At 37.8% G+C, this 144,179-nt stretch overlaps 1 protein-coding gene across 2 annotated transcripts; it reads right to left on the minus strand.

Annotated features, from left to right (window-relative positions):
• Positions 1 to 13,850: 13,850 nt before the first annotated feature.
• Positions 13,851 to 108,947, minus strand: KITLG (KIT ligand). 2 transcript variants are annotated; one of them, XM_045830590.1, is made up of 10 exons: positions 108,628 to 108,947; positions 75,620 to 75,733; positions 65,244 to 65,306; positions 39,482 to 39,652; positions 36,950 to 37,109; positions 36,155 to 36,238; positions 27,293 to 27,402; positions 26,535 to 26,602; positions 25,399 to 25,475; positions 13,851 to 18,448 (listed from the first exon to the last, which is right to left on the minus strand). In XM_045830590.1, exons 1-9 carry the CDS (start codon positions 108,640 to 108,642, stop codon positions 25,436 to 25,438), a joined length of 825 nt encoding a protein of 274 aa, XP_045686546.1. In that variant the 5' UTR covers positions 108,643 to 108,947; the 3' UTR covers positions 13,851 to 18,448; positions 25,399 to 25,435. The 2 variants fall into 2 exon arrangements, with proteins under 2 accessions (XP_045686546.1, XP_045686547.1); XM_045830591.1 differs by lacking the exon at positions 36,155 to 36,238 and having other exon boundaries at positions 108,628 to 108,945.
• Positions 108,948 to 144,179: the final 35,232 nt, after the last annotated feature.

The following is a 144,179-nucleotide window of genomic DNA, read 5'->3' on the forward strand; positions in this document are numbered from 1 at the left end:
CTCTGATGATGGAAGCCAGCTTGAGAACAAGACCATGCCAGAGAGGAGGGACCATAGAGAGAACACCAGAGCAATGGGATGAAGACCATTGTGAGACCTGCCTGACTCAGGCAGGACCCCTGGTTATGTGAGTCAATGTGTCTTGTCATTGACTAAATCATTCTGGGTCAGATTTTCTATTACTAGATGTTCAAAGCATCCTGGTACACTATTCTCCCTGATTACAATATCTACTTTTCTTTTAAAGACAGGCTAAATTGCACAACCTTTATGAAGCTTTCTTTATCCCACTAACAACTATTGGGCAGGCTTTTATTCTTCCATTGCACTTTGTTTTTACTTCTAGGAATTATTCATTTTATATATGTATATATAAATATAAAATTAATTATATACAATTCACTGTGTGTGTGTGTATATATATATATATATATATATATATATAGAGAGAGAGAGAGAGAGAGAGAGAGAGAGAGAGAGAGAGAGCATTTTGTGTGTACCAGATTCTGTACTGGTAACAGAGAAATAAGCAAGTTAACAAAAGTCTCAGCCCTCACAGAGCTTAAATTCTATGGGGAAAGACAGAAACTCATCACCAACAAAATGGTAACATGTGGAAGAGTATAAAGTATTATAGAGATAAATAAATCTTGGAAAAGGAGGTAGGAAGTGCTAGGGAGAGACTGAAACATATAATGGGGTGGTCAGGGAAAGTCTCACTAAAAAAGGAGAATTTGAGCAAAGACTTTTAAAAAGTCTTTTTAAAAAAGTAGAGGGATATTTGAGGTGGGGCAGTAAGGCAGGAGAGTACATATGAGGTTCAATGTTAGCATATGAGGTCTGTCCAGAAATTATCCAGCCATGTACTATGAAAAACAGAGACATTTATTGAATAAGATACAAGATATAGGAAACATTGTACATAGGACAATGATGCCTCAGTCCCCTTCAAAGTAGGCCCCTTGGGGCCTTACACAGTTCTCCTAACCTTTCTTTCATTGTTCAAAACACTCTGTAAAATCCTTTGTTGGAATTGCTGTCAACTGTTCCATCACATTTTCCTGAATCTCACCGATGGTCTCAATCTCTTCCCTTTTAAAGGTGATTTTAATTTTGGGAAAGGCCAGAAGGTACAGGGCACCAAATCTGGACTGTAGTGGGACTGAGCCACCTGGGTGATTTGATGTTTTACCAAATCTCTGCATGACATGTGATGCATGAATGAGCATCTTACGTGATAAAGCTGCCAATTACCAGTTGTCCATAGCTGTGGTCTTCTGAATCATCTGAATAGTTTCTGTGGGGGAATATTCAAGTTTAGAGCAAAATTTGACATAGATTCATTGCTCCATTTGCTTAGTCATTTTGAATGTGACAAAGACACAGTGCACATGCTCACTCAATGGCATCTACTGCCCCCACTGACTAGTACAGTGAAGTTGTCCTTGTTCCCACATGCACATTCCAGTCCACAGTCCTTGGCTATCAGGATACATCACTGTCATGCAAACTACCCTCATTATATTAACAATGGCTGGACTTTTTCTGGACCAACTCATATAATTGAAGAACAAGTACTCCAGTGTCATAGGACAAAAGTGAAAGAGGGTGAGAGTAATAGATTAGGAAGTAAAATTAAAAACTGGGGCCAGATCATACAAGACCTTGAAAGCTATTGAATAAAGCTATGTGTATAAAGAAGCGGGCAGAGAACTGATAGGATATGACTACTCTTCTTCAAGTTTCATTCTGGTTACTGGATTTAGAATAGACTTTAGGAAAACTTCTACCATATTATATGATTACTAGTTTTTTCACTTATCTCTGGCTTCTGTTTCTCCGTTGATTGCAAAAGCTACAACTTGTTTTTCTTAATATGTCTGTGTCGTAGAGGTATTTGAGAAGCTGAATGGACAATCGTATATTTTCTTAGGCAGTTCTATTTCTGTTTTCAGGTATAAGAGAAATGCACATGTCAAATGACCCTGAGAAAATTACAATAAGCCTTATTTTCTAGAATAGAAACACTTAATTGATAACAGCAGTAGAATATAGAAAGGGAAAAAGAGAAAAAGTTAAACAAAATTACACATAGCTAATAAATATAGGGTATAGTTTTAAAATAAAGAATAATTTGTTCCTAGGTTTTTACAGAAATTAAGATCCAAGAGAGTACAAAATTCTAACTTAATCAAGTGTATTAATTAAAATCTAAAACGACACCAACTATACTGTAATGCTATATATCTCCATTAAAATTAAGGTGTTACTGAAATATTGGAAAGTAAGTAATTTCCCAAATGGCTGTGTAACTGTAGTGTAGACAAATCATCAGACAAGTATCTTGAGTTAGATAAGTATCTTACTTAAGATCTTAAGTATCTTAAGTTAGACAAGTATCTTGAGTTACTTGTCCCCTGAGTCTAAATCAAATTGTGTGTTTGAGGCATGTGTTACTTCAAAACATAAATTCACAGCTTCACTGAATTTTCAGACAACTCATAGGTTTCACTGAGCTTATTCTTTGCACCATCATTTGTCTAGCGTTTGAAAAGCTGTATTCACAAGTTTAGCTAGAAAATATTTACAAGCTCCATGGTGCCAGGCATTGGCAAATGTCCTCCCCTGACATGTTCTGAAGGAAACAAGCCACACAACTGCTCCACTCCCACATAATCCCTCTGGCTGATTGAAATTGGATGACCTTCCTGGAAACCCTTTACTGTGGCCTCTGTGGGTGCCAGAAGCCCAAGAATGCTTGCTGGGTTGTTCTCATTCAAATACTGAGCTTTCTGGGTTCTCATTCAGGAATCTTTAGACACACTTCCTTCTTGCTCAGTGAAACTGCTAATTGGCACAGGAAATATCACAGCTTTGTCCATTTCCTATAGAAGTTGAAAATGCTTCTTATCTGACTGTGCTGACAGAATTATATTTTCAATAGTATGAATGCCCCAGACCTTTCAATAATAACTTTGGGAATATAATAATACACATAATGCAGCTGGTGAGTCTTAAACAGCCTCATGCCACAGGATAAATGGTTACAAGCCCGAATCCCCTCAAATTGGGGGTTAAAAAATGGGTGCTTGAACTATAGTGATTTAAATTTGATAAAAGCTGTACATAGTGCCTTTCTGTTCTTATGCTCTTTAATTTAATTGGTCCATTTGTACTATTATACATTTAATCTGTTTGCTACTAGTTTTAAATAAGAGAAAATGTTGTGGTTGGTTTCCAAGGAATATTTTTCCATCAGCACAAGAAAGCATATGACGTTTGCCAAGAATGGAGAAAATTGTCTTCATTTTTGTCATTGGCAAAGAGCCCAAGTTTTCCATATGTATGAAGGAAAAGAAAAACCTTTCTAATTTTTATTTTTAGGTCTTGCCTACTTCTAATGGACGTGTGTAGCATGACAGGCAAAGAGCGCTTGGGCTGAGTGTTGTAATTACTGAAACCTTTTAAAGCCAGTCTTAACATTTTGAAAATTTATGTCCAATTGCCAAAAGCTACCTTAAAATCTTCACACGTGTATGTGCATATGTGTCTTTTTTGAACAAAATAGATGCATAAATGTTTTGTAAGTTTTGAGGGGATAATAAAACTCACTAGCTAGGATGTTTCATGCATTACCTGGGATTATTCATATCAAATATATTGATATGAGCAGAGTCCCCTCAAAAATATTGTTATAAAAAATAAGAGATCATTAATATTTTGATTTGTGTTTCTAATTGCATATTGTGAGGTTTGAGACTATTCACTGAGAGCAAGATAGCAATTCATGACATCACTGTCCTTGTGTTTAAAAGATCAGGACAGATAACTGACTAGGTTGCTGGTTGTATACAGAACATCCAGTCATTACTAGTCTTTACTGTACTTCATGTATAAGTTCATTCACGCTGCCCTGTTTCCAGTGTTAGAAGATATCTGAGTCACTGAAATTCTATGTGGCCACAGTCCATCTGGAATTGTGACACATCATTGAATGGAGAAAGAAAAAGTCTCCTGGAGAACTTTTGTTTAGGTCCTCCTTGAACTGTGATTTCTAATTATTGTCAAGTTGTTTCGTTTGAATTAAGTTTTAAATGATAGATTCAAAAGGCAGTATTTCATGCCTCCTTAAATTAAAGATCCATTAGTTTGTGAAACAAAACTAAGAACAATTTTCAAGATCACAGGAAGTGAAAGGTTTGGTACTTAAAAAGAAATAAAATGAGAGACAAAACAGAATGACAGTTGTAGAAATACAGCCAAAACACACATGGGCATTTGGTGTGTGGCAAAGCTGTTATTTCAAAGCAGTGGGGAAAGATAAATTATTAAATAAGCAGTGTTGAGACAACAGCTAGCCAATTGAATGATGATCAAGCTATATTTCTATCTTAGAGCACTAACAATTTTTTTGTAAAATAGTGATTTAAAATAATAATAATAATAATAATAATAATAATAATAATAATAATAGCAGCAGCAGCAGCAGACCTGGCTGGTGTGGCTCAGTGGATTGAGCACTGGCCTGTGAACCAAAGGGTTGCTGGTTCGATTCCCAGTCAGGGCACACTCCTGGGTTGTGGGCCAGATCCCTAGAAGGGAGCATGTGAGAGGCAAACACACATTGGTGTTTCTCTCCCTCTCTTCCTCCCTGCCTTCCCTCTGTCTAAAAATAAATAAATAAAATCTTAAAAATAATAATAATATAAAAGTTACCCTAATATATTAGAACAAATTTTGGATACATTTTTTCTTTATTTAGGGTCATAAAGTTGGCAAAGTCTGTGTAAATATAAAATATTATTTATAGGCTATAAAGGAAAGGAAATGGCAGAAGTTTAAACTATCTATGCAGCAAAAAGTAATATAAAAATGTCAAATGAAGAAAGATAAACTGGGAAAAATGTGTTGAATATAAAGTGAGCAAAATGCTAATTTCCTAGATATGCAAGAAACAGTCACAAACCAAATAAAGACAGCATCTGAAAGGAAAATTGGCAAATATATAAACAGTTTAGAGAAAAGGAAAGATAAATGACCAATAATCATTTATGCCACAAATGTATGCTAAAAAATCTACATATGCCAGAATTATTTGAGGTACTTGGAATAAATTAGAGAACAAAATTGACAATTGGCCTGGGCTGGTATAGCTCAGTGGATTGAGCATGGGCCTGCAAACCAAAGGGTTGCCAATTCGGTTCCCAGGCAGGGTACATGCCTGGGTTATAGGCCAGGTCCCTGGTGGAAGGCTCATGGGAGGCAACCACACACTGGTGCTTCTCTCCCTCTCTTTCTCTTTCCCTTCCCCTTTCTAAAAATAAATAAATAAATAAATTCTTAAAAAAAAAACTGACACAATTTCTGTGCCTGAGTATATTCTATCATGAGGGATGATGGTGAAGAAGATAATAAATAGTATACCTAATTAATAATTATGTAATATGTTAGAGCTCTGTTTCCCAAACTATGTGTCAAGGCATCCTGAGATTCTGTAGCAAGATTATAGGAATGATATAATACTGGTTATCTAAACTTTCAAAGGAAACACAGCAACATCTATTAGACAATGTACAGATTACTAGCTGAGGTAGCTCCAAATTTCAACATTAGATCATGCTAAACTTTGATGACATCATACATTTTCAAAGCCAGCTTTTCGGTGGTTGCTATGTTCACAAGAAAATACTGTAAAAGTCAATATGCATCAGGAAATAAAGGTAGTGTTGTCCGTTATAAGTCCCAGTGTTGACAAGCCATTCAAGGTCCAACAGGCAACACATCCCATTAGTAAGTAATTATGATTAAGAATGAAATATAAATGTTACTTTCCTTCACCTTACATGTATTAGTTTTTCAAATGGTTATTAAGTTGCTAGGACATAAATACAGCATGGGGCAAAAGTAGGTTTACAATTGTGAGTATGCAAAACAGAATTTATTCTTGTGTTATTATTTATTAATTATTGTATTATTTTTCATAAGAACAAAGGTAAACCTGCTTTTGTCCCACCCTGTACTTATTAGACTGTTAGGTCCTAATTATTTAATAAAGGGAAGTGTTAGACTTTTCTTTTGGCCAGAGGTGCTGTGAAAATGTTACTGAGAGACTGAGAGCACCATGAACTAAGTTTAAGAACTTTTGTGTTAGAGGGTGATAAGTACTATAAAAAGAATGCAAAACACACTAAACTGATCTAAGTGCTAGAGATAGAAGGGAGTGGGTTGTTTTTTTCAATATTATGGATAGGATAGGTTCGGCTTCACTGAGGAAGTAGCATTTGAGCAAAGCCTTAACAAGGTGAGGGAGTGAGCCATGTGGATGGGTACCTGCAGCATGAATGTTCCAAGCAGAGGGCACAGCCAGTGCAAAAGCCCCAAGATGGGCATATATTTGGTCATCCAAGGAGTGCAACGCAACTAGGGCAGAGTGAGCCAAAAGGAAAGTTGTAGGGAGGTAAGGTCAAGTGAGGGTCAAGAAGATGAGTCCCAGAAGCCATTAAAGAAATTTGGCTTTTGCTTTGAGAGAAATACAGAGTCCTTGCATTTTAAAATAAGCATTTGAACATATTTACATTGCAAAATGAATGGTTTAATTTAAAAAGTTAACTCTTCTGATATTTCAGTAAACTCTACATCAGGTAGAGTTGGGATATCTAAAGTTTGAACTATTATTATATATGTCTCAAAATGCATGTGTTTTTAAACATTTCTGTATTTACTTGTCTAAGAAAGCAACTTTCTATCTTTGAAGTGAATCATTTAATGACATATTGCTTAGAATGTACTGTTGTCCTTCAAAGTATTGCAGGCTACATACAAACGCTTCATTCCCCACCCCATGTTCTCCCATAAAAGAAACACTTCAGTAGTTATGGAGGGCAATGCTCACACTTAAAAACAAAACAAAACAAAACAAAACAGAAAAACACAATTGTGCCTGAAGAATAAAGAAAGATAATTTATTTCACAGTAATTTCTACTATCAACCATCCAAAGAATGACAAATAATGACTTCTTTTTAAGGTTACATTATTTTCTGAAAGTTTTTAGAGGGAGTGTATATAAATACATTAAAATATTTAAATAAAAATATTTTACATTATATCAATATTATATGAATATGTTCAATTACATAATTTCCCTTTGTGTAAGATTAAAATCTTAGAATCTTTATGATCCTACATAAATATCGTACTTGAATGAATTCATCTTAGAATGAGAATTAAGGTATTTACAGACTAATAGGTATTAAAATCACTGTTTCTATACAGAGAAAAGCAACATACTTTTGCATATACTGAAATCACAGTCAAAATATTATTTGTGTAAAATTTATGCTGTTGAAGAAATGATTTTTAAGTCTAGCAAATATTGGTCATAGAACAAGCTTCAATTATTAGAAATATAAACCTAAGACATAATTTTTAATATGTTCAAGACTTCATTTTGATAATAGCAACAAAGAACTTGTAAAAACATTGTTAGGTAGGGGTTTGTGCTTATGTTTTGTTTTGATTTTTTTTCTTTTCAATAAGATCAGAAGTTCAGTTTTGGATGTTAACTTTGAGATTACACTCAGATATATAAGAGGAGAGGGATTGGAGCCAGATTAATTATTTGGGTGTGTTTATTATATTTGTCTCATTTAAAGGAAGTACACTAAATGAGGTCACCAAGAAATGAGTGTATTTTATAAGAAGAGGGCCAACCACTGAGATGTGGAACACTCCAATATCAATCAGTCAGGAAAAAAAAATGAGGAAGAAGGAGAATGAGAAGAAGCAACTAGTAAAGGAGACAAAAAAAGATGGAAGTGGAGAGCATTATGCTAAGTGAAATAAACCAGGTAGTGAAAGACAGATACCATATGATCTCATTTATAAGAGGAATATAGTAAAAAAAAAATAAACCAATGAGCAAAAAAGAACCAGAGACATTGAAATAAAGAACAAACTGACAGTAACCAGAGGGGAGGGAGGGAGGGCAATGATGGAGGAAAGAAGGGGAAGGGTCATCAAGGAACACATGTAAAGGACCCATGGACAAAGCCAAAGCGGGGAAGGATTGAGGGTTAGAGGTGGGGGTGGGTGGGACAGGGTAAAGTGGTGGTGGGAAAATGGAGACAACTGTACTTGAACAAGAATAAAAGAATTGCAAAAAAAAAAAAAAGATTGAAATGTAGCAGTGAATGTATAGCCAATGAGGATTCTGAATTGACTATTGGAATTCACTACATAAAAATCTTTAAAAGAGCAGTTTTGCTGGAATGATAGAAATTAAAACTTGTTGGGTTTAACAAAGACTGCAAGACGGAGAGGATTTCCACTCTAGTAAAGCCACAGGTAAACTAGATCAACTCTCCAGATAAGGAAAACAAACTAGACAAAAGGATAAAAAAGAAAAAAAATTCTGGGGGCATCTGTAATAGTGTAAACACTAAAGATACAGTTAAAAAATTCCAAGGTACTCTAAAACTAACAAAAAAACTCTCAGAGAAACATGAAAGGCATATCCCTTTTTCTTAGGAAATACCTGCTAATAATAAAACTGTCAGCTAAAGGTTAAGAAGCTGACTTGAACTTTCAATAAACTCTCAGGGCTGGTGAGTAAACAATGACCTCAGTGCTTGCCAAGGAGTTGAGCCCTGGTTAAGAAAAATCCCAAGCATTAAGTTGGAACCCTGCAACTGAATAAAAAGAATGGACCCTCCCAGGGACCCAAATTTTATTTCAAGAAATCTCAATTCCTGATTAGATTAAGGCCATCGATGGGGAGGGGCTAATATTGCCCATCAGCAGATAGTTAGCCATATTTGAGACATTTTCTGTTATACTGAGGAAGGGGCTGCTGCTGATATCTAGTGGGTGGAGAGAGACCAAGGATGCTGTTAAATAGCATCCTAAAATGCCTAGGGCAAACTCTACGACAGAAAATTGTTCATTTAGCAACGTCAGTAGTGCCAAAGTCCAGAAACCCTGGGTTAGGGTGTTCTAGAATTGTTAGGAGTCCCAAATATCCCCAAAGGTAATAAAATGTTCTTAAAATAAAAATAATGCTATTCTTGATCCCCTGCCATTCTCTGGTCACTGTCAGCCTGTTCTCTATTTCAGTGTCTTTGGTTATATTTTGCTTATTTGTTTTGTTGTTTAGGTTCCTGTTAAAGGTGAGATCATATATCAATTGTTTTTATAAAAATTCTAAAACATTTTCCCAAACTGAAAATAAATACTATCTGGATTTTATCAACATTTTTCTTCTCATGTGTTTTGACTTTTGAGTCTTTTAAGTATATATGTTCAAAATCTTTAAAGTGTAAATTATGTTCAGTAGCTTTATAATGGGGAGACCACCTTGTTATACAGAAAAGTTCAAGTCTACATATGTTTATATTCCATCAACAAGAAGAAACTGAAAATAAAATCTATAGCAGTTGCAAAATATGAAAGTAATCAACAATTCCAGGTAGTATGGAAGCTGCTTTACTCAGATGATATTAAGAGAATAAATTGAGCCAGATACTCTGTACTTACATGTGTTTTTAAAAAATGCTTGCAGCTGCTCTGTGAAAAACTCTAAGGGAATGAAAAGGCTGGTGGAAAATATGTGCAAAATACAGAGACCTTGTATGTAAAATATACAAAGAACTCTTAAAATTCAAAAATAAGAGAACCCAATTTATAAAAGGACAAAAGATTTGAACAGACACCTCAGGAAAGAAGATACACAGATGGCAAATAAGTATATGAAAAATGCCCAACATCCTTTGTCATTAGGAAACTGCAAATTGAAACACTAATGATATACTATTACCCACCTATTAAAATGGCCAAAATCCAAAATACTGATAATAATTGTTGGCAAGGATATGGAGCATCAAGCCATCTATTCAGAGCTGCTGGAAATGCAAAATGGTGCATCCACTTTAGAAGACAGATTGTCAGTATCTTATAAATCTTAGCATAGTCTAGTGCCCCTATGTACTTACCCAAATGATATGAAAACTTATGTTCACAAAAAATTGTTTATAGCAGTTTTATTCATAATAGCCCCAAACTGGAAGCAACCAAGATGTTCTTAATAGATGAACGGATAAACAAACTGTGACATATCTATATGATAGAATATTATCCAGTAATAAAAAGAAATGAGCCATCAAGCCATAAGGATATAGATGAATCTTAAATCCATATTGCTAAGTGAAAGAAGCCAGCCTGAAAAGGCTATGCACTGTAGGATTTAAATTATATGAAATTCTGGAAAAGATTAAAAAACTATAGAGACAATTTAAAAATCAGTGTTTTCCGGAGGTTCCGGGGGAGGGGAGGGATGTTGAATACATAGAGCACAAGGGATTATTTGAGGACAATGAAACAATTCTGGATGATGCTCCAGGGTTGAATGTACAACACTATGCACTTGGCAAGCTCAGGACAGTGAGAACCCATAACGTGTGTCCCCTTATACAGATTATTTTTGTTCTATAAACAGCAATATTATTAAATTCTATTGTTTACTCAACATTAAGAGGAAATATGTTTGTTGATGAATGTATACTCTGCATTATTGAATATTTTCTGTTTTGGCCAGGCATTAGTGAAACCTGAGTCTCCACTTGCAATTTTACCCACCAGGTGACTGTGATAACTTTGAGAATTTTCCACAAACTAGCTCTGGTTCCACTTATTTCAAACCTTGATTCTCTCCATCACCCACATTCTTCAGGTGCCAAGTCCATGGGACATGTGTGAATCATAGTATAGTCTGTGGCCAAGCACCTTTGGTCACAGTGTCATAGTGAATTGATACTGCGGTCAATGGGAGTATTGTTGGCAGCTATCTCCACACCTGCTAATGCCTTAAAGATAAATACAAAAATATATGACCATGTGAACATATTGCTATATACCCTCCTCGGACATACTAAGAACATCTCTAAGTGAGGGGTCCTGAGTTTTGGCTTCTTTAGCTTCATAGAAAATCAACCTTTGGGGGCTAGGAGCCTTAGAAGTTCTCTTTCATTTTTTAAGTTTTCAAGATGAAATAGCAATCAAGATTATCAGCTGTAGAGGAGGGGGTGGGTAGTTTGTGAGAAAAAATAATGTATAAATAGTTAGCTATGAGAATGGAAGAGTGAATAGATTCAGGAAATATAATTGTTTCTAGCATTTAGAGAGACATATATAAATACTGTACTTATAGATAAAAATTTTAGGCATTTGACTTAAAGTAATACGGTAGAGGAAGTGGATAAAGAGTATTGAGAAGAGACAGGTAAAACAAGATCATTCAGGAATTGAGTAAGGTCAAAGCTAGGTATGGTCACACAGGGGTTCATTACACTACTCTGTCCACTTTGGTATATACAGTTGACCCTTGAATATTGCTGGGGCTAGGGGGACTGATAGCCCTCACATTCAGCCAAAAATCTACATGTAACCTTGATTCCACAAAAAACTTAACTACAGTTGTCCCTCAGTATCCACAGGGGATTGGTTCTAGGAATCCTGGCAGACAGCAGAATCTGCAGAGGCTACAGGCCTTTATAAATGATGGCATAGAACAGTGCATACAATTAGCCCTTGTCATCCACTGATCCCCAACTGTGGATTGAAAATACAGTTTTCAATCCATGTTTTGCTTGGATTCATGGATAGAAAACCTGGGGATATGTGCCTACTGTGCATTTATTGAAAAAAAAATGCATGTATATGTGGACCTGTGTTCTTTAAGGGTCAACCATAATTCAAAGTGTCCACAATAAAAAGTTGCAATAGATAATATATATTCAGATCAAATTTGATCTCAATTCTATACCTTATTATTTGTACTAAATTTGGGAATGCAGTGGTATAAGTATTCTTGATTCTAGTCCTCATGTTATTTATAACTTACATGGAAAAACAACTTAGCAATCCCCCAACATATTGTGAAATGGATCAAGGAGGGAGGGCCTTGGAAGCCATGTTGATGAGTTTGGGTTTTATTCTGAAAATTATGAGAAACCAATTAAGTATTTTAACCAGAGAAAAATATCAGTTGCCGCTATTCACTCTCTGTATAGTCATTCTAATGTGAGGAACTGATTGAGAAAGGGCTAAATAGTGGAGGCACGTGATCAGTTAGGAGGCTATTGTAATTGTCTGCTTACCCTGGTGGGAGTTTAATACAAAGGGTGAGCAGAGGAGGGAGAACCAGTACAGAAATTCTTTTAAAAACAGTGAGTGAATTAAGTGCAGTGTTATAAAGCTAGGAGACTTGGTCTCAAGAGTCAAATAGCAACCAGGGGATAAACAGGATGATTATTTACTGCCTAAACCACATAGGCCATGGTGTTTGAACTTGCCATTCCTCCTAGAAACATACAATGTCTTCCATGGCCCTTAAGAAAAATGTCTGCCCTCCTCACTGTGACTTAAAAGGCTCAGGTCTCATTGCTCTATATATTTTATTATGCATTACATGCTCAGGATACACTGGTTTGATTTGAGGGAATGAGCTGAGGAATTTTATAACTTCCTACTCCCAGCAACACTGCTCAGACTGGGCATAATTATTCTTCTCTATCACAATTTGTTAAATCCTTGTGTTAGCCTACACACCACCTTCTCTATGATCTTTCCCCATTTGTACCCATTCCTCTTTCCTGCATGCCCAAAGCACATTAACTGGACCTCGGTTTTGCACTCAGGTAGTTACTTCAGTGTGGCTTTATGAGGAAGGGCCCCAAAACCCCAGAATTATCTTCTGGAGGGTGGGCCCCTTGTAATACAGGCTTCCTCTGCTAGGTGAGTGTTCTAGGAACCCATCTGCATCAGTCTACTAGCTGGCCTTATTGTGAGAGGCTGCTGTCAGCTTTAGTGAATTTTGGGGGAGACTATTTCAGTACTGTTTCCCATTTCATGATGGGTGATTTATGAGCACACCTACCACTGTGCTGGGTGTTCAGCAGTTTTTGACCAAAAACCCTGTGCCCCACCCTTCCTATTCACTTGATCTCACCCTGAATGATGTATTTTTGTTTCCTTGGATGAAACAAAAGTTCCTCAAAGGAAAATGTTTTGCAGATGTGGAAGAGGTGAAACAAAAAATAGCAGAGGCACTAAAAGGCATCAAAATCAACAAGTTGAGCAGTGGAAAAAAGTATCTTGATAGGTGTATTGCATTAAATGGAGAGTATTTCGAAGGTGACTAAAGTTTAAACATGTAAGAATAGCTCTGGCTGCTGTGGCTTAATGGAATGAGTGGTGGTCTGAGAACCAAAGGGTTGCTGGTTTGATTCCCAGTCAGGGCACATGCCTGGGTTGCAGGACAGGTCCACAGTAGGGGGCACATGGGAAGCAACCACATTGGGTTGCAGGTTTGGTCCCTGGTCAGCACTCGTACAAGAGGCAACCGATCAATGCTTCTCTCTCACATCAATGTTTCTCTCCCTCTCTTTCTCCCTCCCTTCTCCTCTTTCTAAAAATAAATTAAAAAATAAAATCTTTAACATAAAATTAAATAAACATGTAAGAATAAATATATAATTTTTTGTAAATAAATTCTGGGTTTTTTGGGTCCCCCCTTGAATACCTACAGTGGTTTTCTTGTCTTCTCCCCAATTGTTAGAAACCTCTTGAGTTCAAACACTGTGTTAATTCAACTTTATCTTTTAGCTATTTTAGTGACCGATAAATATTTATCTAATTAAAATGATTTCTTATCCTCTTCTGTCCATATTACAACAAAATCTAGATTAATATCAAAGTTTCCACAGAAAAATTTGATTTTAGCTTAAATGCCAAGCCATGCTGTAAACATGTGTAGTAACCTTAAAATATCAAAAAGCAGGGCAAATTTATGAGAGTGCATAAAATTCTTTATTTAGAACAATAAAGTATATGTATATATAATGTAATTTCAAATTCAAACCTGTATAAAAAAGGTCAGAACATATACCTATTTTAAAAAGTACACATACAGTATATACACATACACATCACATTTTACAACATTTTTTATTTAATTAAACTTCAGTCATAATAAAACTATTTAGAATAGTGTTGACATACATTTACATTACAATATGCAAACTCCAATCTGATTGAACTAGCAATGTATCTGTGCATTCATCTAAATGTCTGAATACTTTCCACGTCCATTGATTTAAAAAAACTTTGGCAAGTGGGACACTAAAATCACACATTAATCTTTAGAACATAGGAGAACAGGATATTTTGTTAGAAAATGTTATTTAGTGAGTCTGACGCTCAGAGATCAAGTAACTGAAAATACTATGGTTTTTAGTTTAAATAGTTATTTTCAAAAACATCATAAGGATATAGTTGGAAATGGCAGTTATTAGTTTAAAATGCTTAGCAAACATTTTAGGATCATGAATAGCCATTTTAATATGGATTATTTCTAAAACAATAGCTTGTTAGGAAATGAAAGCACTATTATTTTCTTTACAAACACAAGCATTTCCAGACTTGTTCATGGAAAGCAGCAACACCATAGACTGTGTGACCTGATACCACAAATAAACTAGTCAGAAGTTCAGTCTGAATGTTTATATTTTAATGACAATTTCAAAATAATGTTTCAAAGACAAGCTAGCTTATTTTAAAATTTTTATCCCATTTTCCAATTGAAAATGAAATTTATGAATTACGTCTTTCCAAATAGATTCTAAATTATCTTTTGGCATTCTAGAAAACTTGATGAGCATCTTAACATTTTCTGCTCTTAGCTTTTAAGAAAATGAGATTTAAATGCTTACATTTGGTACATTTCCAAATGTTACACACATCTTATATCTCTTCCTGATTAAAATGACTAAAATATAGTAGTGCTTTTCATTCTTCCGAGGTTATCCGAAATGTTTATTTAAGCAAAGGAAAAAGCCATCTCTATGTAAATGGTTATCCAATGCACCCCACATAAGACTGAACTTCACTTTTACTAATGGACTCTATTTACATTACAAACAAGAACAGAAATGACTTTTTTTTTTAACTTAAGAAACAGAGAAAAGGTGGGAGGGAAGGAGGGGGGAGGGAGAGAGAGAGAGAGGGAGAGAGAAAGAGACATCGATTTGTTGTTCCACTTATTGATGTATCCATTGGTTGATTCTTGTACACGCCCCTGAACAGGGATTGAACCCACAACCTTGGGGCATCAGGATGACACTCTGACCGAAGGAGGAGCAATGTGGCCAGGGCAGCAATGACTTTTTATGTTCAAATTGCTTATTCACTAAGATCAGAGTTGGGTATTTTGCATGGGGTGGTTATTTTGTTTTCATTGTCAGTCACATATCAATAGGGTTCCCATTTAACATGTGACCTCTGAGTTTGTCATATAGATAAATACAAAACTGAGAGAGGGGTGGTGATTTACCAAAATCAATTAATAGCAAAGTGGAGAATTCTTACAAGTTTTCTCAATATTTACTCCATTATGCTAAACATGGCTTTTGGAAAAATAACTTTTAGTTGAAGAAGCATAGATTTGGAAGGGCTAAATCTCTATATTGGAATTACATTTTGAAACCAAAATCTAGCTGCAGAAAGACCAATAAGTAATATTCATTAATTCTAAAGAGTGTTTTTTGTTCATTTAACTTTAATCAGAGTTACAAAATATGCCAAATTTTCTCCAAAGTAATTTAATGCTCAACAAAGTGTATTTCTTACTAAAAAACAAATACTGTTATGGACACATGCTTTTTCATACATTTTCATTTTCACATACTTAATCCTTTTTGAAGAGGATAGGTTACTTATTCTATTACTGTATTTTAAAACAACCAATTTGTCTCTGAGTCATTAAAAAGTGGCAGTGTGGTAAGCACATTAGATTATAATACAAATTCCAGGAACACTTGGATATCACTGGGCAGGAACAGCTTGTTACAGAGCTAGTTCCTTTATAAACTTGGGTGCTACCAAAGAGTTACAAAGCTTCCGGTATAATTTAGAATTTGCAGACTTCTAAGATCAGTTTAAAAGGCAATTCTGAAAGACTGATTTATTAAAAAGACTGTCAGAACACATATCAGATAAAACACATGTCAGATAAGATATACACACACACATATATGTGTATATATATAGATATGTATATACATATGTGTTTGTGTGTGTGTGTGTGTGTATATATATATATATATATATATATATATATCTTAAAGCAGGTATGACACAGTTAATGCCCAAGCAGCTGGCATCCAAAACAATGGTCAGCATTTTTCTATTGTTCATGCATTTTATGGAACTTCAGTGTTTTAAAAATTGGTGATGCATATAACTCTCAATGAACCAATACATTTAATTAGGCAGAATATATCTCCCCTCACCTACCATGCCAGGTTTCATAATTTGCTCAATGTTTATTTCACTCTATTGGTTAGGATCCTGTCTTTGCATGTTAAAAACCAGATACTAGTTGAGAAAAAAAAGTACATTTATTGTACTCTCAAAAGCTCATTAAACAAAACTGTTACATGCCTAAGAAAATCACAACCATTGGTGAAACAAGTCAAACTAATAAGCATCAATCTTCTCAATCTAGTTGTGACCTACTCACATAACTCATATTAATCTATGTCTATTTTCCTCCAAACAATCAATGTCACATGCCTGAGACAGGTCTTTTCAGCAATTAAACTGACCTCTGGTTCTATTACTAATTGATTATACCATGGGCTATCTGAGGGCTTAAATAAGTTAATGCAGCTTCCCAAAACACTAGGGTGTATCTTAGAAAAATGACTAGTGTTTGAAGAACCATAGCACTTTAGAGAAGAAAAGGATTGTATAAATCATTTGGGCTCTTTGGTACAAAAAAGAGCAAAGGCCACGTGTTGAAGTTGTATTTGGATTAGATTTGAATGTAAGCTAAAATCCAACTACACTAGAAATTCTTATAATTCTAGAAATCAAAGAAAAGCTAGCAGTTAGTTTTTCAGGCCCTTTTGTTTCAGTACATTGAAAATGGTGGTCTATGGTGGTAGTATATGACAATAATATTGTTATAAGGAATAAGTTATAATGGAAAGCGTTGGCTTCCTCTATGTGTATGTTCATGATATTGTAAAGGAACCTTCATCAGAATAAGCCATGGGAATTCTTTCTTTGACTTTAGTCAGATGTTCCTTTGACCTTTAAAAAAATGGCAAGGGAAATTCACATCTTACAATTTCTAGTTTAAAAGCACAATGTCCATCTTGGGAATTCCTGCCAAATTTACTCTCAATATGACAAACGCTGTCATACATTTTAAATAGCAAACTGACATGCATAACTACATAAAGCTCTCTTTTTATTTTTAATTCATAAACCTTAATGGATATAGAGTGCCTGATTTTAAATAAATGGATCCTTTAAAGAGATAATGGTGATTATACTATAAATAAGTAGAGTTTCCTGATTTCTTGCATTCTTATAAAAGCCAAGTAACCTAGTTTCAACTCCAGCATGTGGGTACGGTTTTCTAACCTTAGATACTAAATGTCATAATTTATTTTTACTCTCTCCCATGGTGGCAATTGAAAACGGGACCTTCATACATTCAGTGATTTCCCCTAAGTCCCTTTGCATAACTCTGTAATAGTTTTAGAATATAAACATTTTGTAATATATTTTGCAAGCATGATTTATACACTTTACAGTGGTCAAGGGGAAAGACCGACTTCAGCAGGGATGACAAATGTCCTTCTTGGCGACCGTTCAGTGTTCATAGCTTCTCTGCGTGATGACTCTTTTGGGGAGTCTCCCCTCTGCAAAGGCATCACTGTTCTAATTCAGTACTGGCTCCCCTGCATGGACAGATCCAGCCAACCATGTCCATCTGTTTAGTGGGATATGGGTGAGCATGGTTTATATCAGGAAGAGAACGAGATCAGACCCATATCATTAATCAGTAGCTACAAGGCTGACATGACACCTATTCCAATCACTTTTCCTCCACTGCTTCTCATAGGTACAGTGGCTGATACTATCAAGACTTTTTGTCTTTAAAATCCCTCCAGATCCCTTTGAGAAAAATCACTACCCTGACTCTCCAGGCTGAACTCCACTTGAGGGGACTAAGGTAACTACAAACTGCAGGTTGTAACTGAAAATAAAACTATGTGGCTTTTCAGCAATTAGACATTTCTGGAGGCATGCAAAATGAACGCGCAGTCTGGGACACATGCTTTTCTCTCCCAACATCAGTTGCGGGTTCTAAATGAGACTACAAGTTCCCCAGGTCATTAGAGTCCTGCGCCATGCAAGTTCTTCTTTACAGATGATTAATTCAGTGCCAGTTTCACAGTAAAACACTTTGTTCCAATTTCTGAATCATCCATATAGAGTCATGGGTAGCAAGAACAGGTAAAGTTGTGGTCTGTCACTCCAGACAGAATATGAATTTTTTTAAAGCTGCTTCATTTATGAAGCAAACATGAACTGTTACCCACCTAGTGAAAAAAGACAAAAAAAGAGATTAGGGTATATCTGTTTTCTGCCTTTTTTTCATTCTTAAGAGCTGAATTCATATGATTACAGCATTAGTAACAGACTTACAATGTATGAATTATCTGAAATGATCTTAATTGTTTGTGGTCTGTCTGCTTCTATTGAATGTAAGCTCCATGAGGACACAGAGCTTTTGTCTATCATTTTTACTTACAAGAGTACTCCAATACACGAACAGTGCCTTGGCACAACACAATACTCAGTAGCTATTTCTTGCACGTAAGAACAGATGAATGACTATCCTGTGGCTTTCATATCCCCAAGCATACCACAGGTTTTCTGTTTGTGGTAAGAGGGTTATCAACCTATGTATTGTTGATTTTCTCCTATGAGGCTATGAAAAGGTAGCAGACAGGTGGTGAAGGGGAAGGGTTTGAATGATAAAGGCTATGTTTAGAGAAAGGTGAAGTGGAAGAGGGGGAGTAGCATGAAAGAGATATATGGGAAAGGTGGAAAAGCTGGTCAGAGGCAGCAGGCAAATGGTGGTCTCCCGGTCACTGAGCAGCGCTGGTGTCTGGACTGCCTGGCTAGGCCCTAGTAATGGCTTCTCTCAGCAGAGGAAATAGCAGAGCAAGATCTCTGTCAAACAGAAAACAGAAAGACAGAAATCCTGGTACCACATCCTGACAAAGCCTCTGGGGGGTTCATTTGGCCTCAGCACAGTTTATTGTACTTGTTGAAGCATGCAAGCCAGACTTTGTTTTAGTTCCTCTGTGCTAGTGTTAAACCACTGGGCTTTGGACTCAGCTTTCAGATTTTGCAACTTTCAAGTAAAATATTTGTACTTCCTTATCTATTTTTTTTTAAATTATAGACAGTATCTTTGATGGGAGAACTCAAGGGTTAAGATTTTTTAGCTGTAGTTACAGCTAATAGGCTTAGTGATTAATGCAGGTAAAAAGCTGTTGTTCCAGAAACTGGAATGTGTGACTGGCCCTACCCTGACTCCAAGGGGGCTTGCAAGAAATTCAACCTTTGTGGCCCAGGAGAACTGCAAGCGATCAAGATGGTATCTAAGCCATTGTGCTCTAGGGAGGGAATGTCTGCCAACCAGGGTGCAGATGAAGAGCAGCTAGTCAGCAGATGAAGGGATGCTAGGATAATCACTGGACTACAGCTTTTATCTCATTAAACTTTTTCTCTGAATTCTAAACCCCTTTACCTATTTTTTTCCTGAATTCCAAACTCATTTCCTACCCTTCTTATCAAAAGGTTGGCTTGAGATGAGATATTAAGACAGTTTTTAGGGTACATAACCCACAATCTTCTCAGATTGCTGGTACCCATAATGACCCATCCTTGTCTCTACTTGTTGGTTCTGGTAGTTACATGCAGCATGAATGTTGTCTTTTCTGGTTTCATCTTCATGCAACCTCTAAACAAATGTCCACTTTTTGCATTTCTTTTCTTCGTATTCATTACTTTCCCACTGTCTTTGTCCTTATTTATCAATCCCAGAATCACAGATTACTAGTATTAAAATATTTGAAATCATTTACACAGGTTATGTATAAAATTCCATAGTATGAGTGACAAGAAGTAAAGTATTTTTCTCCAGTCTTTCTAAATGCAGTATACTAAAAACTGTATTACATGATAATTTACCAGAGAACTCTAGGAACTATGGAACCTATATTTAGAGAAGCATAATTAAATCCTGAAGGAAAAATAAGAGGCGTTAAGAGAAAACTTCAGAAATCCAAAATACACAACCAATATTTCAAAATTAAGCTTAGTTAGAAAAGCAAAGGGAAATCACAGAAAAGCAATGAATAATTTAAGATTCTAAATTTAAATGTAGAAAAGCAAGATTAGCAATCTCTTTCTGTCCCACCCCCCAGTACCTGCATCCCCTGGATTGTATAGCAAAGAAAATAATCTTGAAAGCTGAACTACAATTTTTTCAGCAACCACATGAAATAAGCAGGAAAAGTATTATTATTACTCCATTATGTCTGAAAAACCAGGGCTTAAAAGACAATTGACTCATTCAGGAACCCATAGCTACTTAAATTTGCAGAGCCAAGGCTTGAATCTAAATCTAATCCCTTCTAATCTCCTGAGTCAGAATGTGTCTGTAGAAGGAGATCTCAGAAACAAAAACCCCCAAACTCCTGAAATTCTTAGGAAATACCTGGTAAAGAGTCACATTCTTGCTGCTTGGTAACCAGTCATTTCCATATTTTGCGCACTAAATGACCACACTTGACTCGTGCTCGTCTGTATTCTAATTCTAGGATCTATTATGTTCTGTCTTAGATCTACAGGACACTTCCATGTTGTGTTTCTTTCAGAAAAATCTCTCTACCAGCCTCATAATGAGAACTATCTTCCACTTTTGCCATGCTGGGATAAGTCAATACGCACTGCTAACTGTGTATCAACAGACTCATGCTGTTTCCTATGAAACAAACCGGGCTTTCTGGGTGACTATGCAGTCCTTCTACAAAAGTCTCAATTAACATTCTTTGTAGATGACTCCCAAGTCCCAAATCTATTATTTGCAGCCCTGACTGTTCTCTGAATTCTAGTCTAACATATTTGGCCACTGGTCAGTATTTACTAACAGCTCCTTCTGTTTTCTTTTAGCAGTACTACCATCTGGTTAGTCCCAGAGGTTCCAAATAACCCTTAAGTATTCCCTGTAATGTTGAGCCTAACATTCCATCAGTAACTATCATGTGTTGATTCTTTTACTGAAATGTCTCCAAATTGTTCCATGCTTTCCTGTTTCCTTGGCCCTGACCCTAGTTCAGGTCATCATGCTCTCACATCTATTCAGCAGATCGGCCTTCTAAATGGACTCCCTGGTTCCAGCTCACCATTCCCCTTAACCCAGCCTCACTAACGTTTGATAACCTACCTAAAACTCTGTTTTGACTGTATCACTCACATCTTTTCTCAACCCTCCAACAGTTCCCTATATTGCTAAATACAGTGTAAGTCCCATACTTGGAATTTTTCAAACTGATCCCTACATTTTCTTCTCAGCACTTGTACTCTTTATGTGTGACCTCCACTGGCATCCAGCTGAACAAACTGACTCTGGAACACAGGATGTACTTTTGGCTTCTCAAACTTAGTTAATACCATTTGCAGTACCCAGATCACCCCTTCCCTATGCTAAGAAAAGTTTACCAATCATTTAGCATCTAGCTCACTACTAACATCAACTCCATTACCTACACAATGAAGCCTTTCTCTTGTTGCTAGTGATTTCTCTCTCCCTTCAAATAAAGCAACTACATGTGGGTGTGCATGGTACGATTCTAAGGGATGCCCCCCAGACCAGTATCTAGAGCTGTGTTGCAGGCACTTCCTATACAACCATATGCAGTGCCCTTGTCTCTAATTTCTTATTGCATTTTCCTTGTAAGCTCCTTTAGTTACTTCTTAAACTTTGTCAACTTCTAGTTTCCTTTCCAAAACAGGTTATTATGCATATGTCCTATTTCCTTTTGTAGTCTATTAGCAACTGGAGGATACAACTAGGTTATATTAAGCTTTGCATCCAACAATTCACCTTCTAGAGTTTGCAGGAAGAATGAAGAACAACATTTTCCCATAATATATTCTTTTTTATTTCTTTCTCTTAAACTGTGCCATACACAACCGAACCAATGAAAAATTTTTGGCATCAGCTAATTGACCAAGGGAATTTTTAACTTTTCTTATGGATTTTTCATGTTTGATATCAAATAGATATAGCCTTAGTGTATTTTCTATTAGACGTGACTTCTTTTGTTTCTAGTTCATTATCTTACATTTCTTCTATGTTCTTTTCTTCTACTTAAAATATCAAAATATCCTCTTTGCTTTCCATTTTTAGGTTATTTCCTTTGTAGAACTAACTATTCCATTGTTTTATATTCTAGTGTTCCTGTATGTGTCCTGATTTAATTTGTTCTAATTAGTGAGGCTTCCATCTCAGGGAATCCTTGCCATAAATGAGTTATTCACCCTGGATTTTCCCTTTTCTTATTAACCAAGAAAATGAACATAATCCAAATTATGTCTTATTTTGAAAATATCCAATTACAACTCTCCATTTCATTTCTATCTTGGTACTTTTTACTTCTGTTATTCTGTTTTCAACAGATTTCTTCTACCTTTTCTTCACCACATCCTTTTTCCCAAATTATACTCAACATTCCTTGGAAGTTTTAAACTTGCATTGTTACGGGGTCAAGCAAAAGGCTTTACTCTACACAATGGGCACTCAATAAGTGATTACAAATAATACCCATTTTGACTTTGGAGTCTGCAGATTCATGATAATGAGCTGCCCGTTTTCTTCCTTTATCCTGTTTTCAGCATTTGACATACTAACTTTTGCATACACAAGTCTATTTTTATTTCCATAAACGTTATTTTCACATTTTGTAGTATATGATACTCTGAGATACTCATTCATCTCTTCATGCATTACCGAACAAATGTTTATTCATCACTTACCCACACAAAGCATAAGCTCTATGGCTTGGTGGGATGCCGAAATGAACTCAGAAACAAACCTGCTTTCTAAGAGCTTATCATTTAGAAGAGGACACAAAACATCCTCCTAATATATCAGTATTGTATATCATAGGGAATGTAATACGAAGCACATAAAGAAAGATTACTTATATTAGGGTAGTTAGCTTTTTGGAGATTTTGGTATCTAAGCTGAGTGTTGAGAGAGCTTTGCAGAGATGATGGGTGGGGTACTTTATGAAGGAGAATGCTCATTTTATATTGACTAATCAATATATCATAAATTTATTTCTGAAAAAATTCAGGGCTTCTTTTTGAACCTGTCTACTTTGATTTGTTTTATACATGGACAATATTTTATATTTTAGGAAAAAGAAATTAGTGATTTCCCATCTGAGTATCTTCTCCTCTTGCTGTGCATACTTTACTGTTCTATAGACCAAATTAAACACACTCATGTACACAAGATAAAAATAAATTCTATTTCACTTTTAAAAAGATTAATTTTTTTATTTTATTGAGGAAAGAACAATGAGATCTACTCTCAACACACTTTTATGTATACAATATAACACTGTAAACTATAGTCATAATAATATTGTGCAGCGGAGCTAACTATCTTCTTGGTAAACTTTCATTTAGGGTTTATTTGTTCACTAAATCATTCATTCAACAAACATTTATTGAGAGCCTGCAATGCACAGGCAATAAGTGAAGACATACAGCATGAACCAGACCGACTCAGTTCCTGTCCTTGAATATTCCCTGACTGATAGACGTACGCATAATTTGCTTTAAAATGCCGTCATTTTTTTCCTCTTAAACAACTGCCCTGGGTTTTCTCATCCTGATCCGCTCTTCAAATGTCACAGGACAAATGCTACAATTAAAAACCACATGATTGAAGACCTGTGTGCCCAAACAGGATCTCAGCTATGCAATCCAAAACCAAACAACAGAGGACATTACTTGAGTCTTTAAGACTCAACCATTTAATGTATGATTTGTGGATGTCTGGCTCGGGGAACTGAAATGGCAGATAGCAAAGATATAGTGAGGCATGTGTTGGGGTTGAGGGGCAGAGAAATAGGTCTCTAAGAAAAGCACTGATTTCACCTTGGGGAATATGACTCCAGAAAATGAAGAGTGGAGCTAAGGGTATATTCCCTTACTTTATTTGGCAAAAAAAAAAAATGAGCCTGGAGAGAAGCTAGGATTCATGCTTTGATCAAGGGCATGATTAAGGACTAAAATGAATTCTGTGCAGGAGCAGGGTTAAAGTGTTAGAGAAATATGTGACATCCTGGTTCTTGTATCATGTTATTTTGAGTTGTTGAAAATGATATTCTATAATTCTAAAAGTGAGTGTTTCTGAAAGAGGTGAAAGGCTCTGTGGCCCAGTTTTTCCTGGTGAAGTTTCAATCTAGAGATAAATGTCAGAATCTGAGACAGAAGTGTAAGTTGGAAGGACGGTGCCCTATAAAGGAAAGACCAAGCTCACAACTGACTGCATCTATACAGTCCAGGAGAGTAAGCAATGCTCCTCTGACCATGAGAGAATATGGGGAAGAACTAAAGAGCTGGAGAGAACCCTCATACCCCACTGTAATAAACAAACTCAGGATTCCATGGGCATGACAAAACTAAGAGCCAGCTGGCAGAAGTGAAAGTGAGAAGAGCATGAATCAGTGCTGGACCAGGTTAGTGCCATTTGGGGTGCTCCCCCAAGAGTATCTGGAGCTGAGGAGCTGGGAGGGGAGATCAGCACCTTCTGGAAATGTTTTTTCTCTCTCTCCTTTCCCCCACAAGCCCTCGGCAGACCCACACAGCAGGACAGGTACCTCTCACTGGTTTATATTCAATGCACCCTGGGCTCTGTACTACGACGAAGCACAATGTTTACCAGTCATGAGGCAGGTGGCACTTTACCTTAACAATTTCCCTGTCCTGATTGTTAAGATATTTTGACCTTTTCTCCTTTTTCCTTAGAATGGCAGGGACATGGTTTTTGTTTTTGCTCATTTCAGCATCTAACACACGAAACACATTTTCTCTTAAATCACGTTACAGTAGTTATCCCTAATTGAAATTGATTTTATTTCTTCTTCTACTAGTAGTACTTTATTTTAGTCCTAATTTACTTTATTTCCCTGCAAAATTTATTTTCTGGCTTCAAAAACAGCAAAACTTAACTGTTAATTTTTTATATACAAGATTAATCCACTCACCAGGACTAACATTGCTTTGCCTTTCAAATAGCAATGGGTTTGAAATGCACAGTTCAATTATGTGACAGCTTTTCAGTTAACATACCAGACATCAGCTTAATAGAAGATAATTCATTTTGTTTCTAAATTTGGGCCTGTAAGATGCTGTATAGTTCTAATTAAATCGTTCAGCTTGAATTCTAAAAACTTACCAATGTACGAAAGTAACAGTGTTGATACAAGCCACAATTATGCTTCTTGAAATTCTCTCCCTTTTTCTTGCAACATACTGAAAAACAATGAAGAAAAATGCTTATTTACTTTTAGACAGAGATTCTGAAGTATACCATGATCTGAGCATTATAAAAGGCAGTATGTTTTTTCCTGCAAATATAGTAACAAAAGGTTCCAAAGTTGATTAGGAAGCTTACCTTCATAAGTAAAACTATAAGGCTGAGGGAAGACTTTATATCCCTCAACATACTCTCCCTGAGTAGTTTTTAAATTCTCTATGCATATGCATATGCCCATACTAAAAATGCTTACATGCACTTAACATGTGAATATGCATAGGACTGATCTGACAGAAAGTAACATGACAAATGAAAATTATAACTGAATATAAAATCAAAATATCAGTACTGGGGTGATATGGCATGAGGTAAAAAAGTGATCATGGTCAGGTACAGTAAATGGAAAGGTAACTTAAAACAATTTTTATATTTTATATTTGGCTTTGGAGAAAATACTGAATACACTGGGTAAAGGTAAAGACTAAAACTAGAGTGAAGTCAAATGTATTACAAATGTGAGAGAAAAATCACAAAGTATCTTGACTAGGAAGTGATGTTATGAACTAAAGTTTAAGGAAGAATGAGACAAGGTAGTGTTTAGAGGGGCTAAGAAAAAAGAAAGATTATGTGGCAGTAACTCATAATAAAGATATGGTTGAAGATAATCATATTGCCAAAGAAGGAGTAAGCTAATAAGAGACTTGAGACAGAAATCCGTATGTCTGGGTAACAGTGTGGAAAAGAAGAACATGCAAACCTGGCTGCCAAGCCTGATGACCATGAGTGTGAGCAAGGTTCTGCTTACAGAAATAAAGTAGAGAGGACCACTTCTGATACCCTAAGGAAGTCTGTGAAAGTATTCTACAGGTAAATGGACATGTAGACTTGCAGAGAGTGTGAGAGGTTAGGAATATGAGCAAAGACTTAGGAAACACCAGTTGGGAGCTGCTGTTGTAAGAGTGAGCAACTTCTTAACACATGTTACGACAATGTGCATGGTATGTGAAATGACAATGTCAAGCTTACTTGTGTACACATTTAACAAACCAAAATACCTTATCTCATTATCTTCTTCAGTAATCTGTATATTTTCAACTGCCCTTGTAAGATTTGGTTGTTTTTTCTGGAAAAAGAACAATGATATATATCACAAAAATATCAATAAGAAGTGTAATACTGAAGAGGTGAGTGGTCTCTACTTTTTTCTTTTATGGCAATGACTCCAACAAGTTTTCTTCAGCAGATAGCATGCAAAATATTCTTCCAATAGGGAACTATAAAAAATGCATAGTATTATCGACTCAACAGTTTTAGAATGTTGGAGGCAAAAATGTAACAAAGAAACTGAAAGATGTAATTAGTAATCAAATTCAAAAGGCATTTCAAAAAGCTGAGTCACAATGATTTCGCACATTTTAAAATTTTAGACAGGCTTCAACAAGAAGAGAACAGAAGACAGAAATCCAAACAAGCAGATAATACAAATGGCATTTCTGTTTGGCTTAAGCACATCATAGATTTTAGCATATTTTATCCCATTTTATATTTAGTTGAAGCTACCAAAACCAGTTGCCATTTCTTATGTGTGCATTCTCAGCCAGAGGAGTTGTCTCCAAAGCATAACAAGAAATGGGGAGAAAAACTTTTCTAAGATTTAAATTTTGTTAAGGTTGAAATTCACCTATTTTATCATTTTCTTGGTGAGATCCTTTCTCAGAAAAGAGCATTTGTTTGTTCATCATTTATGTAAATATAATAAGAACAAATAAACATATAAAGTTCAGAAAGTTATCGATCAAAAAGCAACACTTACCTTCCAGTATAAGGCTCCAATTCCAAAGCCAATCATAAGAGAAATGAGCGCTGGCAGTACTATGGCTGCCCATTGCACATGGGAGGCTCCGATGGAATGCGAGGCCTTCCCTGTAATTTCAACAGCACAGAGGTGAGCGCAGCATGTCCACGCTAGAGGTTTGGCTCTTATCGCTCTGGTGGTTCCCAACTGTTTCTGTAATGTGCTCTTGACCTATCTCTGTTCAAAATATTTAAACCACTGAATTTTCTGCAGAGTATTGCTTTGGAATGACAATATAAATCAATATAGTCTCCAAAAGGTAAATAAATTGAAAAAAGAAACAAGCCCACAGACAAAAGGAGATTAGACTTGGTTAATACTGATGTGTAGGGCGTGCAGATGCTGTATTCCTGGGCGGCGGGGTAGGGGAGGGGAATGATTATACTGTCAAGCAAATCCATCTTCTATGACTTTATCTTCTAATATCTTTCACTTTCTCATTCTTGACATCTAGCCAAGCAATTTCAAAGCTGACGTGTTATGACCCAGATCAAGGTCTGCATGCATTAAGCCATGTCTGGCCAGTTGCATATACTGTCATCCTATGTCCCTTGAGGGTAGACCACTGGTAGGTGCCTCACACTTAGAGTCATGCTGTTTCCTCCTCATACCTTCGACATGCAGTTACTGCATGCCAGGCAGTGACGGGCACCGGGCTGTAAAGTAAAGGTTTGGTTTCTCAGACTTTTTATTTTGGAAAGCCTGAGAATATTAAACATTAAAAAATGGCTGAAAGCACCAGTGTCTCCCCACTGGTTACTTTAAATAAGTAACTTAGTGAGAGAGAAGACATTTATTAGCTTGGAACACCTTCCTTGTTACTGTTTGGCTCTTCCCCGAGAAGCGGGGTGACTCACAATTTTAAAAAATCACATCTCCCACCAGAGTCTCTGCCTCCCAACACAAAATTTAACATTTTGACAGATTTTTCACTGTTTCCTGACAGGGAACAAGTTTGTGATTTGGAAACACTGACACGTGCCATTCTGGATGTTAAAATCTCAGTTGTCTTTGGAAGATGCAATAAATTTAGAAATTATATATTTCCAATAATTATATAATCAAATGTAAACTAATCCAAGATAAAGTGACTGCTTTGGGCTATGATATTTTACCATGATACTCAAATTTCTGTCAGCCTACAGTCACCTACTTAACATATAAAGTTCCTAAATATAGTAACATAATATAAAAGAACTGAATCGCTGTATGTGTATCAACATTAACCAGGAAAAAATAAACCCATAGATTTAAAATGGGAGGCCAGAAAAAAATCTTACTTACTCTAGTGAGAACAGGAATTGACTGTTTTCCCACCATTTGTAAGGTGGAAGTAGAAAATTCACTAATTTTATGATTCCTATGTTTCCAAAGAGGCTCTAATAATAGGGCACATGTCCACACTGAGGGGTCGTTCGTGGAGGGTGTGTGTGTAAGGGACTGGGGGCCCGGGTAGGGCAGTAGGGTCTTCCATTCACATGCCAATGAATCACTTCCTCAAGACTTGACTCACAGTTTTTCTGGCCCACCCCACATCCTGCAAGCCCATGGGAAATACAGTTTAGGCATCTCAAATGGGAGCTCAATGAGAATTCTCTCACCAAAACACACCTGCATTATAAAATAAGATTTGATATAACCAAAGTGTTACTATTATTACAATACAGTTACTTTAAGGGTTATGTGCATTAGTCTGGGATTTAACCATTTACAAAAGTGTTTTCTGTAAGAAAGTAGATTCAGAACTATAAGCAATTCCTACCATTTTAGGAATTTTAACTTTACTATCTACAAATAAACTGCTTGTGTTTATACTCCAGTCACATGTTTGAATTTTTCTTAACAGCCAACTGCTCTGGCTCACTTTCGATACCAGGAATGCTGGTGTGCAATTTTGACAGATTTGACCATGGACCCTCCTTGAGGAGTCCTAACCAATATCAACAGAGGGAACAAATGAGGCTATGAATATTTTGTCCCCCAGTACCATGGAAAATGAATGAGCTAGGACAGTGCTATGGAGAACTCCGTGACTAGAGGCCTGGGTGGGAATCAAGGCAGCCAAACATTCTGCTCTCCCTATTTTACCCAAAGGTCAAATCTTGAACTGCACCATTCAAGACAGAGACCACAGAAAAAAAAAAAAAAAAAAGCAGAAGGGGCTTACTAGAGAGTGAAGTATTCAGGGATCTCCCACTCAAAATTTTTCTTAGGTAAGACAAGCCCCTAAGGGAGATACTGCAAACAAAGGCTGCTGGAGAAACCTAACTAAGGAAAGCTCATCTTGCTCTGAATACTGTAACTTTTTAACAGCTTTGAAAGTTCCACCCCTGACTGTGGCCCCAGGCAAAGTCCTGGAAACTGACTAGCGTCCAGCAGGAGAGGCCTGATAAACACTGGGAAGGGTACAATGGGACCAAGGGAACTGAGCTTTGCCTCCTATCAAGGTCAAGGTTTCCTCAATTATTTCTTCTATTAATTCAAGTGGTTCAATAATGATATTGCCATACCTCTTGCAGGGAGGCAAAAAAAAAAAAAGTTATCAGAAAAGGCTTGCTTGCACCTCTAGGGCCTGACTCCCAACACTTGCTGCTAATGCTATCTACCAAGGATCAATGAGATTTGAATCCGCTGCCTCCAGGCCCAAGTGAAGGGTATTCAGGGCCAAAGCCCAAGCAGTAATAAAGCTTTTCTTTTCTGTAAAGACTGCCCAAAGAAACCCTGTAGAGTAAGGGAGCTCATCTGGATAGGATTTGAGTAATCCTAAATTCCAGAGGATGGGTTGTTAACATATTAATTTTATATCAGAATGACAAAAACTTTCCACTGTCAAAAATTCGTGGGAACTGACTTGTTCTGTTTGACTACTAATGCCCAACATCTGTACAAATACAGGACACAAAAGCTGTGCTACAAATTTGCTGAACTCTTTTTTAGAGTGAGTCTGTTTTCAAGTATCGCGCTGTGAACATGGATGTCTCGGTGCTTAGGAAACAAGCTACTTGGTGCCGCTTCTTAACTCAGATCCAAAGGTCACCACGGGCTTGTCATTCATTGACCCACAGCCTCAGTGCATCCAACTGTTCTAATAACTGATGATGAACACATATTACACATTGGGCATGGCTCCGGGTTCATGTGTGCTGATGTTTGAAACTCACAGAAACCCCATGAAGGTGGTATCATCCTCCATTTGACTGAGATCAAGCAACTGACCCAAGGCCAAACAGCCAGGCATGGGCTGGGAGACAGCACCAAGGCAATCTGACTCAAGACTATGTTTCTAGAAGATGTATAATGTAATGCCAAAGTAAGGATTTCCTTCTATATCATTTGAACACTCTGCAAGGATCTCAAAATAAGCATTTTTAAAACATCTTTAGCTTGGTACAAAACATGTTACTGTTACTTTGAAAATACAACTCCCTTTGGGTAACTCGGATTCCCTTGTACAAGCTACAAAGAGGACACACATTTTTAGACTCCTTCAAAGGGCCCAGTCTTCTGGTGAGCACAGCCACTTTTTGGTTGTTATCCCTGAAAACTAGCATGCTTTCTTCATGTATCCCTGACCCTATTCCCAAAATAGTCACTTACGTGCATCTATTATTATACATACTATAATAAAAAGTTGATCCTTGAATGCAGGGGTTAGGGGCACCAACCTGCCCCTTCCTACATGCAGTTGAAAATCCATGTATAACTTTCAACTCCCTCAAAACTTAACTGTCCTTGGTATCTGATGGGTATTGGTGTGGGGGTGGGGGTGGGAGGAATTGGTTACAGTACCCCTGTGGATATAAAAGTCCCCAATGTAAGTGTCATAGATCATTTCATACAGTTTAGCCTTCATACCCATGAACTCCCAATTGCAGATCAAAAATGGTCCATACAAGTATTTATTGAAAAGAAACCCATATATATATACATGTGGATCTGTATAGTTCAAACCTATATTGTCCAAGGGCCAACTGTGTATTACATTTACATTATATACAGTATAAATATAACAAAATCCTGAGTATTTTATTTATGTCTGATTCCTCTTATGAGAACACAAGCTCCACAGGAGCTGGTCCTGTGCTTTGGTATCTATGCGCCATGTTCGTGAGCGATACCACCTGGTCAAAAGCTGCTTATTGTGCAAGACCCATACTTTTTACAAAAGGAAGAAAGAAAACAAAGCAAAACAAACAGAAACAGAAGATTGGTCGTTCATTTTGTGATTTGAAAAGTACCTTCAGATTCAGAGGCACAGACTGAGTAGATGTTTTGCATTCAATTTGTCTTTCAAAGTAAGTGGAAAAGAAGTTTGCCTCCAATCATGATAGTAAAGGCTCAGCAGATGAGCCTTTCTAACCTAGATAATTATTATACTAGCCAAATTATCTGAGGCAGCTGTTTTCAGACACATTAGCCCACTGGCAGCACCAGAGTAAAATTCCTGAGAGAGAGGAAACACTCACGGTGAGTGAGGCCCATGACTGCCCTGGTGTTCTGGCTGGGAGGCACCCTCAGAGGCATGGAAGATAGAACCCAACTAGGGCTCAGTATTCTGACACAGGAAATCAGACTGAAGTTCAGGGTGGCTGACATGGCTGGAGTTTGTGGAAAGATACCGAGCAGAGAAGGAGCCTCAAAAATCTCCAGAAGAGTCTCATTAAGCCACTCGTCAAATAATAGGCTCTACGTGTGGTGCGCTGGGTGAAGCTTCACAAAACCTGGCACTAAATGAAACAATGCCTGGGCAGCTAAGACTTTATCAGTGCTTGTAATAGTCATTCAGAGATGAAGAAGTTCTGACAGCAAGAATGGAGAGATTTTCTGACTACTTAGTGACTTAACAGGCAGGTGTTGTATACAGAATGGATATTCGGTACAAAGGGATGATTCACTTCCTGGTGGGATAGAGCAGGACAGTGAGAGATTTTATAATGCTACTCAGAACACAGCACAATTTAAAGCCTATGAATTGTTTATTTCTGGAATTTTCCATTTAATATATTCAGACCACATTTGACTGTGGGTAACTTGAAACCACAGAAAGCATACACCACAGGTACTGGGGAACTGCTGTAGTTGAATTACCCACTGGAACAAAACTCAAGTCTCTAAAGGAGCGCAACACAATCCAGAGGCACAGTAACGTAGTATCCACCAGTCTGGCATGTGTTTTAAAATTACAAGCCATCTAAAGGGGAATGTGACTCGTACTTAGGGAGGAAAAAAAATATCAATCAATAGAAAACAACCCTGAGATAACCTGCATGTGGAAATTAGGGAAAAGAACTTTAAAGCAGCTATTATAAGGGCCATAAAAGAAAATATCATTGTAATGAATATATGGAAGGAAATCTCAGCAGGAAAATATAAAACATAATCAAATGGAAATTCTATAACACAAAGTATAAACTTAGAAATGAAAAATTATATTGGATCCAAACCCACAGAATATAAAATACCAAGAAGTGAACCCTGCGTAAACTACGGATTTTGGGTGCTAATAATGTGTCCATAAAGATTCGTCATTTGTAATGAATGAACTGCTCTGGCTGGGATATTGATAATGGCTGTCTATGCATGTATGGGGGCCAGGGGTGTATGAAAAATCTCTGTACCTTCCCCTCAATTTTACTGTGAGCCTTAAACTGCTCTAAAAAGTGAATTCTAAATTTATTGAGCAAAAGGAAAAAGGGGCTTGTGGACATGGACAACAGCGTGGTGATTTCTGGGGGAGAGGGTATAAGGGGACTAAATGGTAATGGAAAAATACAATAAAGTTTAAATAAAAAATTTAAAATGGCAACAAAATGTACTGGATGAAAAAAATAGCAGATTTTTGATGGCAGAAGAGTCAGGGAACTTGAAAAAAGATAAGCAGAAATTATTCATTTTGAAGAATAAAGAGAAGAGAGGTTGAAAAAAGAACCTGAACAAGATCTGCATGATCTGTGAGACAATATTAAACTGCCCCTTATATGTGATCTGTGTCTCAGAAAGAGAGGTGAAAGAATAAAAAATAAAAAGAAAAAGTTACGCCAAAAATTTCCCCAAATTTGGGACAAATTAACTTACGCAACCAAGAAACTTGACAAACAACAAGAAAGATAAATACAGAGAACACACACCTTGGCTTAAACTGCTAAACAGAAGAAATTTTTGAAAAAAGTCAGAGGAAAAAATGGCTTAGCACGTAAAAGGAAAAAATAATACAGATGTTGGTGGCCTTGTGAGTAACAACAGATACAGAAAAACAGAGTAACATCTTTAAAGGACTGAACTAAAAAAAATCTGTTAACCTAGAATTTCATGTCTAGTAAATAATACTTGTAATACTAAAGACAAAAATACATATTTCAATTAAAAGAAACAAACTGCAGCCAGCAGATGTACACTAATGAGAAATGGCAAAGGAAGTTCTTCAGCCTGAAAGGAGTTAACACTGGATGAAAACTTGGATTTCTAAGAGGGAATGGAGAGTACAGGAAATAATAACTACGTGGGTAAATATAAAAGATGATGATGGTTCAAATCATAAATTTAATACTGCGTTGTAGAGTTTATGACTATATGTATATATACACATATCAATCAACACAGCACAAAATATGGTTGTGGGTAAGTGGCATTATCCTGTTTCAAGGTTCTTACATATTTTTTAAGTGCCATGGTATTAACTCTAAGTAGGATATTACAAGTTAAGATGTCTGTTGTAATTCCTAAAACAACCGCAAGATAATGCCAAGATATGCTGCTGAAAATCCAACTGAGTAATCAAAATAGAACACGCACATGCAGAGGTGCGCGCACGCACACACACACACACACACGCACACACACACACACACTTTGACCCAAAAGATGGCTGGAAAGGAGGAAGGGAGAATCAATAAACAAATGGGGCAAACAGGGAACAAGTTACAAAATGGTAAACCCATACCCAACTCTACCAATAATCATATTAAATATAAATGAATGAAATGCTCTAATTAAAAATCAGAAAAACTAGATAAAATAACAAGGCCCACCTATATCCTGTGTATCAGAGATATGCTTTAAAAAAGAGAAGTGGCCAAATCCACAATGTAAAGATTTTTAATTTCCCTCTCTCAGTAACTGATAAAAAATTCAACAAAACATTTAATAAGGATATAGAAGACCTGAAGGACACCAGCAACCACTCTAAATTTGAGAATGCTCCACCTGGTATCTGAACAATACACATAAAATAAGTGTCAAATTTCAAAAGATTATAATGTATATTCTCCAAATAATAGAGTTAATTTACAAAGCAGTAACAATAAAACATCTAGGGAAAACACATTTTCAGACTTCAAACTACCCATGAATCAAAGCAGAAATCACAAGGAGAATTTTAAAATATTAAAAAAAAATAATAGTGAAAACACAACATATCAAAATGTGTGGGATGTAATAAATGGTAATGGAAAAAATAAAATAAAAATAAATTTAAATGTGCAGGATGCAGCTAAAGCTGCTCACAAGGAAATTTATACATTTAAGTTGCTCATATTAGAGAAGAAGAATGATTTAAAAATCAGTGATCTGATTTCTCCACCTTGAGACCTTAAGAGGCTAGAATAAATTGAGCACATTAAGCCACAGCAGAATGAAAGAAGTAATAAAGATCAGAAATCAATGAAATATAAACAAATAGAATTTAAGAAGTAAAAGTTGCTTCTTTGAAAAAAATTAATAAAATCCATAATTAGCAAAAAAGGCCTTAATTCACTAGTACACATATAGTTCCTTTACAAAACTTTTCAGATTTGAAGTATTGTATAATTCAAAATTTTAGATTTTAGAACATTCTGTTTTGCATATATTGTATATTATATAATGTCCTCAGTAAGGTCAGGGTAGCAACCTGCAATCACATATATTGATATTTTTATAAATAAATGTATAAATATTCACTTTTAGAAGGATAGAGCTATAAAAAGCCTCATCTCAATTCAGGTCAGGTTTTGCTGGCAAAAATTGAAATGAATGGGATATTAGGGATTCTTTTTAAAAATTTCTACAATGCAGAATTGCTACTATGGATTTATAATAAATCGATCACTTCTTTTTATAGATAGGTCTTTATGTCCCTAACGATACGACAATGTCCTATTACTCAGTCTTCAGGGATGACTTCCTTAGCTTAAGATCACAAAATGAACTTTTTCCTCTTACAGCTTTCATGAGCCTGGAGGGTCAGAATATTTAGTAAATCCAATGACCTTTGCCTAGATTTGAAAAGAGGACATTAGACTTGCAGAAAATTGGGCTCTTGGCCAAAGACGACAGCAATTTCAGGGAAGAAGCAAACTCTCTTCCAACATATAATTTTATAATCAAATAACATAATCATTCAACTTCCAAACACACAATAGTACATAGTGAAATATAAATATATATATATATAACTAAAAGTATCCTTGGAATTCCATACACCTAGCATTTGTACTTTCCATTTTAAAATTCCATTTTTGTTAGGCAAATTGTACATGGGATGTATGTTAAGTCAACAATGAAAAAAGCTTAAATCATATTTCCAGAAGTAATTTCATGTCTTCTTTAAAATAATCTTAGCTAAAAATTTATCAGCCCAATTCTCTAATAATTATCTCAAACTGTAGGGAAACACGCTTCTACAAACCTCACATTTGGTTCTCCAGAAGACCATAACAGGAAGAATGGTAATGGAACAGTATTAACAGTAGTAAGTGTAGAGATTTCCTTTAAAGCCCATGCAATACTCCTATCGATGCTAACTGGAGTCATGCATGCATTAAATCAGATGTATGTACTTACTATTACTGCTACTGCTGTCATTCCTAAGGGAGTTGGCTGCAACAGGGGGTAACATAAATGGTTTTGTGACACTGACTCTGGAATCTAAATAGAAAGCAATAATGTGTCAGTGTTGCATGGTGATTTCCAGAAATTACAGAGTCCCCAGAAGGCTGCGTGCAATACCAGAGCACTTATCAGGTCCACTTCCCAAGTCTAGATTATTCCAATCCTATTTATTTCATACTAGGTCTTACTGTTCTATTTTTAGTAAGAAATTCACCAGTCACCTTACAGAACAAAGATTCATTGCCTATACAGGCTAATAAATGTAAAAAATATGAATTGTTCATACTTGGTCATTTTAAAAAAAGGCAATGTCATTAAGATTTTGTATTATAGGGACCCTAGGGAAGGGGGTTAGGGAGACAGAGTCTCAATACAGTATAACTAGTGAAGATCAGAATTCACAACTCAAATGCTTTGGGAAAAGATTTTAGAAAGGGACATTAAGAAGATGGGAGGTAAAGAATAACATAATTGTACGTTATTGGCAAATATCACATAAGAAAAATATGAGTGACTATTTGTTTACTGTTGACTCACACACGATTGTTTAATTTGAAAATTATGAGTAGCTCTTTGACTAGGAAAACAAATCTACAACCATTAATTGATAATTTGCTTTTTTATTGGATATAATACATACATCTTTCTCTAATTACATATATTTGACTCAGAGGTAGGTTCTTAAGTATACATATGAGATTCAAGTTTGATTTTTACATTTAAATTAGAAATGCTTAGATGTCTTACCTTCTGCAGGACTTAATGTAGAAGTAACCACACATTCACTAGTTTTAGGTGACACCATCTCCAAGTGCTTGAAGGCATCGATGGATCTATTAAAAATTCTGAAGAATTCTTCAGGAGTAAACAGCTTGGGTTCTAAGCTCTTAGATGATTTTTTTACATTCTAGAAGAAGAAAAAACAGAATTATATTTTTCAGGGTCTACAGAGAAGACTGTTTTGACATACATTATCACTGGTACAGCGGGACAGCAATCTCACTCAGTTCAGTCTGAGGCTCAACCCCAGCTAAAAGGAACAGTATGGGCAGCAGGGATGAGTAAGGTGAATTCAACACCATAACAATGAAATAATCCTAACAACAAATTACAGGCACTGCTCTTTAAAGATGCTCATTATAATCATTATTCCATACTTAAAAAAATAAACCTCTAATACACATCCTCCAAATAGCCAAAAATTAAAAAGTCTGTTGATGCTAAATATTGGCAAGAATATGGATGGGGCTAAGGGGACTCTTATACATGGATGGAATGATGTAAATTGGCACATTTGATACTATCCAGTAAAGTTGGACATGTGCCCCTCTTATGACCCAGAAACTCCACACCTAGGTAAACAGTCTAGTGAAGCTTTTGGATTTATGCACCATGAGACAAATACAACAGTTCTTACCAGCAGTGTATATAAATGTCTGTATCAATCAATAGGAGAGTGGTTTAATCAATAGTGGTATGTTGAATCAACGGAATACTATATAAGCAGTGAAAAATTAACCACAGCTATATGCATCAAAGTGCATAAATCTTATCAACATAATGCTGAGTGAAAGAAGTCACAAAAGAATAAACAGTATGATTAATTTTTAAAGTCCCCAAAGGCATTATTTCAAAGCTATATTTCAGGAATTGATAAATGCTTGATTATCTATAAAGAAAGTCTGGCAATAATAAGAGTTAACACTTGATTAACAAACAAGCAAGCAAAATATAACCAGATACATTGAAATAAAGAACAAACTGATAGTAACCAAAGGATAATGGGGGAAAAGGGGGAAGGGTTGTCAGGAACATGTATAAAGGACACATGGACAAAGCCAAAGCGGGGTAGGATCAAGGGTGGGAGGTGGGGATGGGTGGGGTGGAGGAGAGTGGTGGTGGGGGGAAATGGAGATAACTGTACTTGAACAACAATAAAAAAAGAGTTAACACTTAAATAGCACTTACTATGTATCTCTTTAAGTGCTTCATATGTATTTACTCAATATCCAAAACAACTGAGAAATAACACCTGGTATGAATCTGCTGGGTTTCAGCCAAAGTGTCATGACCACTAAATGCAAGTTCTTTGGGGTTCAGAATGCTCTTCCTGGCATCCCCATTCACTGAACACTTACTTTATCTTTCCAGGTCCAAAGCATAATATTTCCTTCCTGACACTTCATCTGATAGACACTACTTTTTGTGACCTCTGCTTCTTATCAGTGCCATCAGCACCCTATTTATACTGAGATGATATAAAAAGACATGTTAACTCTAAGATGTCATTGAGTGTAAAATACAATCTGACTCAGAAAGTGGAAGTGAATAAATATGGTGATTAGCGTATTGGCCTGATAAGAATTCTGAGATCGGAGAACACAAGTGAGACCAATGTTGGGTCTTAAATGGCAACTGGAATTTTGATGAGGAGGAAGTATTTGAGTGTTATAGCACAGAATCATTATTTAAAACTTGGTTTAAACTTCTGAAGGGCCTGTAGACTAAACCTTGGCTTGTGAACTCTCTGCCGAAGCAAGTTTCCCAAAACCTATCCTATTATAGAAACAATGTTATAAAGTCATCATAATAAAAATATCTATTAACATTTCTTTTGCCAGACACAAGGCTAAAGCACTATCACAAATCATCTAATGTCAACTCTATGAGATGGATCATTATCCCATTTTAGGCATAAAGAACATGAGCCCAGAGGGGTGAAGTTCACCAGGCTAATCAGTGACAGCATCAGGGTTTGAATTCCAACACCTTGTTCTGTACCTAATCTCCAGTGGTATACTGCCTCTTCAATATGCTTAGAAGCCAAATCATTGTCATGCCCACATTCTGAAGTTGGTAACAACTAGTCATAAAATGACTTGGAGATACTAAAATATGCTTCTTTGTTACGACATAATTACTGTGGATAAGAGGTCAAGTTTAACTGTTCATTATACACAATTTTTAAGGTAAATAAACACTCATAACCTAGTAGGAAAGTTATGAGAATTTCATTCACATATGAAATAAAGTTAGGGCTATTTTTATATTATCATGTAAATCAATTTTTACATTAAATGGCAACTTTGAAGTCAATGTACATTTCAACATTGTGGCATAACTACAAACATCTATCTCTATGCTCATCTTTCAAAATATTTTAAAATTACAAATCTATACATTAAAAATCACACAAATAAAGATGCCCATCTACTACCACAATCCATATAGATTTTAGAGAAGAGTAGTAAAAAACGATCCCAGTGAATATCAGATTACCTCAAATGGGTGTCCTTCCATGCACTCCACAAGGTCATCCACTATTTTCACAAGTTTGTCTATGATAGAATAGTTACTCAAGCCTTCAGAAATATTTGAAAACTTGTCCAGAAGATCAGTCAAGCTGACTGACAGTTGTTCGACCATTTCACTTATCCAACAATGACTAGGCTGCAAGAAATTAAAAGAAAGGATGATAAAGCATTCTTTTTTATTATTTTTTCTTACTGAGGTCATTTTTCCATTGCTTTTTAGACAGAGAGGAAGAGAGAGAGAGACAGAGAAAGAGAGAGAGAAACATCATTGTGAAAGAGAAACATCAATTAGTTGCCTCTCATATGCATCAGGACCAGGGATTGGGGATCAAACATGCAACCTAGGTAAGTGCCTGGACCAGGAATCAACCCTCAACCTCTCTGTTATGGAACAAAACTCCAACCACCTGAGCCACACCGGCCAGGGGAAAGCATGCATTTTAAATGCAGTAAACTCCGAGCATACTTCAAAGATGTCAACGTTGCAGTCATCGACTGCAGACAAAGGATTTCCTTATATCAGAAAAGGTCAGTTCTTCTGTTCTGTTTAACTCAGATCTAACATCTGTTTCAAAATTTACAAATGCACATAGATTAGAGGAAAATATTGCTGGTTAAGATTTTGCTCTTTCCTGGAAGTAAATTAAGATGAGACAGAGCCAACTCTTACCCTTGACAAAGTTCAGATATTAATGGAATTTAATGCCATGGAAAAATATTCATTCTGTTTTCAGTGTGTTCTATGCTTTAGGCACAGAAGAACTTAAAAAAAGTATCATGAGAGACAGTCCTAGCACTCAAGGAACTTTTAGTCTTTTGGTAAATTGGAATATTAAATGATAATAGCTGATTTTTCTAAAGTGTTTGAGAGACTTCAAACCCTCTTCCTAGATACATTTATGTGGGTGTTAAAACAAAAAGAAAAAAGAAAAACAGCTAGGCAGAAATGCAGTCTAAGAAGAAGTACTTGTGCCTTAGTGGAAGGACTAATTACATAATTTTGGGGGCCAGGGCAAAATTTAATGTATTTATTGTTCAAAAACTTGTTCAAATAATTATTAAAAATTTCAAGATGGTGACAGAATAACATTAAACAGAACACAGAGCCCTACCCACTGGTCAGAAGCTCACTCAAGCCTTACGGTCAGGTATAATTTGGTTCAATTCAGCTGAGAGACTCCAGGTAAGCTACCTAAATTCTCTCAACCTCAATTTGCCTATTTATAGAATGGGAATAATGGGAGAAGGTAGTTGTGAGGTGATAATGTATATAATTTGAATATAGCTTTCATGAGGGCAGAATTTTTATAAAATCTTGTTTCCCATGGTGTCCCTAGGGCCTACAACAGTGCCTGGTATATGGAAGTTGCTCAAAAAGTATTTGCTGAACTGATGTATGAGTAAATAAAAAAATAAATGAGAAAAAATACAACAGGGTGCCACAAATTTGGTAAAGGACCAGATGGTACATATTTTAGGCTTTGCACGCCAAGAGGCAAAAATCAAGGCTGTTATGCAGGTAGGTTTACACAATAGAAAACATTTTTCCACCATGAAACATTTATCACAAAAGTAAAAATTTAATAACTGACTATGATTTCTTTTGCATAATAACTGAATTTAATTTCTTTTAAAATTCAGATGTACCAAAAAGAAGAAAGGAATTCTTTATTTTGGGTCAACATTTGGCTTAGTTGGGGTTCAAAGTCAGCAGTCTCTATCATTGTTTAGACTACAGATGTTCTTCTATAATAACCACTATGAAAACCAGTCTCAGCCACCCAGCCATACACGATCAAGCAGCAGACTGGATCTGGCCTATGGGGTATAGCTGCTGACCCCTCCTATAAATGGATGTAGATCAATAAAGGCTTAGATTATTAGGGAAAATTTCTTAGTATATTAAAAATATTTTTAAAATATTAAAAATATTTTATAGTATATTTTAATATTTTAAAACATTTAATATATTTTAATATTTTAAAAAATTAATATGATACTTAAAATTAATAATTGGCCATGAATTCATGTACTTCATGTATTTTAAGATTATCTTTTCTGTAAATAGAGTCTCTGATTTCTTTTTTAAACTCTGCTGAAATATTACAGTGAGAAAAATAAGACACTTATTAGAGATAGCTAAAATTGAGTTGGCTAATTAAAATCCTAGATAATTTAATATACCTTCTACTGTACTGGAAGCATAAAGAGCAACTAATGCCATGTAAAATGAATCAAACCACTGCACTTTATTTTTCTACTTACCTGCAAAGTATCTCTTTGGAAGGAAAGTCAAGTAATTTGTTTATTCTAAATTACACAAGGGGGCCATTTTAGAGTCATTTAACAGAACAGTTTTAATTAATATAATAGAGCCAAAAAAGAAACTGGCTTATCTACAGATAGGTAAGCTCCAATACCTGGAAGCATTAAATGTCGTTCTAAACTTTTATGATTGGGATTGGGTGTTTGGGTTGGAGGTGAAGGGATTGAGCAAAAAATAGAAAAAAAAGATTAAAAACTCATGGACAAGGTCAACAGAGTCTTGATTGCTGGGGCAGGGTGGGCAGTGGAGGAGGGTGTATGGCAGGGACTAAAGGGCAATGGAAGGAGACTTGACCTGGGGCGGTGAACATATACTGCAGTGTACAGATGATGTGTGGTAGAATCGGTCACCTGAAACCTGTATGATTTTGTTAATCAGTGTCACCCCAATAGACTCAAGAAAAAGGAAAAAAAACAAAGCAAAAACAAAAGAACAAAGGCATCTCTTTTGACTGTCCCAACTCAGTCTGATTGCAGTCAGTCTACAAAGCCTGGTAATTCTACCCCTTCAATGTCTCTCTGATCTGTGCCTTATTCTTCCTGTTTTAGGGCTAGATCACAACCCCCTTTCCTTCCTCACTCCCATTGCAAAACAAAAAACAATTAAGTAAAAACAAAACCCCTCAAACATTCAGGATTGTTGGCTCTGGCTTCATTTAAGTAGAATAAACAAACACTTACTGTGAATTAATTCAATTAGGCTGGTTCATTCAACTCATCAACCAATTTCTTAATGCTATGTGTTTCCAAAATAAGTTTAGAATGGATCATTTGTTTCATTAAATCAATGCTTATTTCAAGCACCTGCAAGTTCATATTTATATCATTTACAAGTCTCTTTCCAAGCTTGTCTTTCCTTTGGGACTGAATTGCTCTGCAAGTTTCTCTCCATTTAGGCTGTAACAATTGCTTTTATATAGTCAGTCCTATCAGCCAGGGGCGGGTTTCCTAGAATATGGAATATAGCACACACATACTACAAATACAGTTTGAATAGTATTTACATGGTAGAACATACTTTATCAATTAGTTCAGTCCTTTGAACTGTGCAACTTTTTCTGTGGCAAGCAGAATCCACATATGAATCTCTTCAAACCTTTTTCCTGCTCCACCTTCTGAATATGCTTGTCTGTCCTTCTCTTGGACTTACTGACATATATGAACCAAAATTAAATTCCCTTGTTTTGAAATCAAAATGAGGGAAGACTCCCAAACTCTTTTTATGAAACCAGCATCATCCTAACCCAAAAACCGGATAAAGACACAACAAAGAAAAAAAGTTTCAAGCCAATATCGCTGATGAACATAGATGCTAAAATCCTCAACAAAATATTGGCAAATCAATAAATGTAATACTTCACATAAACAAAAGCAAAAACAAAAATCACATGATCGTATCAATAGATGCAGAAAAAGCATGTGATAAGGTACAGCACCAGTTTATGATAAAAACACTCAGCAAAGTGGGAATAGAGAGAGCATTCCTCAACATAATAAAGGCCATGTATGAGAGACCTACTGTCAACATCATACTCCATGGGCAGAAACTAAAACCTTTTCCACTAAGATCAGGAATAAGACAAGGTTGTCCACTTTCACCACTTCTATTCAACATAGTATTGGAAGTTTTAGCCACAGGGACCAGACAAGAAAAGGGAATAAAAGGAATCCAAAGTGGAAAGGAGGAAACAAAACTGTCATTGTTTGCAGATGACATGATAGTGTACATGGAAAATCCTGTAGACCACCCAAAAACTGCTCGACCTAATAAATGAATTTGGCAACAGTGGGATACAAAGTCAATATCCAGAAATCAAAGGCATTTTTGTATGCCAATAATGAAACAACAGAAGCAGAAATCAAGAAAAAAATCCCATTTGATATGGCAAAAAGAAAAATAAAACACCTAGGAATAAACCTAACCAAGGAGGTAAAAGACCTGTACTCAGAAAACTACACAACACTGAAGAAAGAAATCAAGGAAGACACAAACTAATGGAAACATATACCATGTTCATAGATTGGAGAATTAACATCATCAAAATGTCCATACTACCCAAAGCAATTTACAGATTCAATGCAATACCTATTAAAGTACCAATGGCATATTTCACAGACATAGAACAAACACTTCAAAAATTTATATGGAACCATAAATGACTCCAAATAGCTGCTGCAATTTTGAGAAAGAAGAGCAAAGTAAGAGGGATCACAATACCTGACACCAAACTGTATTACAAGGCCACTGTAATCAAAACAGCCTGCTACTGGCATAAAAACAGGCACATGAACCAATGGAAAAGAACAGAGAGCCCAGAAATAAACCCAAGTCTCTATGGTCAATTAATATTCGGCAAAGGGGGCAGCAACATTAAATTGAGTAACAATAGCCTCTTCAACAAATGGTATTGGGAGAGCTGGACTGCTACGTGCAAAAAAATAAATGAAACTCGAGCACCAACTTACACCATACACAAAAACAAATTCAAAGTGGATAAAAGATTTAAATATAAGCTGTGACACCATTTGAGGTCCTGGAGGAGAACATAGGCAGGAAAATCTCAAATATTTCATGCAGCAACATTTTCACTGATATGTCCCCTAGAGCAAGGGACATAAAGGAAAGAATAAACAAATGGGATCTCATCAAAATAAAACGCTTCTACATGGCTAAAGAAAACAGTATTAAAATAAAAAAGAGAACCAACCGTATGGGAAAACATTTGCCAATGATACCTCAGACAAGGGTTTAATATCCAAAATATATTAAGAACTTACATGACTCTACTCTAAGACAAGCAACCCAATTAAAAAATGGGCAGAGGACTTGAACAGACACTTCTCCAAGGAGGACATACAGAGGATCCAGAGACATATGAAAAGATGCTCAGTATCGCTAGCCATCAGAGAGATGCAAATTAAAACCACAATGAGATACCACTTCACACCAGTCACAATGACCATCATAAACAAAGCAACAAACAACAAGTATTGGAGAGGTTGTGGAGAAAAGGGAACCCTAGTGCATTGTTGGTGGGATTGCAGACTGGTACAACCACTATGGAAAACAATATGGGATTTCCTCAGAAAACTAAAAATGGATCTGCCTTTTGACCCATCAATTCCACTGCTAGAATTATATCCTAAGAACCCTGAAACACCAATCCAAAAGAACCTATGTACCCTAATGTTCATAGTAGTACATCTTACAGTAGCCAAGTGTTGGAAGCAACATTGGTGCCCATCAGTAAACGAGTGGATCAAAAAAACTATGGTACATTTACACAACAGAATTCTATGCAGCAGAAGAAGGAACTCCTACCCCTTGCAACAACGTGAATAGAACCGGAAAGCATTATGTTAAGGGAAATACACCAGGCAGTGAAAGACAAATACCACATGATCTCACCTTTAACAGGAACCAAATTAACAAAACAAAGAAACAAGCAAAAAATAACCAAAGACACTGAAATTGAGAACAGGCTGCCAGTGACCAGAGAGAAGAGGAGAGGGAATTTCAGGGGAAGGGAGGAAGGGTTTGAAGAAACTAGTATAAAGGACACATGAACAATAACAAGGGTGGGGTAGAGATGGGAGGGAGGGTGGAGGGAGGTGGAAGGGGTAGGAAGGGCCTGGGATGGGGGTAAAGGGAAGAAAACTGTACTTGAACAACAATGAAAATAAAATAAAAATAAATAAATAAATAAATATGTGCTAAGTGAAAAAACAAAAAACCTTGTGTCTAAAACAAAACAAAACAAAAAATCTCTTATTTTGAATTGAACCAAGATACTCCTTTTGTTACTGTGGTCTTTGCCCTAAATGAACAGGTTCCTTTTTTTTCTTGTGGTTAAAATAAAAAAAAAATTTGTTTATATGTTATCTTATTTTCAAACTGGGGAATATCGGTGCCCACTTAAGCTTCTGTTTATTTTTAGCAGAACTGCATGTTTTCATGCTATATTCAAGTTCTTATTTAGCTGTCACTGCATCCTCACTGCCACCGTCCCCCCTCACTTTCAGATACCTAAGCAACAGTGCAAGCAGTCAACTTTTTCTAGTAAAGTTTCAACCATAAAACTGCAGTTTCTTACAGTTAAATAATGGAATTCCTATGATCTAACCCTACCCCGATATCTGTCCTTTTAAAGTAATGAACAATTCCTTGATTGCTGTTAAGATATGAACTTCTGGACTACATTGCTGAAAAATATATTTCTAAAACTCTTGTATTTCATTTATTATTCCTTCTTGCGATAATTTCCTTGGAAAAGAGTGTATAATAAATGCAAAACTGTATCTTTTCATTAATTTATTTAAATATACTAGCTTTTTAAGACTCTTGGATTTATTCATGATAAAACTGAGGTAAACAAATAATATTGAATATCAGCCAGTTTTGACCTGTCTGCCTGCAAGAGAGGTAACCAGTTTTGACTAGAATGTCAAGCAGTCCTGTATTTTCTTTTTAATTAAATATAGTAAATCATTTGCAAAGAGAACAAAACACGGTGAACTAAATATTTCATTTCTGAGATGACAGGAGGTCTTTCTGTTTTTCAGCCCTTCCAAGATTGTGATTAGAAAATGGAGATTAAAGGTTATTTAGTTCACAAATGTAAACTTTCTTTGCCTTAATAACAGGCATTATGGTCACTATTACTTATATTTCAGAGACCATTTTATACTTAAATAGTTCTGTATAAATAGGAATTCACACTAAAAGAATGTAAGATATAAATAACGTTCTAGTAGAGAAATGTGAAGGATTAGGAAAGTTCATAAAGCCACACAGGATGTCAAAGCAGTAATGGAAAGAGTACGGTTCAAATTCCTGAAATGCATATACTTTATTTTATTCACCCACATACATAAAAAAAGAAATGTAGTCCTTGCTTTGAAAAGGAAACTTTGTCTGGATTTTCCTTAACTCCATAGTCTCAATTACTTACCTTCTTTCTTCGTAGCTTCTGTTTTATATTTTCTGGATTAATTACAACAGTTCTAGCCAAGACTACCAAGACAACATAGCCTTGATATTCCCATGTATTTGCAGCATGTGTCATTCTAGAATGCTGACTGAATCAATGATACAAATCAATATATCTGACCTGCTAACATGCCCCTACAACTGAAGATTTGGTTAAAAACTCTGAACTTTCTAAGGGATTTTAAAGTACCATGAACACCAAATTTATTATTTAACTAAATGATTTTTTTAAATATATAAAACTACTATAATTAAAAGCATTCTAAGCATAACTAGACATATGACTGCTTCCAGAGTCCAACAATGAAAATATGGATGCACATTCTAAAATTACACATAAGGTTAGAATAGATAATATATGAATTTCATAAGATATGTGGTCTTTCATAAGTTCTGCAGTCTCAGAACTAGTACATTTAAGACCCAGGTTGAAATAAATAGCATGCTTTGAAAACATTGGGGGGACTTGCTAATTCTGGCATGCTTTCTTCTTTCCATCTTTCTGCTTCATTCAAGAAATTGTTCTGGTTTTTTAGTTGAAAGAATTTGACATATTATTCTACCAGGCTTAGATGCAGGGGACAGTCTCTAAGAGCAGTCACCATAAGCTTTATGGAAATAGAAGCTGAAAGTGGACAAGACATATTAACAGTAAGTCCTCAACACTGTCAGTAGGTTTGGAAACTTGGAGCAAAATGACATACAATGAAACCAATTTTACTATAGGCTAATTGATTTACATCACACACACACGCACACACACACACACACACGGATTAATTTGAGAGAGGAAGAAATAGAAACATCAATTTGTTGTTTCACTTTTTTATGCATTCAGTGGTTCATCCCTATATTTGCCCTGACCAGGGTCAGCCCCACCACCTTAGGGCATTGGGATGATGCTCTAACCGACTGAGCTACCTAGCCAAGGCTACATTTATATTTAACAAAAACAAAGATCCTATGGCATCCTGTCAACATTATAATAACAAAATGACATTGAATAAAATGACCTTATTCAAGTACCTGCTCTACAACATTTCCTCATGGATGCACCTGGCACTACTTTCCATGTGGTAGCTATTCCTAGAGATACCTGTGTGCTTCCTTAGTGGGCCTAAGGAAGTGTACACCATGAGAGAGTTCTCTACCAAGGATGGAGGTAAAATATCAATTAGAGATACTGGATATTAGAGATACTGGAGAAAAGTCCTGGCTCATAAACTGTGAGGCCTCTGGGAAATACCATAATGAGTATTTACCCAATCTTCCAATCCAACTAATCTAATACCAGCATTACTGCCCAGTTTGAGTGTTTTTGTTTTCTTTAATATGTGTCAAATCTCAGTCTTGCCAGATTTAGAAGTATGAATGCCCAGGGCACAAAGCATTCCCTTTCTTTCCTCTTATGCTTTCAATGTTTACCTCGTAGCTGAGCAACCAAAAGAATCTAGAGCCATACCACCAGAACCACAGCAATTGAGATCTGGAAGGAAACTGAAGACCACATGGTCCAGTCACTCCAATATCATAAATGAGAAAACCAAGGCCTAGAGCAATGATGTGGTTTGCCCAAGGTTATACAACAAATTTAAGCAGAAATATGAGAAACCAAGACTCCAGAGTACTAGCCTAGTTCTTTCATTAGTGGATACAGTCAATGCACAAAAAATTATTTTTTCTGCTGGATCCATTGTGGCTCTTGTGGTCACATATCTGGAGCAAGGGCACTGGTACTTAGGCTCAATTAAGAGATTTCTGGTTAATGGAATGGCTCATTCTGTCCCATTTCAATGAATCCAGAGTCAAGCTGATGAAAGTAAATTTCCCTGAGCAGTTGTCACAACCAAAGAGCAAATGTCAATTGCCATGAGTACACTCTCTTTCCTTTCCTTTTGGTTTTTACACTTAGGGCTAGAAGCTCACAATCCCTTGCCACTCTCAAACATGCCACAGGCAGGCAAATTTCAAACAGTCCTAAAAAGCACTTTGCAAAATATTGTGTGCTCCCATTACTAGTGTAGGGTCTCTAAAATCTTAATCCCCTTTTGGATGAGCCAGGTTTTGTCCTGATTTATTTTAGTCCTTTCCCTAAACAATGAATTTGGGTCTTCAGTGTTCACTTTAGGCACTCTAACTTTGCATTTTCTTGTTGGAATTAAAGTGATGTAGAAACCTCAATTTGATTAAGATGGTAATCAGCCCAAACACTATAAATATGTGTTTTTCCCTGGAGAGGTCTATAAATGGCCCCTGAGCCAGACACAAAATAGCACAGTGAGGAAGGAACAGCATGGGGAGGGGAGGGCAGCGAAGCTGATCCAGAAGCTCAGTTTCCAGTCCCAGCTCTGCTAACGCACTTTGTGATTTTAGACAAGTCACTGAATCTGCTTAGGGCTTAAATTTGTCCATCTGTGAAATAAAGGGGTCTGTGCAATCTGTGCCAGCTAAAATGGGGGCCATTACTTGAAATGTGACTAGTATAAACTACCTAAATTTTAAGTTTTCTTAGCTTTAATTTGTTTAAATTTAAAAATCAGTACTTGATTTGGTGACTGGAAAACTTTTGAGTATGTTTGGAAAAGCTAGGTATATAAATCTATATTTTCATGAAATTCTAAAAATGGGAGGAAATATTTCTGATGAAAATTTAGTCTCCGAACTAGAATGTGCTGTAGAAGTGAAATACACAGCAGATTTTGAATAATATAAAACAATGTAAAATATTCCATTAATAATTTTATATATTGAAAGGTAAAATGATAATATTTTGGATACTTTAGACTACATAAAATTTATTATACTTAATTTTACCTGTTCCTTGTCACATTTTTTAAATATAGCTACTAGACAATTTAAGATTGCATATATGGCTTCTATTATATTTCTTATCATACAGTAATGGTATAGATATTATGAAAAGTGCCTTAGTATAATCACTTATTTATTAAGATGGACCCTGTAGTTTAAATACGCATAAGAACCATTTAAAAATACTATTTAACATCATATTTTATTCATTTAACATTTTATACTTACTCCTTTTTTTAAAATAAATACTTATTATATGAGGGGTAGAAGTAGATAATTATAGTGTCTACTTAGCTGACTTCTGTTTCTATAGTAAGTACTCCAAATCAGAGGGGTCAATCCTCAGGATCTGAATTTACAATTAGTGAACTTACTCTGTGGTCACAGCTAATTGGACCACGGTGGACCCCTGAGCTAGATGCACCAATCAGAAAGTCCCTCCCTAAAACTAATAGTGGTGGTAAGAAATACCAATCAGGTTCTCTGCAGGGTGGAAACTGTAACATAAAAATTGGGGAGTGCTGGGGAAGTAACAATCTACCAGTGACTGGAACAGAGGAGATTAATTCTGCACAGACAGAGCAGAATGAGGCAGAGGTGCAGAAGTGGGGAAAGGAAAATACAGTGGCTTTTCAGTCTTAGATGGAGTCCCTTCATGAAGCTTGGCTGCATCTTTGCCCTTGACTGGAATACGTCAGTATTCTTATATAGTGGGGCTTTTTGTTGTCATTAAACCTGAGTTCATTACTGTTAGTGAGAGAACCAAAGGATTCTCAACAGAAAAGATGGGCTCTTTCAAGATTTGGAAAATAGCATCTAACTGATATGTAGTTTTTGAGTGTCTATGACCGGTATGAATGGTGAGGAAGTACAAAGAACTAAAAGATTTAATCCCTAATCTTTAGATAAATAAAATACAGTAAAAAGAGAAAATATAACAAAATAATAATGACAACACCTGACACTTACTGTATGTATACTATACCTCAGAATTTTCATATCTTAATGCTTTGTCACAATAATACTTTGAGAAAAATACATAACAAATGTAATTTTTAAATAATTGTATAAGCAATAGATGATGAGACATCCAAAATGATTAGTTTCAGGACAAGTTCTATAGAAATTTAAAAATAATAAGCTAAAAAGTAAGGCACACAGAGCAGAAAGCATGCCGGTATTATTGAGCAGTGCCAAGCAGAGCACAGAGTAGGTGTGATGTCAATCTTTACTGGCCAAATGATACAGGAAAGGGAGCGTGGTCTGAATAATAGGAAATGACAGTGCGAGAAAGAGTGATCTTAAGCTGACCTTGGAGGAAATGACCATTAAGATGCTTTTGGCCCCAGGATATTTCACGATTCTATGGGTAGAATATGGATGAGGAGACAACAAGGAGAAGGCATCCCTGGTGTAGGGAAATCACACTAAACAGTTTTGGAGTTAAGAATAAGCATGGTGACTTTAGAGGGCTGGGACTTATCTGGCTGGGGTGGCATGTTTGTGCTGAGGAACAATGGGTATTAAGATGAGGTGGTTAGGGTGGCATAAGGTTGTGGAGAGTCATGAGCACCAGATTTAGAAATCTGACTTTCAGCCTTCAGCCACTGGGAACAATGAAAAAGTTCTCAAATATGGAAATGATGCAATAATAAGTAGTGTGACAGAAGGCTCAAGGAAACCACAGTTCCTCAAAATTGCATAAGACAACTCTTACATCTAAGATCTTTTACAAAATGAATACCTATCTTAAAGCAGAAGATAATATATTGAGGTTCAGATATTATGTAATGGTGCAGCTATTATGAGGCATTCAACTCATCTCACCCTACTAATCTTGCAGATGCTATTCAGGTCAAATTTGTACCTCAGGGAAATTACAAGTGATCACATGTTGGAGAACTTTCCTCCTTTCTTCTGTCTTTACTTTTTTCTGGCAGATATTCATTAAGGGCCAATCATCCATTAGGCGGTGAGGATATAAGAGAGCAAAAACATACAATTCATACCGTCATGAAGTTTACAAGGGGATGATTTTATCAATTAAGTAAATCCACTAGTAAGTGAAAAACTGCTACTCTGAGGAATGCTAGGCAACTAGGAGGATTTAGTTTCATTCAAGGAGGAGAGGGAAGGTTTCCATACAGAAGTGCAATTGACATGGAAAAAGTCATGAGTTACCCAAATGGGAGGCCAGTCCCACATTCCAGGTATAGAGGAAGCTGTGGGCAGAGGAACCGTGGCAGCAGGAACATGTGTAGATGAGGGACTGAGCAGGTTATGGAAAGGTGCCAGGTCAAACAGCTGTTGGAATCCTTGTTTAAGGAGCTCCTTTTCCTGTTTCCCAAGAACAATGAGCAGCCATTCAAAGTATATGAAGAAAAGGAGAAACAATGATCAGTTGGAGGTTTTTTAAAAAATCTCTTGTCTATTCAAAAAATTGAAACCTCCAATGATGAATTCTAGAATGGCTAGGGAGATGGGAAGGGCCCAAAAGCAGCAGGGTCAGGTAAAAGAAGGTGAGAGTAGTTGAGAAGTGAAATCATGCATACCTGAGGAAAGGTGTTGCACAGGGAAAGTGGCTGGGAGACATATGGTTAGGGTAACATTACATATTGCCAGTGACTTGTTTAACTCTGCTTAATTTAACTTAAGTAAAACTTATTTAATTAAAATTGATGTGACAGTGAAGACTGGTTCAGGTAAGAATCATCAATAGATGCTAAATCTAGGGGAGGAATTTTGATGAGGAACTGTACATGGTCTGTAAGTATCTCCCCAAAGATTGCTTATTAGTCGCTAATGAGTAAACGCACCGAAACAGCAGAATACTTTAACCAGGTGATCAAAACAAACAGCACCAGAAGGTGGAGAGGGTCATTTGTGTGCCTCAAGATGTGATAACTTGATTACATATCATCACTTAGGACTCCTAGAGGTTTGGAAGGCATAATCCAACTATAACCATTCAGAAACACTGGATATTTCAAAGAGAAACATTGTATTTAAAAGAGAAGGCTGTATTACTAAAAAAATTCACTCTTAAATACAAAGAAAAGCTCAGGGACTCTTAAAGGAGACTAAGGAGAAATGATATATTAGTTCCTGTGAACTTAGCAGGCTTAGAACAGCACAAATTTATTATTTTACACACATAGTCCTCAAGGTCAGGAGTCCAAAATAGGTCTTAGTAGGTACAAATCAAGGTGTTTGACAGGGCTGTATTTCTTGTAGAGGCTCTACAAGAGAAACCCTTCCCTTGCATTTTTCCAGCTCTGAGGGGTCATCTGCATTCCTCGGCTCATGGCCCCTTCTGTTTTCAAAGCCAACAGTGTAATATCTTCAAATAACACTCTGGCTCTGACACTCCTGTCTCCCTCTTATAATGATTCAAATGATTAGACTGGGTCCCCCTGGACAATCCAGGATACTGTCCCCATTTAGAAATCCTTAACTTAATTATATCTGCAAAGTCCCTTTTGCCTTGTCAGGTAATATATTCACAGCAGGAGACATGTTTGGGGAGCCATTATTTGGCCTATCACACTTGAAATAAAAATGCAAATCACTATCCTAGATTGGTTCTCATACTAGAAGAAAATAAATGTCAACAAAGCTGAAAAAATTGAAATACAACCAGTAGATTGAAGTATTGCAGTTATTCCTAAACTTTTTGAAGCTGACAACTGCACTGTGGTTATGTAAGAGAAAATAATTTACTTAGGAAATACATATTGAAGTACTTAGGGGTAAACAGATATAATGAATACAACTTACTCAACAGCTTTAGAAAATAATAAAACACACATGTGTGCAAAGAAAGCAAGCATTTAGGAAAACAAACAAGGCAAAGTGTTAAAAATAGATGAATTGGGATTACAGAATATATAGGTATTCTTTGAATTGTCTTATAAACTTTTCTGTAAATTTGAAATTATTTTCAAATAAAAACTTAAAAGAAAACTGATAAGTATGGAATTTACTTTAATAAAAACTGATCAATAATTTTTACTCAAGTACCGCAAGCAACTCATAGTGCATGTCATTTTATGGACTTAAAAGGACTGAAGACACATATTCAGCAAATTAATTAGAGTTCTTTCTACAGTAACATTACTAGCATGTGTAAATGGAAAGGCTCAGAAGTGTTTAAGACTTTTAAGGTTAGGGACTGAAAGGAAATCTTAAGTCTGGCAATATTACAGCTTTAGGAAAGTTTAAAATAGAATTAGTAATTATCCTTAGATTTAAATATCAATTGGTTGATCACACCCTGCTATTTGTGAGAGTGAATCTGCTAGGTAATTTTCCAGGAATGCCCTTAGGAAAGTAAGGTCTCTTTTTCAGGTGTATTTATCTGATTTTTAAGACAAAACCAAAAAATATATAGTGTACTCTATTTTAGAGCTTTCTCCTGCCCAGTGCCTCATGCAGAATTTTATTGCTTTGACCGAGAGAATTTTTCTAGTACAAATTTTGATTCCCACTCTACCCTTTAATGTTTGAAGACAGAAGAGAAGGCAGCAGGCACTCTGACCACTGCCAAATCATTAGGGGCCTGTCCACTGGGAAATTCCTCCAGTCTTGGCAGAAACCACTGTTTTAAAATGAAGGTAAAAGAAAGCTTAAGACCCATTTCTGCCCAAAGACCTATGTGTGGGCTTATTTTCCTTGTCAATTGTGGTGGCCAAGAACAGAGTTATTCCAGTTATGCCAGGATGGTGTGCCAAGATCAAATAATACAGGACTTTTCTCAATTAAACAAGAAGAAAACATGTGGCATTGAGTTAGATTTACTTTTACAAATTTGGCTCTTGCTATTACTAGCCAATACCAAAATCTGTGATTTAGCACAATCTATGATTATACTGGTACAGAGTACTCTACTTTGATATTTTCAATTTAACTCGTTTTTCAAAGAGTTGCATGATTTCTTTGAGTGAGTTTGGCAAGCAGAAGCCTAAAGTCTTTCTCCAGTCCAGAGCAGGGTGCATCCTTTTTAAGACAGAATAGGGAATATATAAGTTGTTCCCAACTCAAAAAGAAATACAATTTTTTTTAAGAAACACAAGATAAACAACTATCTTTTAAAAGTGTATTTATATTTTAAAGAGATTAAAGAGAAGGGATGAGAGGGAGAAAGACAGGGAGAGAAACATCAATGTAAGAGAAATATCAATTGGTTGCCTCTCATATGCACCCTGACTGGGGAGTGAAGCTGCAATCCAGGCATGTGCCCTGTCTGGGAATCAAAGAGGTGACCCCTTGCTTTGCAGAGCAATGCCCAACCAACTGAGTCACACTGGTCAGGGCAAACAATTATCTTTTACTGAGCTTATTCATGGAGCTTAAAGAAGGAAAAAAAAAACCAAGACTACATCCATCCTGTGTACATGCCTTAAATAGAATATGCCAAAACACAAGGACCATTCTGTCCTTCATGCTAACCTGAACTCTGACAAACAAGACCAGGGTGCACCTGTGGGGAGAAGATAACAACGACCATTCATCAGCACCCCAGAGCCACAGAAAGTCGTACCAAAATGGAAGAGCCTGCCCCCACCCTCTCACCCCAATAAAAAGCCTGAACACAAACATGTAGGCATGACTCTTTGGTTCTGATCCCCAGAGTTTCCACCTTCCACAGAACTGAAATAAATCTTACTTTTGTTATCAGCATCCCTGATCTAAATTGTTTTATTTCAAGAGAAAAGCACCCACAGGTGTTCCAGTTGAGTTCAGTAAGATTTGGCAACCTAGATGGGACTACAGTTTGCTACAGGTAAGTGGGTCTGAGGAACTGAAGATGGAGACCAGGGTCCTGGGGTTGGGATGGACCTAGGAGTCACAAAGAGATTTCTCTTCAGGTCCTTCCAAGATTCTGGTTGACACTTTCTCCTGATCCCCCAGTACCCTTTTGCCCATTTAAAATTTATTTCTTATTTTTAATCAGGAAGTTCTCTCTTATCCTCTCTTTTGGCTTCTGATTATTCTTGTGGTGTGTGGGATGATGCTCCAAACAATGGAGCTACCCAGCCTATTCTGATTATTCTTTAGATGAAATTTATAATTTTAGACCATTAGAAAATGTGCAATTGTGTCCTACTTTCAGGTTGGAATTACATCAATCACTGTTAACTTTTGTTCTTATTTTGGTGGCCACCATGGTAGCTTCTGCCACTCTGAAGACCTAGGTCTTTGACTTAGTTATTGGGGAGCCCTTGTGGGTTCCAATTTGTCTTTATTATCTCTTTCCCTCTTTTTGTCACTTCTCTCTGACTTTTTTCTCCCCTCTATTCATTCTTTCATTCTTGGGTCCTCTCTGTGAGCCATAAAACCTGTCCTTTCTGTTGTTTTTGTGACTGGACATACTTCCTTGACCCCCTCTTAAATCCACACTCCTTCTTTGACACTCTGTCCTGTTTTCACCATCATCTCTCAGAACTGCTATGTCCTCCTCTCTCTTTCATTGTTTATGAGAATCAGTCTAAACTCCAGGACCATTTAGACTTCTTTTCCAACTGGATACAAACTCTCCTCAATGGCTCCAGATTCTTTCCTCCTTTGGGAGCCACCTCCAGGCCTAACTATGGGGTCCAGTTAGAGCTCTGTCTCCCTGAAGACCTATAGGGTGCCTCCTAAATAACTAGGCCCCTTTCCAGCTCAATGACCTTAAAAAAAAAGAAACTTATTAGGTACTGTACAGAAGGTTGGTCTACCTATCTCTTAAGGGATCAGGAAAAATGGCCTCCCTCTAGTTCTCTTTCCTGTAATACCATTCTTCAATTCAGCCACTTTTGCTGCTGGGGAGAGGAAATGGGATGAAATCCCCTATGTACACGTCTTATGTCTCTCTGCCATCATAAGGAACTGTAAAAGAAATGCTAACTCCAAAACCCTGACTCCTGCCTCTTCAAAGTTGCCCTTGCCTGCTCCTCAGACAATGATGACCCCTTGGATGTTCTATTGATTTCCCCTAACCAGCCACCCTATTGTCTGAACCCTCTTTTCCTCTTCCTGCTATTCCCTCAGCCACTCCACCCTATGATCTATTGTCCCATTCCAAACCCCAACCTTTTCCCTCTCCATGAGTCACTGTTTGGCCCAGAAAATCCAACCAAAGTTTCAGTGTCCTTTATGGGAGGTCCCAAATGCGAAAGAAGGAACTATTCAGTTCCATGTTCCTTTCTCCTTCCAAGACCAGGAGAATCTTCAGTTCCATGTTCCTTTCTCCTTCCAAGACCTGGCTCAATGCCAGGAGAATCTTGGTTCATTCTCTGAGAACTCCCAAAAATTTAAGGATGAATTTCTCAAACTAACCATCAACTTCTCCCTTACTTAGAGAGATATTATGATTATCTTAACCAGATGCTGTAATGAGGATAAGAAGAGTAGATTCTTAGAGCTGCCAGGGAAGTAGCAGATGAGGAAAATGCAACAAATGCAGACAGACTCCCATGGGATGACCAATAACATCAGGAAACCTGTCAACTTTAACAAAATTAGATAAATCACACAAGAACCACATGGGAATCACACTATGTTCCTTGGCAGACTTACTGAGGCCCTTCATAAATGTACAAATACATTGACTCTCTGGAAGGGCAAGTCATTTGAGCTCATATCTTTATTATTCAGGCTGCAGCAGATATAAGAAGAAAACTACAAGAATTAGAGGCAGGAGCTGAAATTCCCTTTACCAAACTGGTGGAAGACACCACCAAAATTTGTAATAATAGAAACTTAGAGGAAGAGGCAAACAGGGAGAAAAAGAAACCAGGAAGGCTCATATTCTTTTAGCTGAACAGGCTAAGCTCTTCAAGGGACTTACCTCTCAACCTCCAAAATCAAACAAGGGAAAGAACTTTTCCCCTCAGACTCATCCAGCAGCTGGAGGAGCTAGATCCAAGATAGGGGCTAACCAATGTGCTTATTACAAGGAAGAAGGCCACTGAAAGGGGAGTATATCTCTTTTCTTGAAAAAAAAATAGACAAGAGAAACCCCAAGAAAGGGGAACCAACTTCCTAGTGACCCCCTTGGACTGATGGTACCCAACAGGTCTGTGAGTCCCTGCCCAAGATGAAATAATCATCACTGCATTGATTCTTGGGTGCAAATGAAAGTTGAGGGTAAGAGTCATTCACTTCTTCTCAGTACAGGGGGTGCCTTCCCAGTCCTTCTTTTCAAGGTTGGTAACTTATCCTCTAAAACTTGCTCTATTATTGGTGTTAGTTTTCCTAAGGTAAGCTATTTCACCCAGCTTCTAAGTTGTAATTTTGAATCATAGAAAGGAATATACTCTTTTTACATATTTCAGAATGTCCTGTTCATTATTAGGCAGAGACATCCTCCACCAGCTAGGGACAAGGATTCTTCTAACCCCTACAACACAACCAAGACTAGAGAACAACTCATACAGCTCTCCTTCCTAATTAGTGTGTGAGGGCAATACCTCCTCCCTCTTTACCTTCTTTGGGCAATTAGATCCAAAGGTATGGAACACTACTAAGGCAGGTCTTGCTTTTCATGTTTCCCCCACTGAAGTTCCTCTAAAACCAGGACCAAATTATTCCTAAATAAAACAACACTCACTGCAAAGAGAGGCCCTAGAAGGATTAAGACCAATTGTACAAAATCTCCTAGATGCCAAGGTTATCATCCCCTGCCAGTCTCCATGCAATACTCTCATTTCACCTGTATGAAAGCCCGGTGGTACCTACAGCTTTGCCTGGGACCTCAGAGCTGTGAACAATGATGTTGTCCCAATCCATCCAATTGTGCCTAATCCTTACACTCTCCTTACACAAGTACCAGGAGAGGCCTCTTTCTTTTCTGTTTTTGGATTAAAAAGATGCCTCTTTTGTATTCCTCTCGACCCCTCATGCCAATCTTTTTGCATTCAAATGGAAAGATGAAAGAAATAAACAGAATTCTCAACTTTGCTAGACCAGACTACCCCAGGGGTTTATAAATAGCCCACATGTATTTGGGAGGGCCCTAGAAAGAGAACTTAGGGAACTCCCGTTCACCAACAGCACACTTCTACAGCACATATATTATTTACTAACTGCTAGCTCTTATGAAACCTCAAAGCAAACACTCTTAAAACCTTAGCATTCCTAGAACAGCATGGATATTATGTCTCTCCACAGAAAACACAAATGTCACAAACCATTATTAAATATTTAGGTTTCCAAATAACCACAGGAAAGAGAATGATTGACCCCAAGAGAAAGGAAGCCATCACCAATATTATTAGGCCAGCTACAAAGAGACACTTAGGAGAATTTTTGTCCTAACTGGATTTTGCCACGTTTGGATTCCTAATTATGCCATAATAGCCCCAGGAGTTTTAGGACTAAGGTTAGGACCTACTTTTCAAAGCAACTTGATGCAGTTGCTAGAGGCTGGCCAGCCTGCCTTAGGGCAGTGGCAGCACCCCCCGCCCCCCCCCCCCATAAGTAAAAGAAGCCTAAGCTAACTCCAGGCCAACGTACTGAGGTCCTTACGCCGTATCAGACTCTGGTGGTATTAGAAACAAAGGGAGATAAATGGATCACCAGAGGAAGAATCCTATAATAGGAGGCCCTCCCGCTAGACACTTGTGAAATTACCATTAAGATTTATGATATCCTGAACCCAGTTACCCTAATTCCTCTACTAGAGACAACTATATCCCTTACACATAACTGTACTGATGTTATCAATGAGATATTTTTCTGTAGATCTGATCTACGAGATAATCCTCTACAGGACTCTGACCATACCTAGTTTACTGATGGTAGTAGGTTCATAGATCTAGGGATCAGAAAACCAGGATATGCCATTGTCTCCTTACATGAGACTATTTAGGCCCAACCACTACCACCTAGTACTTCTGTCCGGAAGGCCAAACTAATTGCTTTAATTTGAGCCCTACAGCTAGAGGAAAAAGAAGAGGATAAATATTTACACTGACTCTAAGTATGCTTTCCTCATCTTACATGCTCATGCAGCAATCTGGGAGGAATGAGGTTTACTAACAGCTAAACATTCTACCATTAAACATAAAGACCTGATCATTTGTCTCTTAGAGGCAGTTAACAGGCCTAAAGAAATAACCATTCTTCATTGCAAGAGACATCCAAGAAATTACAGCAATATAGCCATAGGAAATTCTAAGGCTGATAAAGAAGCTAAAATAGCAGCCCAATGACCCTTAACATCCCTGCCTACCCTACAACTGCCTCCCTTTCCAGAAATATCCACCTCCCTTTACTGTTCAGATTCTGATCAAAAGTAGAACAAGAGCTACATTTAGAATTAAATCCCTCAGGATGGTATGTCTCAAACCAGGGCAAGATTCTAATCCCAAAGGGAGAATTATTAATGTCTCCCATCAAAGCACCCACTATGGGCAAGAGGCCCTCCATACTTTACTACAACCACCTTTTCTAAATACTAACCTCCTTAACACCATTACGCAGGTAACCTGGTCCTGCAAGTTATACTTCAGGAACAATCCTAAAACGTGTCACCCACCCCCATGACTACCTGCCATCCAACATCAAGGGACTTACCCTGGGCTCTGGGGAGGGCTGACAGGTGGATTTCACCACCATGGCCCCTTGCCAACCATTCAAATTTTTATTAGTCTTTTGGATACATTTACAGGCTGAATTGAAACCTAAAGAAAGAGCCTCTGAGGTTTACAAACTGCTCCTAAAGGGAATAATTCCTAGATTTGGCCTACCCAGATCCCTTCAAAGTGATAATGGGCCCCCTTTTACTGCTCAAGTCACTCAAGCCCTCACTTCAGACTTAGATATTAAATACAGACTCCATTCCTTTTGGAGATCCCAAGTCTCTGGAAAAGTCGAGTGAGCAAACCAATCTCTCAAAAGAACACTTGCTAAACTTTGCCAGGAAATAGGTTCTAAATGGTTAACCTTACTACTCATTGCCCTTATGAGACTACAGGCCACCCTGAGAACTACATTAAATATCAGCCCCTTTAAAATGGCTTTTGGTCATCCTTTCCTCACTGCTGACCTACTCTTCAACTCTGACCCACAACAGCTCAAACATAGTATTAATCTAAACAAATTCCAACAAGTCCTGCAGGAGTGGGAGACTAAGCATACCCTGCCCCATTAAAGAAATAGTCTCACTATTCAACCTGGTGCTCTGGTTTTCATTAAACACTGGCAATAAGACGGAATAAATAATCAATTAACTGAAAAATGGAAAGGACCTTTCCAAGTCACTTTAGCCTCTCCACCTGCTATTAAGGTATGAGAATATAACTCTTGAATTCATATTTCCAGGGTAAAGCTTCTTTCAATTATAGAGAACCCCCCTTCTGAAAAAGAAGACAACACCCAATACTCCTGTGAACCTCTCAAAGATATAAAGCTTCTCTTCAGAAAACAGATAAGTAACATGCTCTTCTTACTTATCCTATTTTCACTTTTTAGAAAGACCTAGGGAGAAAATACTATAACAATATGACCAAAAAGGGAGCCATGGAAAGATGACTCTCTAATAAGACTACCAAGGGCAATAGCTGAGGGAACAAATAGACAACTAAACAATGGCTGGGTAAGCTACAGACATCCACAAGACAAGAAATCTCTCTCCTTAACCTATGCTGAGACTAGAATGGCAAATAACTCATCTTTTGGTAGCCTCCCATCTTTTACTCTTAAAGAACACTATATAGCCACACCTTTCATACTGGTACAGCCACCCCCTCTAAATTTAACCACTTGTTTTTATACAGCCTCTTCCAAGCATGAACTCTTTAATCCCAGTGCTTTTATCTTGGCTTATTCCACATAGGCCATGCCAAAGGCCACCACCTTACTCATACTCCGGCAATTAACTTTAGATAATGGTTCCTTTCCAACTCTTCCTTCTGCACTGATATTGAACCTTATGTAGGACACATCCACCACCACCTGTGCCCCTGAAGCCTGAGCTTTCTTATGTCAATATTCCTCCAAGATCTGTAAGAGCTCTGTCTGCACTATAGCCACTAGATACTTGGCAACTCAATGTCTAAGCCCCTATCTTATTTATGGACAATGCACCCTAGGCTGTATCATTCCCAGATTAACTCTCTACAATCATACCAAACACATGTTCAAACTCGAAGAGGTTTATTAGACAGAATCCTCTCCTGGGGCAGAAAGAAATTTACCTCTTTCATCCTTTGGGCAAGTTACATTGAACATGAATTCATTGTGTCCAACCTTACTGCCAAATCAGAAAAATTATTTAACAAGATAGGAGGAGCTAGAAAGGAAATGCAAATACCTTTAAACTTGATAGAAAATGTTGTCATATAATAGAACAACCCCCGATTATCTCTTAGCCTCAGAAGGCAGTGTTTGTACAATCATTAACATCATCTATTGCACTTACATAAACAACTCAGTTAAGGTTGGAACTTATGTAACTGAATTCCTAACCATGCCTCTTGGTTAAAACCCCTCTGAGAAACCCAATTACTTACAGGACTGGTAAATAACTCCTTAGATGAAACACGGAGACAATGGTTATGGTCTCTCTTCTTGCCCATTTTCACTCTCCTTATTATAGGGCTCTGTATCCTAATTTTTGGCCCTAGCCTCCTACAATATCTAAAAAGTTTCATTGACTCCAGGATTATGGCCGTCCAGGAAAAAAGCATGATCACACATGATTGGTAACAGCTTCCTACTTTGAACTAATCCACAAGACTAGAAAGGGAAGAAAGAAATTTCTACTCAGTAAGGCATGCCTAAGACCCTTCCTAGCAGGAAGGAACTACAGAAGAAGAGATCACTGCCCCTTAACCCCATAAAGATTTATGAGTATGAAATCTCTTTGGGGGAAATGAGACAGAAAGGGAAAATAAATTGCTGCCAACTCAAAAAGATACAGGAATTTTGTTAAGAAATGCAAAATAAACAACTATCTTTTATTGAGCTTAGAGACAGAAAAAGGAAAATAAATTGCTGCCAACTCAAAAATATATAGGAATTTTGTTAAGAAATGCAAAATAAACAACTATCTTTTATTGAGCTTAGAGACAGAAAAAGGAAAATAAATTGCTGCCAACTCAAAAATATATAGGAATTTTGTTAAGAAACACAAGATAAACAACTACCTTTTATTGAATTTAGTCACAGGGCTTAAAGGAGAAAAAGCAAGACTACAGGCACACTGTGTATGTAACTTGAAGAGTATATGCCAAAACACAAGGACCATTCTGCCCTTCATGCTAACTTGAACTCTGACAAACAAGACCAGGGTGTACCTGCAGGGAGAAGACAACAACTATCATTTCTCAGCACTCCATAGTCATAGAAACCTGAGCCAAAATGGAAGAGCCTACCCCTACCCTCTCACCTCAATAAAAAGCCTGAACATTCACATGCAGGCATGATTCTCTGGTTCTGATCCCCAGAGCTTCCACCCTCTGAAGAGCTGAAATGAACCTTACTTTCATTATTGGTACCCCTGATCTATGTTCTTTTATTTTGGGAGACAAGAACCCAAAGTATTTCCTGTTTGGTTCAGTAACACTTAACATTAGATGCTTCACTTAGTACACTCTCCCCCATTAGTGTAATTATTTAGATAACCAAATTCTGTAACCCAGGGTTAAGTCACATGACCTGAAGTTTCTTTTTAAGTTGGTCACTCTCTAGATGTATAACTTTTGGTAAAATACTTCTGGGTTGTGAACCACAGTGTGTCATTTGTAAAATGGGAGTCAGCTCAGCTATCCTGAATCCTTCACAGGGTTTTTCTAATCATCCAAAGAGACAAATATGTGAAATCATTTTGAAAGTGGCCAGATAATTTCTCTGCAATTATTATTAAAGATTTTGAACACAAGGCTAAATTGATACATATCTGCTTCCTAAAGTATCTAGTGAAGTGTGTGTCCATAGTTTTTCCTAAATAAACTCTGCCTGAGTGACTGAATGACCAGAATGATTTACTTTCAGGATGCTCTGGTTTTACAGTCTCATCTCCAGAGAATTGCCCCTAATTCAACAGGACAGACATGACCTACACTTGAAGATAACTGGTTCGACACAAAGATACTTGTTCAAAGGAGTTCTAAGGAACTTAATGCTAAAAGTATTACTTTACTAGTGAAAAGAAATATGCCTTTGACACTCTCTTGAATTACTAACCTTGTATTCTTTGAAAAATGTTTTAAGCACGAGCAGTTAGTAATGTGCTAACACACTTAAATTTGTAATAATTTTAATTGACTTACCCACAGAGAATTGACTCAAAGCCTAAGACAACTTGCGCAAGTGGATGTGTAATAAATACTTAGTAAAGTAAGGAAAGGTGTCTACTTGCAGAGTAGAGTAACCCAAATGGTTTTAAGTTAACTCAACACAATATAGTAATTAACATGAATCCACATGAAACAACACTATTTATATCTCAAAGGCATGCTACAACATAAGCAATTCGCAAAGTGGAATACACAGTATAATGGTAGTAAAATATGAAAATATGCAAAAATAATATCTGATGTGTGGATGCATAGTTTGCAGTAAAACTGTAAGAGCATGAGCGCTACTGTGTCCTGTCCTGCCTCATCCAACTCCAGGGGAAGCTGCACTCACACCAAGTCCTAACAACATGGCTTAGAATAAAATATTCCAGCTCAGAATCCTTGCGCCTAAGAGACAAATTGTCAGTAAGAAACAAAGTGGAAGCTAATGGACATAGAAAAGGGTAATACAGGGAATTTAGTTATACTTATAATGTTTCATTATTTAAAAATATATTTGAAGCAAATATCACACTTGGTCAGGTTTGATAAACTAACTATGTGATGGCTATACCGGCATTTCAATTCCTATGCTTAAAATATCTCTTCTTAAATGAGTCCTGATACTATATAATGAAAAATAATTATAATTTCTTGATTACAATAAGAAAGGGGTATTCATAATCATAACCTCATATTTTTATAGTAAGGTTCTATGAGTCACATTGTTAATAAATTCAGAGATAAACTATTTTGTGTTCTCAAATTAAGAGAAAAAAGACTTATATAGGACCTTTTAAATTTCTTTTTTATTGTATTTATTGGGGTGATGTTGGTTTGCAAACAATACAGGTATCAAGTGTACAACTCAACAAAACATCACCTGCACACTGCATCATATGCCCATCGCCCCATGCAAAGTCTCTCCATCTCCATTTTCAGCCCCCTTTGCCCACCTCCACCTACCCCACATCTCCCTTCCCTCTGGCCATCACCACACTATTGTCTGTGTCTATGTGTTATGTATATATGTTTTTTGGCTAATCCCTTCACCTTCTTGCATCCAGTTCCCCCTCCCTTCTCAGACCTTTTCAAGTATAAAGAGGCTTTACATAATTTTATACTCAAGTCTCTATGGAGAAAGGCTAAAGAAAAAAGAAATTTGTGGCTAGCTCTCAGGAAGATGATCTTATTCACTTTGGAGACAATTGGGGACAGGGTTAGGAGACAATTAGCAAACTTCTAAATGTCAGATAATTTCCTATATCAATAAGATGATTCCATCTCTTTTATCAGCTACTAAAATGAAACTCAGAAATGTACAGTTTACATACCAAAATGTCCATCCCGGGGACATACTTGAGGGTTATTTTATAGTCTTTTGGAAGATTTGCCACCTACAGAGACCAAAAAAAAAAAAAAAAGGAAAAAAACTGTAAGACAAGCCATACATATCAATTAATATGTTGTTTTACACAGCATTTTTCCAAATTTACATATATAATGATTTTTCATTCTTGATTTCCCTTTGTAATCAAAGCAATCTCCAAAAATAAAGTGATAATACAAATCTTTTGGACTCCAAATTCAGTTACAGAAGTTTTGGAAACATGATCTGAATTGCAATTTCCATCTGTGTTCTTGGAATTCCCTTCCCATACTATTTTCCCACATATAATTAGGAATACAATATATATATATTTTTATCAGTGGTTCTCAAAGTAATATGTCAACATTACCAGGGAACCTATTTGAAATGTCAATTCTCAGTCACACCAGACATATAGATTCTGACTCAACAACTCCCCAGATCACTCTGACAAGTGCTCTAGTTTGAGAAGTGCTGCTTTACTTCTGGTCAGGATGGGGGTGTAGGCAGACATGGCTCACCTCTTCACACAACTGCACCAAAACTACAACTAAAATATAAAACACCTATCACTCAGAAGTGTCAGAAATCAGGTTGGATGGAAGTCTGACAACTATGGAATTAAAGAAACCATCTCTGTCCAGACTGGTAGGAGGGGTACAGATGCAGAATAGGCTGGTCCCTCACCCGTGTGTGGTAGATTAAAATTCAGGAGGGATATCTCAAGGGTAAGAAGTCCCAGTCCTGCACCAGGCCACTCAGCCCAGAGTTCCAGTGCCAGGAAGATAAGTACCCATAATTTCTGGCTGCAAAAACCAGCAGAGATTGAATCAGTGTAAGAAACTTCTGGATCCCCAAGCAGTTCCTCTTAAAGAATCCACACACAGACTCAGGGACTCAAACTCAGACTCAGACTCACTCATTCTGAGCTCCAGCACTGGGGTAGCCGCTTGAAAGGCACCAGTAGCATACAGGGAGAAATTGAAGTGAGTATCAAGGTGAGCAGAGGCCACTGTCCTTTTGTAAACCCTACCTTCACAGAGCTTGCAAGCTGGTGCCATATCAAAGACTCCATCAACCTGGTAACACTGTTTGACCTGCCTTGGAGATCCCCAGAAATTCTGCCAACTCTACTTATGGACCAAGCTGCTTTTCCATACAAATCACTGGTCTTGGCTCATGCTTTACAACTTCCTAAATCCTCTCAAACAAGCAATAGCTGGCCTCAGTGAGCCCTAGGCCTGGTACTAGCAGCAGCCAGACTAGATTCACAGCTTGGCTTTGCCTAGGAATCCCTAAGCCTGGCACAAGTAGCAGACATCTCAGACTGTTCTATAGCTCATGCATGGTGACCTCAGGCAGAACACAGGCAGAAGTTGACCTTGGCTTACACCATCTGGGAAACACCAGAGCCTGCATACCCAGTGGACAACTACAGACCAACATGGAGCACAACCACCCTGCCCCTACACCGCTGACCCTCCATGGAAGATGGAGATTGGTGGTCAATGGTCACAGCCAATTCTTACAGCTGACTAGCCTGGGTAAAACTGTCTCATTTACCTGACAACAGCTACCAAGACTCAACTACAATGGGAGGGTGTACTCAACCCACATGAAGGGCACACCTCAAGTACTCAGCTTGGGTGATAGGGGTGGCTGTGCCACTAGATCCTACAGGGTACCTATGACATTATGCCACACTACCAAGACACAGAGTCAAAGCAGCTCTACCTAATACACAGAAACAAACACATGGAGGCTGCTAAAATGGGGAGAAAAAGAAACATAGCCCAAATGAAAGAACAGATCAAAACTCCAGAAAAAGAACTAAACAAAATGGAGATAAGCAATCTATCAGATGCAGAGTTCAAAACACTGGCTATAAGGATGCTCAAGGAACTCAGTGAGGATGTCAACAGTGTAAAAAAGATCTAGTCAGAAATGAAGGATACACTAATTGAAATAAAGAACAATTTATAGGGAAATGACAGTAGAGTGGATGAGGAAGCCAAGAAACAAATTAATGATTTGTAACATAAGGAAGCAAAAAACAACCAGTCAGAACAACGAGAAGTAAAAAGAATCCAAAAAATTAAGGATAGTGTTAGGAGCCTTTGGGACAACTTCAAGCATTCCAACATTCATATCATGGGGTGCCCAAAAGAGAAGAGAATGAAATTAGAAAGCTCTTTGAAAAAAATAATTGAAAGAAAATTCAATTTTGGTGAAGGAAATAGATGTGCAAATCCAGGAAGTACAGAGAGTCCTAAACAATATGGATTCAAAGAGGCCCACTCCAAGACATATCATCATTAAAATGCCAAAAGTTAAAGATAAAGAGAGAATCTTAAAAGCAGCAAGAGAAAAGCAGGTAGTTACCTACAGGGGAAATTCCCATAAGACTGTCAGCAGATTTCTCTAAAGAGAAACTTTGCTAGAAGGGACTGGCAAGAAATATTCAAAGTAATGATAAGCAGGGACCTACAGCCAAGATTGCCCTACCATGGGGATGTAAAGTACAATACAGGAAATGGAGTAGCCAAAGAACTTATATGCATGATCAATGGGTATGAACAATGGTATTGAGGTTGCCGGAAGGAGTGGGGATTGCTGGATGGAGGGGGACAAAAGGGGAAAAATTGGGACAACTTTAATATCATACTCAATAAAATATAATTTTAAAAAGAGAAGTACTAGTCTACATTGTTCTTAGGAAAAAAATGTCAGCAAAACTTCAAAAGAATGCTACTTATGGGATGAAGATGCTTTATAACTTAAATATTTTAGAAAAATTCCATTCTGTGATATAACTTAATCCACTTACCTAGGGCTGAACATTGGAGATGCCTCAAATATTTACCTAGTTTCCTTTAAAGGCTTTAAAATATATCTAATATATTTTCATCACTCATTGTAGCATAAATTGAACAATCACCTGATTTGGAACCAGGGAATTTGAAACAGATCTAAACTCTTTACTTTGATGTCTCCCATCTGTAAATCAGAGATTAAAATACCCGTGTTATCAATAGTCTGGAACTGAGCTAAGGGAATGTGTCAAACACAAAATAAACACTCGATCTGTATGGAGAGGTATACTGGTAAGTGACTTCCAAGCACATAGAGTTCTAGGTTCTCTCATATCCTTTCCTACACATAGCACCAGCTCTGCCATCCCATTCTTCTAGCACCATTAAAATTTCCACCTGAATAACATAGCCAACAATTGATATAGCTCATTGGGTCTTAAAATAATATGCAATGTAAAAAATTGGTTTTGCACTGTTACATCTTTAATGGATCTACTCTGCTTTTGCAGACTTACTTTCCCTCACCTTGTCTCTAAAAACCTTACTGTTTCCCACAGTCAGCTGGGATCTTGTACATGTTTACTGCACTAGGTCATCTCTGATAAGTCTCCCATAACACAATCCAGGTTTCTTTTTGGCCTTGCCAATAGCTTCTGGAATCTGAGAACAATTTTGGTGAGAAAAGAATCCAGGCAAAAGCATAGGTATAGTGGACAGTTGAACAACTCAGGGGTTAGGGGTATCAGCCACCATTAGGTTGAAAATTCATGTTTAACTACTAGTCAGTCCTCCAAATACACACATTCCCAACATATACAGAGGAAGGGGAGCCAACGTAGTAACTGAGTCCACTGTACTCACTACCATTCTACTTCCAGTAGTACCAGCTCACACACCCATCTCAGCACACCCAGAACCAGGAATTTACAAAGTGTCAGGCACTATGCTCATTAAGGGCTTATGCTGCATGATTGCATCCAACCCTCAGATCTCTGTGACTTATTATCTGTATTCCACAAATGAACAAACAACTGGAGGCTCAGAGAAGTGAAGGAACTTGACTAAGGTCACACAGCTACTGTGTGTTAAGTCTGCACTAGAATGCAGGCCTCTGAAAGCAAACCCTCCCTTTCCTCTTAGCTCTACTACATATTTTCATCTACTTTCTGCAAATTTGTCCTGGGCATTTTTCACTCACAGGGCCCCCCAATGTAGTAGATGCCTTGCTGCTTACAGAAAACACGTCTGGGCTTGCATAGAAGGTGATATTTTTAATTTAGGAGTTACACTCTTGCTTTTTACACTTAATTTTCTTCCTCTCCCACCATGCATTCACACTTTCTTTGGTATTTTGGATTTTAACCACCATCTTTAGAAAGTAAAGTGACTTAGTTATGATATGTAAGCCCCGGTGGCAAAGATACAGCTGACACCTTTGCAGGTATAAAAGCTGAATCAGATTGAGCAGCAATATTTTTTCACTATGAATTGACAATGTAAATTAACATCATTTCAGATGAAGAAACATGGCAATAAGTGGCAAATGTTCTGAACAACCTAGCCCTTTTTTTATGCAGAACTTACATAATCAAAAAATACAGAATTGATCAAATTAGTATTTAGAAAACTCAGGATCTGAGTTTAAAGACCTAAAGAGCAGAAAAAATGTAAGGGATATTCTGGCCAATTCCATTTTATTAGTAACATATTAAAAAATGGTTCAAAGAAGTCAAGGAAGCCTTACAAAATATTATCTGCCAACCCACATTGGAATCTCCACACCTTACCACTAGGAGGGTGTATAATAATAAAGTAATTTCTGCACTGAATTGATTTAATGATGTTTAATTGCTGATAGGACTGAAAAGTAACAGTACTTTTTTTAAAAATTATTTATTTTATTTATTTTTTTATTGTTCATTTGATAGGACTGAAAAGTAATAGTACTTTTTAAAAAATTATTTATTTTATTTATTTTTTTATTGTTGTTCAATTAGATTGTCTGCATTTCCTCCCCTTCACTCCCCTTCAACCCAGCCAAACCCACCTCCCTCCCTTGCTTCCACCCTCCTTCTTGGTTTTGTCCATGTGTCCTTTATAGTAGTTCCTGAAAGCCCTTCCCCCAACAGTGCCCTCCCCCTCCCCTCTGGCTATTGTTAGATTGTTCTTAATTTCATTGTCTCTGGTTATATTTTTTTTTGCTTTTTTCTTTTGTTGATTATGTTCCAGTTAAAGGTGAGATCATATGGTGTTTGTACATATGGTATTTGAACATATGGTATAGTATATGGAAAAGTAAGAGTACTTTTGAAAAATGCCTTACAATTAATATAAAGTTTTCATACATAGTCTTGACTGCAACCCTGTGAGACATACACCATTAAGCCTACTAGACAGAGGTAGACCTAGAGGCTCAGAGAGCTTAACTGGCATCTCACCATCAAAGGCACCAGGAGTTCCTGGGAGAGGCAAGATGTAAATCCTGGCTCTGCATGCCAGTCCCAGCACAGTTACCTCTCCTTATACCTACCAGCACAGTTCATTACTTCCTTGGCTTGTGTTGGCTTCTTTCCAGTGACATTTGAGAGAGAATTTAGGAAGTCAAGTTGTAGATTTTTATGTTCAGTTCATGAATGTTATTATTACTTTCTAAGCATTATGGTATGTTGAATAGCATTCAGAAAGCACAGATAATCCTATGATAATTCAGCTTCTCTGACGGATACTGATGATTGCAGAAAGTTTGTTAGGGCAGAGGGAGCCTTTGGCCTGGAACCTGGAAGGCATTCCTTTGAAGCAGTCAGTTTGTTGCAGGAGTCACAGCACTGATTCTGGGGAACATGGCTCAAGTTGGGTCCAGGCCCTGCCATATGCTAGCTCGGACATCTGGGGCAAGGACCTTAATCTACTTTAGGTTTGATTTCCACATGTGTTAGGGGAAATCATAACAGAATCTAACTAGTGGATTTATAAAGACTAAATGAGATTTAAATGCCACATTTAAATACTGAGTGCTTCAGCATGGCTGGGTTAGCCACCTGCCTCAAAGTATTTTGAGAAAGACAAATAATGACTCAATAGATATTTAAAGATAAAAAGGTTTTTTAAAAATCAGCAAAGTCACATTAATTAAATTCCCCCAGATGAAGGAAAAACATCATCACAAATGAGGGCAACAGAAGGAAGAAGTAAAATGGAAACTAACGTGAATAACCTCAGTATTTGGATTCCTCCTTACATTAACACAGCCATGAAAAGCTGCAGCCTCACTGTTCTCTAGATACAAGTTTCTAAAGTTTGACTCGTCCTCTTCCTGATCCTCGACCCTTTCCTTAGGTAGGTCCTTCGTTTGCCATCTAAAACAAGCCTTGCCGCATTTTTTAGAAACAAAGCAAAACGTTCTGTAAATAGATGAACTGTTGTGCTGAGCAAACATGCCAGAAGGATTTCAAATGAAAACCATGGGGACCATGAGGGTAGAACAAAATGTCCAAGAGGAAATTTTTAAAAATATGACAGTAAAGTCCTAAGTCATGTGCTTCTGTGACACGAGAGCCACCGCAAGCAAACAAACTTAAGGTTTGTGGGCAGAGCACAAGTTGCCACCTAATGCAAAGGAAGAACTGGCAGAGACTGCAAAAGAATGATTAGAGTTGAAAAAATTACTGTGGGCACAAGGCAAAAATGTACTATCAACCCACTTTGTTTCCCGCAAATAACAGTTACCAAGATTTGGCTTGCAAAGTAAATTTCTCTCATTCTACAGAACCTCTTTTAGTGAAGGCATCCCTGAATTACTCCAAAAGATGCAACCCGAGGAAGTACCATATGGAGTAAAAGAACTTCTGAGCTAAAGAGGGCCTCCAGAGTTATCTAGTTTAGTAGTTCTTGTCTTTTTCAAGGGGTCAGAAGCTTCTCTGGGAGGCAGAAGAAAGCTAGACAACCTCTTCTCAGAAATTCATGTAAGGCACACAAAGGTATAATTTGGAGTTCGATCTTACAAAGGTTTGAAGTTTAAACTCCTAGATTAAGAACTATTGATCATGCCCTCATTCCTCACTGTAAAAGCCAGAAATTGAAAAATTCAGGGATTTATTTGTCCAAGGTCACAGAGCTAGGTTTATAGCTGAACTGGTGGTATTCAAATAGTTTCATGGGCTTGAGGTCAAGATGCTTTGCCCCACTGTTCTTTGGAGAGAGTGGGTGATTCTCTATACTCTTAAAACTTAAAAGTCACTCATATTGCTGTTGGAATTAGTAAAATTGATGAATTTTAGTTTAAGGATGGGAATACAGATTCTTTTCAAACAAGAAACAATCCAACACAAAAAGTAATATGTCTGAAGCAGTCCTGGGATGTCTATGCAAATCACTACCACCTGGGATGCCAGTTGGAAACATTAAGGTTGCTCCACCCCATATCCACAAGCTGAGATTCAGTATTTTGAGGTGGGGCCCTGACAGCTACACTTTTAATAGATACCCTAAGAGACTGTATGGAGCTGTACTTTCAGTAAATACCTTGAGAGAAAGGCCTCAAATCATACCCCACATGAACTAGTTTAAAGCAGTCATTTTCAAACATTTTTCATGTTTGGTTCTGTTTTCTCATTTCCCAACCCAGACACGTAGGTAGAAGCAGAGTGACTGGGTGGGCCCCAGGAGCCCCTTTGAGAACCACTGTGCTAGAAGACACAGCTCTGCAAATAGCACCAGGAGCTCATCTTCACTATGCTCCCAGTACCATTCTATTAACTTACTTAATTCTTGCAATCCCTCTGTGAGGTAAAGCACTATTAATTGATTATACTGATGAGGAAACCAAGGCACAAAAAAGTTATGTGATAATAACTGGGGTAAAAATTATATATGCATTCTCTTATTTAATCTAACCCCAAAACTGGCAACTAGGAACTGCAATTTAGAAAGGTAGTTACTTATTGAAGGTGAAAGAACTTGGATTTAAAACTCAGGTCAGCTCGATTCCGAAATCCATTCTCTTAACCAATATATTTGCATAGGTTAGTTTCAATTATTATACCATGAAGTCTTTTGACTGGCATCTATTTATGTGTTGTTTCTGTGGTGTTAGTGATATGCATTCATATGTTCATAGAGACAGCTTACCTCCCACTTTGAGATCCAAAATTATTTTATGTGTTTCTGTTTCCTGTTCTATGAATACAGGCCGTGCATTATGTAGGTCTTTATTTAGTTAGAAGTGATCTTCTGAGTTCTATATTTTATTAACTTGACTTTTTTCAATAGCCTGAAGCAAATATGTTAATTTCACTAGATCAGCTCTTGAAATCAAAAAATTTTTCCCTGAGTTAGCTGCTAGAAAGGAGATAAAACCCCTTTTCAGTGTAATGATTTCACTGTTGTCCTTGGGGCAAGGAATTCTATTTTAGTGTCAATATTAATAAGCATCCCTTTCTGGGCACTTTTCTCTTTAGTGCTTCTTGCCATTTTCCATTGTGTCCATGGATTGGTAACAGTATGAAAACAAGCGGATGGTTAAAGACAAGGATGGAAAATCTTGGAAGGTACTTATAATCCCTATGTATGCCACTTGAAAATACCGATAGGAATTTTCACAGGAAGTGGTGATCATTAAGCAGTCCCCCTCAAACACTTAGCAAAAAATAATTTTTCTTAAATACCATTTTACTTTTGGTATGCTCAGCCTGTGGTCAGATACACCATCATCTTCCAACTCTGATTTGCCCACATAATTGGAATTGCTCCCCAGGACCACGGTGGATCGCTCCAGCCTGTTCTCAGCCCCACAAGTGTTCCAGGGGCCCCATGAGAGCTCAGTTACCAAGTCGTGACCAAGTTAAGATATGTTGGAGATTCATATTAATCTGACATCCATTCAAATTTATATAACATAGATAATACTAATCATAACAAAAACTGAGATTAAATCAAAGGTAAGACAATTTGGACTCTAAGGTTTGACAGAAGAGACTCTCTACAACAGTTCTTAAACTTCCTTTCAGAAATGTCTCAAAAACACCGATGCCTGGAGCCCTTCCTCAGCCCTATGGCATCAGCAGGCCCTGGCACCTGTAATTGTAATAAACACCACAGGTGATTATAATTCTCCCCACAGTGAGGCACATCCTTACTTCCTTCATCAGACAAACATTTAATGAGTGCCTTCTACCAATATGAAATTTAGAATATGACCATATATTTTCTTTTTTAATATAATTTATTGGGTCACAAACTAATAAGCAACCTGAAGAAAAGGACAACAATCTATTTTTTTTTAATCCTTCCCCCTCTATACCCCCCATCACTACACTGAATACTAGCTGGGCATATAGTAGGCACATGTTGCACTGCTTGGGTCACCAGCCCCTCAAATAAAACACGTTACTACATATTCAGGTGCTGCATCAAAGAACACTTTTAAACCTACACCCTCTGGGTATCCTTCTAAGAAATCTGCATAAAGTGTGTGTGTGTGTATCTGTGTATGTGGGTGTGTGTTCCGAGTTTTGCACTGAGGCTAAGCTAGCAGGACTCTGACCATAGCATTGAACTACTATTTTGAAGTTCAGCTGTGAACCCAATGTGAAACATATAAACCAGGAAATGTATATCAAGAGTACAAAAGATAAATATCTCAACTATTACTTTTCTCCCTTTTCTACATGTTATGGGAACCCTCATTTCTTTCTTAGCCTCATATCACCTCTGTTCTCTAAACAACATTCAAATAACTAAGTGCCCTTGGCTATTTTGAACCAGGAACTTACAAAATTCTTGTCAAATGTTGTTCATCCAGAAACCACACTCTGTAACTCAAATGGGCACATAAAATCTCCCTGAGAACGTCACAGTTGGGAACAGTGCATTCCATTCCAGATGTGGCATTGTGCCCTCTGCGTCTGTGGTCTGCACTTTAAGAGAAGCATGGCATGAAGCCACAATGCCTAGGGGCACCAGTGAGCTAAGGCTTTTGCTGAGGGGAGAGTTCCAATGTGATGAATGAGGGAGATGAGGCTGGTCAACATTTCAGCAACAAATCACTCTTTCTACTACTTTCAGTGAGGGAGCAAACGTGCACCCACGTGTGACAGGGTCTTCCAGTTGCTGGAAAGGGGAGAATGGCCATCTCAGATCTCCTTTGGTTAGGCTTGTTGGAGAAAGGCAGGAAGGCACTTGGAGGGGAAATAACACACTCTGTGGAACCCACTAAAGAGCTAATGGGGAACAAGCTAGTGCAGGCACATCAGCACACAGGGAACTCTCCAGTGTCCTTCACTGCCTGTGAGATGAAAAGAGCAGCAAAGAAACAAAGCCAATGCAGCCATGTGCCATGGGCCACCTTTACCAGCAGGTTCTCTACGACCTTGAGTATCTTCCTACCTGCTCTCTCTGTAAACCCTTTACCTAAGTCAATGATTTCTTTCCTTGTCTTAGAAAAACACCAATTTGGAGCAAGAAGAAATGAAATCTTTCTGAAAAGGCTTAAGAAAAAGAGTCACTGCTGTGGAAAGCATTCCTTACTTACCAGTTTCGTAACGTCCTTCACATCATCAGTGACACGGTTCATGCAGATCCCGGTAGTTCTGACGGGAGGATTAAAGAGGAGCAGTTGAAGATAAATGCAAGTGATAATCCAAGTCTAAATGGAAAGAGAAAAACTCCTGATGACCATCAGTTTACATCTGTGATTGCTTAAACTATTAACATCTTATGTGTTAAAGAGGAAAAATGCAATTTACCAAAATTTTTAAATGTTACTGGCTTTCATACAATTAAATGCTGATCGTTTAACTGTGTTGATCAATGTTTTAAGAAATTCTCAGTTAAATATGGTTTGGATTTTTCACTTCAATGACATCATTGTTAATTTTTGTCAAAAGTTTTCTACAGCCAATTTCTAAGAGCAACTGGAAATAACTTGTAGCCACATGTGAAGGATTCATCACTTAAAGTGTTTTCTAAAAATTAGGAAATGGATTAAATTCATACCTGAAGGTAGCAAATGAAACTGTCTCTACTTTAAAGGTGGACTGTTTGGCAAACAGCTGCATAACCCTGAGCTGTGTTTTAATCCAATAGTACACAAGTTCAAGTGAGGTAGAGAGATATACTTTCAGATCTAGGATAGAACTGAAACTAATTTGTAAGAAATCAAAAGAATTATAGTTTTGAATCAAAGCTTTCTAGCTATTTAACAAGGAAAAATATTTCTCTAGTCCACAAGAAGACATTCTTGAGCCTAGGCATGAAGTAATCTCTCTCACACACATACTTGCACACGTCTCTTTGAAAAGAACACTTCAAATCATGTATTACAGTTACTTTTATGCATGACTTGTCTTTTCCTATTATACTATAAGTTCATAAGAAATTGGGCATCTGATTTTTTTTCAGGATCTTTACAACATATGACATAGCACCTTGCATCTATCTAGAAAGCTCTTAATAAAATAAATATTTTGCTGGATAAAACAGTGATCAACGTAAAAATAGTCTAATGCTTCAACCGGAATACTTATGTATTATATTGAACACATATGAGACAGGGACTGTACCAGTCATAGACAAACAAAGGTGATGGAGCTGCCCTTGAAACTCAGAGGCAGGTAAATAAATAACACACACCCCATGTGATCAATGCTTTGGGAACACCAGGGAGGAAACGACCAATTAATCTTAAGGGGGAGAACCTGGGGCAGGAAGACAATGCCAAGAAAAGCCAGAGAGAAAATGTGACTCTGGATGGATTTTGAAGGACAAGGAGGAGTTTGCGAGAGTTGACAAGAAAAGGAGGACAATTCCAGGACAAACGGACAGCATGAACAAAGCATGGAGATGTGAAGATACTTCAAAATGTAAGAGATCCTTTATGAGTTACATCTGTCTATGGTGACTTAAAATTACAAGGTTACCCGCACATGGATAGAAATCTTTCCTACTTTATGTAGCTAGCCATGTATTAAAGGGAACAAGATCACCCTGGCTGGTGTAGCTCAGTGGATTGAGCGCGGGCTGCGAACCAAAGTGTTGCAGGTTCGATTCCCAGTCAGGGTACATGCCTGGGTTGAAGGCCATGACCCCCAGCAACCGCACATTGATGTTTCTCTCTCTCTCTCTCTCTTCCTCCCTCCCTTTCCTCTCTAAAAATAAATAAATAAAAAGAAATCTTTAAAAAAAGGAACAAGATTATTGTTTTAATTAATATATGCAAGATAACTAGATATTACACTGTTACACTGTTCCAAATAATAATAATCATTTAGTAAAATTTCCAAGACTACAATACTATTGACATAGATAATAGTGGCTTGTAAACAAAATTAAAACCCTTTTATTGTTTTACCACTGTGATCTTTTAGCAGTAATCCTGCTTAGTTTTGTTTAAGGCTATTTTGAGCACTGTGGAGTCACACTTTTCATACTACCATCTCCTTCGGACCAAAATAAAGACTAAATTGTGTGAGAAGTTTCTGTTTGGGGGTTCTTATTGGGCAATGACAACATAAAAATCACTTCTAAGCACTTAGTCTTCCTTCATATATGTAAATATAATTGATTAAACTCAAGCTTTCTTTTACATTAGAGTTGTTAAGGCCTACCCCCCACACCCTTTGAAATAACATTTCTCTAAGACTCTCTTTTGGGATATGACTTGGGAATCCTCCCAAAGGATCTCAGTAAATGGCCAGTCTCACTAATGACCATATTAATATTCTAGGTGCTAAGAAATATAAAGACAGAAATGTTGTTACTTCTCTTCACCATGCCCTATTCCTGGCACTGAAGAAACACAAAACAAATATCTGCCCACTCACTCATTCATTCTGAAAATATTTATTGAGCATCTAGTGTGTGCCAGGTACTGTTTTAGATGCTTGGGGCACATTAGTAGAAAAAGAAGGTGGAGGGTCTTATCTTCTAGTGAGGTAAGGTAGTCCATACCAATAGACAGTAAGTAACTAGATTATACAGAAGGTCAAAAGATGTTTAGTGCCATGGAAAAAGAAAAATTAGATCCAGGTAAAGGAAAGTGGGATTAAAGTGTCTACTCTGCTGTACTAGCAGTAGTGTGGTCTTAGGTTCAAGTTGACAATCATACTCACGAGGTGTCAGAGGCTTCCTTCAGCATCAAGTATGGTGCTGAGCTTTAAAACAGGACACAGGACAGGAAACGAAAAAGCCACCCAGCAGCAGCAGAGCAGTGGTCTCATGACTCCTGGCATGGCCGCTTATCAATGAACATTTGTGATGCGTGTGGCAATGCCAGATGATATTGGGTGGGCAGGCCACTTTTTGGGCTTAGACGTTACTAATTGAATAGCTCCTTCAAGAGCATGTGAAGAGCTTCCATTCAGTCTCTATCATAGCTACCTCCCACTAGTAACAGTCTCAACAATAAAGTAATGCAGATACTCGTGCTGCTACCTAGAAATGCAGCAGGATTCTCTTGTATGATAAGTGCACTCCTATACATAGCTTGAGTTCTCATTGCAAGGAGGATTATAGAGAGGGCCACATGCTCAGGCACCCCTGAGTCTAGAGAAAAGGCCCCCAGAACTGTTACCCCTTTCTTCCCAGGACTGCATGCAGTATATGGGGAGACAGTTTGAAATTTTAAGCAGGGTGGTGTCTGGTGGTGCCTCGTTGAGAAGGCAATATTTTATCAAAGCTTGAAAGGAGTTGAGGGAGTGATCTACGCAGGTGTCTGTGGGAAGAGTACTGCAGAGAGAGAAGCTAGTCAAAGACCCTAAGGTCTATTAAAGGAATCCACTTTGCTTAAGGAGCAGCGAGAGTAAACGGGGGCCAATGATAATGTCAGACAGAATGGAGAAGCAGATCATGTAGTGTCTTGTTCCCCATTGTTTAGACTTTTGACTTTTGCTATGAATGAAACAGGTTCATTGCAGGATTCTGAGTAGAGGAGAGATGTGAATATATTTTAAATTTTTTTGAACCTCAAAAAATGTCTTGAAAGAATATTGACTTGCTTTTCATCTTCAATTTCATCTGGAAGCTAATTAAAATCCCCTACCAGTACCAAATTAAGGTGCCCTGCTGAGAAAGAGGTGCCCCTGGTGACTCTGGCATGTAAAATAAAGTGTAAACCCTGGTCTGGTCTCACTTCCATCTTTTCCTGCAACCCTCCCATCTTGAGTAAACCTCTGTGCAAAATAAAAGCTAACCCTCTCTGTCATGTTAAAAAAAAAGACTGGTTTGGCAGTTTCTTACAAAACTAAACATATTGATACCAGATGATCCAATAATCATGCTCCTTGGTCTCTACCCCAAGATGCTGAAAACTTGTGTCCAACAAAAACCTGCACACTGATATTTTTACCAGCTAATTCATAGTTGCCAAAACTTGTAAGTAACCATGATGTCCTTCAGTAGGTGAGTGGATAAATAAAGCATAGTACATCCAGACTAGGAACATTATTCAGTGCTAAAGAGATGAGGTATCAAGGCATTAAAACACAGAGGAAATGTAAACACATATGACTAAGTAAGAAATGCCCATCTGAAAAAGCCTCATACTTGTGATTCCAACCACAATGAAAAGGCAAAAGTATGAAGACAGTAAAAACATCAGAGGTTGCCACAGGCTGGACGTGGGGATGAAGAGCAGAACACAAAGGACTTTTAGGGCAGTAAAAATGTACGATACTGTGATAGTAGATACATGTCTTTATGCATTTGTCCAAAAGCACATAATGTACACCAAGAGTGAACTCTAATGTAAATTATGGACTTTGGGTGACTAAGGTATGAAATTATAGGTTCCTGAATTGTAGCAAATGCATCACTTTGGTGGGGAACATTGAAAACAGGGGAGTCTTCACTCTAAAAAAATAAAGCCTTAAAAAAGATTACTTTGACTATTGTGGTAAGAACAGCCTTTAGGTTAACAATAAGTGGAAACAAAGAAGATGGCTACGGGCTGTTGCTCTAATCCAAGCAAGAAAGGACTGCAGCAGTGCACTGACTAGAAGTGGTTGGATTCTGGATGTCTCCTCAAGCCTGAACCAGTAGGCTGAGCCAATCACATTTCAACAGTTGAAATGTGATTTGAAAGAGTTACAGGTGACCCCAATGGTTCTGGCCTGAGCAACAGCAAGAGTGGTGCTGCCATCAGCTGATATGGAGAAGGCTGAGGGTACAGAAGGTTTGGAGTACACACCGGAAGCTGAGTATTGAAATGTCTTTTGAGATATCCTATTGATGATACCATGTCAGGACATTTCAATCTGGATTAGGGAGGGAAGTTTGGGCTGGATATACCCATGTGATAGCCTTGGATATATAAATGGAATTCTAAGCAAAAGAGAGGATGAGCTCATCAAGTGATTGAATACAAATAGAGAAAAGAGCACCGGGCTGATCCAAGGTGCTCTAACCTTAAGAGGGCTGGCAAAAGTTGGAGAACTCGCCAAAAAGGAGCAGCAGGCCAAGATTTTTTTTTTAAGTACCTTAAGTCAAACAATGTCAAATACTCACAATAGGTCAAGTAAGATGAGGACTGAGAATGGACCACTGGACTTAAGGAACAGATATCACTGGTGACATTGACAAGAACATTTTTATTGAAGCAGTTCTGGGAAAAAGCCAGTCCGGAGTAGATTTAAGAGAACAAGAGAGAAGAGTAATTACAAATGTGAATATAGACGGGTCACTTAAAGGGCTGTCCTTCAAAGTGGAGCAAACAAACAAAAAAAAGTGGGGAGACAGTTGGTGAGGAATTGGGGCATTATTTGTGAGAGATAGAAGTACCCACTGTCCATATGCCGTGGGGTTGATCCAGGAGGCGGCTGCAGTGGGCAGTGTGGGTTGGATGTGGGGGGGCTGCTTGTGCACTGCCCTTAAGAAGGCAAGAAGGGACGAGACCTGGATCTCAAGCAGAGGTCAGCATCAATTTTATTTTTGCATCAGTTGTATACAAACATCTGTAAAAATAGGGTTCTGCTCATTGTATATGAATCTATTTGGTCAGGGCTGAAGTTAAATCTGTTAATACACTCAAATATTCCAGACGAACCTAGTATTTCCTGAAGCACTTTATTTTAAAGCTATTCAATAAACTCATCGAGTAATTTTATTTTGTATATACTTTGCTACTGGTAAGAAATATTTGCCTTCATAAAATTCAACAGCTCACTTGGCATAAGTAAATGTTAGGAAGGAAAAACAGTCAAGGCAGAGATGTACTGAGAACTCTGCAGAGCAGCAGCAGTAGCACTTTCGTCAGCATTCTGGGGAGAGGGCAGAAACTCGGAGCTTCCTTCTTTATGCAGAAAGGTAATTTTCTAGTAGTAATTATTCTATACAGAAGTCTTGCTAATAGATAGTACACACAATTCCCTGATTTCTAAAGCCATGGGTGCAAGTATTAAACTTTGCTTTTCTTTGATGAGTCAAGTTCATCCTGTAAAGGGAAGATTAAGTGAAATAAGGCAGACAAGGAAAGACAAATAATTGCGTGATCTCACTTATGTGTGGAATCTACAAAAGCTGAGCTCACGGTAACAGACAGTAGAACAGAAGGGTGGTTACCAGAGGCTGGAAGGCTGGGGAAAAGGGAAGATAATGATCAAAGGGTACAAACTTTCAGTTTTAAGATGAGAAAGTTCTGGAGAACTAATGTACAGCATGGTGACTATAATTAATGATACTGTATTATATAGTTGACATTTGCTAAGAGAGTAGACTTCAAGCATTCTGAACACACACACACACACACACACACACACACAATAACTGTGAGGTGATAGATATGATATGTTAGTTAAATTATGGTCATCATGTCACGATATATGCATATATGAAAACATCACACTGTCCAGGGTTGTCCAATGTTTTGGCATCTCTGGGCCACAGAGGAAGAAGAAGAGTTGTCTTGGATACATTGTGACATGTAATTACAAAAAAATCTCATGTTTTAAGTAACTTTACAATTCTGTGTCGGGCCCCATTCACAGCCATCCTGGGCTGCCCAAGGCCCGCGGGCCACGGGTTGGACACCCCTGAGAGTGTACACCTTAAGTGTTTATGATTTCTACTTGTCGATCATACCTCAGTAAAGCTGGGGAGAAACTAGCTCAGTGACATAGGTGAGCCTGTCATCCTCCAAGTAACTCCAAATTACTGTGCTTGTTTAAGTAACTGTTTTTAAATTTTTATTTTAGTTTTTGTCAGTTTGCTTCTCAGTTTACCTGTTAACATGCTTACTGCTAGCCTCCACAGTCTTGATGGCAGATACAGCTCGTGGCCCACCATGGGTGCTTACAGCAGGCAGAATCGCAGCAGAATGGTGGCCCCATCCTAATTCTGGCAACTTATAGGCAAAATGGGCTTTGCAGATGAGATTAAGTTAAGGACCTTGAGACAGAGTAATTATCCTGAGTTCCTCAAGCTCAATCTAATCAACCAGGTCCTTATAAACAGGGAACCTTTCCCATCTCTGGTCAGAAAGATTAAATGATGAAAGAAGGGTAGGAAAGATGTGACATGAAGACTTGATCAGAGCCTTCAGTGCTATTGCTGGCACTGAAGAGAAAGGACAGGGTCCAGGAGCCAAGGAACACAAGTGGCTTCTGGAGGCTAAGAAAGGGCAAGTTACCTACCAGCCTCCCTTAGAGCCTTCAGGAAGGAACACAGTCCTACTGACACCTTAATTTTAGCTCAGTAAACCCCATCTTGGACTTCTGAATCTCTAAAGCTGTAATAAAATTAACTTGTATTGTTGTAAGTCACTAAATTTGTGATCATTTCTTACAGCAGCAATAGAAAAATAAACTCACTTTCTGAATGAATGAATGAATGAATGAATGAATGAGGTAATTGCAGGATACTTGAGCTGTTGCTGGTAAGAAAAATAAACTGCCCTGTCAGTATTCTGAACCTCCAACCCCTGCTTCAAGCTAAGCAGCTCAACTCTTTTTTTCTCTTTTATTTGTTCACGCCTCTGGGTAAGATTTTGTTTGAGCAAAGGTTTCCAAGGGTAAGAATGGAGGGGAAAAAATGCTTTTGAAAACTGGTGGTGTGATGGCAGAGTACAGAACATGTATCCAGAAAACCTCTGAGCCCTTTAATGTGTTAGGTCAAACAAGCCAGTTAATCCCTCTGAGTAGCTGTTTACTGTCAAATGAGAATAATTGTAACTTTTCCTTCACTCACTTCACAGAGTGCTGATGACAATCAAATTAAAATTTCTCATACTATAGAGGCCATGGTTTATGGGTTTTGAATTGCTAGGAAACCAGGGAAATGAGTGCTTCAAAACTGTTTGAAAAAACCGTCAGAGAAAGAACTTTATAAGTCAACCCTCCATGAACAAAGAGTATGACCTTTACTAAGTGGGTATTTTGACTCATTTTGGGTTCAGACACATTTTCCAATGTATTTCTTAGTTCTGCGTGTAGCGTAGCTTCAGTCAAGAGACCACTGATTTCCAATTAAGTGAGGAGTTCCAATGTATCAACAAATGTTTATCTGTGTTTTCTTTCTCTTCCTCTACTTCTGGAAACTCCAACAAGGGTTTACGGGTGTCTGAAGGTGTGGGCGTGTGCGCACACACATACCCACTGGAGATAAAAGGATGAAACAAAATGTCCCTGTTTATGACTTCTCTAAAATGTATCTTTTCAGTTTGCGTAATCATCTCACCATTTTTTCTGTTACATTCTCTGCTTCTGCACATGAATTTTCTTTTGGCTACTTTGTTTTAGTGCGGTGCAACTTTTCTCTTTAGGTCACACTCATTGCCTCATAACCTTTCATTTAGTGATAACCTTTCCTTGCACAGACATATTAAACTAATCTTATTGTAGATAGTTCTAGATTTTATTTTTATTTACAGATTATTTATTGTGTCCCCAATGTAATCCCCACAACACACACAATTTCAACAACCTTTTCATTGCTAACATTTGCCTTCAGATTATTTATTTTCATGATGAAAAACCAGTGAGAAATCTGTACACACTGTTAGAGCTGTGCAACAGAAACAGTCCTAGTAGAGGGAAGTAATAGTGACTGAAATTAATACTCACTTATGAATGACAGGTGTAGCAGGTCTTTCTTTGGGGGGAGGGGAAGCAGGTTTTAACAGTGGCAGATAGTACTGGAAAGGTTCTCTAAAGGAGGAGATGGGGGGAAAGTTACAGGAAGATGAGACTGGAGATTCAGAAGGCAAAGGTCTTACCTAAATCTTATTTTCATGAGAATCAATCCCAGCACACCCCAGGGGAATATTCATCCATGCATCAGTTCTTCCTGAACATAAGAGCCTTCCTTACAGTAAAAGCCATGTGCCAGGAAAAGGAGCTGCTACGCCCCTAGAGCAAAGTGTTTACTTGATCTCAACGTGTGTTATAACACAGAAATGACTTTGCAGACTTCTTTCCTTTGGTAGAAATGAATATGTGTGCAGCCCAAGAACATCAGGGGAATATATGCTATCCAAGAAACCAACAGATTCCAATCTTCTGAGCTTGGAAGAAAAACAAATTTTCCTATAAGTGTGAGAAGCGACTTTAAAATGTGCATTGCTAGGGTCCACATTACAGACTCCTCAAAGTTGAAAAGGTAATGAATTGTCTGTGTAGCTCATTTTCTTTATGCACAGATCTACAAAATGCTATTAAGACTGCCCAAACAGAAAAAAACAGCTGCTGCCAAAAACAACATCCACCTTCTCTTTAATCTTGAATGCCAGTTAAGTGAAGCAGGCCCTGTGTGCCTTGCAGGCCAAGTGTGCTTTGGAAGAGAGTCAAGAGCCAGGAAAGCAAGTTACCAAGACACAGGTGCAGTGCTCAGTCCTGAGTTCAGCTCTTCTGTGTTCATATGAACCATAGACTTCAAAAATAATCTTGAAGAAAACCCACAACAGATTCTTGTTGAGTAAATAACCATTTAATTCTATATAACCTCACCCTTCAAGTATTTTGTTTTTTAAAAATTTACCCTTAAGCACTAAGAGAAAATACCCAATCATCCTATGCAGACTCTTCTCTAGTGATGATCTGGTAATCTCAAAGGGACACAGGAACACTTGGCAGATTTTTTTGTTTTTTAAACTTTACTCTCTCAGGAAAGCAGATGCTAACATTATACCTAAGTGAGACTCAAGCTAGCTTGAAATCCAAATTGGTACCTTAAAATCTTGTGAAGATACTATTCAACCTCCTTCCATGTAGATGCTTTTGTAAAGAAGTTAAAGAAAATATTTTTAAATATGAATAATCACTAGAATATGAGATGAATGTAATCTCTGAACAAAAATTGAACATCCCAGAAAGGAATTGCTTAACATAAAAAGGTAGATGATGGCTTTCATGCAAAAGAAGAAATTAAGGATTTTGTTAGTCCATCTATGGGAAAATCACCCTATGATAGTCAGTCCTTACTCTAAATGTAAATACTAAAGAGGAAATCACTCACATATATTGACTCTGACTAAAGGCCACACATAGGATGAACAGTTTGCAGATACTATTTCATATAGCCTTCCTATCACCCACGTGGATATTATTACCCCATTTTGCTGGTGAGTAAAACAGGATTCAATGACATTAAGTAACTTGCTCATTGCTACTCTGCTAGTAAATCCTCAGGCTGAGTTTAATAAAAGAACTACACAATTTTCGAAATAAAACTATTGGGCCAGTCATAAACAAAACTGATTTCATTTCTGTTTAATGAACTGCTTAATTTTTCTTAAAATGCTTATACATTGGAAGGCCTATAGTTCCCTTTATCTAAACCAGTTTCTAATTGAAACGACAATGCCAAGTTATTACTAGGTTGGGTAAACAAATAGTGTAGGTAAATCAAGTTACACTTTGCTGCAGCTTAAAGAAAATCACATAGCTAGCCCTGGCAGGTGTGGCTTAATGTATTGAGTGCTGGCCTGTGAACCGAAGGGTTGCTGGTTTGATTCTCAGTCAGGGCACATGCCTGGCTTACTGGCCAGGTCCCCAGTAGGGGGCATGCGAGGGGCAATCACACACTGATGTCTCTCTCCTTCTCTTTCTCCCTCCCATCCCCTCTCTCTAAAATAAATAAATAAAATCTTTAAAAAAATGAGGGGTAGAAAATCACATAGCTAGAGAAAGGGGAGGATCCCCGAAGATAAAGTGACAAGTTGTTGCTTCTGATAAAAACAAAATGATTGCTTTCAGACTTTTAAGAAGAGCTACTTATTCATTCAATAAACATGTACCTGATAAATACATAAGGTAAAGACATAGAAGATATAATCTTTGGCTTCTGGAAGTGCAGGGACCACAACAGGCCAATAGAGTGTGAGAGGTATAGGACTCAGGAGGGGCAGATAAACCTGACTTTGGGGACTGGGGGAGGAAATTGAGGGAGGGGCTCAGAGACAGCTTCAGAGAAGAGGTGACATCTTCTTCAAAGGTAAGAAGTAGCTAGATGAAAAGGAGCTGGGTGAAGACCCCTAACAGAGGAAGCAGTGGGTATCTACAGAAAAGAAGGCACATTTTCACGGAACTTCAGGTTTATGATACCACTGGAAAATAACTTTCAAAGAAAAAGCAATAATAGATGAGGCTAAGGAAATGTTCAGAGGCCCTCCCAATTTTACTAACTGACTTCTTTATTTTAAAAGCACTAGGGAGCTGCTGAAGGACTTCAAGCAGGGCAGTATCAACATCTGACTTATTTTTGAAAGGTTGATCTGGTGTCAGAATAAAGGATAGAATGCAGGGCAGGAGGCCAGTAAGGAGGTCACTGAAATCATCCAGAGCTGAAGCAAAGAGGACCCCAACTATGGCAGTGGCAGTGGGAATGGAGAGAAAGACATAAATTCAACAGGACATGGAAGTAGAATGGAAGGGCTTGGGTGACGTCCAGAGTGAGGGAGGTTAAACGTGGAGGAGTCTTGAACAACTTACAGGTTCCAGTTTAGGTGACAGGAAAAAGTGGTGCTTTTCATTGAGCCAGGATATGAGGAGAGGGAGCAGCTGGAGACTAGAATTTATCACCCAAACCCTAAAGAATAGCACCATATAAGGAGGAGAAAGAACTGTCTGTACAGGAGATGAGAGAAGGAGAAGCCAAATACATGAAAGACAAAGCAGTTGATTGTGGGGTACTATGGCCAATGGAAAAGAATATACAAAATGGAGAGAATAATCAATAAAACAAGCACTACAAGATGTCAACCTGATGCTTGTTGTGGGGTACCCAATGTGGTTGACCTTGATGAAGACAGTTTCCGATGGCCCACAGCAGTGAAGAGCCGCATGAGCTCAGAGGCTTTGCCACTGTGTGAAAATCCCTACAAATGACCTCTACCTCAGGCTAGAATCTAGGGCCCAGGTGTTCAAATTTGCTGTTATTTTTGATGGGGACATACATGATAGAATGAGCATTTATGCCAGCAGTAGAGATTATTTCATTAGAAATGATGGCAATATATAGATCATTAGTTATTCATAAATACAGGTATTTAGGAGTTAAGTAAAAGTAGAGGGGGAAAAAATCCCCCTAGACAGTATAATCCACCGTATTTTAGAAAGATGCTAGTTGATGACTAATCCTAATCAGCTTTATGAGGGCAATTACATGCAACAAATGAAGTAAGTCTAGAAAACTTGTGGGTGCTAGCTCAATGTTGAACCCAGATGTACATATCTGTTGCCAAGTCTTTTTGCTCTATTTATTTTCAAAGAAATAAGAGAGACAGGCCCCCAACACTGGCTAAGGTGTAGGAATATAGCAAAGAAAAAAAATACAAAGCATTTCTGAAACCCACGTACGAGTTTCAGCACTCCACGGGCACCCATTCTTCTAGGATGGCATTCTCCCCTATCGTGTCACATAGTTGCTCATGACACTGAGCCACCCTGATAAGCTTTCCAAAAACAGCTACAAAAACATAAATCATAATTCACACTCTTCCAACTATGTGACTTACTTCTAAATGGAATGCTACTTGGCCGTAAAAAAGAAGAAAATTTTACCTTTTGCGACAGCATGGATGGACCAGGAGAACATGATGCTAAGTGAAATAAGCCAGTCAGAGAAAGACAAATACCATGTGATCTCACTCATGTGTGGAATCTAATGAACAAACTGAACTAACGAGCAAAATAGAGACAGATTCATAGATGGAGAGCAGCAGGCTGGTGGTTCAGGGGTGGGGGCAGTTGAGGGATCAAGTAAAAAAAGAGAACTCACGGACAGGGACAACAGTGTGGTGATTGGGGGATAGGGGTGGGTAAGGGTATGGGGGGTAAATGGTAATGGAAAAAATACAGTAATAAACAAACAAACAAACAAACAAACTGGACTTAGAATCAGCTCTTTAACTCTCCCTCTAACAAAATGTTAAGCAAATATTTTCTAAATGAAATAAGAACATCACTCTCATTAACTTTTAAAAAATCCTGCAATTCTTCAAAATCTATACCATCTTTTGATCTTCAAACAATTGAGAGTTGGAAAATAAGTGTAGGGCTCCAGCTGCTCTCTGATTGCGTGTTCTGATTTGGACTGAATGCCTGAACTTCCTAGAACTTCTCACATATTTTCCCATACAGGTGTAATTAAATATGTTCAGATGTCTTGTCAGATTACCTACTGGAAGTCTAACAAGTTTGGTCTCGCAGGACCTTTAAATGTGAAGAAAAGTTACTTTCAGAACACAGCTCAGGAAATCTCCAACGAAGTTTTTTTTCTGCACTTGGGCTTCTGACTACATTAAAATAAATTAAATCATTGCACTCTGCTTTAACTGCCCCCAAATAACATCAAAACCACAATTTCAATCATGTTCTTTGTCACATTAGATGACAAGTTCAATTTGCAAAGGTCACGGCAGGAGCTTTCCCAATTTTGCAAGGTATGCTGGATACACCAACGGCCTTTGCTTGAACTGAATAAGCTGTTGAAATGCTCCCTCCTTTCATGAAAGGTACTCTGACTGCCACAAGGGGAGCTGACAACTTTATGTTTAGATCAAGCTGTGAGGTATCCAATTTTCTGAAGGTGTATCTCAGGAATGTGCATGTTTAACAAGACCTTCATGTGATTCTTAGGTACTCTTTAAAGCCTGAGACAGGCTACTTAGGCAGTACTTGTTCATGGGTGCTATTTCATTATGGAAAACAAATAAACAAAAAGGTCTTAGATACATATATTCAAGGTGGTATTTGGCTCCAGGGCTACATATCAGATGCTCCCAATTTAGAGCAACCTGAAAAAAAAGAAAAATTACTGTAAATGTAATAAGTGTGGTGGATACTGTGGATTGGCTCTTTCAGTTCCCAGTCCAGCTCTCTCCTAGCATATCTCTCTGAACTATAGTGGCTGCAAAACTAAAATCTGTGTTTCTTGGACTCCTTTGTATTTAGCTACAACTGCAGATGGAATTAGGTTTCACCAATCAGGCACCACCCTGCAAAAATCCTTGACATGAGAAGTTGGAGGCAACCTGCCTCCAGCATGCATTTTGCCAGCTTGGTTGGTGTTGGAGGCAACAAGACCATGCAATCAGTAGTAGTAACAGCTTCCTGAACCAGCTGCAGTAGCTTTAAAGACAGCTGTGGGCTTAACTGGGATCTAGGTGCTGGAGTGTTCTGGAAGCTCACCCTGCTCTCCTAGCCCCCCAGTGGTTTTTATAAAGCATCAAATACATTTCCATATATCCCTTTTTGTTTAATTAACTAGATGGATTATACTGTAAGTTAATAAGCACTTACTCTTGATAAAGTTTAGTCTAAACTTAACTTGGAATTTTCCATTGGTATTTCAAAATTCAAATTGTAAAATAGGAATCATATTAAAATTTTTTTAGAACAGCAATTTTTGACTGGCAACCCATAAGAATGTTAATGCAATTCTACCACTTGAGGCACAGCAAAGCATTTACCTCTGACACACCCAGGACATGTTCCTATGGATATCTATCCACCACCTGAAGCACAGTAAATTGCAAGCTCATTGCTTATGAAAGAGATGGTGTCTAGGGTAGAACAACATCAGCAAAAGTGAGACCTAGATGCAAATCACAGTTCTATCACTTACATGCTGTTACTGAAGCAAACTATGGAAATTCTCCTAGCCTCAGTTTTCTTGGAGTGATCATATATGAGTTTTGAAAGATGAAATAAGACAGTTATGTAAAGCACCCACAACAGGAATGGCACATCACAGATCAAGACATGACTTGTTAATGCTATAGTTATTATTTTATCATTCTCACTAATGCTTCCAATGTTGACTTCATGTTCTGCTTCCCCATAGATTAAAGATCAGCACAGGAAGGTGATAAAAAGAGGTTGTGAAACTGCCCCCTGAGCTTGGATTGGATCAGCTCCCCCAAAGCAGGCAGGCTCCTCTCCACCTGGTGCAAAAGTGAGGCCCAATTGTTTGGGCAATGGGTGAATGTTAACCTAAATTGCAGAGTTTCAAAAGTCAACTTTAGCTTCAGCAATAAATCCAAAACAGCTTTAGAAAACAGTGTGTTTAACCCATGCACAGAGAAAGAGCAGAGAGCGTGGGACTGGGAGGCAGTGATTCTAGAAACAAGCTGCCCATGTTTTAATCTCATTTCTGCCACTGACTAGCCTTGTGGCCTTTGCAAAGTTATTTCATCTTCCTGTGCTTTAGTTTCTTATCCTGTAACACATGCATAATACAGAACTCACCTTACAGCCTCACTGAGGACTAAATGAAGTTATGTGTGCTAATGGTATGTAGTACCTGAAAATAGCACACCTTCATAAATGCCCACCACAGTTATTATCACTGATGTCTTTTCAACCACACCTAGAACAAGCATCTCCAGTAATGTCACTTCCAACCTGGAAGCACAGTGCTTCAAGCCAAAAACCAGGGAACTTCATCTTTGATTCTCTCTATTACTGTTTCCACATCCAATCTGTCAAATCCTATCAGTTCTATCAGCAAAATATATCTTCAGACATTCCCTTCTCTCCATCACACCTGCCTGAAAGTCTGAAAGCACCCTCTAAATAGCCTTCTTTGCTTTTATGTTTTCACTTACAATAGTGTGGTCTTTTGCGAATAAAAAACATCACCATCTGCTTCAAGTCTCTGAATGCCTTTCCATCACACTTACAATGACGAGTGAACTCCTGACCAAGGCCTACGGGTGGTAAGTAGCAGAGACTTGCCCACCTCCACACTCATATCCCACCAGGTCCTCTCTCCCCACCATACTCCAGCCACACTTGCCTTCTTTTATGTTCCTCAAACACCCAAAATATTCCTGCTTTAAGCCCTTTGCACTTGGTGCTGCAAGCTCTTCCCTCTTGGGCTCTGCAAAAGGCAAGTCCTTCTCTTCACTCAGGATTCAGTTCAAATGTCACCTTCTCAGAAAAACCTTCCCAGGTAACCTAAGTAGCTTCAATACTCATATCACTGTTTTATTTCAACCGAAATAAAATTTTCACCAGAAATTATCTTCATATCTCAGTTGGTTTACTCTTTTATCAATTACCCCTTCTGACAAGAATGTAAATGGTGTGAGGGTGAGGATTCCACTCTTTTTTCTTTTGTACTGAACTTATTGGCAAGGATTCTATTAGTCTTGTTCATCATTCTTGGCTCTAACACCTTCAACTGCTATTTGCCCATCTGTGGATTGCATGCATTGCAAACTGCTACTAAACTACCCACAAAAAATGCCCCTATGAACAATTTCTCTTTTATATAGGGTGGTAACAAGCTCTAAACTGTTTAAGAGAATATACTCAGTATATGAAATTGGGCGGAGATGAAGTCTGGATAACACAGGATTCGGTCCTCAGCAGATGGTGTCCATATTCACACAATGGCATTGCAACATCACCCACCAGTTTTGCTTATTATCTGTCTCCGGCACTTGAGTTTGAGCACCATAAGGCAGGTTCTTTCAGTTCCTCACTGTTTTGTTCAAACGGCAGTGCTGAGCACAGAAGCCTCTCAAAAACATTTTTAAATGAGTGAATGAAGGATAAACATAAGGGTTTTGTCATCAGTTGGGCTTAAACCATAGTTCTACTTCTCTCCTGGGTCCCATAACTGCAAAATCCTAATGATGACAAGTGTAATGTTACAATATTCCCTTAATAACCCAAAATGTGACATTAGCTAAATGCTTCTCAGATTGAACTTTTAACCATTTTCTTTGTATTTTTAAATACTTCTCCAGCTCCATGAAAACAGAAAATTAAGACATAAAGTGAGGGGTAGACTGTAAACTCCATGAGGAGCAGGAACTATGTAACTGTGTTGCATACAATTGTATCTCCAGCCTCTTGGCAGTGCTTTGCTGAGTAAAGAATCAATAAACAATTTTTAACACACAAACAACCAGTGGAAAATGCCTTTCCTGGTAGATGTGGCAGGAAAGTGTAATCATAAGCCAAAATGCTGACCTGTCTTTACAGAGCTCTCTTCTAACAGAAGTAGGTAAATATAATGTGGAGTTACTTTCCTTTGTTGACCCAACAGGGGCATTTTTTTAAATGTATACACTTTCCAACAGTAAGTTCAATGGAAGTCACTGAGAAGTCTAAAATTCTGTAGTTTATTTAGAATTCAGTGCAAAGCTATAAATTTCTCCCCATTTCCCCAATGAGCTGTAATCTGTCAAAATTTCTAAAGCAGCCATTCATTAAAAAATTACTCATGGTGGTTTAGTGCTGGAAACACACAAAGAATAGGGGTTTACTTGACATCAGACATGTTCAGAAGTGATGACACTGATTAAGCTTTTAAATGCAAATCTTATAGCTCCCAAAGCACTGTTTGATTGTTATTTTTCATTCCTAGTATAGCAGGCAAAATAATAACAATAGTAATAATTTAAAAAATAATAATAATAAAATCTCATAGAGCCGAATCCTTTATGTCATCCAGATCCATTCCTAGTTTGTCTAAAGAATGAAATCAATGACCTTTTTTTCTTCAGAGTAACATGGGCATAAGATTGCCGCTCTCCCCTCAGTGGTTTGTTTTCTTTTATTCTGACTTTCCCCCTAATATCCAAGAAGCTATGCTTAGCATTCTCCATAAAAGATTATGTAGGAGAAGACTTCAAATTCAGCAGGGAAAAGAAGATATACAACAGAAATAAAAGGAGAGGACTTTTTATAATCTATCAGATGTGAGTACTATCATCACACTATCTATTAATTTTTAAAAAGATTTTGAAATGACAATCTTCAAAGTAAATGTAAACTATGTTGCATTATGACTCTTCCCTGAAGAAGAACCAAGACCACTATCAATTAAGCTTCCTAGTTTAAAAATTAAAAGAAGAATATGTAGACTATATTTTCAACCCTGAAAACATTCCTCTCAATAATGCTGGGGTGGGGGGGGGGACTTTCCTCTCGGGGCAGAAAAAAGGGTTGAGTAGATAATAATCATCACTGTCCTGTGGCTACTTTTCAAAGCAGCTGCTCATCTGAGGACTCAAATGGAAGTGGAGGAAGAAATGTAAACAGAGAAACTGCTTGCAGAGCAAAGAGATTCTCCCACCATATGGGAGACAATGGGGACCAACTTACCAGGAAATGAAGAGAGGACCTTGTGAGCAGTGGATCCAGCTCAATGAAATTTAAAAGATAGGTTGCAGCTGCTGTAAGATTTAAGAGCCAAATCTGCACAAACCATTTTGCACATTTACTTCATGGCTTAATTTTGGAATGATTTATGGTACTCTTTGGATATTCTTTAAAACTTGAAAAGCTCTGTGGGTGCCATAGAAATATTAATCTTCCAGTTCTACACCCAAACCCAAGAAGCTTACCTGGCCAACGACAACAACATAAAGGCCACGCTACAAGGTTGTATAACTTTAAAAATATCAGGACTTTGAAAACTTGGCATCAAGAATAGCCCACAAGTGATTTTTTTAAGGATGTAAAATCTCGGCAATGTTACATTGGAGCACTGTATAATAAAGCAGCACTACTATTACCTTGGTAGCTTCTGATCATAGATTAAATTTGTGTCCCCTAATCACAAGTGAATTTGAAAACATTTCTTGTTAATCCTCCAACTTCCTTCCTCCACACTTAAATATATCTTTGAACTTAAATACTGAAACATTATTTAGTCTAAATTGCTTACCACATATGTCTTAAATCCATAAATGCCATTCAGATTGGACCATCTAAAAATTCTTATCTTGTCATATTTCTGTCTTTCATCACTTGCTAGACAGAGATTATACACATCAGTATCCAAAACTACACAACATACTGACTGCCTTGTCTACTGCACTGGCTAACTATTAACCAGCACAAACTGTGGAAAGAAAATATGAAAGGAAGCATCTTGAAGAGGGGTGACCTGGGGGGAAGAATCCATTCACTGTATTTATCAGTCTTATAATTATACATCAAAAAATGCATCTAGGCAAATGGAGGAAAATGACAGTAGCACCAACACAAAGCAAGGGATTGGGAGGAGCACACAGCTCAGCTTTAATGCGAACCAACTGTGAGATGCTGAACAACTTGCTCGACCTCTCTAAGCCCATCTTCTCCTTCCATAAAACGGAATCATCACAGACCACCCTTTCAGGTGGAGAGAATTAGGAGATAAAGCACGGAACAAACACACTTAGGTGGGGACCTGGCACATCAAATGAGCATCAGAATCAACATTTTCTTCATCACTATCAACAGTACTATGCCCTAAAATCTTTTCTGGCTTATAAATCCTTCACACATCTTACATGAGCAAGCACCACCTGGTACTTGCCATTCAACCACTGTGTCATGTCCTTAAAGACGGCATGCAACTTGTCCTACCCACATCTCTTTTAAGTCTACCCTCTTCCAAAACCCAAGTGGCCCATTTATGATTTCTCTCTCTGAACAGAGTAATATTGGAATGATTGTGTTTGTGTGGAGCAGCGGTGCATGTGTAGTTATATTTGTTTCCTACTGTCATCAGTGCCCAACAGTAATGTCCTCCTACCTTCCACATCATCCTCCTTGCTATCAAGCATGTGTCAACAAGGTCAGCAAGCATAAACTTGTGAAATACCTAAATCCATGCTACTAATGCTAAGGGATGTTCAGAATGCTGATTGACAGTAAAAGATTCTGTCAAAAATATACCTGGCATGATCCATTAACTCCTAGTTTGGTTCAGAAAGTCTTTACCAAGATTTGAGTGCTGAGCCACCAGCTGGGGGTACCAACATGAGGCAATTTAGCCAGATAGGTAAGTAAAAAGATAATTTCAAGACATTTTAAGCACACATTTTTTTTAATGCTATAGGAGCATGGGGTGGGGTCACTACACACAGTGTGGGTGGGGGCAGGGAAGAAGGGCAAACGGACTTCAGGGAGGGCTTCTGACAGGAGGACCCACCTCAGCCAGATGACTGGAGAGGCTCTCAGGGCCTTCGAGACTGAGGGCAGTGTGGTGGGCATCTCACTGTACCTCTGTTCCTAGTCAGGTGATGCTGGAATGAAATTTACCACTCAGGGTGGTAGAGATCAGCACCAGCCAAGTCATAAACAACCTGTACAACTGCTTGAGGGTTTGGACTTTACCCTGCAGGTAATGCGGTCACTAAGAATTTTAACCAAGGTAGGTACATTGTCAGACTTCCATTATAACTCTAGACTGTATGCATTAGAGAGAATCTTTAAAATTACAGAATTCACCATTCATTTTGTTGGATAATAAAATGAATGGCCCCAGAGGGACTAAACCATCAACACCACATAGCTGAATTCAGAACAGGGATCTCCCGTGCTGTCAGCAGGTTCTTCCGACTTCCCTGCATCACCCTTCAAATGTCAGGACACACATTTTCAGGAGAAGATGCAAAGTTAAGCCCCTCTGTAACCCAGCTCTTCTAACCAATTTATAAAAATAATACATGCCAATGAATCTGTGTCATTCTCCCTTGGGCCGTAAAAGAATGAACTTTAAGCATTTTTTTCTGGTTCTCATTTAAAAGAGATTTCACTTCTTAATTTTACAGTCTTGGTTCAAGTTTTTGTGTTAGATCCTACTCCATACAGAACCCCAAATTACTTCACACATTTGCACCTTCTTGGGTTGGTAACTTCATTGTTGAGGTAGCAATAGTCAAAGATTCAGTCAAGGAACCTGCAGAAACAGCCCTTAAATGATACAATGTCAGAAAACAGAAGCTGTTTTCTGTCTTTCACGAGTGCTTCAACAACTCCACACTCCATCAAAAGGAACATAAGAGTTTGAATGTTTTGTCAAAGAGCAGAACGCTTGTTTACCTGAAGTAATGGACTGATCAAAGGACCTTGCATTTCTCTTGATGGATAGGAAAGTCACTCAAAGACTGACCTGGATAATCAATCAATCCCTTAAACTCTAAACACAGTAACTCATAAGAAAATAAACCCTGAATTCATAATGAAGACAACCCCTATCTGTTGACCATACATACTTACCTAGTTCAACACGTCTCTCCCCTCTCCCCCAAAAAGGCTGTAAATGTGAAATGAATTTTCCAGCAGCTAACATTTAACTAGGGTTTCTGGGTGTCTGGAATGGTGCTCGCCCTTCTCATGTACTGGCTCCTTTAATCCTCACAACTACCTAAGGAGTTAGACACTATTATAAACCTCATTTTACAAATGAAAAAATCAGAATGTTAGAAAAATTAAGTCACTCAAAGTCATCCAATTTGAAGAGGTAACTCCAGATCTGAGTCTGCAAAGCTGTTAAGACATACTGTATATGAAGTAGTTTTAGGCTTATTTTGGAAGACATTAATAAACACAGTTTTCATGAATTTATAAAGTTTGGATTTTTCACCACTCAAAGCTCAGAATGATATGACCCCAGGTCTCCGAATGGAACAGCCTGGTCTCCAGAGAACTGCTCTATCAATTACCTCTGTCTCTCACCACTTTTGAGACAGCCAAGACGTGTGTCAGCATCCTTAGTTCAAAGGCCCACACTACCCGCGAGCCAGACCCTGCACTAATCTCAGTTCATGGTTACACAATCCTGTTTCCCATGAACGCCCTTAATCTCTCAGGGCTTTTCAATGACCGCAGGTTTTAAATTATTATAGCCATCCCACAAAAGCAGCAAAGGGACAGAGTAGACAGTCTGACATGTGCTGATCCGTCTGCTGGCATAATCCAGTCCCTAAACACTAGCGACACCACTTACTGAACATCAGTTCTGGGTCAATTTCCATACATTATCTCATTTAGTCTTTATATTCTTCTGACTACACACTAGGGCCCCTTTATACACATGAGGACATCAGGGCCCGGAGCAAGAAAGTAAATAACGTGAGCCTGGTCTTGGTGACCAATGGAGCTGGGACTTAAGCCACATCTGGCTTACTTCAAAGCCCATGCTGCTTCAGGTGTCTGTGAGGTCAATGGGTCAAACATTTTGCACAGACGTGTTAGGTCTGAAAAATGCTTTTCTCTAATAGCAAAAATTTGTGAGTAACAGCCACAAAGCAAGTAAACAGTACATCTATGTTTAAAACGTGAAAAAGGGAAGAAACCAAAAAAAGAGGGAGGGGATGAAGGAAGCAGAGGACAGTGGGGGAAGGAGGGAGAGAGGAAAGCTGCAAAGTCTTATTAGCCCATTTTACAGAAGAGGAAATTCAGTTAAGAAAAGGTGAAGCGAAGTTAAACAATTTGCCTGAGATCTCTTAGCAAGCTAGAGTCAAGCCAAAGGTAAAACCCATGTCCTTTTGACAGAAAAGCTATGCTCCTTCCATTCTCCCTTGACAAGAGGCTATATTTCTGTCAAAGCTAAAAATGACTTCTCCTCCCAGATAAGGCAAAGCAGGAAATTACTCACCAATTCATGGGGAAGACTCATATTTGGGGCCTCTCAATTTTTATACCTAGAATTAGAAAGTTTAGCAATGCAGGCTCACGGTCCAGACTGCCGGCCTGGTTCAGAAGCCAGCTCCTGCACATATTAGCTCTGCGACCTTGGGCACGTTGATAGGAAGAAGTAACTTCGCTCTAGGTAAACTATCTTGAGATTATAATTATACACATTTAGCTCTTTTTCAGTTTCTGTTATAGTAGGGAATGAAAGCTATCAAATTATTCAAGACTAAAGCAAATTGAAAGCCTGAGTTATTTGGATAAATGGCTTCACCTTTCCCTTCCATTCAGACAGTGGAGACTTCTAATTAAAGTCACTTTCTTTAAGAAAGGAGGCATCACTATTGATAAGCTTGCCATTTGTTTAATGCTAATAATAATAGTAAACGTTTATTTAGTATTTCCTGTGTGTCAAACACTGGGCCACGGGCTTTTTTTTGTGGACAATTTCATTTAGTCTTCATAACCACCTTTGAGAAGGGTCCTATCACTGTCCATGTTTTGAAAGATGTAAAAACTGAGGCTCCGAGATTTTGCGCCGCACCAGCCAAAGCAGGCTGTTTGGTTCATCACACCTCTGCTGTGTTGTCTCCTTCATCTGCATTCAGATGCTGCCAGGACCTTTTAGCTGACACTTTCATTTCCATTAAACTGATGAGTAAGTCACATAGCGATGCAGCCGACAAGAGTGTTCCAATAGTCATTTGTTTAAAAAATCGTAACGTCAAAGCAGACAATAAATTACAAAGCAAAGGTCATAACTTAAGTGGCTGGGAGTTTTAAAAACCAGACATAAGTGTAATTTTCCAATATGCTTACTGTCACTTAAAGTTGTCTTTGAAAACAGCATGAAAATAGGTTAGAACCAATTGATTAAAATGGTCCTTGAAGCGTCTTTTATTTTAAAAATTTATTTTTAAACATAATTTTTAAATATTTTAAGACCTGCCCTATGCCAACAAAAATACAATTGTATTTGAAAGACACCAACTTTCGGCAGTAATTCTTAATTCCATAACACAAAATGCCATTTTTCCAGTTTATTAGGGGCCTCTTTTGCAAGAAAGCATAGAGACAGGGCAGTCATTCGACAGCTAAGGAGACTGAGGTGGCAGAAGCTGATGACAGGCCCAGGGGCCCTGCCTTGGGTACGTGTGGGACTTAGGAGCTGGCTCAGAAGCTACCTGTCACTCACCCAGAAACTCAGCTTCCTGCCTCAGTCTTCCCAGATAAGACTAAAAGCTATTGTCTCCACACACAATTTTTTTTAAAGCTCACACCATACAGATTGTATGTGCATGTATGCACACCTAAACATAGGTGCGTGTTACTGAAGTGGTTACGCTGAATCTAGTGTTTAGAATTCAACAGCCTTTTCTCCAAAGCCAAGATCTTCCGCTTACTTGCTTTTTTTTTTCTTCTAATCTTGGGCAAGTTTTCTTAATCTCTGTGAACTTTACATTCCTTATTTGTTTAAAAATATGGTATCAATCATAGCATATACTTCATAACAGTTTTTGTGCTAGAATCAAATGAGATATACCTGTGCAGTGTGTGGCCCAGCACCTTATCGTGGTGAGTAATCACAAATACTTATTAACTTATTACCTACTCTTATTATTTCCTTATTCAATAAGTTGCTTTCTCTTTTTAAGCTGCTTGTCTTTGGTCTATCTTGTATAACTGTTTCCTTTCACAGTAAGGGGAGAAAGGTAAAGGAGATAAAATTGGAAGAAAAATTTGTTTAATTTACTAAGAGTACTCATGAGTGTTAAAGAGGTAGATAACATAAATAAGAAAGTTAAAAGTATTAATCTCTGAGGATTATTTTAATACATTTATTCATGCAAAGGCAGAAATTGCTAACAGTGAATTTATTTCTTAGAGCATATGATTTGCTGTAATACTTCATGAGTCATTATTCTAGCAGAGAAGGAAATGATTATTTATTAAGTGCTAGTCCCTGTGCCCTTATACTGTCTGTCTCAATCAACACTACTAATAGGTAGTTATTTCTGCACTCATTTTGAAGATTGGGGAAATAGAGTTTGGAGAGAAACACCTACTGAAGGTCACACAGCTAGTCCGTGGCAACACCAGTACTATAATTGAACCATAACTCAATCCATTGCTTTCTGTTTCCTCACATAGCCTCCAGTTTTCCTTAGAAAATGATATTGCATATTTGGGGAACATAATGCTGTACACAGTGAACAAAGTAGCCTTTCAATCATCACAAAAGAGCCAGCACAGTAGTTAAAAATTTGCCCTGTTTTTAAAAAGAAAGAAAAAAAAGTTTCAAAAAATGCATCAGCACATAACAACCTGAATCAAGCATTTATTCCTTCCACAACACATTATCTAATATGAGCCACTTTGCCAAGCAACTGGAATCATGAAACTTTTTTTGTCCAAATTCTAAAACTGGCAGCTGCTTTTAATATCTGAATTTTATTTGTTTTTGATTCAGTGTTCCTGTAAACAGAGTCTGAATAGTTGAGGTAGTGAATAAGCCACACTAATGCGCTGTGGCTGTGCCAGATTAATCTATTGGGTGTTAATCTTGGCAATGAACACTTGGAGTTGGCAGGGGCAAGACCTTATCTGAGTTTCCTCATCTCTGAAATGGGATTTAAAAACATTGTACCTACCTCCCAGAAGAAAAGTTCTACCAATTAATTAATCTTGAAATTGTTTTCTACTGAGTGCCACTATGGTATGATCTTACTATCAGGGTGATTTGATTTTATAAAACATTGATGGAAAGGCATAGCTCAGTGGATTGAGTGCGGGCTGTGAACCAAAGTGTCACAGGTTTGATTCCCAGTCAGGGTACATGCCTGGGTTGCAGGCCATAATCCCCAGCAACCGCACATTGATGTTTCTCTCTCTCTCTCTTTCTCCCTCCCTTCCTTCTCTAAAAATAAATAAATAAAAACTTAAAAAAAAACATTGATGGAAACTCTTTAAAATGGCTGTACATTTAAATGTCAAAATCTAATACAAAAAAAACAGTAAATTTCATTTCTTCACGCTGAATGATTTATATGTGACACTTGTACAGAAGTGGAACAATAAATGGTCAAGTCCTTTTTGGATCTAAAAGCCTATTTCAATTGTTTAAGAATAAAAAAGATTCAAGTTCCAAGTAAGACAAAAGGAAGTCCACTATTTTCTAGGTATTGTTAATATGTCATGGCACATCATAAAAATACCTGTACTAAAGTTTTAAAAATGCTTTCCTGGGAAGAGGTTAAGAATATTTTTTAATGTTATAATTTGTTCCAAAAACAATGAAAGAATGATATAAACCCTATTTTGTAGTGCTTTTGTACATAGAATTAATTTTATCCAATATTAAAAACAGGCTACTAACCCCTCTTTCATTTTTTCACTAGTATTTTCTAACCACTGTATTTTAGTGCCCATTTTGAACCATCTGGAGGCAGAAAGGACAAGCCAGGCACCCCATCTAAGAAGCAAAAATACGTGTTCGAGCCAATCCTTCACAGAACACCTCAGAGATCTCTGGGTAGGGCTGGCTGAACAGAGCAGCTTTCTAAATTGCAAGAGATCCAAACTAAAATGATCACAGAGGGTTTAGTTGGTCATCGAAAATGGGAATCCTTAATGTGTTGACTATTTCAGAAGCATTAAATTACAGGTTTACAAAGAACCATAAACAATGGTGTGTGACTGCTGAGGTTTGTATTGCCATCCTTGGGTTCTCTAGATCATACTAGAAATCATTTTATATGAAACACGTCTACCCTTTCTCTCTCCCTTTCATCTAAGGTTCAGCAGTTAATATAAATTGTAACAGCCATCCATATGGACGACACATGGCAGGAAAGGAGCAAGGACTTTTTACAACACAACCCACTTTGTCTGCTTGGAAATCAAGGAACCCATGTGTTTTCACAAGGCACTTGTCTTAAAAAGTGTTGAGGAAGGGACTCTCAGTAAGCAGTGGGAAAACTCAGCACAAGGGAATCCCTCACCATAGACAGCCACTATTAAATTGGAATTTTTAGAGGTAATCTGGTTTATTCAAATACCCTTTAAGGCCACATTCTAATCCAGTTATGAGACGCACTTAAATGGAAAAGTTGTTGGCTTCAGAGATTTTATGTTAAGTTGAAAGAGAGACAAAAGTTCTAAATACCCACAGTGCTTTTGTCCAGGTGAACTGGACAAAATGCTCTGCTAGTGAAAGGGCAACAGACTGTGTGTGAACAAGACAAACACAAAGCCCCCCACCCACGCTGCTGTTCTCTGTCCTCCCAGATCTGCAGCCTGGCACATTATGCAGTGCAGGTGCCCTTTCTGCAAAAAGGAAAGAGGCTGGGGCTTTCTTTTTCAAGTGAACGCTGACTTTGCTCTTGCTCTTTTCTTTTGTGCCCTTTTGCATTATCGCCCTAGAGAGTAAAGGCATACTTTGCAAGGAAACTGCCCAATTTTTGAGCTGCTGTATGTGCACCCAGAAAACAGAAAAGGCACCATAACTGCACCCTTGAAGACCACGTTTTAATCAGAAGCACTCTAAGCCCCAAGTCAACAGCTATACCTGCAAAGCCAAGTGCGGAATTCCTGCACACAGATAACTGAACTCTTTTTGATAGTCTGGGTCACTGCCTCAGTTCTGAACTTTGTATCGGTGGATAGCTCTCTAGACTCTGCCTGCACTTAGAGGAGAACAGTGTTATTGTCATTGTCACTGCTCAATTTTCTGAGGAATTCATGGTCTCTCGGCTGGAGTGCATCCGATCTTTCAGTAGTGTCGTGTCAACAATGAGATAAGGACTCTCTGTGGCTTCTGGCTGCTAAGGAAAATCTGCTGCTGATGACTGGGCTTGCCCCAACTTTCAGCTGATGTCAGCTCTAGAGTGAAGCTAAGGAAAGGAGGTAGGTGAGAGGTGTTCCTGAGAAGGTACTGGACCTGCAAAAGTCCTCAGCAATGTGTCCTCCACTGGAACTGTCTCTCTCTGAGACAGAGAAGAGCTGTTCCCTCCTTTTCCAGCCCATGTTTTCAGCTGTGGACCCCTCCTCTTCACTGTCTTCTGAGAACTAATGCTAGGGCGTGATCCAGAATGCTACTAAAATTCAGTGACTTGCCCAAGACTTGCCTAAGACTCAGTGACTGTGGCCACTGGAGCAAGAGCCAAATGCAGGACCCATTCATTCCTCTGATTCTCCTCACTAATGCTCTGTCTACTGCACGATCAGATTCTCTCCATTTCTGCTGCATGTGCACCAATACTGGAGACTGCAAGAACAGAAAAGACAAGCAAACACTGGGAGGCATTCATTACCTTTTGTTAGCCTATCTCCTCTGGCTGTCTGACTTTACCCTGTGACCCCTTCTCACTTAGAGAAATTGAAGATCAGAGGAAAGAAAGTAAATATCCTCTTCAACAATGGATATTGCTGAAATAGGAAAGTGTAAATATCATTTTTGTTAGAAATATCAAGTAACAGGTGAAATGACTAAAAGGAGAACCATCTAAATTTAAATCTCCTTCTTTCTCCTCATTGGCTGGTTCATAATCATAAAACAATGGTTGTAATTTGTATTCACACCAAAGCAATGGCTACATAAAACTCAAAACCAAAAAAGGCTTAAATGCCATGTGATTCAAATGTCTATTTTACTAGTACCTTTGAAATAGAAAATTTTAGAACTTGAAGGCACTTAGAAATCACCTAGTCCTACTTTCTCATTTTACAGTTGAGGAAACTGAGGTTTGGAGAGATTCCAACTTCTTCCCAAAGCCATAACCCTCTCCAAGTCAATGTGGTGGCCTAGAAAAACAGTAAAATGCAGCCAAAAGACAAAGAGACCAACATAAAGAATAGTCTTCCTTTAGATGACATATATTGAGATCTTAATAACAGAATCATGAGACCTAATTACATGAAAAACATAGCCCACCCCTGCCTGCCACCCTCCACCCCGTGCACAGGGGGGCCATCACCTCTGTTTGTTTGTTTGTTTGTGATAATAACAATTTTCTCAAACTCCCAGCCCCTGTAAACGGTTTTTCCTGTGCCCATAATTAAGTAAAAAGGCAAAAACATTTTGCTGCATGTATAAATAAGTAAGAATACAGCCAATGGTTTCTATGAGACAAAGTCTATACAAAGTAACCTTGAAAACAGCATATATTATAAAAGCCTCCTGGTGTTGTTTCACTTTGTTTCATAAATTGTTCTGACTATGTAGGTGACACACCCAAAAACAGTTCCCTGCAGCTGCTCATTCAGGGACTAAGAAAAAAAGATAAGAGATCACCCTAATAGATTTACATGCAAGTTCCTTCCCCTAATTTACAAAAGGGAACATAAGGTAATCGAGAAAAGAAAAAAAAATCTCTCAAACCTGCATAATGGATAAAAAATGTCACTGCTTGTTGCCTGGGAAAGACAATAAAGACACCCTGCAGAAATGAATGCATGGCCTCACTCAGAAAAGCAAGTGCAAGAACACAAGGGATAGAAGCTAAGTCTCTGGCCTAAAATAAAATTAACCCTCAGCATCATACAAGGGGAAAAAAGAAAGCAAGAGTGTGGAAATATGGAAGTGAATCAGAGGTGGCGATAATATTTCCATTTTCTATTTCTGTTTTCAATTCTACTTCATTCGTTTTCATTTATAAAGAAACACTCTAAAGAATTTAACATCCCTCATGTCACACATAGTCTTTGTTTTCATACATTCCTAGTTTGATGTGTACTAACTTATCTATAAACAGATTATCAGCCTATAATGGGTGGCATTGAACACACAGATTCAGATTTATGAAAGCTTGGTCTCTGATCTTTGCTGGTTAAACATCCTCCACCTGCAATAGCTAGTTTTTGTTTGGGCTGTAAGTTAGCCAACAGGCAATTTTCTTCTCAGGAACAATAAATTCAGAGTATAACTACAGTAAGCCACTGTGCTGAGATAAAGATGTATAAAAAAATCGTGTTTAATCCTTACAACCACTCTGTGACAAAACTCTTTATTACTATTTTATAACCACTGTACAGATTACAAAATGGAATTTCCAACAAATTTAACCATTTTCCCAAGGTCATTTGTCTCACCAGTAGTAAAAGAAGAATTAGAATCTAACTCTTTAAAAGCTAGAGCCTAGGATCTTTCCACTACATCTGAGGTGCTCCCTAGACATGAATGGGGAAGGGCACAGGGGGAGTGGGGTTCAACAGAACATACCTAAAACCTCCAATATTCAGGGATTTGGGCAGGGATTTTTTTTATGTTATTTCTGGTGATGGAAAGATTTCAATCACAAAGTATTAAAGAACAAATGTGACTCAATTTGCTATGTTCAAATCAGCAGTTAGACATAAATAAAATTGAGCAATTTTAATTGGTTTGGCTCAGACCTTCAGATTTCCATATGGTTATTTTCTTTGTTTTATGTTAAATGTAATTGACTTAGCACTTGAGTTTTAAAATCTTGCCAGAATGTGTCAATTAAAAACTACACAAAATAGAATTATTCAAAGCACACATTCCAAATTGAGTGATTTTAAGGATAAGGTGAAAAAAATGCTCTTTTCATAAATGTGGGTTTTCCCCCCTACAAACTTGCATTATCACCCAGATGGCAAAGTTCATACAGACAAAAGAGACATATTTTCTTAGAACAGTAAAGCTAACAAGCATTCTATTTGCTTCTCTGAGAACTAACGTATACCTAAAATGACCTCTTCTACACTGATTGCAAGATGAATTTTTTCTTAATATTTTTAAAACTGACAGCAATAAGGAAAACTCTCATAAACCATCTCAAAACTAAAATGTAAGTACATCAATACATATGGTGCCAGGCCTATTAAATTGATTGTACTTTTTCAAACAGTCTTTAAAAAATATTCTGCCCAATTGCTATTTAATATACTACCATATCAGAATATTACATTGAAATAACCAATTATACATTGAAATAAATGTTCTCTCTGAACCTAGGTCACAATTCCCTTCAAACTGTAAAATCACGCAAAATGAATAAAATGCCATCAGAAATCTGAAAAATGCAAAATGCATTCATTTCTGTACACTTATTATGGTTAAGTTTATTGTTGCAAATGATCCTCATAGCTATTGTTCATGTAATTATTTTCTTAATGCTAAGGTCCATTACACGTGCTAAATATGTAAAAGAATCATTTATTGAACCCCAATTAATTGCTAATGGAATTTTCACGCTTATTTAGCTTGACTGAAAGGCCATAATGTTTGGTGTATCCATGATTCTTGGAGAACTGCATAATTAAATTAAAGTTTACTATTATTATTACTATTATTAAATTCTAATTTTATGTCTTGGGTAATGGGAGAGCACAAAACTGTTTGCCTTAAATAGAACTCTCCTATTGAGGCCATCTTTATAAATGACCATTTAAACTACCGATATAATAGGTATTCCTCGCTGGCAAGGATATCATTAAATTCTGTAGAACAATTCATCTTCTAAGTGCCTGATTTCCTTATGCCACTCTCCATTCATACAGAGTTGCATAGAAAATTTCTTGTAACTTTTGGATTGGAAAAACATAGTAATATGAATGAGGATCTAATCTACCTCCCCATTTCCACAGATTATTTTATTGACTTCATGCTATTTCTAGTGTCCTCTTTTCAGTGGCGTGAATGTAGAATTGCTAGAAGTACCCTTAAAGGAAACTCTGAAGGTCATTAGATCCCAGGCAATGAATGGCTTCATTTAACAAGGGCACTGCCCTCCTATGCCTGCAAGTCCTTTAACATCAGCAAGTTCCCCCAAAGGGCTTGCACTTTAACTTGGTCTGAACAGGTCACATTTCTAAAATACTTAGCTGTCTCGAAAGTCCCTGGTCAGCAGCGCTAAGTTACTAATGCCATAGCGTTTGGGGCTTGACTGATCTCTTTCTAGTGTTCAGTGGAATGATTCCATGTAATCAGATTTACACAGCCATATAATCAAAGTGAGAAAGGAGATTACAGAGCTCACATTTGTTTTGAAAAGCTAGGGTGCAAGGATCATCTATCCTACTGACTCTCAAAGCGACATGATAGTAGTCGCCCCCCTTTGGAGTGTTGGTCATTAACCTGATCTGTCTCCAGTGCTCTTGTTTAAATAGGAAGGTTTAGGCTTTTTTCCTGAACTAGTAGATAGAGAATTCTCCACCCAGATCTCACCACTACCATTCATGTGAGCAGATGCTACTGTATATTAAGAAATTGGTTCTGTGCCCTAGCTTATTATTCCTACAAGGCAGGAACCTTGTACAAATCAAGTAATTACAGTGAAACTTCTCTTTAGTTGCCAGTCTTTTTGCACTTGCCTTTCAACAGTACACTGTGGTGCTCCCAGGTGTGGCCTTCAATGCCCTGCCTATAATCCAACCTGCTTTCAAGAGAGGAATGTGCACTCTCTTCCTCTCCTCTTTGGCTGCTGCCCTGGAAACTACACAAACCTTTCTGCCAGACAATGTCCCTTCCCCCTGCCCTTTGCTACACCAATGCATTGGGCTTCATTATAAATGTGTACATTTCCCAAGCCTAGATGTCTATTTTAAATACGAAACGGGTCATTTAAGACAGCATTTTGCGCACATTGACGCCTTCATTCTGAACTGACAATTTGTACAGATCCCTGATTTCCCTTTTCCCCCCCGAACACTTCTACCCCTTCGACACATTTCAGGAATTGCAATCTTCGATAGAACCTCTGGGGGATGCAAGGGCAGCCTCACCCAACCCAGGCAGATACACACAGTTCCAAAGAGGAGACGTGAAAAGGAGTAAGAACTGCAGTAGTGAAAAGAACTGTGGATAGGAGTACCGTGGGGGCCCTTCCTAAGTCACAAGACACTTATCTGCTTCAAGAGGAAAAAATCTAATTGTAACCCTGGGCGGTGCTTTACCCAGTGGTTAAGTGCATAGTAAAACATTTAGCAGCACTAAAATTACCTCAATAACTATTATTAGAGATGCCTATTTAAAAAAAAGAAAAAGAACGAAACTTTCTCTTCTGTATTGGAAAAAGGTAGGTGCGGTGTGAAGGTATTACCCTATCTAGAGCTCTCTGGGGAGCTCCCCCAGAGCTGCAAAACCGGCAAATGCTGCAGGAGGCCAAGTTTCCCCCGAGGCCTGAGCAGGTTCTTTGCCCCATGGAGCGCTGCTGCTAAGGAACTCGGGGTTGGCTTCGCTCACGCGGTAGCACCGGCGTTCCCACGAACCCCGCGACCACCTCGAGGCTGCACAGAAATCTGGGTGCCAGAGCCAGCAAGCGAGTGAGCGTGACGTACGGGGAGCTGTTTTGTAATCTCCCGGAATCCAAGGGAAAATGTCTCCCGTGCAAAGACCTGCCTTTCCGTGATAGCAAACTCTCCGATCAAAGAGCAAATCCTTCCTCCTTACAGGAACTGCTGTTCCCAACTGACAGCTCCAAACTTAACGGCTGCGGCAGCAAACTTGGCACAAGCTCCCTCTCATCACCTCCACTCCTCTCTCTGGCTCACACGGCCGGGATGGCTCAGCCTCAGACGCTACACCCGCCTCCACCGCACTTCCTTGGCTGGAAGGGTGGGCTCAGATCCGCACACCCAGGCATCCTGGGCAAGGACGCGCTGGCCTCCGGGTGCGATTTTCTTGGAGAGCTAGCTATCTAGCTCCCGGGAGTGCCCTACTCACTTGTGTCTTCTTCATAAGGAAAGGCAGTGCTGTGATCCAGCCCAGGCAGCGGTGTGGCGACTCCGTTTAGCTGTTCTGGAGCTCCAGCATATTGCACGAGCAGCGGCTGCAGATAGTCCACGCATTGGATAGCCCGAGCGCAGCGCTCTTTCCGTGGCCCGTGCTTCGCCCGGCACACCCAATCTGGCGCGAAGCAGCGAATGAAACTCAGTGCAGCGCTCCGCCAGCACTTTTATATAGCTCCCTCCCGCCTGCTCTGGACACGCCTCCTTCCCTTCCGGAGCCAGGGGTTTGCGAGTCCCGGCCAGGCGCTGGGAGATGACTCCGGAGGGGTGTCAGAGCACTGTGAGCGCCCCACAAGTTGGACAGATCAAGCCAAGAGCATCCTCTTGCCATGAGGCCCCGGATGGGCACCGCCGGGAGGTCACCAGGGCTCAGGGGCACCGAGGGCAAAGTTTAACAAACTGCAGCCACAGCAAGGGCTGCGGATGCAGAGAGTCCCAGAACGGCCTCTCGGCCGTTCTCGGGGACTCACCTGGCACCGCCCAGACGAAATACCAAGAGTGTTGGCAAAGGCAGTGAGCTCCCTCTTTTAAGCAGAAGTGATTCAGAAGAGGAGTCCACTAGAAGCCGAGCAAATAATTCACCTCGTTCCCTGCAGAAAAATTGTAAGGGACTTAATTAGCTTGGTCTTACCCTTCTATTTTTTTTTTTAACAATTACTTTGGTGAGTGAATATTTAACAATTAAAGGAATTGTTGACTCAGTGTTAAGTATTGCTAAGGGAAATGTTATTTTCCGAAGAACTCACTGCTGTTTCTGTAGAAATTAAGATCGAAAGAGAAGTGATAAATTATCAACTGTTCAGGTTCCCACACAGCCAGTGTTCTGAAAGCTGTACTTTTTGTTAGAGAAGGTTTTGAAATCGAAAAGATTATGTAACAATAAAAATAGCGTACATCATTATGTGATGCAATTAATCACACACTAAGTGCCATGCTAAGGACATCACATAGATTATCATTAAACCTTTTTCCCAAACCGATTGTATAGGTCCTGTCATCTTTATTTCTATTTTATAGGTTTAGAGAGGTCAGTTTTCCCAAACCACAGCTAGTAAGTGACCAAGCTTATTTTGAATCTAGTGCCCTAGCTATACAGCCTTTTAAAAATTCTTAAAACCTATATGGATTCTCCAAAACCCTTTTATACTTTTCTTATAAATGGAAATCATTTAAATAGCATTTTTATTATTTTTAAAAGAAAATGTTAACTAGACATTAACATCAATAATCTTTTGAACAAGAATGATGTGTAAATTTAGGAGTCAGGTATTTTAATAGGAAAGCGGGATTCCAAATTTACCTTCCCCCCAACCCCCAAATACAATCAAAGGTTTATTTAGAAAAGTCACAAAAGTAGAAGTGTGGTAGGCAGTTAGGCTGACAGGAGCAGAGCAAGGAGGATGGGCCAGGTACTGAAGGTCACCAGGGGGAAAGACCCAGGTGCTTAGCAATGGGCAAGACTGGGAAACCAAGGACCTCATCACCACCACCACTACCTCCACCCCGCCCACCAGGGTGACCTTTTCTCACTTGGCATATTGCTGGTCATACAGTTTAGACCCTCTGACCTTTCAAATCACTGATCATGTGGTTCTGGTCCTCCCCTGACCCTTTCCTTCTCTGGCATGTTGCTAGTCATGCAGCCTAGACCCCTCTGGTAGGGAGCAAACAAGGAAGCCAGAGAATTGCCTTAAGCATAAAGCCCCCAGGACAACGAGGTTCTTGCCAGTATGAAATAAATCTAGGCCTCAGTTATGTTTCAGCTGCAGGCTTAGAAAAGGAACAAAAGCAGCAAAACAAGTGACACAGACACCACAACTGACTTCGGAACCAACTGCACTGACTAATGACGCCCTGCCCTAGTGCCAACCAGTCATTCCAGACCACAGACCCTGAAAGGACACACCTGGGAACCTCATGAATATTGAAATCCTCCCCTGGGCCCTCAGCTAATATTCCCACTCTTAAAAACCCTAGGATGTAGGACCCAGCACTCCTCTCCAGCAGCACACCATTGCTTTTTCTATCGCCTTCTTCTTCCCCTCAGGCATGTAACCTTTACCCTTCTCTCTCCTAAACTCCAAGGGCCCTTTTTCTTTTTGCCTCTGTAACTTATTCCCTAAGCCCATTTCTTCTACGGAAGACTTTTTCCACCTCTATGATATTCTAAATATATTTTCCCCTATAGTTTGAGTCTTGACTCTGAGTTCTTTCTTAGCCAGAACTCCAGAACTAAAGTTGCTGAACCAAGGTCCAGTCTGACCCCACAGGTTTAACACCTGGTGCTGTTCCCACCACTGCTAAAGGAAGTGAGCCGTGGAAGAGGTGGGTTCACAGAACAGGTTATAGAGACAAAAGAAGGGCCTTGGAGCCTAGGAGAAAGAAAGGTAAAGCTAACGTGCTTGGGGGAGTAAGAAAAGTATGGGAAAGATGCTGGCGTGCTTCTGAGAGGGAGAGCACTCCAACTTTGCCATAATTAGTTGAATATGACTTTGTTAAAAATGAATGAGCTAGGCCCTGGTCAGTTAGCTCAGTTGGTTGGAGCATCCTCCAGATATGCCACGGTTCCAGGTTCGATCCCTGCTCAGGGCACATACAGGAATCAACCAATGAAAGCATGAAGAAGTGGAACAGCAAATTGAAGTTTCTCTCTCTCTCTCTCTCTCTCTCTCTCTGTCTTTCTCTCTCAAATCAATCAATTTAAAAAAAAATGAATGAGCCAAACCCATGACCATGAGAGAACAAGAAGCTAGGCAAAATTTGAAGCTCCCTGTTAGTTTTCTATTGCTGCTGTAACAAATAACCATAATTTTAATGGCTTAACACAATACAAGTTTATTATCTTACAGTTTGCAGGCTAGAAGCCCAAGATGAATCTCACTGGGCTACAATTTGGGAGGGCTACATTCCTTGTAGAAGCCCTAGGAGAAAATTCCTTTTATTGTCCTTTCTGGCTTCTAGAAGCTGTCCTCTTCTTTGGCTCATAGCCTCCTTCATTGTCAAAATCAGCAATGGTGAGTTCAGTCCTACTCACATCAAACCATTTTGACGCTCCCTTCTGCTTCTCCCTTCTACTTCTAAACCCTTGTATTACATTGGGCCCATCTGGATAATACAGGATAATCTCCCTATTTTAGTCAGCTACTTAGCAATATTAATTCCATCTGTGATCTTAATTCCCCTTTGCCACATAATATAACACATTCACGGCTCCCAGGGATTAGGACGTAGACATATTTGGAGGGTCATTATTCTGTCTACCACACTTGGTAGTAAATAAGTTTGGGGAGAACATGCAGTAGAAATGTGGACTAGGTATGTCACTGTGCACTAATCAAGGGCTTTCCTCCAAGTGGCTCTGGCGCTTGCAGCAAGAGGACTACCTCCATAGTTATGAAAATAAGTGTTCAAAAAAGAACCAGAAAAAAAGCTTAAAGTATTAAATAATTGCTTTTACTTTTAATAAAAACAGTACTGCAGGCAATTTTAAGCAAAGTAGAAAGACATCTGAAAGCAGAAGCAAGTATGACTATTGGAAAGTTAACACATCCAGCCTTTTGGAGTAATTTGGCTCTGCCGGAGTTTCCCAACAGTTGGAAGTATATTATGCACAAAGGAGCTATACTCCTGAAATGTATCACTGGTCTAACAGAAAGGCAAAAGAGTTTGAGGAAGATCTGTTGTATTTCAGATTTTATTACAGACTCTATGATCTTGCCTCAAATCAAAGGTTAAGCAGTGTGGCATGCATAACTATAAAGGTTCCCAAGATGACTTTAGGTGGTACACAGATGAACATTTTTGTTTATCAAAGGAATATAAATTAAAATGTACATGTATATTTTTAAATGTATGCTACATAATACATAATACATATATGTCACATCAAATGAGTCCATCTAGATTGTTTCATAGAAAATGTTTGAAGGGTCAATTTAAAGTCAGTTTAATGTATAACATTAATACGTGACTAGTACTAAAGGAAGATGTATGAATCAAAGATAACAGCAGAGTAGGTAGAAGCTACACCCACCCTAGGACCAAACTGGAATTACAACTATAATATAGAACAATCAACCTGAATGACGAACTGAACACTAGCTGAAGAGAAGAGTCTTATAACGAAGGACAGACAGAAGAAACCACATGAAGACTGGTAGGAATGTAGGTGGTGTCTGAGGTTCCAAAGTGATATCTCAGATGGGAAGCTGTGGGGAGTTTCCCCTGTTGAGTGTGGGATCTCAAGCCCAAGTTGGGTTCCCCAGCCTAGAAAACCAGAGCCTGGAAGAGGCACCCACATAACATCTGGCTGTGAAAAGCACTGGGGTTTCTGTCTGTCAGGGTGAGACAGGAGTCTGCTAGAAACTCGGGCACCCTCTTAAAGGGCCAATGCTCAAAATCTCATTCGCAGCCACTCAGCCTAGGCTCTGGCATAGGGAGGGTAAGGCAGAATACAATTGTGGGAGGAAAGACTGGGGTTTGTGACTCTGGGGAGAGAACTGAAGCGACAAAGGCTGGAGCACCCTGTGCTGAGTCACTCTTCCACAAAGTAGACACCATTGTTCTTGGGTGGAGCAAGCCCCTTCACCCATCATCAGCTTGGAGCAAAGCAATTGCCCCAATCACTGGAACTACATGTCGACCTGCCCTGTGTAGCCTCTGCCCTGCAAAAGAGTCAGCAGCCTAGGTTGGGGTCTAGAGATCTGGGAAGACTCAAGGGGTGTTAGTGACCGAGTGGTATGGCTCAGGGCAAGAACCATTCCTCCCCTTTTCTCGTGATCCTGACTGGTGCCACCCCCTTGTGGTAGATTCACTTTCCCCAATCTCTAAGCTCCCAGCAGTCCCATCTTCTTGACTTTTAGTGGCTCCACCCTGCTATCGCCTGGGCAGAATCCAGGTGAGTCTGAATTGTGTGGTTTTGAAAGTGGACCACACTCCTCAACTTCCCCTGAACCCAACTGGCACTGTCCACTGTCTCAAATACCAATGTTCCCACCCTGCTGAGATCGGGCTCCTGGCAGAATCTGGGACAGACTGAGTTGTGTGGCTCTAAGACAGGAAATTTTTTTCTTTACATGCCCAAATGGTGCAGAACCTTCCCTTCACATGGCCAAATCTTGTTCTATTAGGTCCTAAAAAACTCTGCTGGCCTCACCCTGATGACTCCATGAGACCTCTCCCCACCACAAACGTGTGTGAGCACCCAACAGGTGGCAGCTAGACTTGATATACCCCAGGACATTTGCTGAGTGGTCTCAGACCCAGCACTAGCATCAAGATTGAACCATATAGTTTTGGAAAATACCTCTCACCCCCTGCCTGGTAACTCACTTGGAACCTATTGTATGCAACTCATATACTGCCAGAAGCTATTCAGTGACAGCCTAACAGGCAGCTGGCAGATGGAGGTAGTCAGAGGTAGACTTTGAGGTTCTTAGGTCTTTTGTTGACCTGTCCTTAGGACAGTGCTGGTAAAAGCATGCCTTGGTGTGCAGTTTGATCCTTCCCATTACAGGCAGCCACAAACTGTGGATCATTTTGTAGCTCCAAACAGATTTCCTGGGGCCAGTCACAGGCAGTGTCTGACATTGACTTGCACCACTGTCCTTCCCAAGAGGCCCCAAACCAGCACACCCATTGATCACCCTCAGGCAACATCAGAGAATGATCCAATTAGCTTCACAAATGGCATATCCAAACAGAGATCTCAGCAGGCACCAGAACATGCTGAGACAAACTGCACTCTGAGTAGTCAGTACCTGTACAGTATCTCATACACAGTGGTTGGGATTGATCCTCATAGTCGGCCAGCCTGAGTTTTGATCCCACACACAATTGAGCCAATAGCATTAAGTTTCAATTGCAAAAGAAGGGCCCACATAACCAACACAAGGGACATTCCTGGACCACACAGTGCAAGTGACCAAAACACTGTGTCATGGGATATCACAGGACACATACTACATGAGGCTACTTTTCTAAGACTGGGAGTCATGGCAGATCTATATAACACATAGAAACAAACAGAAAGAAACAGCCAAATAGAGAAGATAAAGAAACATGTCCCAAATGAAAGAACGGGAGAAATCTCCAGGAAAAAAAAAGAGTAAGTGAAATGGAGACAAGCAATTTACCAGATGTAGAATTCAAAGCAATGGTTATAAGATGCTCAAGAAATTAGAGTAAGAATGGATGAAATCAATGAGCATTTAACTAAAGAGATACTTAACATAAAAAAGGACATAGAAACCATAAAAAAAAACTAGTCAGGTGTGAAGAATACAGTGTTTGAAATAAAAACTAGACTAGAAGGAATAAACAGAGGGTTGGAAGACAAGCAAAAGAAAACATCCAATCAGAGCAGCAAAAACAAAAAGGAATGAAAAGAAATGAAGATAGTTTAAGGGACCTTGGGGACAAAATGATGTATAAGAATATCCACATCATAAGTATACCAGAAAGGGAAAGAAAAAAGAATCAAGAACCTATCTGAAGAAATAATGACTGAAAAGAACAAAGTGCAGGAAAAACAGAGAGTACCAAGCAAGATGAATCCAAGGGGGCCTACACCAATGTACATCATAATTAAAATGGCAAGGGTGAAAGACATGGAGAGAATCTTAAAAGAAGCAAGGGAAAGATAGTTAATTACTTCTACGGGAGCTTCCATTTGACTGTTAACCAGATTTCACAACAGAAACATTTAATCCAGAAGAGATTGATGTGAAATATTCAAAGTGATGAAAAACAAGGACCTACAACCAAGGATACTTTACCAAGCAAGACTATCATTTAGATTTGAAGAAAAAATAATGAAAGACATAAATCTCATGATCATATCAATAGATGCTAGAAAAGCATTTGATAAAATCTAGCACCCATTTATGATAAAAACACTCATCAAAGTTGAAATAGAAGGAGTATATCTCAACATAATAAAGGCCATATATGAGATACCTACAAGCCAACATCACACTTAACAAGCAAAAACTAAAAACATTCCCCTAAAATCAGGAACAATATAAGGGAGTCCTCTTTCATCACTCTTATTCAATGGATTGCTAGAAGTTCTAGACACAACAATTAGATATAAATAAATAAATAAATAAATAAAATAAAGGCATCTAAATTGGAAAAGAGGAAACAAAACCATCATTATTTGCAGGCAACATGATAGTGTACATAGAAAACCCTATAATCTCCACCAAAAACTATTCTAATAAATGAATTTGGCAAAATAGGTGGGTAAAAAATCAATATTCAGAAATTGATGGCATTCATGTACACCAATGATAAATTATCAGAAAGAGAAACTAAGAAACATATCCCATTTACTATAGTAACAAGAAAAATAAAGTACCTAGGAATAAACTTATCCAAGGAAGTAAAAGACCTGTACTCAGAAAAATACAGAACACTGAAGAAAGAAATTAAGGAAGATACAAATAAATGGAAGGATATACCATGTTCATTGATTGGAAGAATTAACATCACTAAAATGTCTGCACTACCCAAAACAATCTATAGAGTCAATGCAATTCCTATTAAAATACCAATGGCATATTTTACAGATTTAGAAGAAATATTGCAAAAATTTATATGGAACCAAAAAGGTACTGACTAGCCTCAGCAATCCTAAGAAAGAAGAACTAATTTAGAGGGATCACAAAACCTGATATTAAACTATACTACAAGGCCACTCTAATCAAAACAATCTGGTACCAGCATAAAAACAGACACATAAATCAATGGAACAGAATAGAGAGCCCAGAAATAAAGCCATATCTCTATGGTCAATTAGTATTTGACAAAAGGGGCATGAGCATACAATGGAGTAAAAATAGTTTCTTCAATAAATAGTGTTAGGAAAACTGGACTGGTACATGCAAAAAAATGAAACCAGACCACCAGCTCACACCATAAACAGAATAAACAAAAAAAAGACAAAAGATGTAAATATAAGTCATGATATCATAAAAGTCCAGTGGAAAACATAGGCAGGAAAATTTCAGACATCCCATGCAATGGTAGTTTTGCTGATATATTTCCTACGGCAAGGGAAGTAAAGGAAAAAATAAAGAAATGGGACTACATCAAACAAAAAAGTTTCTGGTACATTTGCACAATGGAATATTGCAGACCAGAAAGAAAGAAGGAAGTTCTATTTTTTGTGACAGCATGGATGGTATTAGAGACTATTATGCTAAGTGAAATAAGCCATTAAGTGAAAAACAAATACCATATGATCTCACTTATAAATGGAATCTAATGAACAAAATAAACTAAAGAGAAATTTAGAAACAGAGACATGGAAACATGGAACACACTGATAGCTGTAGGAGGGGAGGAGAGAGGGAGGAATGGTAGAAAGAAGGGGAAGAGACTAGTCAAAGAACACATATGAAAGACTTGTGAACATGGATAATGGAGAGGGGATTGACTGTGGGTGAAAGTGGTGGCCTGGGTGGAAGAGGCAACAGGGAAAAAATGGGACAACTGTAATAGAATAAATGTTAAAAAATAAAGTAAAGAAAGGAAGAAAGAAAACATAAATAAATAAATTTGCAAGGTAAATAAAGAGATTTCCAGACAAGAAAAAGCTAAGGAGTTATTACTACCAAACTAGTATAAGAAATGTTGAAGGGAGAAAAAGAAGGAGGAGGAGAAGGAGGGACATAGTTATAAAGAATAAATACATAACTGACAATAAATATGTAACTACCAATAATTACTTAAAATGTAAATACTTAAATATATCAATCAAAGGGCATAGAGTAGCTGAATGGTTAAGAAAACAAAATCAACATATATGTTGTATTTAAGAGACCCACCAGAAGAAAGATATACACAGAGTAAAAATAAAGGGATGGAAAATGATATTTCATTCAAAGGGAAATAAAAAAAACTGCAGTAGCAATACTTATATCTAATAAAGCAAACTTTAAAACAATGGGTGTAGTAAGAGACAGAGAAGGGCACTACATAATGATAAGGGGAACAATTTAACAAAAAAGAATATAACCCTAGTACACATTTATGCACCCAACATAGAAACATTTAAATATATAAAACAAATATTGATGGGCATAAAGGGGGAGATTGACAGTAACACAGTTATAGTGGGGGGTTTAACACACCATTGACATCAATGGGTAGAGCTTTCAAACAAAATCAACAAGAAAACAGCATTAAATGACACACCAGATTCTATGGATTTAATGGATATCTTCAGGTGCACCTAGAACATTTTCTAGCATAGACCACATGTTATGACACAAAACAATCTCAATAAATTTAAGAAGATTTAAATCATATCAAGCATCTTTTCTGGCCATAATGGTACAAAACTAAAAATCAATCACAAGGAAAAAACTGAAAAACACACAACATGGGGGCTAACTAACATGTTACTAAACAATGAATGAGTCAAAAATCACATCAAGGAAGAAATCAAAAGATACCTTGAAACAATTGAAAATGAGAACACAACAACCCAAAATCTGTATGATACAGTAAAAACATTCTTGAGAGGGAAATTCATAGCATTACAAGCCTACCTCAAGAAACAAGAAAAAGCTTAAATAACCAATCTAACTTTACACTTAAAGGAACTTGGAAAAGAACAGCCAACAAAGTCTAAAGTGAATAGAAGGAAGGAAATAACAAAAATCAGAGAAGAAATAAACAAAATAGAGTCTAAAAATACACAAAAGATCAATGACATCAAGAAGTAGTTCTTTGACAAAATAAACAAGACAGACAAACCTTTAACCAGACTCATCAAGAAAAAAAGAGGGAGGATCCAAATAAATAAAATCAGAAATGAAAGAGGAGAAGAAACAACTGACTCCACAAAAATACAAAGGATTGTAAGAAAATATTACAAACATCTATATGCCAACAAATTGGACAATATGGACAAAATTGATAAATTCCTACAAACATACAATCATCTAAAACTCAATCAGGAAGAATCAGAGAATCTGAATACACAGATTACAACTAGTGAAATTGAAGTAGTAATCAAAAACTCTCAACAAACAAAAGTCTTGTAATGGATGGCTTCACAGGACAATTTTACCAAACATTCAAAGAACTAATACCTATCCTTCTTAAACTATAACAAAAAATTAAGAGAGGAGAAGACTCCTAAGCTCATTTTACAAGGTCAGCATTATTCTAATTCTAAAAGCAGATAGAGACATTACAAAGAAAGAAAACTATAGACCAATAACTCTATGTGAGCATAAAGATAAACATAAATGCTAAAATTCTCAACAAAACATTAACAAACCAGATCCAGCAACACATTAAAAAGATCACACACCATGAACAGGTGGGATTTATTCTGGGGATGCAAGGTTGGTACAATACCCATAAATCAATAAACATGCTGCATCACATAAATTACTTCAAAAATAATTATTTCATTACTTCAAAAATAATAAAATACCTAGGAACAAATTTAACAAAGGATATAAAAGACCTGTGTTCAGTGTATAATACACTGAAGGAAGAAATTGAAGAAAATACAAATAAGGGGAAGCATATACCTTGTTTATGAATCGGAAGAATTAGCATCATTAAAATGTCCATACTACCCAAAGGAATGTACAGATTCAATACAATCCCTATCAAGATACCAATAGTATATATTTAACAGAACTAGAATAAATACTCCAAAAATTTATATGGAACCACAAAAAACTGTGAATAGCTACAATAATCTTGTGAAAGAAGAACAAAATAGGTGGAATCATGCTATCTGATATCAAACTAGATGACAAGGCCATAGATATCCAAAGAGCACAGTTCTTACACAAAAACATATTGATCTATGGAACAGAAAGAGGGTCCAGAAATGAATCCATGCCTTTTTCATCAATTTATATTTGACAAAAGAGGCAAGAACATACAACAAAGACAGCCTATTTAATAAGTACTGTTAGGAAATGGGACAGATATATGCAAAAATATGAAATTAAACCACCTTCTTACACCATACACAAAAATAAACTCTAAATGGATTAAAGATTTAAATGTTAGACTCAAAACCATAAAAACCCTAGAAGATAATATAGGCAGTAAATCTTGGTCAGTTCTCTCAGCAATATTTTTTTTCTGATATATTTTCTCAGGAAAGGTAAATAAAAGAAAGGGTAAACAAATGAGACTACATCAAACTAAAAAGTTTTTGCACAGCAAAGAACACAAACCATCAACAAAATGAAAAGACAATCTACTGAGGGAGAATATATCTGCCAGTATATCTGATAAGGTATTAATATCCAAAATTTATAAAGAACTTATAAATCTCAGTACCAGAAAGACAAACAACCCAATTAAAAAATGATAAAAAGATCTGAATAGAAACTTATCCAAAGAAGACATAAAGATTGCTAATACACATGAAAAGATGCTGAACATCATTAGTTATCAAAGAAATTAGTATTAATACCACAATGAGGTATCACTTTGCACCTGTTGGAATGACCATCATTAATAAATCAACAAGAAAAGTGCTAGCAAGGATGTGGAGAAAAGGGAACCCTTTTGCACTCTCGGTGAGAACGCAAACTGGTACAGCCACTGTGGGAAGCAGTATGGAGTTACCTCAAAAAATTAAAAATGGAACTGCCTTATGCCCCAATAATTCTACTTTTGGGAATGTATCTGAAGAAACCTAAAACACTAATTTAAAAGAATGTGAGCACCCCTATGTTCATTGCAGCATTGTTTACAATAGCCAATATTTAGAAGCAGCCCTAGTGTCCATCAATAGACAAGTGGATAGAAAAGCTGTGGTACATTTACACAATGAAATATTACTCAGCTATAAAAGAAGGAAATTTTACCTTTTGCAACAGCATGGGTGGACCTGAACAGTATTATACAAAGTGAAATAAGCCAGTCACAGAAAGACAAATACCATATGATTTCATTTATATACAGAATCTAATGAACAACATAAACTAATAAATAAAACAGAAGCAGACTCATAGCCATCAGAGGGTAGGGTTGGGGAACTGATTGAAAGCAGTGAAGGGCTTAATCAAAAAATAAACCCTCACAGACTGACAACAGTATGCTCATTATCAGAGGGTGATGGGAGATAGGAGAGGGTAAAGAGGGGATAAACGGTGAAGGAAAGACTCATGGTAGGGTTTGTGAATATACAATATAATACACAGATGATGTATTACAGAATCACACATCTGAAACCTACATAATTTTATGAACAAATATAACCCAAGACAAAAAATAATGCAAGAACAGATCAAAGCTCCAAAAATAGAACTAAGTGGTGAAGACATAGCCAACCTATCAGATGCACAGTTCAAAACACTGTTAATCAGGATGCTCACAGAAATGGTTGAGTATGGTCACAAAATAAAGGAAAAAGTGAAGGCTATGCAAAGTGAAATAAAGGAAAACATACAGAAACCAGCAGTAACGGGAAAGAAACCAGCAGTAACGGGAAGGAAACCAGGACTCAAATCAATGGCTTGGACCAGAAGGAAGAAATAAACATTCAATGGAACAGAATGAAGAAACAAGAATTCAAAAAAATAAGGAGAGGCTTAGGAATCTTCAGGACACCTTTAAATATTCCAACATCTGAATCACTGGGGTGCCAGAAGGAGAAGAGGAAAAGCAAGAAATTGAAAACTTATTTGAAAAAATAATGAAGGAGAACTTCCCCAACCTGGCAAAGGAAGTAAACTTCCAGGAAGTCCAGGAAGCTCAGAGAGTCCCAAAGAAGTTGGACCCAAGGAAGTACACACCAAGGCACATCATAATTACATTACCCAAAGTTCAAGATAAGGTGAGAATCTTAAAAGCAGCAAGAGAAAAGGAGACAGTTACCTACAAAGGAGTTCCTGTAAGACTAGCAGGTGATTTCTTGAAAGAAATCTTACAGGCAAGAAGGGGCTGGAAAGAAGTATTCAAAATCCTGAAAGGGAAGGACCCACATCCAAGATTACTCTATTCTGCAAAGCTATCATTTAGAATGGGAGGGCAGATAATGTATTTCCCAGATAAGGTCAAGTTAAAGGAGTTCATCATCACCCAGCCTTTATTATATGAAATGTTAAAGGGACTTATTTAAGAAAAAGAAGATCATCAAAACTATGTACAGTAAAATGACAACAGACTCATAACTATCAACAACTGTACCTAGACAAAAACAAAAACAAGAACAAACAAAGTGAACAACTAGAACAGGAACAGAACCACAGAGATGGAGATCACATGGAGTGTTATCAGCAGGGAATGGGAGGGGAAGAGTGGGAGAAAAGGTACAGGGAATAAGGAGCATAAATGGTAGGTACAAAATACACAGGGGGAGGTTAAAAATAGTACAGGAAATGAAGAAGCCAAGAACGACTCATGAACATGAATTAAGGTGGGAGAATGGTGATGGGAGGGAGGGTGCAGGGCAGAGGGGAGTAAAATGGAGAGATAATCGGGATATCTGTAATAGCATAATCAATAAAATATATTAAAAATAATAACTCTATATCCGTTGTTTCTTTCATACTGCTGCATTGCAGTTGCTATATGATCATGTTACTTGAAATCAGGTCAAGAAGATAAAAAGATGTGTCAAAGGGATTAGAAAGAGTTAGTATGCAAATCAAATCTAGTAGGCAGCTCATGGGAAAGGCAAATTGAGTCAGAAAGACTGAGATTTCTCTTTATGGCAGGCCTTTGAGAGGAGACACAGGCCAGAGTCCCCTTCCTTAGGAGACCAAAAACAGGAGCTACTTAAAAATGAACAAGAGGCATAGCTATGCTCCAAGTCAATAGGAGACATGGGAATATTTTCCTTTAAAAAAAGTAGGCCCCCATTATAGGGTGCAAAGAGCTCAATGTTTGATAGAGTGGAAAGTCTCTCCATGATTATCTAGTTTTTCCTTGAATAACTTTCAATGCCTGTCTGCCCACCATGCTGTTTTTGATCAGTCTAATTGTTAAATAGCTGTGTTTCTTTTCTTTTCTTTTAAGAAAAGCTTTAACATTGCTGTTGTTAAGAAACAGATTTAGTTTAGTAAATACATCTTGTAAGTCTTGTTTTGTGCACATGAAACATATCTTCACTACTTTGTGGCTGCCCTTTCTCAGAAAAACAAGTTGTTTTCCATACCCTTCTTATAAAAATGGCACCCCAAACTAAAGCCCATATTGTCTGACTAGGCCAGACTGGAGCGAGGACATCCATCCCCACCTTTGGGGAAGGTAGAAAAGGAGGAGGAGAAAATCACTTTTTGATTATTAACTCCTCTGCTGAAAACTGGTAGCTTGCCATTGCTCTTGGGGTAAAGAAGAAAATCCCTTAACAAAAGCTTCAAGGCTTAAAGGTTCTGGCCTCTCGCTGCTTCTCCAAAGTGAACTCATACTGTGCTACCCTGCTTTAGAGACAAAGGCCTTCTTTCTGTTCCTCATATTTCCTTCCCATTTCAGAACATTTGCATGTACCCTTCCTTCTGCCTCTGCTTAGACCACAGTATTCAACCCTCTCCTCTTTACCTAATAAAGATGCTCATTCTTGACATCTTAACCCAATATTCCATACATTCCCTTCCTTAGGCAGGCTTTCTCTAACCTCTGATTTGGTCAACTCCTTATTATAAACATAAATATGAGTTCCTTCTTTTTTGTAATACTTAAAAAACAGTGGCAGTTTGACATTTCTATGTGTGACAATTTGATTAAAGTCACTGACTGTGACTGTTTTCACTCATTATTTTATCTTCAGTGTCCAGTACAGTAAACACAGAGCACAGTAAATCTCTCAAATATTTTTCTAATTAGGTTACTGATGCCAGACATGAGACAGTAATTGAGCGAGGTCCTTAGATTATCCTATGTCACTAACTTCTCATAACAGCATGTAAGGGACATAATTTTTCTAATTTATAAATAAGAAAATTGAAGGCCAACAAGGTAAGGTTATTTAAGATCCCTCAGTCAGTAAGTGGAAAAAACATGATCTGATACAGGCTCATAGGCTGTGTGTGGTAAGGACTCTTTTATCTACCAAGTACACCTTCCTATCCTTCCTTTTCAACCAGCACTCCACTTTTTTTTGTAGAATTCACACTCAGTTCCATGTCTTCTGGGAGTGTTTGTCATTCACAGGGGTCCATTGGCCCCAACTGTAAGGGTGGCTTTAAGATCCAGGTCCATCCAGTCACCTAATTGGTGAGGGGCAGATACATCACCTAAGCTGTGCCAGTCAGAATCCACTGCGGATTCATCTGCTAAAGGTAATTGGAAAGATGAATTCTTTCTTATGGTGTGGCCAAGCTATAAAAATATGAAGTTTCCTTTATCCTATAGTTGTGTGGTGTTATCATCCTTAAAAATAATGAAAGATATCAGTTCACATTTTTGTTTGAATAACCGAAATTTTCTAATATTCAGGGAACCCTAGAGAGCCCATTTGTATAGTTCAGTTTTTTTAAATTATGGAATAAGATTAGCAAACACTGCCAAAGATTGTAAATGCTTAAATTATTGTTAGCTTTTTTTGCATTTATACTGTGCCTAAAAATTAATCCCAATCCCAATGTAAAAAAATCAATAATAAATAATTACATTCTTGAAAAAAGTTGAGCCTGTATGATATCTATCAGAGATATTTTTAAAACTGTTCTGTGAAATTTTAGAAATGTTCATAATATTAACTCAGAATGTTCTATTTAGTGTTATAAATAAATATTGATCACTTATCAGATAAAATTTAATTGCCAAGAAAGAAATAGGGTTCCATGGAGATAATTATAATACAGATAAATCATTATACTGCATGTCTGTCAAATAATCAAGGTATTAGCTGTCATGATCCGATGGCATGTGACATTACCAAGACATTCTAAAGAAATAAACTTAAACAATCTAGGAAGAACTTGAATGAAAATAAATCCAGTGGATCTTAGAAAAGAAATTTCCTGGTACCTTCAAAACTATTAAACTGAGCCCTGGCCAATGTGGCTCAGTTGGTTGGAGTGTCTCAAAAGACTATGGGTTTAATCCCCATTCAGAGTGTGTGTGGGAGGCAACCAGTCAATGCTACTCTCTTGCATTGATGTGTCTATCTCTGCTTTTCTCTGTCTCTTAAAGCAATGAAAAAATGTCCTCGGGTGAGGGTAAAAAATAACTGTTAATTTGACTCTGCAGAGATAACTCATAGTAGGTACTCATTAATTAATTCATTTTACAAATCTCTTGTATTTTTTTAATTTTTTAAAAAGATTTTATTTATTTATTTTTAGAGAGGGAAGGGAGAGAGATAGAGAGAGAGAGAAAGAGAGAGAAACATCGATGTGTGGTTGCTGGGGGTCATGGCCTGCAACCCAGGCATGTAACCTGACTGGGAATCGAACCTGTGACACTTTGGGTCGCAGCCCGCGCTCAATCCACTGAGCTATGCCAGCGAGGGCCAAATCTCTAGTATTTGAATACTTCCAGATGACAATAATTCCCTCTGAAACATATTTATTGCTTTTATCACTGCCCTATTTCAGAGTCTCATGAATCTCACTTACACTATTTTAACCAATTCACCAGTGGTCCTCCTGTCTGTGGTCCTCTCTTACTCCAGTCCATTTCAGCATCACTGCTAATGTTACAGAAGCATCTCTACAAATCTAGTCATAGTACTTCACTGACTTACAAATGTATTTTGCCTCTTGGTACCTAGAAAATAAAACTCAAAAACTCCTAACAATTTGGCCACAATACTTACAATTCTCTAGACTCATGTATTGCACTAGGCACTTCCTTCCAACTAGCCATGTTGGACTTAACATTTTCTCTTTGACCCCTTTGTTCCTGTGTTCAAGCTGTTTTTTTAGCATGGAGTAGCTTTGCCTCTATTTTCTGCCTGAAATCTCCCTTTTATCATTCAAATCCTGGTTCAAATAACACTTCCTCTTTGAAGCAAATAGTTATTCATTCCTTACTGCCTTAATTAGGTTTACAGTTAATGGGAAAATTGATTTGTAATATAGGAACCTTCACTCAGTGAAGGAGAGAATATTTCTCAAAATGTGTTGAGTGAAAGAATAAAATGAACTGTGGGAGTTTGATGGGAACATTGTAGAGAGAGAATATGCATATAGGGCTTGATAAAAGTTACCTGTATTTTCACATGCTTTTTTTCCTACTAGAAGTTTAATAAATATATTTTTATTCAAAATTGTTTTTAATAAAAGCACAATTATTTCATTTAATTAATATAAACATTTTTATGTCATCATAATCCTTAGAAGTTTCAGAAAGAGTTATTTCATAACACATAGATTTTAAAACTAGAAGAGAATTTTGATAATATGCACTTTACACACTTAATCTACAGATGAGGAAACTGAGACCTCAAAAGGGCTAATTTGAATGAGAGGTAGAACCCACATTTCTAGAACCGATTTGTGAAATACTTTCCAGCTAGTCTAGAAGTACTATATCCAAGGAATCAAAGTTAAGGAGTAAATATTCCACCCTTGCTTATAGTAAAGAGTGATTTATTATTAATAAGACAATGACTTTAAGAGTATTCAAGCCCTGGCTGGCATAGCTCAGTGGATTGAGCGCGGGCTGGGAACCAAAGTGCCCCAGGTTCGATTACCAGCCAGGGTACATTCCTGGGTTGCAGGCCATAACCCCCAGCAACCGCACATTGATGTTTCTCTCTCTCTCTCTCTCTCTCCCCCCGCTTCCCTCCCTAAAAAAATAAAATAAATAAATAATATCTTAAAAAAAAAGAGCATTCAGAGAAGAATTTCTAGAGAATAACAAAAGGTATAATTGATTTTGCAAATGATATATATTCTGGGAATATACTTTTTATATTCTATGTTCTCAGAATATAGGGGACTGTTGAATATGTATAGTTTAGATGTTCAAGTAACATAAAATAATACAACACATATATTTTACAATGGATCCCTTTTCTTCATCACATTTTAAAAATATATTACTTAATTGTGCATTTTTTGTATGTTTCCTGGTTATGGCTTTTATATATATCTCATAACTTTTATGTGTATTAGATAAATTCATTTTGGTGGTAGTTTTTGGCACTGATGTTATTCTCTTCAGTTATCTGATTTTAAACGAGGTCTGTGGCCTCAACTGGGGCAACGTTCTTTTTTATATTCTGCTGTGAAATGCATGCTCTCTAATGAGTCATTTAAATGAGAACTTTCTAGAGCAGGGCTTATTTCCTAATTGACAAGTTTGTTCTGTATGACTCTTGAACGGCATAGTTAATAAAGAGTGTAGAGACAGACAAATATACTATTTTGCAAATATCTGTCACAAGATGTAATGGAACTCCCCTGGTTCTCTGCTCTATAAAAATTAAAAACAAGGAATGGCAGAGCAGCTGTCACATATTTGGGACTTTCTTTTTTCTTTCTCTTTTTCGGGGGGTTGTGGTGGGTGATGAAAAATGGATTTGACAGTAAGGCAGCTAGGGACGAAATACCTTTATATCATAGCTTCCACAGTCTGAAATAAGTATTACAGATACTTTTATTTATTTATTTATTTATTTCAGTGCATGTGCAACTTGCTTAGACAAGTAGCAGATTTTTTGAGTCTCCCTTCAGCGTCATCAGACCACTTATCAAGTTTGGATGAAAGACATTTGTTAACAATGTACCTCATTGTCAGTGTTTTCCCTCAGCTAGACACTGAGTGTTTGCTATTTATCCATCTTTAAAGGTTGTGAGAATCTTGACCAGTTTTCAACCTATTCTTGAGGGAACGCCTTGAAGGAAGAGTTCGTTTTCAGAATTTAGAGATTCAAACTTAGAATTCCTAGACATTGTTATCCTTAGCCACATATACCAGCCACCCATACCCGCCTTTCTTTGCTTTATTCTGTTTTCATTCAAAGATGACATGCCATGCTGCGGAGACTCCCTGGCAAATCCAAGATACCAGCTTTCTCATTCTGAAAACAGCAGCCAAGGTGAGAGAGTAGGTAAAAACAAAATGGTCATTGTCATAACCATTGGTTTTCAAACATTTATTTTCTTTGTCATTTATGAATAATACATACTTAAATTGGATTATTGCTATGATATCCTCATTTACCTTAAAATCTGCAATGTGGTATTGTATATATGATATTTGATTGAGGATACATCCGGGTGTTGGTAGCATCAAGAATTTCAGTCCACATCTGGCCAGTTAGCTTTCTCACTAGAAGTTCCATGTTTGAGAAGTTACTAATGTCAGCACTTCTATCATCCATATCTATTATCATCCAAAGCTACCTTATTCATAGATGTTGGAAATATGTTAGAAATAAGAGTGTTAGATAACAGCATGCTCTGTGGCTAAAGAATATTTTAAAGGAGAAAATGGAAGCTTATTGAGAAACATTATTAATGTATTAAAAAAGCTCTCCTTGGTACAATTAAAGCTCTTTAGATTTGTGCATTGGCTAAAATTATTTTAGAGACATAGATATAAACACAGAATAAGAATTCAAGGCTTAGTCTTTAGCTGTAGTAATGATGCTTGAGACTTGAACCCTAAACAGGCTGGTTCCAGCCATTGGTAGGGGAAGATTTCTATTGGTGAGTTTGTTTTGAGTAAATATTTCATGCCCAGTGTTAATGGCAGCACTTAAGTGTACCATGAGCTGGAAATTTATCAAGCTATAAAGAGTATTTGGTATAAACTGAGTTGTGTCTATTTGTCAGTATATTGGTCTATATGTGTTGCAAAATTTGGTCTAAGACTTGCTTTCAATGTTATCTGGTGGCTACATAATCTACCATAAAGAACCTAAGAGTTTGCATATAACTTGGCTTGAGGCCAGTTCCTAATTGTTTATGGGGCACTTACCAAGCACTAAATACTTTGCACATACTATTTAATCTTTATAGTAACCTAGACAATAATCCTCACAATGCTCCTTACACAACTAGTATTGTTTGTTTTTGTTTTCAGTAAATCATCTGTGCATAGGGTGGTGCTAATCATTATTATTTAGAAAAAGAGAAAAAAGATGATCACATCCACCTATGAGGTGGGTACATTTACCTCATTTTAGAAATGAAGAAACTAAGCCACAGGGTAGTTAAGTGACTAATGAATGTCACCGAGGTAGGAAGTGGTCAGTCTTGGATTTAACCTGCTCCTGAGAGACTCTGCAAACCCATCCCTCTAACCACAATGTTTTACTGCACCCCTTAATGTTTCTTGTTAAATAGAATAATTTATGAGCTAAGAAGTGAGTTAAATATTTCTTATAATGCAGTATTTGTGTTACAGAGTTTTCTTATGTAGTTGGAGGTAGAAAATAACTTGTCAAGTCATAGGGCATGCTGGGTAAGCTATCAGATGTATAGGATAATGAGACACCTTTCAAAGCAGTACTCTCAGCGTGGAAAATATCTTTAAGGACTTTGATTCAAATGACTGATTTCATGACAATGAAGGGCTCAGAAAGCTGAACAAGGTTCTTTTATGAACAGCAAAGGAAATAGGCTCGCACCGAGTCTTTTCATGGCAAACATTAGAAGCTGAAGATTATCTGTGCTGATTTTTCCCCTAATCGCCGTTATTGGATTTCTGGTTACATGACCTTAGTATAGTGTGTACAATATCATGTCTGTAACCTTTGTGTTTGTCAGTTTATCTTGACCAACTATCAGGGCAAAGTGACAAGCAGCCTTTCATCTGGTTTCCAATGGTGCTAACTAGAAAAAAAACTAAAAAGTTTTCATTGAGCAGAAGTAAAGTAGTCAATGTATTAAAGCACCTATAGTGAACCTAAAGAAGGCATTTGAAGACAGAAACCTTCCTAGGGAGAAGGATCACTAAAGAATTGCTATATAACACAACACTGTGAACAAAGAGGGTTGTCTAAAGTCTTGATTATTTGCAGTGGAACAAAGTTTTCCTACTTCAATAAAGAGTTTTTGTCAATTCATCCTTATGTTGAAACTGTTCTCCTAAATCTAATGCATCAAAAAAATCTGACATTGTTAAGGAAGATAATCCTTGAACTCTTAGCAATAAAAAGGAGAGCTGGCAAAAAAAAAAAGGAAAGATAAAGATAATGAAAAGAAAGTGTGATGTTCCATAAACCATCCTATCTGGAAAGAAAAGAGAACAAGTCTGACTTTTTGAGACCAGCTAACTCAGGTGGAAGAGCAGAGGGACTGCGCAGCCAAAGAAGGAGGAGAAAGTGAGTAAGGAAGTTGTAAAACAGTAAGTGATTTATTTTACAACTCTTCATTAAATGAAAGAAGGTGGAGCATTGCACTTATCTAACATGCTTCCTTTTATAACTGTGTTGTAATGAAAAGAACATTAGCATTGAAGTCAACCGACCTGGGTTTAAATCCTGGCTCTACCACTTTCTGCCTGGGAAATTTATGGCAAACTCTTTAACCTCTGTGAGCCTCAGTTTTCCCATAGGTTAAGTGGAGCTTCCAGTACATGTCTCCAAGCAGTGTTGCAGCCTGTATCTGTCACCAACCTTCTGTTTAATGTTGGGCAACTCACCTTCTCTGCGCATCAGAAGCTCCATCTGTAAAATGGGAATAAGACTGCTTCCTGGCTCCAGTCTAGAACTTTACCCTGCATGTGTGGATAAAACATACAGGACTAGTGTTTTTGGTAGTTTTTGTTCTGTGATAGGTATCAATGAGTAGCATTTTAAAGATTAGGCAGTAATGTATTTCAAGCCCTATTAACAGTATCTAGGTATTAAATGGCACACAAAAGCACGCAGTAAATAATTAGAACTACATTATTAAATTCATACAAGGTCTGTTGGTGGCATTGGCTTAGTTAGTACTTGCTTTTATAGAGAAAACTACATGCCAGAGCAGACAACATATGAGACAAAATTTCTTGTATTTGAATTGTGTTCTCCATTTTTTCCAGCCAAGTACCAACCAGGCCCAACCCTGCCTAGCTTCCGAGATCAGATGAGATTGGGTGCATTCAGGGTGGTATGGCCACAGACTGTGTTCTCCATTTCTTAAAGCATAATAATATCTTCATGGTGAAGAACATGCATACATCACACATGCTATTTTCCAGAAAATAAGGTTGAGACCCAGAGAAATTCAGTGATATTGACTAGAGATGATATGACTTTAGGTGGCAGGTGAGGCTTGGAATCTGGATTCCTAAATCCTTTCCTAGTGATCTCCACATCATACCACATGGGCACTACCCTGTGGGCCTGGCATAACTTTCTAGAAATTCTCTGTTAGGTTAAACCGTAAGAGCAAGAAATAAACAACCAAAATAGGCTTTCTTCCTATGAGTTCACCATGAGTTGACATTTTAGGCTTATTGTTTCATTCTTTATATGTAAAAAAAAAAAGACAATGAGTTCTCTGTAACGTTAGAGAGGAACAGAGAGAACACTTTTGCTAAATTGAGTGTCCTCATGCCACTATCAGTTCAGAGCCTTGAACTGATTTTAGACCCTTGAAAGTTGAAAATTAGCAAAATATTTTGCCATTTTTATGAAAGAAAAATAGAAGTTTTTAAGATCACAAATCAAATTTACCAACTCTAAATAGATTAGGAAAAATATTTTGATTGACAAAGAAAATTGGAATATCAACAAAATTATTAAATTTGCTTTGAAACACATCTACTTATAGTACATGATTACTGACTACATGTCGTTTGGAAGCAGTTCATTTATAAGAATCCGTCTCCAACTGACTTATATTCTTTAATGTAGTTTATTTTTCCCAGCTAAACACTTTAAGATTTTATGTTTTTTCTTTGCAATATTAAATCCTTTTAGAAAGTAACAGAAGTATAAAGCATTGTGTAAGTGTAATATACTATTTATTTTAATTCAGTCCAACCCACTGTAGTTTAATTCAACCTAAAATGCTCATGGGTAGCATGTTCTCTAGGGCAGGGTCCCGCCCTGCAATACGTAAGGTCTCCACCATTTGGAATTCGGCATGTGAGTTTATGATAATAACAGTTCATAGTTGCTAACTTTTAATGATCTTTTGCTGTGTATCAGCCACTCTGCCAAGCATTTTGTAATATTTTTTAAAAACCTTACCCAAGGATATGTTTATTGATTTTAGGGAGAAAGGAAGATAAAGATGAGAGAGAGAGAGGTTGAGAGAGAGAGAGAGAGGAACATTGATCAGTTGCCTCCCCGTTTGTGCCCCTACCTGGGATCAAAACTGCATCCTTGGCATGCGCACTGGCCGTGGATGGAACCCACAACCTTTTTGTGTATGCGAGAATGCTCCAACAAGCTGAGCCATCTGGCTACAGCTGCAATATGTTTCAATTAATCTCCCCACCTAAATCTTTTGGAGGCAGCATTTTATTAGCCCAGTTTTATAGAAGAGGGAACAATAGCTTAGACTGAGAAATGTATCCAGAGTCACACAGCTCATAAATGGTTTAATTAATAATTCACTTGATATACTAACACATATGCAGACAGAAACCAACATACTTTCATAAGTAAACACAAATACTTGCACTTTCATTTTTTAAAAACATAGGAACATACTTTTTCTTCTGTAATTGAAAGGTGTTTGTGGTTACTGTTGTTTCTCATGCTAGCTTATGCTTAAATAATGATTAGTGATAGTAGTATCATCATTGTACAGAAAGGGAAAAGCATGCATAATTGCAGAGGACTGCAAAACTCTTCATGGCTATTAAGTTCTCTCAAATGCTCTGACCCTAACACTGCATTGTGTTCATTTTTGAAAAGATAAATTATAGGCTAAAGGATATTTGAAGTTTAGGTTAACTTCATAATAAAACTTTTAATCTTAAACCATATTTGTGCTTTTCCTAGAAAATTGTGTTAATAAAATTCTTTGAATATATTCAGAACTGTTGTGCCTTAGTCCTGAAAGAGAACCACAGAGTAAGAAGGCAACTCAGGGAACCAGGAGACTTTAAAATGAATAGAATTTGCCCTATTTTAATTAAAGTTTTAGATAGAAACACTTGATAGAATATTTAGAAAAATATTACAGATCATTTCATCTATGCATTTAAATAGTAGATTGAGTGATTCTCTTTCTTTCCTAAATTGCCAAACAAAGCCAACACTGACTAGGTGACTTAAACAGAAATTTACTTTCTCACAGTTCTGGAGGCTAGAAGTCTATGATCAACTGTGTTGGTTTCTTCTGAGGCCTCTCTTCGTGGTTGTGTCATCACATGATTGTCCCTCTGAGCATATGTACCATGAGTATCTTTTTGTGTTTCCAAATTTCTTAGTAGACCAGCAGTGAGATTAAATTAAGGCCTATCCTTTTAGCCTCATTTTAACTAAATTATGTCTTTAAAGGTCCTGTCTTCAAACACAGTCACATCCTAGGTACTGATTTTAGAGCTTCATTATATGGCTTTTGGGGGGACACAATTCAGCCCATAACAGTGAATGACCTTCAGCTGCAAAGAGCTGAGAGTTCTTCCAGATCTAGAATTTATGCATATTTTTTTCAAAATTGTCACTGTATATAAATTGATCACAATCTACATTGCTGCTATAATATTTTTCTTTATTTATTACAAATGACATTCCTGCTTTTCTGTACTACCCAAAGAAGTTCCCCTTGTAAGTAAAAGAGAAAATTTCACAATGCCTGGAGTCCTTAATGTCCTACAAATGAAGGAGAGGATGTTTTCCAATTCTTTGCAACAGGAACCCGTTTAGGTGGCACCAACCCTGACTTGGAAATGAAACAGCACATCTACAAAGGGAAGAGTGATGATGTCTACATCTTAAATCTGAGGACAACATGGCAGAAGCTTCTGCTGGCACTGGTGCCGTTGATGCCATCGAAAACCCCACTGATGTCAGTGTCATATTGTCAAGTGAGCTGGGCTAAAGGTTGCTGCTTCCACTGGAGCCACTCCCAAAGCTGACCACTTCACTCCTGGAACCTTCACAAACAAGATCCAGGCAGCCTTTGCTCTGCGTAACACAGACTCTCCTCTGTGCAGTGTGGACATTGCCATCCTGTGCAATAATCAGGGCTCACCTGCTGGATCTGACGCCAGCAATGTGGGGGCTGGGACATTCTGTGCATGTGCAGCACCATCTCCGGTGAGCACTTGTGGGAGGCCATGTGTGGTGCCTACTTCTACCCAGATCCTGAAGAGATTGAAAAGGAAGAGCAGGCTGCTGCTGGAAAGGCTGTGACCAAAGAGAAATTTCAGGGCTAATGGACTGCTCGAGCTCCCAAGTTCTCTGCTACACAACCTGAGGTCTCAGACTGGTCTGCAGGTGTCCTGGTCCTCACCCAGCAGTTCCTTTCTGAAGACTGAAGTGCTCAGCCCTCCACGAAAGTCTGGGCTGCAGCCCACACTGCTTAGGGCATGTAGGAACCAGGTAGGAACTACCACTGAGTGGTCTTAAACAGAAAAGGGGAAAAAGGTTGCTGGAAAATAAATAGTTTCTTTAAAAAATAGCATTCTTAAATTACCACTTATAGGACATTATACATATGTATGCTTTTGGGTAATAGAGAGACAGTTGTGGTTATATCTACCTCTTATTCACTCACACATTTAGAATTAAAAATATGCATTTATTAATTGACCATTACATGTAACCAAATAAATAAACCAAAATCACACATTTTCACCATGCTAAATAAAAGCATTTTAAAATACTTTTAACTAAGTTTCTCTTTTAGGTGAATCTACAATTTCATGGGACATTTAACCTGGTTTTTGGACACATCTATATAGCTAAGATATCCGCAGTTTTATTATGAGTTAAAAGTCATTCCAACTACATTCAATCAGAGTGCTGATGTTGTGGACTATATTTTCCAAAATAATGGCTATAATACTTTCTTTTTCTTAAAAAGATCTTATCTATTTATTTTTAGAGAGGGGGGTGAGAAGGAGAAAGAGAGGGAGAGAAACATCAATGTGTGGTTGCCTCTCACATGCCTCCTACTGGGGACCTGGCCAGGAACCCAGGCATGTGCCCTGACTGGGAATCAAACCAGCAACACTTGGGTTCACAGGCTTGTGCTCAATCTACTGAGCTATGCCAGCCAGGGCTGGCTACAACATTTTCAATCCCACAGAGACTGGCAACTTCCCAGCCAGGAGGTGGGGTCTATGTCCCCTACTTCCCTTTCTTTAAAATTTGGTCAGTCTTTATGACTGTCTCAACAAATATTTATAAAATGCAGCAGAAAAGAGATTATGGGACTTCTGAGAATAAGTCATAAAAAGCAACATGGCAGTTACTTTTATTTGCTTAGTAGACCTTTTTTAGATATGTTCTTCAAATATATGTTTGATTTTTTATGTTTATAGTTCAGTTTTACTTCATTTCTTGAAAATGATTCATATAAGACACATAATGTAACAAATTTGCTTGCCATCCTGTAAAGAATAGCCATCTGTAATCATTGAGGAAATCATATAAATCTTGAATTATTCTGTCTTAAACTGTGACATAAACCAGCATAACACAGAGAAATGTTCATCAAGAATCTCAGGTTGGCTGTTATGGACCATCAATATTTTACTTCTCTAGAACGATTTTCTCATTTATTAAAAAAAAATGGTAGGTTATATCAAATCAGTATTTTCCAAACTGTCTCACCACAAAATTCCCTAAGACATTTGTTACAACGGTCAGGGGCCCTCCTTGCGGAGGGTCAGGAGGTCTGGAAGAGTGCTCAGTAAACATTTTTTAACAAGAACCTGACCTGATGTTAAGCAAGTTCTAAAGTAATTTCTAGTTGTTCAATTCTTTAATATAGGAAGATTTCAAGTGAAGTAGAATTACCTTTAATTCTTAATTATCATCAATAATAGCCGTAGGATATTAGCAATTCAAAGGAGTAACATCCAGATTATGTACTTTTGGATTCCAAATGTGTTTTGTATTATTTCATCTATTGTTGTATAGTCCTAATTAGTCTTTCTCATTGCTATATACAAAATAGTATTAACTGCAAGATCCTTATCAACCATACAGAGTTCCATCAAAAATTTTTTAAAGATACACTTTTCATATGATTCAATCATTCCACTCCTCAGAGAAATGAAGGTATACATCCTTACAGAGAGTTGTACACAGATGCTCAGAACTTCTTTATCTGTAGTAGTCAAATGATAAAAACAACCCACATTTTCAATGGGTAAGTAAATAAACAAACCATTATGTATCCATACAATAGAATACTACTCAACAGTTAATAGAAACCAACTAATAATATACACAAAAACATGAATTAACCTCAAAAATAATTATATGTAGTGAAAGAAGTCAGACAAAAAAGAATATGCACTGTATGATTTCATTTATTCAAAATTTTAGCAAATGCAAAGTAATCTATAGTGATGAACACCAGAACATTTTTTTTCCAGAGAATAGAAGGGAAAAGGGCATAGGTGAGAGAGATACAAAAATGAATGAAAACTTTTGGTGTGATGACTATGTATCATTACCATTATTAGTATGATAAATTCATGACTATAAATATAAATAACTATAAAATTTTACACATTAAATATGTCCTTTTTGTATGCTAAATATACCTCAAAAAGTTTTAGTGATAATATAAAAGTCTTGAACAATCAGCAAAAATTGTGTGAGAATTATGCAAAGAAAATTTTAAGACAAAAATGTATAGTATCTATAGGACATTTTATTAAATTCTTAGCAGAATTTGTATGCCTTAGTGGCAGCATGAATATTTTAGTTTCCAATTATGTTTTGTTTGATCATTTTTCACAATGGTTTATGTTAATAAGCCTATGGTCATAATACATTATAATGCATAAAGAATAATGCATATTTAAAATCCAAATCTAACCAATGTTAATTTATTGCTACTGAATTATTATTGTTTGCTATCTTGCTAGCTTGTGATTTTCTAACCAGAATAACATCAGTCACTTACTCACTATACATACTCATTTGACATGGGTTGTGATATGGGAGGGAGATGATAGCTAAGAATCAGAGAAAGTCTGAAATCAAACAAAGGAATGAAGATGCACAACTACAACAGGAAGTGCTAAAAGCCTTACAAGAATTCTGGAAGTTACAGAAAAAAAATTACAAAAAGAATTATTTTAAAAAAATGAAACACCCCAGGTGAATTGCCTGGGGCCACTCATCACTTTCAATGGATATATATTGCATTCATATAGATCACATGTGTCTGAGAGGACCAGAGATTTCTCATGGTAAGAGATTGTTTGAGGTGGCACTTGACAGCAAGATAGATTTTGAACACCAGGATTTGCTTTAGGTAAAGGACACTCGAGATGAAGGGGACTATATATGTAAAACCAGAGATGACTAAAAACACCAGATGTCTATAGAAAAATCTGACTGGTGAAGGTTGGCTTGAATAGCACTGTGTGAAGGCTAGCACTTGGAACATGGTTGGAAAGGTAAATTGAGATCAGATCAGGTTTTGCACACTGGTTGATGTGATTAGACTTGTTGCTAGACTTGGTAAGATAATGGGGAGCCAACAGGGGTGTTGAGCATAATCATGTCATGATTAAGATCTGCATTTTAGGAAAGTAACGTAGCAGCAGACTGCAAAAGAGATTGAAGGGAAGAAACAACAATTCTGCTCCAAACAGTTTTTCCTCCTTTAAATGGTGACCTATGTTGCCAAAGAAAATATGCCTTCTTAAGCAGATAGCATATTTTCTCATTAGAGATATCAAGAAAGAGCAGTTAGTTATAAGAAATGGGATAGGTGGTTGAAGACTAGGACAAAACAGATATTTATCTGTGCTGCTGACACAGCTTTTGGCAGAGTATACTCCCATGCCAAGATATGAAGAGCAGCAGAATTGTGCAAGGTAAAAGGGGCAGGACTAAGAGCTTAGCAGACAGAAAAGACCAGGTGGGCATGATAATACAGCAGGTCCTCAAATAACATAGTTTTTATTCAATGTTATTTTGCTACAATGTTGATGAGAAAAAAAATTGACGCCCAGCTGATGTCACTGTCTCTGTGGAATGTGGACATTCTGCATGGGGTTTTGGGGGTACTCCAGTTTCCTCCCACATCCCAAAGATGTGCATGTTAGATTCATTGTGCCTAAATTGCCAGTCTGGGTGAGGGTGGTGTGTGAGTGTACCCTGCAGTGAAAGGACGTCCTGTCCAGGGCTGGTCCACATCTTGTACCCTGAGCCACTGGGGGAGACTCTGGGCACCTACCACCTTGAACTGGAGTAAGCAGGTTGGGAAATTATCTTACTTGTCTTTTAATTATATTTCTTAAATGTCTGTATAGCTCACCTTTATTTCTGTGTTTAATATTAATATTTGGTCATTTTTTAGAAGTTTGGTGATTTTTTTGTGACAAGAAATATGCCATAGGAACTTCTCTTGTTTATGTCAGTTAGCCTATGGTAAAATTGGTTTTCTTATATGTCTTTTCATATCAAGTCAATTTCCAAGAACCTACAGGATGATTTTAAGTGAGAACTTACTGTGCATCTGTGGGACTTAGGTAAAGCAGGAATCAGCATGCAAGTTCTCCAGGTTAAACCAAGCAGTGGGTCAGAGGCAGCAGTGGAGGTAGGGGAAGCTGGTGGGGCTGGGGGAAGAAAGGAACGTAAGTGTCACGTGCCGATTTCCCCCAGGTATATACTCCTACCATGACCAATCAACGTCAAGCTACCAGACTGTGATCAATGGGCTTGCAAAATGTTTGAAATGTTAACAGTCCATCTTTTTCAGCCATTTGGGCCAGCTCCAGCACACTCCCAGTACTGCTGCAGAGATCTATAACTCAGGCAGGGACGTGGCCTGGGGATCATGGACTTACGCAAAGAGCCTGGGTGAGAAGTGGTCTGTATCCAGGCAAAGCATCCGGCTGACATGTATGGCATCATCAGCAAGGAAAAGCCGGCACTGTTTGAAAATCACCTGAGCCTTGGCCTCCCTCTGTTTTTTCCTTTAATCTCTGTGGAGGTAGGTCAGAAGCAGGTGGAGGCAAGTTTAAGTATCTGCCAAAGTGGAGAGCAAAGGGCCTAAGAAACGTCATATGGCAATTCTTGTCTTCTTTCTCCCGGGTAGGTGTGCTGGGTTTCTGGGTTATTAGGAGGGCCTTGCTTCTCCCTTTGATTAAATGCTTATTCTCAAACTTACAGCTTGACAGGTATAGAATATGGAAAGGGAGTCGCTGGAGGAAAGCATTTCTCCATCTGGTAGTGTTCTCTTTCTAACCAGCTTCAGGAATGAGATAAATGAAGTAATTTGCATAAAAATCTTCTGGCCTTCTCTCTCTCTCCTTGATTAATGTTCCGCCTTGCTTGAATCAATCTTCATTCCAAGTGACAATATTTTCAGATACCACACTATAAGGATATTTTTGGCTTACATTCTGGAAAGGGAGGTTTCAGTGTTTAAATCTGTGAATTTATATCATTTCATTTCTAAAAGAAATTTACAACCAAAATGACATGATGACTGTAGTTTTCATCACTTACTAAATCCTTTAAAAATGGGTGTTATTAACATGCCTATTCTTTTATGAGTCTGGCCTTAGAGTATAGTTTTAGTAATAAAACTGCCATTGGTAATTTCTGCCAATTAGTTATAATGTAACTATAAGAGAAGCCCAGATAAGCTTTTCAGAATAAAAATAAAAATAAAACAAATGTGATAGAAATAGTGTTTTCTGAAGATACACATTATTAGTCTTGTACCACAAAAAATATCAACAATTTTAAAAACTGATATATGTGAAATTAATTATGTAAAATCATCAGAAGTTGTAGAATTGAAAGTAGTTTGTGATTGGGTTCTATGTCTCCTATGAGGGGTGAAAAAGAGATAGAAAACAAACATTTTAAATGTTAATTTAAAAAGCATCCTACCCTAGTCTACTGCCTGTTTCTTTTCTCATTCCATAACTCAGCCCTGGACTACTTCTGCTTTTTCATGCCACCAAGCCTGCCTCGACCTGACTGGAGAATACAGGTCCAAGCCTGTCTCTGATAACGTTCCTGAGCTTCTTCTCTAAAGTTATCCCTAAAGCCCTAAGGCTTCAAGATCTCTCTTTCTTATAAAGCCTAAAGGGTCTACCAAGAGAAGTATGCATGTACTGCCCAGGTTGACAGCTTTGCTGTCCTGCTCAATAGGAATCCACAGTTGGCGGTGCCATATTGTAAGCCTCTTTGTGAGCTATAGGTTTCTGTTTACCCCAACACCATACACTGCCTACTTCTCCATTTCTTTTTCCTGAAATGCATCCAGGAAATATTTTTGGTGTCCTATTTCCCCGGGTTTTGTATGAAGCCACCTCTGGAACACAAAGAATTATGCCACTCAGCCCTTTCTTGACTACTTTGTTTAGAATCGCCCTCCCTCAAACCTTGAATCATGCTCCCAGCACTCTCTATCCCCTTTTCATCTTCATTTTTCTCATTAATAATCATCACTGACTAGAATGTCATATCTTCTACTTTCTGTTAGAATGTAAGTTGCAAGACATCAGGGTTTTTGTCTGTTTTGTTTACTGCTGTATCCTTGGCATCTACAGCCATGCCTGGTACACAGCAGGTACTACATAATTATTGAATACATTAATAAATAAAAGAACACATAAACAGCCCTGGCTGGTGTGGCTCAGTGGATTGAGTGCTGGCCTGAGAAGCAAGGGGTTGCTGGTTCGACTCCCAGTGAAGGCACATGTCTGGGTTATGGGTCAGGTCTCCAGTGAGGGGTGGGCAAAGAACAACCACACATTGATGGTTATCTCTCCCTGTATTTCTCTCTCCCTTCCTTTCTCTCTAAAAATAAATAAATCAAATCTTAAAAAAAAGAACAAATGAACAAATTCTGGCGCATAGGGTTCAGAGCTGGCAATAGCATTCACAGCTATGGGTTCCTAGTGGCCAGCTTCACAAGAAATAAGATGAAAATAATCTTCACACAGGGCTGTTATTTATTGGAAATATATGCTTCATTCATTCATTCATCCTTTCATTTAACAACAAACATTTATTGAGAACCGTTTGTTACAAGGCATCATTCTGTATGTTAGAAGTTGGTGCATAGTTCCAGGTTAGTAGGTTTAGTAGGGTTACTAAGGTTTGGAAATGATGTGTGTTATTACAATCTACTTTATGGGTGCCTACTCAGATGTTGGCTGGAGGAAAATTTGAATGAATGCTAGAATAAGTGTCCTGATATAGGTAGATGTAGAGTGGGAGGTGTGAGTGCGAATGTCTTCAAGGAGGCTGTGGTATTGCCAAAAATGGATTTACAAAGGAGAAAACATTTATTTTACATACCAAAGAAGAGGTAGGCAGAGTTCATCTGGGTTGAGGGAACTGAATGTTTAAAAACATAGGTGAGAAAGCTTAGAGGATTTTGCAGGAATTACTGGGTTATTTGTGATTAGAGATAAGGCTGGAAATGTAGGTTGGGGCAGGAAAGTATCTTAAGGATTTTAAATTTATATTCTGTAGCTTATGGAAAACCACTTAAGGTTATTGAGTGGTCAGTGACACATATATGTTTCAGAAACATGAACATTTTTGGTGCAAATCTTTGGGAATGAGGAAGGAGAGAGATTTCGTATAAGGATGTCTACTAGGGAGCCATGACTGGTCTAAGTGAAGATAATGAAGACTAGGGTAATAGCAAGGATAGCAGGGAGGAAGTGATAGAATAAATAAGTATTTTGGAGGCATAATCCATAGAATTTGATGAGAAGAATAAGGTAAATGGAAGAATAAGGAATGGTGATGAAGTTTCTAATTCAGGGAACTTATTTATGTACGGTTTTATCCTTAACTGATGTAACACATAGATGGGGTAAAGGGAACAGGCTTGGTGGAAAGATAAGGAAGGAGGTGCCAGTTAGCTTTTAGACATGCAATGTTTGAGGTGCCCGACACTATTGAGAAGGTGAGCTCTGAGATGCATGTAAAATGGGGCTGTAGAGGAAGATTTGGGTGTCATTGCTGAAGTGATGGGAATTTATGAGCTTCCTCAGATAAAAGATACAGAGCAAGAATAAAAGCACTCCTAGGATGGCATCCTGAGGTATATGAATATTTAAGAGAAACTGGTAAACATGGAGAATGAATAGTCAGTTTCACCAGAACCAGAGGAGAGAGATTGGAGTGGGACTTTGCAGAAGAACAGTCAACAAAAACAAAATTTTAAAAAATTAAAAAAAATGCTGCAGAGGTCAAGAGAATGAGGTTCAACAATTAGGAGTCTGGGGTGACCTTAACTAGAGCCATTTCCGTTGGGTACTGGAGGTGACAGCTGGATTGCAAGATCTGCAAGGTGAGAAAACAGAATGAATGTTGTACATTTTATATGAATGCATAGCAGCACCCCTATTGCACCCTCAGCCCCACCCCATGCAACACTTCCCACGGAAACAGATTCTCAGTGACACAGGACTAATGAGTTGGATTAATTTAGTACCTTGTGTTTGTTCAAGAACTCTAATAGCATTCACGAGTGTACACAATGTGACTGCCAGCATGTTCCTCTTTTTTTTTTTTTGGCAACCTCAAAGATATTTTTTATACGACTGAGGAACACCACTTATTGACCAAAAATGTATTTGAGGTGAGTGAGGTCCAGGAAGTCTTCATTTCTAAAATATTCAAGGACAGTCACACCTCCTGAGGCCTCCTCGATTTAAGTTTGATCGCTTCTGTGCTGGTGACAGTATCCTCTGTCATTTATTTGATGAAAAAAGTTACTGAGATCATTTCATAAGCAGAACTTTCCACAAGGAAAAGGTCAGAAAGTACACACATGGGTATGTGTCTTTGTATGTAAATGAATAGGAAAATCTGAAGGGTATATACCCAACATTTGACAGTGAGTAACTCCTAGTAGAGGAGTGAAAGTAGAGGAGAGATAAAGACAGAACTTTACTTTTTAATTTAGGTTATTCTTCACTATTTAAATTTTTCAATGACCATACATTCATGTATTACTTGTACAATTTTTTAAAAGATGTGTTATCTCCTTTACATGAGGCACTGTCCTTTCCATTCCCACCCCCACAGAAAATTAGAGTTTGTAATGCATTCAGAGTCTAAATTAAGTATGGTTTCTGTTTCTTGACAAGTTAGTCTTTATCATGAGCCTGTTGGTAAAGGGAGAAATGAGAGAGAGGCAAAGGATGGAGTAAAAATGTGTGTTTAAGTATAGTGAGCCAAATCTGGTGCTCTCTTTAACAGTCAAATAAGTGTAGTACATTTCCCCGGAGTGTGGCCTATTTGCATTTGAATCACAAAGGGGTGCTTAATAGAAATGCGTATTCCCAGGTCCACCTCTTGATCTACCAAACAGGATACTTGGGGGCTGAGACCTAGGAGCTTGCATTTTTAAAGAGCACTGTTGGTGGTTCGTAGGCACACCAACGTTGCTAGTGCTCTATAAAAGAGTACTAGCTTGGGAATCTGAAGGCCAGAGTTTTTGTCCCAGCACTTACCACCATTTGGGCAGCCTTGCACAAGCAGCTTATCTTCTCTGATCCTCTCTTTCTCATCTGAGAACTGAGTATGTCCTCTAGGATTCTAGGATTCTGGGACTTGTTCTAGGATTCTGATTTGTAAATGTGCCATCGCAGTGTGAAAAAGAAAATTTCCTCCAGATAAATCTTCTCGTTGTCATGTTTATACTCCCGCCTGATCCTACCAAGTAAGAAGATGCATTTAATGAAATCATGTTTACTTCAACCTTTTAAAATTTGAGCTTATCAAATCCTTAGGTGCTTATCGGTGACAAGGAATTCCTGCTGCTAATGGTCACGAGTGGCAGTCAGGAGGGAATCTTTGTCAGGGTGGTAATATAGCAGTCATTAAAACGTCTTCTGTTTCTTCTTAACTTTGTAAATATTTAGATGTGACCCATCTGTAAAGTGGCTAGGGTAGGAGATGAGGTTGGTGGAGAAGGCACGGGGAATAGAGGGAGTGTTGTAAACATAAAAAAGTGTAAATCCTTAGCATGGAGTTCATTACCATCCTAAGCTGCCTTTAGTATGGGCATGATTCCTTCCTCCACCTCATTTCTCTGTTTAGTAACTACATGATTGGGTTTCCTGCAGGCTTGCTTTGCCTCTGTTCTGGCACTTTGGACCAGATTCCCTGTCTGCTGGCAATGCAGTAATAGAGGGTTAACTTGGTGAAATGGACTTGGAGCTACACCTTAAGGGGAAAGCTGGAGCAAGTAGTCAGAGAATATCAGGATGGAAAGGTTCCCTTCTACTGACCTTGGCTCTGCTTCTAACCAAAGGGAGATTACTGCACTTCTGGTATTTACTGTCCAGAAATGTGTGAGAATTTCTTGCAATTGTTTAAAATTACAATTATTACGGACATGAAAATGTAGTTTCACTGTTATGGATAATGCTCTACTGCATTTGATATATCCTGGTATATAATAACCACAATGAAAATAACCACATACATGCACACACATACAAACAATACCCAGAAATTTTCTCATGGTA

The sequence above is a fragment of the Phyllostomus hastatus genome, unplaced genomic scaffold, assembly GCF_019186645.2.
Source record: "Phyllostomus hastatus isolate PE091 unplaced genomic scaffold, TTU_PhHast_1.1 phas_contig_152, whole genome shotgun sequence".
NCBI classification, from domain to species: Eukaryota; Metazoa; Chordata; class Mammalia; order Chiroptera; family Phyllostomidae; genus Phyllostomus; species Phyllostomus hastatus.

Coding starts and splice junctions, on each gene's coding strand:
- KITLG (XM_045830590.1), bottom strand. Junction 39,653..65,243: donor TCCCCGGGATGGACATTTTG/GTATGTAAACTG, acceptor AATTTCTTGCAG/CCTAGTCATTGTTGGATAAG. Junction 37,110..39,481: donor TGGAAGGACACCCATTTGAG/GTAATCTGATAT, acceptor TTCTTCTTCTAG/AATGTAAAAAAATCATCTAA.